The sequence below is a fragment of the Impatiens glandulifera genome, chromosome 7 (assembly GCF_907164915.1).
Source record: "Impatiens glandulifera chromosome 7, dImpGla2.1, whole genome shotgun sequence".
Lineage (NCBI taxonomy): Eukaryota > Viridiplantae > Streptophyta > Magnoliopsida > Ericales > Balsaminaceae > Impatiens > Impatiens glandulifera.
Genome location: NC_061868.1, coordinates 42,922,391 through 43,051,016, shown reverse-complemented (window position 1 = coordinate 43,051,016; position 128,626 = coordinate 42,922,391). Strand labels below are relative to the sequence as shown.

At 30.2% G+C, this 128,626-nt stretch overlaps 15 protein-coding genes and 1 pseudogene across 21 annotated transcripts; 8 read left to right on the top strand and 8 right to left on the bottom strand.

Moving 5' to 3' along the window:
- Nucleotides 1-18,471: 18,471 nt before the first annotated feature.
- On the bottom strand, nt 18,472-29,968 carry LOC124909982 (annotated as a pseudogene).
- Nucleotides 29,969-33,764: 3,796 nt separating this feature from the next.
- Nucleotides 33,765-39,465, bottom strand: LOC124909981 (palmitoyl-protein thioesterase 1-like). Its single transcript, XM_047450608.1, has 12 exons — nt 39,396-39,465; nt 39,108-39,192; nt 39,000-39,039; nt 38,753-38,806; nt 38,601-38,654; nt 38,475-38,537; nt 38,293-38,358; nt 38,184-38,222; nt 37,984-38,106; nt 37,782-37,874; nt 37,569-37,703; nt 33,765-33,839 (listed from the first exon to the last, which is right to left on the bottom strand). The coding sequence occupies exons 1-12, from the start codon at nt 39,463-39,465 to the stop codon at nt 33,765-33,767; spliced, it is 897 nt and encodes a 298-aa protein (XP_047306564.1).
- Nucleotides 39,466-52,320: 12,855 nt separating this feature from the next.
- Nucleotides 52,321-53,181, bottom strand: LOC124944605. Its single transcript, XM_047484904.1, has 3 exons — nt 52,899-53,181; nt 52,665-52,822; nt 52,321-52,593 (listed from the first exon to the last, which is right to left on the bottom strand). Exons 1-3 carry the CDS (start codon nt 53,062-53,064, stop codon nt 52,507-52,509), a joined length of 411 nt encoding a protein of 136 aa, XP_047340860.1. The 5' UTR covers nt 53,065-53,181; the 3' UTR covers nt 52,321-52,506.
- Nucleotides 53,182-55,856: 2,675 nt separating this feature from the next.
- LOC124944602 (palmitoyl-protein thioesterase 1-like) lies at nt 55,857-58,253 on the bottom strand. The gene is made up of 12 exons (XM_047484901.1): nt 57,917-58,253; nt 57,582-57,666; nt 57,451-57,502; nt 57,344-57,364; nt 57,205-57,258; nt 57,061-57,111; nt 56,926-56,988; nt 56,727-56,792; nt 56,619-56,657; nt 56,423-56,545; nt 56,224-56,316; nt 55,857-56,142 (listed from the first exon to the last, which is right to left on the bottom strand). Exons 1-12 carry the CDS (start codon nt 57,999-58,001, stop codon nt 55,972-55,974), a joined length of 903 nt encoding a protein of 300 aa, XP_047340857.1. The 5' UTR covers nt 58,002-58,253; the 3' UTR covers nt 55,857-55,971.
- A 4,685-nt stretch (nt 58,254-62,938) lies between these two features.
- Nucleotides 62,939-67,489, top strand: LOC124910812. Its single transcript, XM_047451497.1, has 6 exons — nt 62,939-63,163; nt 63,571-63,987; nt 64,153-64,466; nt 64,554-64,610; nt 65,793-66,250; nt 66,781-67,489. Exons 2-6 carry the CDS (start codon nt 63,614-63,616, stop codon nt 67,081-67,083), a joined length of 1,506 nt encoding a protein of 501 aa, XP_047307453.1. The 5' UTR covers nt 62,939-63,163; nt 63,571-63,613; the 3' UTR covers nt 67,084-67,489.
- Nucleotides 67,490-68,477: 988 nt separating this feature from the next.
- LOC124945156 (COP9 signalosome complex subunit 7) lies at nt 68,478-70,881 on the bottom strand. 4 transcript variants are annotated; one of them, XM_047485542.1, is made up of 9 exons: nt 70,535-70,881; nt 70,277-70,352; nt 69,881-69,969; nt 69,544-69,633; nt 69,424-69,468; nt 69,254-69,324; nt 69,030-69,172; nt 68,835-68,979; nt 68,478-68,764 (listed from the first exon to the last, which is right to left on the bottom strand). In XM_047485542.1, the coding sequence occupies exons 1-9, from the start codon at nt 70,691-70,693 to the stop codon at nt 68,743-68,745; spliced, it is 840 nt and encodes a 279-aa protein (XP_047341498.1). In that variant the 5' UTR covers nt 70,694-70,881; the 3' UTR covers nt 68,478-68,742. The 4 variants fall into 4 exon arrangements, with proteins under 4 accessions (XP_047341498.1, XP_047341496.1, XP_047341497.1 ...); XM_047485540.1 differs by having other exon boundaries at nt 68,835-68,946; nt 69,034-69,172; XM_047485541.1 differs by having other exon boundaries at nt 68,835-68,943; nt 69,034-69,172.
- Nucleotides 70,882-71,764: 883 nt separating this feature from the next.
- LOC124945189 (dol-P-Man:Man(7)GlcNAc(2)-PP-Dol alpha-1,6-mannosyltransferase) lies at nt 71,765-77,064 on the top strand. 3 transcript variants are annotated; one of them, XM_047485578.1, is made up of 20 exons: nt 71,765-71,909; nt 71,988-72,073; nt 72,189-72,230; nt 72,317-72,362; nt 72,707-72,793; nt 73,407-73,462; nt 73,835-73,952; nt 74,046-74,104; nt 74,229-74,300; nt 74,897-74,960; nt 75,049-75,152; nt 75,531-75,602; nt 75,762-75,848; nt 75,947-76,014; nt 76,090-76,158; nt 76,247-76,329; nt 76,392-76,491; nt 76,567-76,632; nt 76,718-76,811; nt 76,883-77,064. In XM_047485578.1, exons 1-20 carry the CDS (start codon nt 71,870-71,872, stop codon nt 76,955-76,957), a joined length of 1,488 nt encoding a protein of 495 aa, XP_047341534.1. In that variant the 5' UTR covers nt 71,765-71,869; the 3' UTR covers nt 76,958-77,064. The 3 variants fall into 3 exon arrangements, with proteins under 3 accessions (XP_047341534.1, XP_047341533.1, XP_047341535.1); XM_047485577.1 differs by lacking the exon at nt 74,897-74,960 and having other exon boundaries at nt 74,961-75,152; XM_047485579.1 differs by lacking the exon at nt 74,897-74,960 and having other exon boundaries at nt 71,891-71,909; nt 72,175-72,230; nt 74,961-75,152.
- Nucleotides 77,065-78,157: 1,093 nt separating this feature from the next.
- On the top strand, nt 78,158-81,812 carry LOC124944571 (pentatricopeptide repeat-containing protein At1g02150-like). Of its 2 annotated transcripts, none has more exons than XM_047484866.1 (3): nt 78,158-78,597; nt 79,184-80,435; nt 81,702-81,812. In XM_047484866.1, exons 1-2 carry the CDS (start codon nt 78,211-78,213, stop codon nt 80,432-80,434), a joined length of 1,638 nt encoding a protein of 545 aa, XP_047340822.1. In that variant the 5' UTR covers nt 78,158-78,210; the 3' UTR covers nt 80,435; nt 81,702-81,812. The 2 variants fall into 2 exon arrangements, with proteins under 2 accessions (XP_047340822.1, XP_047340820.1); XM_047484864.1 differs by lacking the exon at nt 81,702-81,812 and adding an exon at nt 81,403-81,428.
- A 325-nt stretch (nt 81,813-82,137) lies between these two features.
- On the top strand, nt 82,138-83,358 carry LOC124944572 (cyclin-U4-1-like). The gene is made up of 2 exons (XM_047484867.1): nt 82,138-82,471; nt 82,556-83,358. Exons 1-2 carry the CDS (start codon nt 82,140-82,142, stop codon nt 82,929-82,931), a joined length of 708 nt encoding a protein of 235 aa, XP_047340823.1. The 5' UTR covers nt 82,138-82,139; the 3' UTR covers nt 82,932-83,358.
- Nucleotides 83,359-83,710: 352 nt separating this feature from the next.
- Nucleotides 83,711-85,180, bottom strand: LOC124910553 (trihelix transcription factor ASIL2-like). The gene has a single exon (XM_047451220.1). The coding sequence runs from the start codon at nt 84,994-84,996 to the stop codon at nt 83,965-83,967; it is 1,032 nt and encodes a 343-aa protein (XP_047307176.1). The 5' UTR covers nt 84,997-85,180; the 3' UTR covers nt 83,711-83,964.
- Nucleotides 85,181-85,220: 40 nt separating this feature from the next.
- On the top strand, nt 85,221-88,836 carry LOC124910554 (cytochrome c oxidase-assembly factor COX23, mitochondrial). The gene is made up of 3 exons (XM_047451221.1): nt 85,221-85,526; nt 88,287-88,363; nt 88,469-88,836. The coding sequence occupies exons 1-3, from the start codon at nt 85,433-85,435 to the stop codon at nt 88,514-88,516; spliced, it is 219 nt and encodes a 72-aa protein (XP_047307177.1). The 5' UTR covers nt 85,221-85,432; the 3' UTR covers nt 88,517-88,836.
- A 1,223-nt stretch (nt 88,837-90,059) lies between these two features.
- Nucleotides 90,060-93,493, top strand: LOC124910269 (putative casein kinase II subunit beta-4). Its single transcript, XM_047450896.1, has 5 exons — nt 90,060-90,604; nt 91,246-91,467; nt 91,743-91,852; nt 91,941-92,106; nt 93,023-93,493. Exons 1-5 carry the CDS (start codon nt 90,316-90,318, stop codon nt 93,151-93,153), a joined length of 918 nt encoding a protein of 305 aa, XP_047306852.1. The 5' UTR covers nt 90,060-90,315; the 3' UTR covers nt 93,154-93,493.
- A 3,812-nt stretch (nt 93,494-97,305) lies between these two features.
- Nucleotides 97,306-97,887, top strand: LOC124909980 (putative invertase inhibitor). The gene has a single exon (XM_047450607.1). It carries the CDS (start codon nt 97,306-97,308, stop codon nt 97,852-97,854), a length of 549 nt encoding a protein of 182 aa, XP_047306563.1. The 3' UTR covers nt 97,855-97,887.
- An 865-nt stretch (nt 97,888-98,752) lies between these two features.
- LOC124945313 (acyl carrier protein 1, mitochondrial) lies at nt 98,753-101,104 on the bottom strand. The gene is made up of 2 exons (XM_047485723.1): nt 100,846-101,104; nt 98,753-99,121 (listed from the first exon to the last, which is right to left on the bottom strand). Exons 1-2 carry the CDS (start codon nt 101,047-101,049, stop codon nt 98,945-98,947), a joined length of 381 nt encoding a protein of 126 aa, XP_047341679.1. The 5' UTR covers nt 101,050-101,104; the 3' UTR covers nt 98,753-98,944.
- A 10,238-nt stretch (nt 101,105-111,342) lies between these two features.
- On the bottom strand, nt 111,343-112,257 carry LOC124909979. The gene has a single exon (XM_047450606.1). The coding sequence runs from the start codon at nt 112,255-112,257 to the stop codon at nt 111,343-111,345; it is 915 nt and encodes a 304-aa protein (XP_047306562.1).
- A 5,764-nt stretch (nt 112,258-118,021) lies between these two features.
- Nucleotides 118,022-127,112, top strand: LOC124944926 (NAD-dependent malic enzyme 62 kDa isoform, mitochondrial-like). The gene is made up of 19 exons (XM_047485272.1): nt 118,022-118,300; nt 119,024-119,120; nt 119,539-119,657; nt 119,831-119,998; nt 120,368-120,496; nt 121,019-121,079; nt 121,242-121,345; nt 121,425-121,508; nt 122,624-122,730; nt 123,249-123,360; nt 123,480-123,593; nt 124,559-124,624; nt 125,392-125,464; nt 125,543-125,629; nt 125,919-125,973; nt 126,099-126,170; nt 126,429-126,491; nt 126,585-126,699; nt 126,798-127,112. Exons 1-19 carry the CDS (start codon nt 118,127-118,129, stop codon nt 126,870-126,872), a joined length of 1,875 nt encoding a protein of 624 aa, XP_047341228.1. The 5' UTR covers nt 118,022-118,126; the 3' UTR covers nt 126,873-127,112.
- The last annotated feature ends 1,514 nt before the right edge of the window (nt 127,113-128,626 follow it).

Genomic DNA, 128,626 nt, shown 5'->3' with positions numbered 1-128,626 from the left:
TTAATTTATTTATATATTTAATTCTGCTAGCAAAATCATTAGTCACGGTTATCAAATTTATCTTTTTTGGGAGTTAAAAGAGAACTAGCATAACACCCCACAGTCATGTCCCTTAAAACTCAAAGCATTTCCAGATGGAATTAACTTATGACATTTTGGTTTTTAAGTCAACTCTTACAACTGGACTACCTTGATGAGATCATGAGTGAACCACTAATTTGATATACACTGGTTGTAGGCCGGGAGGACCCATCTCCCTAATACTAATACTTATATAATATATAATTATATAACTTCATAATTTATTAATTTTTATATAATAGTCTGGAAACCCACCTCTAACTAATATAAATATATTAAACCACCTAAATTTAATTTATTAGTTCTTCAATAAATAGAAAAAAAAAGTCTAACTAGACAATACTAATATATAATATAATATATTTATGGAAAACAAAAGTTCACTTAAACGTATATGAATGTACAACTAGCTCAATTAAATTAGTTCACTTAAACGTATAAACTAATAAAAAATCATTTAAATATAATTAATTTTTGATTTATATATTTATTAATTAAATATTAATATATTTTCTCTCTCCTTCTTTTTTATTACTTCGTCCATTTAAATTTATCTCATTCATATTTTTTTTATATTAGTTTCTATTTTTTTTTTATCCGTTTTTATTTCTCTTATTCTTTAAATTCTCATTTTTGAAGAAATTTTAACAAATTATTTATGAATTTTGTTCTACTATAATATTTTTGTGAAGGGTTTCTTTCTTATTTAATTTAAGGCTAAAACGGAGGACTGCATTCTACCGGCTTAAATTGTAATTCATTCTCTCATCAGATTTGTATAATTTCAATTTTATAGTCATTTGTGTCTATATGAATCGTTTTTACATTATTCATGTTTTGATGATAATTTTCTTAGTATTTAATATATTATATTTAAAAAATCGTAAATCTTAACTTCGATAGTACATGCCATACTTTTTTGTATCTTTGGTCTATTTTTTTCTCTCTTCAATATTTTTATTTTTCTGATGTCATGCTTTGTTTCGTTGTGCTTAATCGATTCCTATTTTTTAATATATTAAAGACTATTTGAAAAACATTATTTTATATTAATTTTTTTGAAAATATTTTTAACTCGAATAGATTTAAAATCCTGACTTCACCTTTGGGTGGGATGATCATATCTTTAAGTGTGACATTTCTACAAGCAAACTCATGATAAGTTGGAGTTAGACCAAAGTAGCTAGTGGTAATAGTCGATTTAAGTAATCAAAAGATCACGGGTTTAAGAAATCAAAATATCACGGATTTGATTCCATCTGGTAGCATTTTGAGTTTAAGTAAGGGTCATGTGGGGTGTCATGCTAGTTCTCCTTTAATTCCCAAAAAAATATACTCTTTTTAATATCGTTATTTATTTATTTACTTACAACATTAACTTCTTTTCCTTTTAATTTATTTTTATGTTTGAATAAATTTAGCATAACCTAATAATTATATAAATTATTCATAACTTAACACGTTCTAAATAAGAATATAATCATTCTATTTTGAGCTTTATTTATCTATTTAATTAAAATATATATATAATTATTCATAAGCTCTTTTCTTTATAAATATTTAATAAAGCATTTTTAGACTTTGACATGAAAATAAAAAGAGCTTTGATGCCTTCTTAGTATAAAAACAAATAATAAATTAGTTTTTTATGGAACAAATATTGAAGTATAAAAAAAATAAAATAATTTAAAAAATAAAATAATATTAGAATGTATTAATTATTATTTTATTTAACTCTTATCAAAATGGTCACTTAAATTGAAAGTTACATTAAATCATTTACAAATATAAGTAAGAAAATATTAGCAAGATATTTTATCAAATGGTCCAAAGTCAAGATGGTAGATGGAACTGATTCAACAAATAAATGTGTATAAGCTTATTTTTTAAATACTTAATAAACCACAAATAATAATATTAGAATAGAGTTATTTTATCAATAATTTCTCAATTATTCAATAAAAAAAAATTTATTATAGTCAAAAGTTAAAAATAAAAATAAGAAAATTGACATGTGAATGTAAGGAATAATTTAGGCCAATAAAATAGCCTGGATCTTCTGTTGCTAAATTTGTTTGTGTCGTTTTTTCTTTTGGTGTTCTCAACCTCAGTGCTAACGTGACTTCATCTCTTTTTTACTTCTTTTTCTTTAATTTTATTTTCTCTCATTATTCCTTTTCTATCATTTTCTTTCACTTTTCTCTCTTCACTTTTCTTTAAAATAATTCCGGTTAAAAAATAAAATATTATAAATTTTCTCTTTTCAATGTGAAGCTTTCATGTAAAGCTCCCATGTGAAGCTCTCATTTGAAACGCTTCATATGAGAGTCGTTTATACGCTCTCATTTGAAACTGTCATGTGAAACGCTTCACATGAGAGTTGTTGTACACGCACTCCGCAGCTCTCATTTGAAACATACATTAGAGCATACATCAGTTCTCATGTTTTACATGAGAACATAATAGGAGAGATTCACATAAGAGTTGTACGCTCTCATCTGAAGTGTGCTTCAAATGAGAGTTTCAAGTTTAGAACTTCACATGAGAACTTCTATAGAGGTGTTGTTTATGTGAATCAATTTTTTCAACAATCTTACTTTTTATAAATAATAATATTATGATTTATTATAAAACCACTTATTATTTTTTTTAAAAATAAATAATAACATAATATTTTGTATAAATAATATACCATTTTAAAATAACAATACATAAATATAATAACATAAAATTTTATAAATATCCCACTCTATGCAAAATATATATTTATATACATTTTTATTTTACTTGTTTATGCTGTATATAATAATATTTTGTATAAATAAATGATGTAAATCAAATACAATATTAGCCTCACTCAAATAGCTTACATTAGATAAGATTTTAAAGCAATATATTATATAAATATGTTTTTTTATTTGAAAGACGACAAGCGTCAATTAACTAAAAAGGGGCAAAGAAGTTACTTGAATTTAAAGAAAATCAGAGTAAAAACAAATTGAATGAAGGACAATAATAAAAAAAAGATAACAAATGATAAATGAGAATTTAGAATTAAAATACAATGAAATCAGTGGTGAGGGTGACTTTCTCGTAAGCGATGTTTCAATTTTGACAGATTAATCAATTCTTCTCGCTTGTAGAAATACGCTTCCACGTTCGGATGAGGGAATTGTCTTCGGTTATGATATTGTTCCATACTGTATCTGCATTGTTGCAGACTCCTAAGAAGGCTCTAGCGTTCCTCTCCATCCAAATGTGATAAACAATGTTGGCGAAGAAACACTTAAAAGTATGGGAGCTGAAGTCGTTGCCCGGTGATGACGAGGTCCTTGATGTGCTTTGTAGTAAGAAAAGAAAAATATTTTGTCAATTGAATCATACATATTAATTTAAAGCAAGATATACCATACAAAATCACATTATTTCATTTAAGAAAGGAAAATCTAAATTACCTAATATTTTTTTAATTTACCTAGCATTCGTGTTCTGAAAAAAATATGTGTCCAAGTCTTATCCTCTTTTGTATTTTCATTTTCAATACATGTATTTTGACTTAGACTTGTTCCGACTATTATATCTCGATTTATCTTTCTCACCTCTATTATCATATTTTCCCGTTTTTAGCAACAAACACATTTGACTGTGACGAAATTTTTTGAGGTTTTCGTCTCAATAATTCATTCAATACACCACTTTTGGAAATCTCCAATGTTATTGCACCATTAGAAATAGAGTTATAATGAGAAACTTTAAAAGTCTCACATGAATCATGCATATTAGTCAATAAGTCCTTAAACATTGTCTTCGAAGTTCATTCACATTCCTGACACCTGATCAATAACATTCTGAAACTCTTTCAAGTGATCAACCATAGAAACACTATCACTATATCTCAAATGAATAATCTTTTGGAGTAAAAATATTTTTTTATTTTCTATCTTTGAAACATACAAAGTCTCATGTTTACTCCACAAAGTAAGTGCTTTTGTATCATGTTATATGTGGTTATAAACATTCCCTTCAACAAATTGACGAATGAAACTACATATTTGTTAATGCTCAAAAGTTCATTCCTCGTCAGATTTTGAGATAAGTTTCTCAGTTTCAAAAATAGGTAAATGCAAATACTTCACAAATAAAAGATCTTTCCTTTTACCTTTTCAGATATGATAGTTTGAACCATTCAACAAAATTATTTTATTTGTGTTAATCTCCATAAACCATTCAAAATCAAAGATATTTAGAACCAAGCTTTGATAGCTCTATGTTGGGAATAAAGCGGAATAATCACACTTGTGATAATAAACTGTTCCCTCACTTGATTGATCTTTAGGAGCGAAAAACAACAAATATAAAAATAAACATAAATGACACAAGAACACCAAAAAGTTAATGTGGAAAACCTCCTCAAATCAATGAGTAAAAACCATGGGACTTTCGTTCAAAAGAAGTTTCACTATAATTAAATGTTAAAAACGATCTAATGAAGATAAAATCTAAACAAAGAAGATATCTCACTATGTCTTTATAAGTGTATACTAGATGTTTTTCATATGTGTTTTGATAATGTCGCTTCCTACAACTTTTATAGCAGAACAAAGACAGCTCAAAGTCTTTTTCCAATAAGACAATTATGTCCCTATATAACACAAATGGAATTCTAAATAGGATGAATTCTTTTATTACATAGTTGGGATCCCAAACAAATTACTCAATCGATATATAATGTCGCACAAATGAGGAGACTACCCATAATTCCTATTGGCAAGGCACTGTACAAAAACTGAATTGTCAATGGAAGACCCTTTGGTCTAAGCAAATTAAGTGTACTATAGTTAGTGGTGAGCAAACGGGTAAACTCAACTCGTATTACCCAACCCATATTCAACTTAAATTAAATTTACCCAACTCATAACTTAACCCATATTATTTACTAATATGGGTTGGGTAACCCAAATTATTTTTTCTCATTTTTCATTGAACATGTATTTGACTCATTTAACATATTTTTATCCATTTAACACGTTTTTGACATGTTTAACATTTTTCCACATTTTTCACGTTTTGACACGTTTAACATATTTTTCACATTTTTCACACGTTTAATACGTTTTTCATACGTTTAACACGTTTTTGACATGTTTAACACGTTTTGGCACGTTTGACACATTTTGATACATTGAACACGTTTTTCATGTTTTTGGCATGTTTAACATGTTTAACACATTTTTGACACGTTTGACACGTTTTTCACAATTAAGACACATTTTGACACGTTTTTAGCACATTTAACACGTTTGGATACGTTTAATATGTTTTTCACGTTTTTCACATTATTGACATGTTTAACACGTTTTTCACGTTTTTGGCACATTTAACACATTTTCCATGTTCTTGGCACGTTTTGACACGTTTAACACGTTTTTGATACATTTAACATGTTTCTCACATTTTTGATACATTTAATACGTTTTTTCACATGTTTAACATGCCAAAACGTGAAAAATGTGTTACACGTGCCGATAACATGAAACATGTTAAACATGCTAAAAACATGTTAAACGTACCAAAAACGTGTTAAAACTTGTTAATGTACAAAAAAACATGTTAAACATGTCAAAAATATGTTAAATGTGCAAAAAAAACGTGTTTAAATGTCAAAAATGTGTTAAATGTGCCAAAAACGTGCTAAAAACGTAAACAAAATGTGTCAAAACGTGGAAAACGTGTTAAACATACCAAAACGTGTTAAATGTGCTAAAAATATGTTAAATGAGCCAAAAACATATTAAACGTGTTCAATATGTTAAAAAACGTGTTAAACGTGCTAAAAATGTGGAAAATATGTGAAAAACATGTTAAATATGTCAAAAACATGTTAAACATGTCAAAAATGTGAAAAACATGTTAAACGTGTGAAAAATGAGTTACCCGTGTGAAAACATGTTAAACGTGTTAAAATGTCAAAAATGTGTTAAACGTGCCAAAACGTGAAAACCGTGTTAAATTTATAAAAAAAAAAACGTGTTAGCATATTAAATATGTCAAAAACGTGTTCTGCGTGCCAAAAACGTGGAAAACGTGAAAAACGTGTTAAATATGTCAAAAACGTGTTAAACATGCCAAAAACGTGAAAATGTGTTAAATGTGTGAAAAACGTGTTATAAGTGTGAAAACATGTTAAAAATGTTAAAAACGTGTTAAACATGTTAAAAACGTGTTCGACTTAATGTTGGAAATGATTAATTTATATTGGATTAATAAAAAAAATTAAATTAAATTTATATAATTTGGGTAATTTGAGTAACCTTAATTCAACCCAAATTAAACTCAACTCATATTCAACTCAACCCAAATTAACCGACCCAAATTAATATTTTGGATTTGGGTAAACTCAAATTATGCTCACTCCTAACTGTAGTTCAATAGAATAATAGAGTGTATTGAATTATTCACACTTGTGGTCTTTTAGATTCTTCAGCTGAGTTGGCAATTGCATCAATCCATCGTTTGAAAAAAAAAAAATACAACAGTTGATCCTGTTAATATTGATTTGACACCATTTGGAGAAAGACGAGACCAGTTGGAAACATCAACTTCAAAAGTTTTAACACATGATGAAAATAACAATCAATATCTGCATAATTTCTAGTTAACCATCAGCTAAAACTCACAAAGAAAATACTATAATTTACACACCATTTGAAGGAAGGATTGCAAAACTCCAATATAAATGAGAAAAAAATAAAGTTGCCTTAAGAACACGATGTTTAAAAGTAACTAAGACTTGAGAAGCGGGTGCCTTAACTTGGAAAGCTAACATGGGAAAGCAATTAGATTACACTAATCAATCTTAAATAGATCCAACCAATTCAAAAGATTTTAATGCAAAATTAGCAAATACTTGTGGCCCCAGTCAGTGGCGGACCCAGAAATGTTTTCTCGGGGGGCCAAATATATAGTAACGTAACATTTTTTGGTGATCAATTAAATACATTTTCTAATTAAAATTTTACTCGATAATTACATAAAAATACTAACAAACACAATTACAAAATACTAATAAACACAGTCACTAAATTATTCTTGTTCATGAGTCGGTTCAAAAGAAGACAAATTTATTTTACGAGATTCTATTTGTTGAAAATATTACAATATTTGGCTCATTTTCAATTGTTGAGAAAATATCTTTCTCAACATATACAACTAAACTATCATTCATCTATTCATCTCCCATTCGATTACGCAAATCAGTCTTCACGGTCTTCATTGCAGAAAAAAACTCTTTCAACGGATGCAGTTGCAACTGATAAAACTAAAGCCAACTCTATCAATCGATAAACCAATGGAAAGACTATATGTTTTTCTGTTGCAATCAATTTTTGAGCAAGAATTCCCAAGTCTTCAATTTAAGAAAATTGAGGATCATCCCGCAAATTAAATAAGTAAGCCCGAAGTTGTTGTTCCAAAAATAAATAATCATTGCCTGTGAAATTTTTGGGATAAAGTTTGGCAAGACGAATGAGTTTACGAATATCAAATTGGGAGAATGAATTTCTGGGAGGAAGACATGATATGCAGCCAAATAATTCTGTATTAAATTCTGAAAAACGATTATTCATTTATTGCATAATCAAGTCAACAACCTAACATTAAATAATAAATAATAACTATTAATAAATAATAAATAATAACTATTAATAGATAAGAAATAATTTTTATTATACCTGACAAAAGATTTCCACACGATAATGATGAAGATTAGTGATGAGTTCCCCTTTTCTTCTCCGCCTATCATTGCTATCAATTATCATATGCTTATTCATATCAAATATTAAGATCGAATGTAATTGACAAAAACTGTTAACTTGGTCCAAAATATCATGTCATCCATCTTCTCTAAAATTTTATAATTGATTTTTCGAACTCGAAATCAATGACATGGCTTGAACTATATTTTGCTCTCCTCTTTGTAGGCAAAGTGACAACTCACTTGTAATTCCCAATAAATTTTTCATCAAATGCAACACAAAAACAAATTCATAAAAAATTAACTATATAAAAAAAAATATGAAAATCTAATTTAATATATGTTAAAATAAATTAAAGGTGAGGTCAAGGTTTGATCACCTGACCTCTCCTACAGAGTTCAGTTACCAAACCAACTGGACTAAGAGATACTTGTAAAATATATATAAAAAATAATTTATCTTAAGGTTGGGGGAGGCCCGGGCCCCCAAAGACCCCCTTGTAGGTCCGCCACTGGCCCCAGTCCAACCTCATTAGTAGAATTGAAATACAAAATTACTAAAACTATTAAGAGATTATTAATTGGCACAAGTCTGCACAAACCAAAGTTACACTCTTTTTCTTGTAAAAAATTTGGTTGTTATTATGATTTGAATTAATGAATGATATATATAAGTGAAACTAATTTCATTGTTTATCTAGAAGTGTTGGGTGTGAATGCGATTGAAGTTTGGCTCAGTCCTCTTGTTTATCGATTCTGTTGCACCACTATCTCACACAAAGGAGGCAACCCTTTCACTAGCATCCAAACACCACAAAGGAATTTGACCTCACCCTCCCACCAAGAGAGTAGTATCTATTTATATTATTAGGTCAAGCCCAATAAACGGGTTACTAGAGATTGGGCCACAATGTTGGGCCAACCAATACCCAACAATCTCCACCTTTGGCCCAAAACAGTGCAAAACATAATCACGGAATCGCAAGACACATCATCGCCAATTTATTACCACCGAGGCAACAAAGAGAATACCCAAGGTAAACTCGTATCACAAAGACCAGGGGCAAAGGCACAAAGCATGCGGAAATCACAAAGATCAGACGCAAGAGCACAAAGCATGGGAAAATCACAAAGATCTAATGCAAGAGCACAAAGCATGCGAAAATCACAAAGATCAAACGCAAGAGCACAAAGCATGCAAAATTCACAAAGATCAAATGCAAGAGCACAAAGATCTAACGCAAGAGCACAAAGCATGAGAAAATCACAAAGATTAAATGCAAGAGCACAAAACATGCGAAAATCACAAAGATCAAACGCAAGAGCACAAAGCATGGGAAAATCACAAAGATTGAAGGCAAGATCACAAAGCATGCCATTCCCATAAAAGACGAATCTCAAAGAGTTTTCCCTAAGTCAAAATTTAAAATCCGTTGACACGAAATAAATTTTTCAGCAGGTAGACACTTAGTACCCATATCAGCAGGATTAAATTCTGAAGGAATTTTCTCTAACTTAACAATGCCCTTTTCAACAATATCCCGAATGTAATGAAACCTAACATCAATATGTTTAGTTCTATCATGAAAAAACAAGATTTTTACATAGTTGAATAGCAGATTGACTATCAGAAAACACAACCACATTTTTGTCAAGAAAACCAATTTCATACAAAACAACCCTAAGCCAAATTGCTTCCTTAAAGGCTTCAGTGGCAGCTACATACTCAAATTCTGTAGTAGATAAAGCAACAATGGTTTGAAGTTGAGACTTCCAACTTATGCAAGAGCCACACAAAGTAAACACATAGGAAGTAGTAGACTTTCTATTATCCCTATCATTAGCATAATTAGAATCTACATAACCAACCAACTTTGTACCTACAGAACACTTAGAGAAAGTCAAGCCAACATCAATAGTAGTTTTTAGATATCTCAAAAGCCATTTCAAAGCATTCCAATGAGGAATACCAGGGCTAGACATAAATCTACTCAAGCAACTAACTGTATATGCAATATCAGGCCTAGTACTAACCATGAGATACATAACAGACCCTATTGCATTGGAATAAGGCACATTTTTCATTTCAGTTATTTCAGTTTCAGTCTTAGGAGACTGATCCTTACTTAACACAAAGTGGGAAGCAATAAAAGAAATACAGGCACAGAGTCTATATTCTTGAAGTAAAGGCAATGATCAGAAGAACTTCTTTTAAACATCAAAGATTGCATGCACTTATCAAACTTGATATTCCATTGCCTAGGAGATTGTTTTAAACCATACAAGGCTTTTTTTAACAAACAAACATGATCAGGCAACTGGGGGTCAAACAAACATGATCAGGCAACTGGGGGTCAACAAACCCCTCAGGTTGATGCATATAAATATTCTTATCAAGTTCACCATGTAAGAAAGCAATAGTAACATCCATTTGCTTCAATTCCCAATCAAAGTGAGCAACTAAAGCAAGCATAATTCTAACAGTAGTGAATTTGACAACAGGAGCGAAAATTTCAGCATAATCTATTCCCTCCTTTTGAGTAAATCTCTTGGCTACTAACCTAGCCTTGAATCTAACTTTTTCAGACTCTTGTTTCACCTTATACAACCACTTGCAATCCACTAAGGAGCAATTATGAGGTTTAAGAACAAGTTTCCAAGTATCATTGATTCTTAGGGAATTCATCTCATTATTCATAGCAACAATCCATTCCGTAGAAAACTTAGACCTCAAAGCTTCTTTGTAAGAGTTAGGCTCATTACAGTCTAGGGATTCAAACATGTTAAAAGCAAATTCAGACATATTGCAATCATTCAAATTATCATCCCTAAATCTAGAAGGCATTATAACAGTTCTTCTACTTCTATCCCTATCAAGTTGATAGTCATGCAAATCATCAGACAAATCATTTGAATCAGACAAAACATTTGAATCATGCAAATCATCAATATCATGCACATTATCATGCTCCACCTCATTTGGAGCATTCACATTATGTTCAACATGTTGATCAAAAACTACAGGCACATGCTCCACCTTATTAGGAGCATCATTAACAGGAGTGGGGGACATAGACAAGCAAGGAAAATCATTCTCATTAAAAACAACATCTCTACTTATCACAATCCTAAGCCCAGGTTCACTCCTATCCCAAAGCCTATAACCTTTTACCCCTTCAGGGTAGCCTAAGAACACACATTTCTTGGACCTAGGCTCCAACTTGTCAACCTTCTGATGCACATAGCCAACACAACCAAAAACTTTCAAGTTGCTCAAATCAAGAGGTTTACCTGAAAACACAGATTCAGGACATTTCCCTCCTAAGGGAACACTAGGGGACCTATTTATTAAATAAGCAGCAGTATGCAAAGCATCCCCCCAAAACTTCTTAGACAAACTAGATGACGCTAACATAGCTCTCACCCTCTCTAGAAGTGTCATGTTCATCCTCTCAGCAACACCATTCTGCTGTGGTGTGTACGGTACAGACCTATGTCTTTTAATACCCCAAGTAACACATAAATCATTCATCTGTTTATTACAGAATTCAAGACCATTATCTGTTCTAAGAGTTTTGATTCTCTTACCTGTTTGATTCTCAATCAAAATCTTCCACTCTTTAAACTTTTCAAAAACATCAGACTTATGTTTTAAAAGTAACACCCAAACTTTCCTAGAATAATCATCAATGATGGACAGAAAATATTGGTTCCCTCCATGTGTAACAACACTAGAAGGACCCCACACATCAGCATGTAAATATTCAAGGATATCAGTACACTTAGACACATTTGGGTAAGAGGAGATGGGAAAACTCACCTTATGTTGTTTTCCTAGCACACATGATTCACAGAAGGGGATGGGGGACAATTTATCACTACCAAAGTGACCACCTTTATGCAAAATTTCTAGACCTTTGTTACTCATGTGACCTAATCTATTATGCCAAAGAACAGATTTATCACCAATCACAGAGTTCACAGAGTCACAAGCAGTCTCAGCATGACACACATACAGATTGTTCATCTTTTTAGCAGTAAAGATAACAAGAGACCCACGTAAAATTTTCATAACACCTTTCCCCCACTTTCCCTCCAAACCATCATTCTCAAGAGATGCACAAGACAGCAAATTATAACGCAAATCAGGAACATGCCTCACATTCTTCAAAGTAAACACAGAGAAGAGAATCTTAGGCATACATCACTTATTCCTAACACTTTGCAATTTTTCGAATTTGCCATAGACACAAAACCATGTTCAATCTCTTTATAGTTTGAAAACAAATCTCTAAATGGAGTCACATGAAAAGTACAACTAGAGTCAACTAGCCAATCAGATTTGCACAAAGAATCAGATAACACAGAGTTTAAGCTAGCATAATCACATAGATTATTAATCATAAAAATATCACCCATATTTCCCTCACACACAGCCACATTAGCATTTTCAGTATGCTGATTTCTCTTAGGCTTAGGACAATCCTTGATAAAATGACCAGACTCATGACAATTATAACACTTTTTAGCACTAGACCTAGACTTAGATCTGCTTTTACTAGCAGGATGAGATTTCTTACCAGAACTCTCATTACTGACATTCTTTTGGGCATTCGACCTACCCTGAGATCTACCCCTCACATGCATGACTTCCCCACCAGACTGTTTACCCCTCTCAGAGTATTTCAAATCTAACTCCTTACTCTTAAGACCATTGACAACAATATCAAGAGTGACATTGTCTCTACCATACTTAATGGCAGACTTCACATCATTAAAAGAATCAGGAATAGCATTCAATAAGACAATAGGGGCATACTCATCAATGTTTTTATCACCACACAACTTAATATCAGAAATAAGTTTAGTGAAAATATCTAGATTATCTTCAATGTCCTTGGACATATCCAATCTAAATTTAAAAAACTTTTCAAGTAAAAACATTTTATTAGGCAGAGAAGTTTCAGTATAGAGTTCAGACAATTTATCCCACAAGGTTTTTGCACACTCTAAATTACCAATTTTTCTCATCACAGAGTCAGATAAATTCAAGTATATAGAGACACAAGCATTTTCATTCATTTCACTATTTTTCTCAATGGTATCAGTAACAGCATAAACCTGACTAACAGCTTTAAAACATTTTTTTCTGAATCAAAACACATTTCATTTTTTGTTTCCAAATTCTAAAATCAGTTTTTCCATCAAACGGAACCATACCATATTGATTAACACCAGACATGATATCAAACAAATTAAAATCAATCAACAATCAATTGGCAGAATTTAATAGGAGGGTTCAAGCTATGATACCTTGCGAAACTTAAAGAAAGTTTCGACTTACCCACCCCGCTCGGGGATTTGCTGCTTTACCTTCTCAGCAGCGACACGACAGCGGCATGGTAGCGGCACGACAGCGACACGATAGCGGCACGGCAACGGCACAACAGCGGCACGGCAGCGGCACGGTAGCGGCACGGCAGCGGCACGGTAGAGGCACAATAGCGGCACGACGGCGGCTTTGATTCTCAACGGTCGCGACAAACGCGACACCGACAACGGTTGAACAAGACAACAACGACTTCTTCTCCAGAGGCGGCAGCGGCTTTCTTCTTCCTCCAGTAGCAGCAGAAGTAGAGAATAAAAGAAGAGGATTAAGGAAGAAACAAGGACAGATCTACGCTTACTGGTGAAGATAACTTATATCCTCCAACCCAATCTCAAACTTCAATTACAAACCCTAAACCCTAGCTCTGATACCACTGTTGGGTGTGAATGCGATTGAAGTTTGGCTCAGTCCTCTTGTTTATCGATTCTGTTGCACCACTATCTCACACAAAGGAGGCAACCCTCTCACTAGCATCCAAACACCACAAAGGAATTTGACCTCACCCTCCCACCAAGAGAGTAGTATCTATTTATATTATTAGGTCAAGCCCAATAAACGGGTTACTAGAGATTGGGCCACAATGTTGGGCCAACCAATACCCAACAAGAAGTAATAAGAGGAATGTTTGTCGGTGAAAAAATTTCACGTACAATATCAATAGTGTGTAAGTTTAAGATATAGATATTTCGCAACTAGTAGTTTTTACCATTTGAAGAAGTAAAGATCTCATATTTATTTTTGTTTGTAGTTTTAATTTTTTATTTAAAATTTCTAACTTATTATTTTAAAATTATTATACAAAACATAGATTATATGTACTATATTTTTTATTTTAAATATTTAAATTTTAATGTATTTATAAAATAATGAAAATAAAATAATAATAATGAAATCAATTTAAATAAATTAATAATGAAAACAATGTAATTATATTAACAAGATTTATCGACACACAATATTCATTAATGGCAGAAATATATGGATAGGTAAAAACATTTTTAGTGGTTAATAATTGTCTCTTACTGACACAAGTGTATGTGTCGGTAAATATTTTTAGTGATTCATAATTGTCTCTTACTGACAAAAGTGTATGTGTCGGTAAATAGTTTTAGGGTGTGTTTGATAGCCCTGGAATTGGCATTGGAATTGGAATTGGAGGGTCCAATTCCAATTCTTATGTTTGTTAGACACTTTAATATTAAGAATTGGAATTGGAATTAGAATTCCAATGGAATTCAATATGGTGTAATTTGATAGTTCTCAATTCCTATCTTTTTAGGTCGGAATTGTAATTCCAAATTAACACGTTTTTCATATTTTTTGACATGTTTAACACGTTTTTCACACATTAAAAACGTTTTACACGTTTTTAACACGTTTAACATATTTTCATATTTTGTCACGTTTAACACGTTTTTGGCACGTTTAATACGTTTTTGGCACGTTTAACACGTTTTTGACACATTTAACACGTTTTTCACGTTCTTGACACGTCTAACACGCTTTTGACACGTTTAACATGATTTTCACGTTTTTAACACGTTTAACACGTTTTTGGCACGTTTAACACGTTTTTGTCACGTTTAACACGTTTTGACACAGTTAACACGTTTTTCACGTCCTTGACATGTTTAACACGTTTTTGACACATTTAACACGTTTTTCACGTCTTTGACACGTTTAACACGTTTTTGACACGTTTAACATGATTTTCACGTTTTTAACATGTTTTTGACACGTTTGACACGTTTATTATGTTTTTGCACATTTTGCACGTTTTGGCACGTTTAACAAGTTTTTCACATATTTAACACGTTTTTGACGCGTTTAACACGTTTTCACGTTTTTGACACATGTAACACGTTTTTTTACGTTTTTGACATGTTTAACGCGTTTTCACGTTTTTGACACATTTAACACGTTTTTTTTACGTTTTTGACACGTTTACCACAATTTTGACACGTTTTTCACGTTTTGGCACGTTTAACAAGTTTTTCACATATTTAACAAGTTTTGACACGTTTAACACGTTTTTGACACATTTAACACATTTTTTTACGTTTTTGACACGTTTACCACATTTTTGACACGTTTTGGCACGTTTAACAAGTTTTTGACATGTTTAACACGTTTTTGACACGTTTTCACGTTTTTGACACATTTAACACATTTTTTTACGTTTTTGACACGTTTAACATGTTTTCACGTTTTTAACACATTTAACACTTTTTTTACGTTTTTGACACGTTTACCACATTTTTGACACGTTTTTCACGTGTTGGCATGTTTAACACATTTTTCACATGTTTGGAACGTTTAACACGTTTTTGACACGTTTTCATGTTTTTAACACGTTTCAAACGTTTTTAACACGTTTAAAACGTTTTTAACACGTTGACACGTTTCACATGTTTTTTACGTTTTTGACACGTTTGACACATTTTTAACACATTTAACACGTTTTAACACGTGAAAAATGTGAAAAACGTGAAAAACGTGTTAAAACGTGTGAAAGGCGTGAAAAACGTTTGAAAACGTGTGAAAAACGTGAAAAACATGTGAAAAATGTGTTAAAACGTGTAGAAAACGTGAAAACGTTTGAAAACGTGGAAAACGTGTTAAAACGTGTTAAAAACGTGAAAACCGTGAAAAACGTGTAAAACGTGTTAAAACGTGTGAAAAACGTAAAAACGTGAATAACGTGTGAATGATGTGTGAAAAACGTGAAAAACGTGTGAAAAACGTGAAAAACGTATTAAAACGTGTAAAAAACGTGAAAACGTGTAAAAAAATGTGTGAAAACGTGAAAAACGTGTGAAAACGTGAAAAACATGTGAAAAACGTTTAAAAACGTGAAAACGTGAAAAACGTGTTAAAACGTGTTAAAACGTGAAAACGTGAAAAACGTGTGAAAAACGTGTGAAAAACGTGAAAAACGTGTGAAAAACGTGTTAAAACGTGAAAACGTTTGAAAACGTGAAAAACGTGTTAAAACGTGTGAAAAACGTGAAAAACATGAAAAACGTGAAAAACGTGTAAAACGTGAAAAACGTGTTAAAACGTGTGGAAAACGTGAAACGTGTGAATAATGTGTGAAAACATGAAAAACGTGTTGTAATGTGTGAAAAACGTGAAAACGTATTAAAACGTGTAAAAAACGTGAAAACGTGTGAAAACGTGTAAAAAACGTGTGAAAACGTGAAAAACGTGAAAACATGTGAAAAACGTGAAAAACGTTAGAAAAACGTGAAAAACGTGTGAAAAATGTGAAAAACGTGTTAAAACATGTGAAAAACGTGAAAATGTGTGAATAATATGAAAAACGTGTTAAAACGTGTGAAAAACGTGAAAAACGTGTGAAAATGTGAAAAAATGTCAAAAACGTATTAAACGTGCCAAAACGTCAAAACATATTTTAAAAGTTAACATTTTGAACCGATATTTTATTTTACAAACATTGGAATTAGAATTGAATTACAATTCTACCATTTTCCCAAACATAGGAATTGGAATTGAATTACAATTCTATCATTTTTCCAAACATAGGAATTGAATTGTAATTCAATGTCAATTCTCATGGAATTGGAATTAGAATTCCAAAGCCAATTCCAATTCCAATTCTCCATCATCAAACACACCCAGTGATTCGTAATTGTCTCTTCCTGTCACAAGTGTATGTGTCGGTAAATTATTTGACTGGCTTATAATTGCAATTTTACCAGCACAAGATTATGTGTCGGTAAATCATTTAGTGGCTCATAATTGGTAGGCCTAATTTGGTAACCATGTAAGTAGAGACCGTGAGTTACAATTGAATGTTACTAACAATACTATCGTTATATTTTTTTTATTTATATATATATATATATAGTTGTCCCATTATATATATTTATATATATATATATATATATATATTATTAATAACTTTGTTATTATTATATTTATATTTTTTTTTTTTATTATTAATTTTTTTATTACTCCTACATTAACTTTTTTTTTATTTTTTTTCTTTATTTCCTACAAATAAAGTAATAACATGTCAGTTATTATAATTCAATACACCTATTCATTTGTTATTTATTTTATAAAATGTTAGGTTTTCTTAATTATTTACTCTCATTCTTGTGCAATAAGTCTACTAAAAAATTTGATAAAATAAAACTTTGGTGACTTGAAATTTAAAACGTTATAAATTCGGGTATAAAAAATGAATTTTTATATATGCTTCCAATAAATTCAAACCAAGATCGAAGCTCCCATTTTAATTATTTAAAAAGAGTAAAACCCTTGTTCCTAACTTCATAATTTATAATAAGTTGAGTTTGTTATGATGATGATATTAGATAAATGGAAAGAACTTTTATTTGATTTTAAGTCAATTTTTTTAACAAATGAATGACTTTGGATTAATGTATGAACAACTTTGTTTTTCAGAACAAATAAATAAATGTGTCAACTCAGCCTCACTAATATAAACTGATTTCTCACTAAATGAACTACATTTTTTAAACATACACAAATTAAGTAAAGATTTGTGTAATCAAACTCTTTTGCTCGCTCCAGTCAAATGAATGAGTTTCAATAAAGTGTAATTTATCATTTATTTAATTAAAAAAAATTACTACAACTTTAAATAGATCACTTTAGTCACTCTTGATAGGAAAAAAAAGACTAAAAATTCACCATTACTATCTCCACACCTATTCTCCCAAAGGCAAAATTATTGATTCTAAGATAATTATAATATTTTCCAACTAATGAATATTCAAACCATTTGTAAGAGTTAATTGTTTGCAAAAAGAAAAAAATAAATCAATTTCAAATCTCACAATAATACGATTTAGTCTATTGAATGAGGTAATGGCTTGGCCCTAGAGTTAACGACCAAAAATGAGAAGAGCGGAATGTCGTAGAGGAATCGCCTTCTACGTTCTTACCGCCTGACATCTCTCTCAATAGAATTTAGTTTTTTTTTATTCTAATTGACAAATAAATATGTAAGTATATATTATTAAAAGTAAAAAAAATGTCTAAGATGAGAAAAATAAACTCTAATAAGTTAAATGTCATACAAACAAATAAAAAAATAACATTTTTAGAATGTTATATTGTACTTTCCCTTAAATTCAAAAATAAAAAGAATGTATGCAAATAGATCCTCTCTTCCTTAAATCCAACCACTTGTTTTATGGAATCCAATCTCAATGACCATTTTCGAAATGCACAATGTATTTCTTCATATCGATAGTCATTGCTTCAAATAAGGCACAATATATTTCTTTGTATCGGTATTCGATATCTCGAGGTGTTTTCCTCATATATTTATGAATTGCACTCTCTCAGCTCTGTCTAAACTCTTTAAACCAATCCAATCTTCATTGTACAATGCAGTCTGCAAGATAAAGAGATCAAATGTTATTATTATTATTGTAATTATTGACAGTGCCAAAATTCAAACTGCTATTATACTCACCAATTGCGGAGACAAAACCTTATCCTTCGACCCATCTGAGAAATAACCGAACCATGCTGTTTCTTTGGGAACCAAAACCTTATCATTCTCAAACTGTTGATAACCAAAACAAGAACACAGGAATCATGCCAATAAAACAGGAATTCAGTATGCTCTTATAAACTGAAAAGTTGTGAAAAGAAAAGACAGTTCCACTCACCATGATAAGCACAAGATTCTGCAAGCTGGCGAATCTTTCCTTGTAAACAGCATTCTTGTGATCTTTGTATTCGTTATTCAGTTGAGGAAGAAACTTGCAATGTTTCATGTATTGATTAATAGCCTAACAAAGTATATAAAGTTATGAAATCGTATAGGAAGCCCAACCATTATATAGGCGAAATCTAGGTACTCACAGTTGGCATTTTTATATAACCAGCTGGTGCAAAGTTTTCCTGCAAACAAATCATTTATCAAATGTGTTTTGAAAAAAAGGAGATTCAGGATTGGAAGAAAACGTACCTGCGCATATTTACTATATACTCCTAATTTTATCATAGAATCCACCAGAGTGCAGTAATTTCCGGACTGTAGGAAGAAAAGAAAAAGACTAATACTTATCGGGTAAGAAGCAAACCATAATGGCATCTTCATTCAAAGTCCAAAAACAATAACTTTCTATGCAGCAAGGGAAGTAAACTTACACCACAATAAGGAATCTTAGCTATCCCAGCATGTGGACCAGTGATGCGGTGCGAGTCGAAGAGGCGTTTATGCGAAAGTTGCAGCATCCGAAAATATCTCGCAAGTGTCAGATTTCGACGATTGCCTAGTGTTTTTCGGGCGGAAACGTGGTGCTGTGAAGAAATCATGGCTTTGCCATGAGGTATGATGGTTTAAGGCCATCTGACGACGTTTAGGGGCTCAAAATCGCATTTTTATTAGTTTCGGGTGTTTTTTGCAATTTATTAAAAGTTGTTTATTTCTTTTGCAAGCTAGGGTTTGAGTATTTAAAGAATCTTAAAACACTTTGTTATGGGAAGATTATTAATCAAAAAATGAGGTTTCCTCAATATCTATCAACTTTCGGTATTCGTAAGAATCAACGAATCTTGATAAAGGTTCATCCTAGCCACGCACGCTGCATCAGTTGGTATCAGTTTCCAGTCGACCCTGAGGTATGCCGCCCCAAAGACAGCCGCGCAACCCTACCCCTGGTGCTGATGATGGTGACCTTGCTGAGTTGCGACGTGAAAACGCTGAGTTTCGCCGTGATAACGACGATTTGAGGCGGCAGGTTGAATGGTTGACGCAACGGATGGATGCATCTATGCACATGCACCACCCTGAAGACGATGTTACGGTGACAGATGAAAACCCTCTCGGTGGTCTTCGGAATCGATCCCCTGAACGCCCCAATCATCGCTGGGAGCAGGCTTTCAGGGTGGACATCCCTAAGTTCGATGGTAGTCTACCACCGGAAGAGTTTATTGATTGGCTTTCTCAGGTTGAAGAGATTCTGGATTTCAAGGAAGTTCCTGCAGATCGTCGTGTACCCCTTGTTACGACCCGCTTAGATGATCGTGCACAAGCATGGTGGCAACAGTTGAAACAGACACGTGTTCGTCATGGTAAGGCAAAGCTCACGAATTGGGACAAATTCAGGAAGCATATTAGGGCTGCGTTTCTACCATATAATTACGAACGTAACCTGTACCAACGGTTCCAGAATCTTCGTCAGGGTTCTCGTTCTGTGGATGACTATTCCACTGAGTTTTACACCTTTGTGGCTCGTGTTGACCTGTCTGAGTCCCCTCTCCAGTTGGTTTCTCGCTATATTGGTGGCCTTCGCCTCCAGTTGCAGGATATTTTGAATATGTTTGATCCCTTGACTGTTTCTGAGGCACATCAGCGTGCTTCACAGGCTGAGAAACAGCTAGCCAGGCGCGGTTCGGGTAGCTTTGGAAAACAGGTTGTCCCCACTAGTGGCATTGGTTCTTCTTCCCAGCCGGCCCATCCCACCCTAGCCCCCCCTCGCGGCACTACAGCCCCCCCGCAGGGACGTCCCGGTGGCTTGCATTGTTTCAATTGTGGTGAAGTTGGCCATCGCCAAGCAGAGTGTCGCAACCCAAAGTCCACCAATCGTGGTCTTTTTACTGAGGTGGATGATCCTGACTCTGCTCTTCCTTCAGATTCAGCCCCAGTGTATGATGTTTATGATGATGAGGCAGCGGAGGAGTATGTTTCTGGTGATGTTGGCCCCCTTTTGGTGATTCGTCGATAATGTTTAACCCCTCGTGCTCCTGACAACGAGTGGTTACGCAATAATCTGTTCCATTCCACTTGTACCATCGGTGGCAAAGTTTGCATCTTCATCATTGATGCTGGGAGTTGTGAGAATGTGATTTCTGAGGTTGCAGTTTCGAAGCTGGGTCTGTCCACTGAACCTCACCCCAAGCCTTATCGCCTGTCCTGACTGAGTCAAGATTGTGTTGATGCCAAATCAGCCCAAGAAGGGTGCTGCCCCCACTCATCATGCGTCCCCCCTGCCACCTTGTTGTCTCGGGGTCCTTTTCAGACCGCCATGGTTGAATCTGGCATGGTGTTTGCTCTATTTTGTTCGCTGATTACCTGTGGTGCTAGTTCTGAGGTTCCTATTCCAGTGCAGCCGCTGTTACAGGAGTTTGCAGATGTTTTTCCTGAGAATCTGCCTTGTGCCTTGCCTCCTTTGCGTGATATCCAGCATCACATTGACTTGGTTCCAGGTGCTGCCCTACCCAACCGTCCTCATTACCGCATGAGTCCCAAAGAACATGACGAGTTGCGTAGACAGGTGGAGGACTTGCTGACTAAGGGACACATTCGAGAGAGCCTTAGTCCCTGTGCTGTCCCGGCCCTTCTTACCCCAAAAAAGGATGGGTCTTGGCGTATGTGCATTGATAGTCGTGATATCAACAAGATTACAGTGCGTTATCGGTTTCCTATTCCCCGGTTGGATGACTTGTTGGATCAGTTGGGTGGTGCTTCTGTGTTTAGCAAACTGGATTTTGTCCTTGGGCTGCCACGTACCCAGCGTGGTTCTGATTCGATTTTTGTGGTGGTTGACCGATTCTCAAAGATGGTTCATTTCATTCCCTGCAAAAAACCTCTGATGCTGTGGCTGTTGCACAGTTTTATTTCAGGGATGTGTATCGCCTTCATGGACTTCCTGCCTCCATAGTTTCTGATCGGGACACTCGCTTTGTGAGTCACTTTTGGAGGAGTCTTTGGCGTTTGGTTAATACTCAGCTGAATTTTAGCAGTGCCTATCACCCGCAAACTGATGGCCAAACTGAAGTTGTTAATAGGTCTTTGGGGAACCTTCTGCGCAGTTTAGTTGGGGATCATCCTAAGGCTTGGGATCTGAAGCTGCCTCAGGCCGAGTTTGCTCACAATCATGCTGTTAATCGCTCCACTGGTTTTAGTCCTTTCCATGTGATTTACGGGCTGTCTCCGCGTGCTCCTCTTGATTTGTTAGCGCTGCCCAGCAAGGTGCGTCCTCATTCCACTGCTGCGGATTTTGTTAGTCAGTTGGCTCAGGTTCATCAGACCACTCATGACCGCTTGGTTGCTGCTACTGCCAAGTACAAGGAGAAGGCTGATTCGAGAAGGCGTGCTGTTGATTTTGAAGTTGGTGACTTTGTGTGGGCTATTCTGACTAAGGATCATTTTCCAGCTCATGAATATAGCAAGCTTGCTGCTAAGAAGATTGGTCCTGTTGAGATTGTGGAGAAGATCAACCCCAATGCTTATCGTTTACGCCTTCCCAACCATGTGCGTACCTCTGATGTGTTCAATGTGAAGCATCTTGTTCCTTTTGTGGGTGAGTCTTCTTCTGATGAGGATGATGCGGTTCCAGATTCGAGGACGAATCTTTTCTACCCTGGGGGGAATGATGCGGTGCGAGTCGAAGAGGCGTTTATGCGAAAGTTGCAGCATCCGAAAATATCTCGCAAGTGTCAGATTTCGACGATTGCCTAGTGTTTTTCGGGCGGAAACGTGGTGCTGTGAAGAAGTCATGGCTTTGCCATGAGGTATGATGGTTTAAGGCCATCTGACGACGTTTAGGGGCTCAAAATCGCATTTTTATTAGTTTCGGGTGTTTTTTGCAATTTATTAAAAGTTGTTTATTTCTTTTGCAAGCTAGGGTTTGAGTATTTAAAGAATCTTAAAACACTTTGTTATGGGAAGATTATTAATCAGAAAACGAGGTTTCCTCAATATCTATCAACTTTCGGTATTCGTAAGAATCAACGAATCTTGATAAAGGTTCATCCTAGTCACGCACGCTGCATCAACCAGCCAGTGATACGTAATTATACACCTAAGTTGTTGCAGAAATCAAGTAAATGAATATTAAATACATTTTAATGTTGATGAATCTTACTTGAGGGGCTCCTTCACAAAACTCAATAACAGCACGAGCAATGATATTTCCCTGAAGGAAAAATTCATCAAATTGATCCAATATATACATTTCACCCATAAGTTACAAAGAATAAGATAAACATTTTCGATTAATTTCTTTGAACGAACCTGGGAAAATCCAACTATATTGTAGCCTTGGCTGAGCGCACTAATATTTTTCACCTGTAATTTGCAGAAAGGAAAGGGCTAAGGGAATAACTATGTATACTTTATAACAACTCAATTATTAGACAAACCAGGTAGCTCTACCACCTTCTCACAAGCAATTTCAGTCTGCAAGAAGTAAAACCGAAACAGATCTAGTTAAATTTGGAGAAGAAAATAGCTGAGTCTGGGATTTGCCATGGCTAACAGACAAACCTGTTTTGTTAATGGCATGAACCAGGAATCTCTTGCTCCATTTCCAATTTCTCTATTTGAAGGAAACAAGTGATCAGTCTAATGAATAGGAAACAATACAATCGAGCATATGAACTGGACAAAGATATTACATGCAATGTCCTTGGGAACCCGACCAATTGCTTATATCATTGGTAAATTCTTTCATTTCACTGTTTGTGCATTTATCTCCAATTCCTGCAATAATAAAACAAAGAATTATCAAAACATAATCATGTCAATTGTACTTACTATGTTCAAACTGGAATAACCGTATCAATGGCAACAGAAACTAGTGTTTTTCATCATACAACTGATTGTCTATGAAAAAAAGATTAAATGAAGTAGAAATACAATAGACTTTTGTTAGAAATCTTGTCTTGAAAAATAACAGAAATATATATATAAATTATGTTACAAATAGATGAAATAAATAAAATATATGAAAAACAATATCACCAAATAAATTGTTGATTCGAGGCATGTGCTTAGCACATTTCCCTTAAAACAGTTCCACCGTCTCCCCATGTGCTAGAGCTTATCACAGATGGCTGTCTCCCAGGGTACAACGAATCTAGTAGTGATTCAGCACCGAAATCACTACACAACGAACTTGATAAAGTACCTGAACTATCACCGGGTTTCAACGGAAAAATCGAACACAGAACTCGAAGAACACTCACAAAACAGGAAGAAGACTTTTGGAATTCTAGAGTGAGAAAGAATGAAAAATGAAGAAGTTGTTTTTGATTAGAGATGAGAGGTCTTATATTGTTGAAAGTTAAACCATTAAATAAAATCATCATTTGATCCAACGGTTGGCATTGTCCGCCTCTTCATTACCTTAACGTTTTTCTCTTCATTATAGAGTAATTGTTTGCCAAAACAATTAAGGCATTTACAATTCAATACTAACATTACATGGTTTTCCAATTTGTTAATAATAATATAAATTATCATAACAAATAATAATAATAATAGTAATAACAAACTCATGTAAGTTACACTACAAATTAACAACATTTTGTTAATTGGTCATCAAGGCATTTTAGATCAATTAATTTAAATTAATTGATTTAAATTATACATTTGGATCAAATTTCACCCTTTAATTCACGTTTGAATTTCATGTGAATTTGATTTGATTTTATTATCCATATTCTAATTTCCATTCATTAATGGAATTTATAGAACTAGTTTAAAAATTCCAACAATCCCCCACATTAATGGAAATTGAAAGATTAACCCGGTGAAGGTTCAACAGTTGAATTCTACATAGGATAGGTAGGTGTAACCCTTTGAACCTTCCCTTGTGAAAGCATATAACTTTACTAGCTGATTAGTAGACTCGATGTCCTTGAACTATTCTGCATTTTGTGTAAACGATTACACACTTTCACATAGAATTCTCCCTGATACATGTCAAGCTCTCATGGATGTGTCCATTTTGGCCATGGAACACGCGCCTGGTTCTGTGAGAGGGTCTAGAATTGAGCCGTGCAATTCTTTCGAAGCGGCCCCACTTCTCCCTCACATAGGTGATCTCTTTTCTCACAAAGAATCATTAAAAGCGATATGCTTATCCTCGTCAAAATATATATTGTTTCGTTATAGGATTAATCCTCAACAATAACTTTCCAAGTTAGTACAATTAGGTTGTCCCATTGAACCTAGTTCTTGGGATCTCCAGTCTGCATAGGTTGGGTTTTCCTTCATACCAACTTATAGTAGGCTGATGTCTCATAAGACGTCAAACTATCTCTCTATTCTATAATTTGATTAGTGGATCCACAATGTTATCTTTGACTTACATAGTCAAATTTGATAACTCCATTAGAGAGTATAGTCTAATGACATTATGTCTAAGACGTGTATGTCTAGACTTGTCATTGACTCTAAGTTTATCTAATTTCAAATTATTATTACAATAATTAGAAATTTCTGATAATCTTGGAATGTCTTCTAATAAGAAGCATAGTCATTCGTACATGCTTACCATTTAAACATTTTTTTTTATGAAAATATTGTTTACTTGGCTAACTAGTAGACAAAATGTCTTTGAACTATTCTGCCTTCGTGTAAATGATTATATATTTTACATAAAAATATTTTATTTTTCGACATAAGTCAAAAATATAGATTATAACGTTTAATCTATACATCATAAGTTTATTAGAAGATTTCCATACGTAGATTGCACTTCTAAGTGTAAACATATTCACTTTAAGACGTAAATTCTTTCATTTAATAATATCAATATATCATTTGATAACAACATGATATTTCGTTTAGTGCAATTCATATCCTTTATGGATTTAACCATTTTTATCGTAATTTTCAACAATAAAAATATCGTACAAAAGACACGTAATGAAATAATTTTCATTGTCTTCATGATATATATAATTGTCACATTCACTTTTTAATAAAAGTATGATCAAATTTTCATATCATCATTATAAAATTTGTTATAAGTCATATCAAGACTTTATAAACTTTCTTTTTCATTTATTTCATAAAATTCTTTTGAAGACATTGGTTCTTCAAAATTTTATGAAACTAATGTCAAAATATGACACGTTTCTTGATTTCAAAATCCTCAAATCTAAAATATCGATTTGAACACCAACTCAGCAAATATAAACAAGATATTTTCTTGTTATTTTCTTTCTTTTTGTAAAGTTGCGCAACTTTATCTTTTATAGAGAACATATTTCTCTAACAATAAATTATCTTTTTATTTATCATAATATACACAATTATTTTTGTGTTATAATCAATAAAAATATTTGCCCCCACATTCGTGTTGGTACCCTTGTTTAAATCACACACTTATATGATTTAAATCAATGATTTTCTAATCAAGAAATTGTCACACAATTTTTTTACAAATTTCTTTTGTTATACTTATCATACAATGAATAAGATAACTATATCATAAATATTTAATTGAATAAAATATAATTTCTATACAAGAGATTAGAATGTTTATTCATATATAAATCATTCTTCACATAATCTCTCCATAAGAAATTAAAATATTTAATCAATTAAAATATTTATTTCAACACTTAATTTCTATAAAAGAAATTAGAATATTTAATCAAATAAATATTCACCATATCATATAATTTCTACAAAAGAAATCAGAATATTTCAAGCATCTTTGACCGAAGTCGCTCAAATATTTATTTTCGGTTGCACGTTTACATCCCATAATATCGGCACGTTTGCCACATTATTCTCAAATGAAACAAGACTTTCCTTGTAACTATTTGATTTCAAAATTATCAAATTAAGTAAGTCTTAATGATGCGTTGAACAATGTATATCAAATATATTATATTAAACCAAAATTAATATATCCATATATATGATATTGTATATTATTGCTTCATGAATTTTTGTCACCACAACAAAACAACTATAATATATATAGTCAATAACATAGAACGTAATCAAATAAATAATATGTCATATATTATTAAACAAATATATATACAATTTCATTTATCATTAAAAATACGTTTAAAAAATACATGATAATTAATTAAAATATTAATTATTACACTTAATTAGAATGTTGATCATTTATCTTTAATCGAATATAAAACTAACTAATTATAAAAATAAATATTCATGTCATCAATTATTCGTTTCTTAATTAATTAGATGACCTTTAACATTCTATAACAATTCTTTGTCAATCAAAGAACACAATTTGTGACAAATTTCAAAATTATCTATTAAAATAAAATAGATATACAATAATATTTATTCACGTGTGTATATAAATAACAAGTTAATCATACATATTATGAATTAACACAAATTATCATATTATTAACTAATATGCATGATATATATACAATTAATCACTTAGTAACGTAATCAAATAAAATATAATTATAAATATATTTCATATCTTAATTGAAGCACTTACATTGTCATATTTTGAACAATAATCGACGTGAAACGACTATGCATGCTCAAAAATAACTTTGGGTAAATTGTTCTCACCGAGACAATTTTTGCAAAGACAATTTCGACTAACATAGTCGTGTCTTTTTAAATGCATGATTATAATAAGTTCTAACACAAATAACTTATTTAATCTCAAGAAATTTAAATGCCTCAAAATATAAATGACAAAGTCATTTTAGCAAATTAAATTTCTATATGAGAAATCGTTAAGTGCCCCCATTTTATTTCATAATTTCTCCACAAGAAATTAGAATCATTCTAACATCCATGGTTAAAATCTTTTTGACAGATCAAATTTTTATATAAGACATTGTTATGGGCACTCATTTATCTCATAATTTCTGCCTAAGAAATTGGAATAAAGAAATCATTTCCTATAGTCATTTTAACAATTATTGACTATCTCATTCATCTCATAATTTCTACAGAAGAAATTGGAATGGTTTCAACATCAATGACTAAAGTCATTTTAACTAGTCAGATTTCTACAAAGAAATCATTGATCATTCCATTCATCTCATAATTTCTATACAAGAAATTGGAATGGTTTCAACGTTAATGACTAATGTCATTTTATCAACGTCCGATTTCTACAAAAGAAATCAACGTAAATGACTACTGTCATTTTATCACGTCTGATTTCTACAAAAGAAATCATTTCATCAGCTAGATTCGAACAAGGGACCTCCTTTCCAACACACATCATTGTGTCTAAACTTTGAACCACTACACCAATGCACCCTTTCATCATTTCATCACTTTTATGACTTTTTGTATCCTTTAATTAAAAGAATATATTTATTTCTTTGACTCAACTCTGTCAAAAAAAAACAAATATTTACACACATTTTAAAATGATATCTTAATACCATAATAAAATATAGTACATAAAATAATATATAAATAAATAAATTATCTCTCCTTATTTAATAATCATCATACCACATTCTTATTAATTATCAACTCTTAATTAATTTAAGAATCCATATATTATAATTAATTATTTTAAAACTGAAACAATATATTTCAATTATAATTAATTTTAATTACTATTATTAATTTATTTCTAGAAATTAAAAGCTAACTCTTTAGTTACTTTTATTTTCCATTTATTATTAATAATAATTTTAATAACCAACAAACATACATTCAAGTAAAAATAAAATAAATTATTGTTTTCTAATTTATTTTCTAGAAAATATTTATACAATGAATATACATCATTTTTATTTTTATTTTAGAATATATATCTACATCAACATATATTAGCTTATAAAAGTAATCTTTCATACAAATAATATTAATAATAAAAAATATTATATGTATACAATAAAGACTTATCTTTATTTGTAGATCCATCTTAATCCTTTACATTAACAACTTTCATATTGTCGAAATAAGTCATCATCTGTTTTATAACATCATAACTCGTATTCCTGAAACATCAAAGACAAAATTTCGATGGCACAAGCTACTAAATAACTTATCACACGAGACTGTTTTAAGATTGTTAGAAATCTTGTCTTGAAAAATAACAGAAATATATATATAAATTATGTTACAAATAGATGAAATAAATAAAATATATGAAAAACAATATCACCAAATAAATTGTTGATTCGAGGCATGTGCTTAGCACATTTCCCTTAAAACAGTTCCACCGTCTCCCCATGTGCTAGAGCTTATCACAGATGGCTGTCTCCCAGGGTACAACGAATCTAGTAGTGATTCAGCACCGAAATCACTACACAACGAACTTGATAAAGTACCTGAACTATCACCGGGTTTCAACGGAAAAATCGAACACAGAACTCGAAGAACACTCACAAAACAGGAAGAAGACTTTTGGAATTCTAGAGTGAGAAAGAATGAAAAATGAAGAAGTTGTTTTTGATTAGAGATGAGAGGTCTTATATTGTTGAAAGTTAAACCATTAAATAAAATCATCATTTGATCCAACGGTTGGCATTGTCCGCCTCTTCATTACCTTAACGTTTTTCTCTTCATTATAGAGTAATTGTTTGCCAAAACAATTAAGGCATTTACAATTCAATACTAACATTACATGGTTTTCCAATTTGTTAATAATAATATAAATTATCATAACAAATAATAATAATAATAGTAATAACAAACTCATGTAAGTTACACTACAAATTAACAACATTTTGTTAATTGGTCATCAAGGCATTTTAGATCAATTAATTTAAATTAATTGATTTAAATTATACATTTGGATCAAATTTCACCCTTTAATTCACGTTTGAATTTCATGTGAATTTGATTTGATTTTATTATCCATATTCTAATTTCCATTCATTAATGGAATTTATAGAACTAGTTTAAAAATTCCAACAACTTTCACATCGATCAGTTAAAGATTACCATGGAAAACAACGAAAGGGAGAGAATACGCAGACGTAAATGCCCAGAACACTAGTGCCAATATAATTAGGATGGCCATCTTCAGAAGCAGCATATGATCAATCTTCTACCTGATAGCGTTGTTCACTGGAAGCATGAAAATCGGAGCCGATGATTCCGACGAGACTGAGGAAGAGCTTATCAGACCAGAAGCAGCGTACGTGAAAGGTACATATCAATATATTCACACATTTTGCTTGAGAGAAATTTTTTCAGGGTTGTTTCTTTTTGTTTTATTATCAAAATCTTAACTATAAAAAAAAAACTCAATTACTTTTATATATTTTTATTATCAAAATCTTAAGAAACTCTTACTATTATATTTATAAATATTATAATTATTTCTCATTTAAGTTAAAAATGATGAAAGACCAATTTTAGTAACTCTTTATTGAAAGAAAAAAAATCCATATCGAATTATTTCACCCCTTTATTGCTAAGAAGGGAACAAACACTAACTCGAGAAATGATCATTAATACAGTCGGAGTTGGAAATATTGTTTGGATTGTGAAAATTCGAGACGAAAATTCAATCTGTTTAAATAGGATGTCAAAACTAAAAAAAAAAAAAAAAAAAAAAAAAAAAAAAAAAAAAAAAACTCAATCTGAATGATATAAAAAAAATCAGACATTCTTCCATTCTAGATAAATCATTGGAGGGGCCAAGAATAAATTATTTTTGACTTTTCGTGTTCTATTTAATCTTGTTTAACATATTATATATATATATATATATATATATATATATATATATATATATATATATATAATATTATTAATTTATTTTTTTTAATTTTATTTTTGTTTGATTGAATCTAGAAAGTTAGCATAACCTCATATTTATTACATCTCATAATCACTCTATCCTTAAACTATTTTAATTTTATTCCTATGTTTTAGTATATATTTACATAATTATTTATAAGCTCTTTTCTTTATCAAATTTAATAAAATATTTCTAAACTTTGACCGGTAAAAAAAGAGCTTTAATGTCCTTTTAGTAAAAAATAATAATAAATAGATTTTTAAGGGAATAAATATTGAAATATAAAAAATAAAAATAAAAAGATAATTTATAAGGTAAAATAATATTATAATGTATTACATGTTCATACAGAGTTAGGCTAAACAATTGGAGCAGACAGATATCATCATTTGCTACATTTCAATTATATTTCGTGAAGTATTAACGAGGAAGGGAACGTGGAAGAAAACAATATTGTCTACAAGGCGAATATGGAAATAACAACAAAAATTGGGAACGTTAATTGTAATTTTTGATTATACTGTTGTTTGATTTCTACCATTCAGAAACTCTAGGGTCATTTGTTTGTTATCTTATAATCAAAACTAGGGTTTCTAGTTTTGATTTTTGACCCTCCCACTTTTTACAAATATAGATAAATAAAATATTAATGTAACGTCTAAAAATGGTCGACATCTTAAGATAGCTTATATTCTTATCGATAGATTAATTTTGACTTTTTAGAATCGCCACCAACTTTTTCTTTAAAAAATTAGAAAAAAATATTGTGCGTTCTCAAACGCGTATAAAAGAGATTTTAATCAAGATCTAATATATTGTTACACCAGCATTATGTCTCATGTGCCCATCAAATGAGATCTCTACTATAAACTTTTGACAATTTTATATAAAGTATTTTTTTACACTTAGTTTATTTATTCCACCCTAGTATATTATTTAAGGATAAATTCAAACATAATAATGTGACTAAAATGTTTTATTGATTGTCTCTAGGGCATGCGTTATCTTCGTAGTGCGAAAAATAAATAGGTAAGATTGAGATAAATATATATATATAAATATATATATATATATATATATATATATATATATATATATATATATATATAAATAAAGGCACAGGGAGTAAGGATTGAAGCCCCTTAGCTCTGCCAGGCACTGGATAGGGGTGTGATCTCAATAATACCTGAAAAATAAAATAAATAAATGTTATAAAATAAATTAAAAACCCAAACAAAACTTAAGGTAATTAATTTTCTTTTTATATTTTTGTTGGAAAATATTTATATAGTTATTTTATATTTTTTTGAAATTTGCTGAATTAATAAAAATAAAAATCATAAATGCAAATAATATGAAATACACAATAAATGAGTAACCAAACAAAGTTTAGGCTCTTTGACCCGATCTACCAGACATATATTTAAGCACAAATAGATTGACTAGGGTTTGGCTTTGGCCTGGCTGGTTCAAGGTTGTCTTAAAAGTGGGAGGTATGGTTTCATTCCCTAGACTATTAATGGGAGACCCGTTCCAATCCATAAACGACTTCTTTTTCCTTTTTTAGTCGTATATATATATATATATAATATGACGCTTAAATTATAATCTCTCCACAATCATCACATCGGGTGTATATATATATAATGACGTTTAAACTATAACATCTCTACAATCATATCCACGCGGGCGTAGCTACACCAAAGGTTATGGTGGGCTACAACCCTGGCTGGCACAGATTGAGGAGCTCAAATCAAGTTCAATTATTCTCTTTCTTTTAGCTATGACTGGCCCAAATTGAGAAGCCCAAACCCATTTTAATTATTCTTTTTCTTCTCTTTTCCTTCCCTAGTTCCCAACTTTTTCTCTTTCTTTTCTCTTTCTTTCGTAAATCAGAATTCCTATTAGTCCTAATTTTGCCTTAATTTTATAGTTGTCTTGCCTAGTTGTCTAATTGTCTTGCCATAATTCATAGTTTAGACCATAAACAAAAATTGTATTTGTGAATATTGTCATTTTGTCTGCCTATTGGTATGTTACAAATTTACAATATCTAATATCTATTCATTATATTTTCATTCTTCTTACATTTTAAGGTTCTTCTAGATGTTTTTATCTTGAATATTTTTTAGCATATCTCAATTCTTAAAAGGTTGATTTAATATTTAATAGGTTGATTTTATTAATGGATGATCAAAGAACTAAGAAGAAAACCTTGTTTTCATTTTTTAAATCAAAACCTAGGACATCAACTGGTGAGATTGAGCTGCAGGAGCATTCTTTAATTAACGCTGATATGTCAAACCATGATGATCAACATCCCACCAAGTATCAAATAGCTGATACTGATGTTACTAATCTAAGTACTAACAATGAAGCCATTATTGAATCCACCTAAACAGTTAATTTCTTATTAGAAGAGGAGATTGAAGGAAGAGGAGACACAAACATAATACTTACTTTGGTGGAGGATTTGCGAATGAGATTGGCGGAAGAGAGAGAACGGCAGAAGAAGAGGACAGCGACAAAGATTAGGTGGAAGAGAGAAGATAGCGGTGAAGATTGGCGGAAAGAAAGAAATCAAAGATTAGGTCGGGGAGCAGGGGAGGCTTCAGATATATTTTAATTAGGCAATAGAGATGGGTGTGAGAACCAATCGCTACTATGCTAAAGGAATTTTGATTGGTCACTTATCCAATCGCTACTAACACTTCAAAAAGGCAGTAAAACATGGTGCCTCTTTTTCACGGTTTTTAATTAGGTTTATAACGATTGGCTTTATAACCAATCGATGTTATGTCAAGGTAGTAGTGATTGGTCTAAAAGCCAATCGATATTATCAATGTAGTAGCGATTGGATTTAAACTCAATCGCCACTACATTGATAATAGCGATTGGCCTTTAGACCAATCGCTATGTTTACTCGCTACAGGGCCTTTTTTTTACTAGTGGGGAGCTTTGCTCAGAGAATGGGATATCAAAATGATGGCCATGAGGGAATCCAAGAACCTCAACAAGATCGAGTGTATGATCTCTTTGCCGATCTAAGGCCTATGAGTTTGAGATAAACTCAAGGAATGAAGAGGGGTCGTCCACCTCCATCACAACACAAGCACTGGTGACTGCTGAAGAGCCACTTGTTTTGACAGTTACCAAGTATGTTGAACAGATCAGCGACGATGCAATGTCACTATTTGTCAAGAAATTTTGCAAATTTATGAGGAAGAATCATTTAACTATAATTCTAACTCCAGCTGCCATCAGATTTCACTATAAAAAAGGAATATAGATTTTTGCCACATATTTTATCTCTCTAGAATTCTGTCTTTCAATGTAAACTCTTAATAATAACATATTTATAGGATAAATATTCAGATAATAAAACATAAATAAATTTTGGTCATGCCCAAGTCCAAACTCAAATACAAACTTAATAGGAAAAAAGCTCACTTAAACGTATGTACTTGTACAACTAGCTCACTTAAACGTATGTACTAATAAAAAGTCATTTAAACGTATGTACTATCAAAAATTGGCTCATTTAGCTTCTTTTAGGATCCATGGTTAATTTTTATTTTTAAATTTATATATTTATTAATTAAATATTAATATATTTTCTCTCTCCTTCTTTTTCATTAATTAAATTAGGTAATTTATTTTATTTTTAAATTTTTTATTATTTTAATATTAATTTCTCTTTTATATTTCATCTTTTTTTTTATTAGTTTTTATTTCTTATATTTCTTAAATTCTCATTTTTTTTTTAATTTAACAACTTATTTATAAATTTTATGTTTTACTGTAATATTTTTTGAAGGGTTTTTTTATATTTAATTTAATATAATAAAAATGAAAAAATGATTTTTTCTTATTTAGTTTAATATAAATAAAAATGAAATTAATAATTTTTTATTTAATTTTTATTCACGATTTATATTAGTAGTAAATAAATTGTTTTGTCTAATATTTGATTATTACTCTTTTAGTGTTTGATGAATGAGTTTTTATTATTATTCAATTTTTAATTCTTAATTAATTTATTTTTGTGTTGAAGGATTTTTATTGTTGAAATAATTTTCATTGTTATATTCAATTATTGTGATCAAACAATTTTAAAATAATTAATAATAAATGTGAATATAAAAAAAATATATAAAAAAGAAGAAGAAATATAGAGTTAAAATAATTAATGATGAATGCTCATATGTATAAAATAAAATTAAAATAATCAATCATAAATACTCATATCGAAATAATAAAAAATTATAAAAAAGATAAAAATAAAGGGTTCATTTATTAGTAATAAATGAAATAATAAATGAAAAAGAAAGAGAGAGGAAATATATTAATATTTAATTAATAAATATATAAATTTAAAAATAAAAGTTAACCATGGTTACTAAAAGAGGTTAAATGAGCCAATTTTTGGTAGTACATATGTTTAAATGACCTTTTATTAGTACATACGTCTAAGTGAGCTAGTTGTATAAGTACATACGTCTAAGTGAGCTTTTTTCCAACTTAATAAATTCTAATTAACTATTGTAGAGTTTATTATAAGTGTATGTTTCATAACAATTGAATTTAAGACTTTTAATGGAGCATCAAAAATTAAAATTTCATCAATTTTAAGTTACACTCTATTGTAAAAATTTTGGTTGATATTATGATTTGAATTAATGAATGATATATATAAGTGAAACTAATTTCATTGTTTATCTAGAAGTAATAAGAGGAATTCTTGCCGGTGGAATTTTTTGACGTGCAATATGAATATTGTGTAAGTTTAAGATATGGATATTTCGCAACTAGTATTTTTTACCATTGGAAGAAAGTAAAAATCTCATATTTATTTTTGTTTGTAGTTTTAATTTTTTGTTCAGAATTTCAACTTATTATTTTAAAATTTATTATTATCAAAATATCAAATATACTATTGATGGGCTCAAATTTTATTTTTGATCTCAAATATTTAAATTTTAATGGACTTATAATATAATGAAAATAATAAATAATAATGAAATCAATTAAAAAAATTGATAATGAAAACAATTTAATTATATTAACAAGATTTATCTACACATAATAATTCTCTAATGGCACAAATATATGGATGGGTAAAAATATTTTTAGTGGTTCATAATTGTCACTTACCGACACAACTCATAATTGCATTTTACCAGCACAAGATCATATGTGTCGGTAAAAGATTTTAGTGGCTCATAATTGCTTCTTACCGGCACAAGATCATATGTGTCGGTAAAAGATTTTAGTGGCTCATAATTGCTTTTTACCGGCACAAGATCATATGTGTCGATAAAATATTTTAGTGGCTCATAATTGCTTTTTACCGGCACAAGATCATATGTGTCGGTAAATGATTTTAGTGGCTCATAATTGCTATTTACCGGCACAAGATTATGTGTCGATAAAAATATGTGCCGGTAAATATTTTAGCCGGTATATATACGCCGGTAATACATGTGGATGAATAGTTCCCGAAAATGTAATACTGACATTGGCTTTTCACTAAGTCTTGTTTGGTCGTATATTTTTGTCATTCATTATATTTTTTTTTATTCCTCTTTTTATGTTTTTTTTTCTTTTCTTTTCTCTATTTTTTATCTTTATGTTTATATATATATTTATTATTAATAACTGTTATTATTATATTTATATATATATTCAATTATTATTATTATCTTTTATTAGTCCTACATTAACTTTTTTTTTTTTTTTTTCTTAAATTTTTTCATTCTTTCATTTGACACAAACTCATTTTTGAATCAATTACTTACTCTTACTCTCTTTTTTCAATGAGTCCGTTAGAAATGAGTTTATTATATAAATTCAAACCAAACTTGAAACTCCTATTTTTATTATTTAAAGAGAGAAAAACTCTTGTTCCTAACCTCATAATTTAAAATAAATTGAGTTTGTTGTTATGATGTTGATAGATATTAGATAAATGGGAAGAACTTTCATTTGATATTAGTTCAATTTTTTTGACAAATAATTTTGGATTATGTATGAACAACTTTGTTTTTCAGAACAAATAAATAAATATGTGTCATCTCAGCCTCACTAATATAAATTCTCACTAAATAAACTACATTTTTTAAACATACACAAATTAAGTAAAGATTTGTGTAATCAAACTATTTCGCTCACATCAGTCAAATGAATGAGTTTCTATAAAGTATAATTTATCCTTTATTTAATTAAAAGAAAATTACTACAACTTTAAATATATCACTGTAGTCACTCTTGATAGGACAAAAAATAACTAAAAATTCACCATTACTATCTCCACACCTATTCCCCAAAGGCAAAATTATTAATTCTAAGATAATTATAATCTTTCCAACTAATGAATATTCAAACCATTTGTAAGAGTTAATTGTTTGCAAAAAGAAAAAAAATACATCGATAACAAATCTCACAATATTACGATTTAGTCTATTGAATGAGGAGGTAATGGCTCGGCCCTAGAGCTGACGACAAAAAATGAGAAGAGCGGAATGTCGTAGAGGAATCGCCTACTACGAACATACCGCCTGACATCTCTCAATTGAATTTAGTTTTTTATCCTAATTGACGCATAAATGTGTAAATATATATTATTAAAAGTAAAAAAAAAAATGTGTCTAAGATAGAAAAATAAACTCTAATAAGTTGAATGCCATACAAACAAATAAAAAAATAAAATTTTTAGAATGTCATATTGCACTCTCCCTTGACTTCAAAAATAAAAAAGAATGTATGCAAATAGATCCGATTTTCCTTAAATCCAACCACTTGTTTTATGGAATCCAATTTCATTGACCATTTTCGAAATGCACAATGTATTTCTTCATATCGATAGTCATTGCTTCAAATAAGGCACAATATATTTCTTTGTATCGGTGCTCGATATCTTGAGATGTCCTCCAACTATATTTATGAATTGCACTCTCCCAGCACTGTCTAAACTCTTTAAACCAATCCAATCTTCATTATACAATGCTGTCTACAGGATAAAGAGATCAAATGTTATTATTATTATTATTATTGATAGTGCCAAAATTCAAACTGCTATTATACTCACCTCTTGAGGAGATAAAACCTTATCCCTCGACCCATCTGGGAAATACCCGAACCATGAGGTTTCTTTTGGATCCAAAACCTTATCATTCTCAAACTTTGATAACCAAAACAAGAAAACAGGAATTATGCCAATAAAACAGGATTACAGTATGCTCTTATAAACTGAAAAGTTGTGGGGAAAAAAAAAAGACAGTTCCACTCACCATGATAAGCACAAGATTCTGCAAGCTGGCGAATCTTTCCTTGTAAACAGCATTCTTGTGATCTTTGTATTCGTTATTCAGTTGAGGAAGAAACTTGCAATGTTTCATGTATTGATTAATAGCCTAACAATGTATATATATAAAGTTGTAAAATCATATAGGAAGCCCAACCATTATATAAGCGAAAGCTAGATACTCACAGTTGGCATTTTTATATAACCAGCCGGTCCAAAGTTTTCCTGCAAACAAATCATTTATCAAATTTGTTTTTTTGAAAAAAAGGAGATTCAGGATTGGAGGAAAACGTACCTGCGCATATTTACTATATACTCCTGATTTTATGATAGAATCCACCAGAGTGCAGTAATTTCCGGACTGTAGGAAGAAAAGAAAAAGACTAATATTTATCGGGTAAGAAGCAAACCATAATGGCATCTTCATTCAAAGTCCAAAAACAATAACTTTCGAGTCAGCAAGGGAAGTAAACTTACACCACAATAAGGAATCTTAGCTATCCCAGCATGTGGACCAGCCAGTGATACGTAATTATACACCTAAGTTGTTGCAGAAATCAAGTAAATGAAAATTAAATACATTTTAATGTTGATTAATCTTACTTGAGGGGCTCCTCCTTCACAAAACTCAATAACAGCACGAGCAATGATATTTCCCTGAAGGAAAAAATCATCAAATTATTCCAATGCATACTTTTCACCCATAAGTTACAAGGAATAAGATAAACATTTTCGATTAATTTCTTTGAACGAACCTGGGAAAGTCCAACTATATTGTATCCTTGGCTGAGCGCATAATTACTTTTCACCTGTAAGTTGCAAAAAGGAAAGGGGTAAAGGGAAAAACTATGTTTTATATATACCTGCTCAACTATTAGACAAACCAGGTAGCTCTACCATCTCACAAGCAATTTCAGTCTGCAAGAAGTAAAACCGAAACAGAAGTTAAATTTGGAGAAGAAAATAGCTGAGTCTGGGATTTGCCATGGCTAACAGACAAACCTGGTTTCTGATTGGCACGAGCCAGGAATCTCCAGTTTCTCTGTTTGAAGGAAACAAGTGATCAGTCTAATGAATAGGAAACAATACAATCGAGCATATGAATATTACATGCAATGTCCTTGGGAACCCGACCAATTGCTTAGATTGTTGGTAAATTTAATCATTTGATTGTTTGAGCATTTATCTCCAAGTCCTGCAATAATAAAACCAAGAATTATCAAAACATAATCATGTCAATTGTACTTACTATGTTCAAACTGGAATAATCGTATCAATGGCAACAGAAACTAGTGTTTTTCATCGTACAAATGATTGTCAATGAAAACAAGAAGTTGAAGAAAAGCTTAAATGAAGTAGAGATACAATAGACTTTCACATCGATCAGTTAAAGATTACCGTGGAAAACAACGAAAGGGAGAGAATACGCAGACGTAAACACTAGTGCCAATATAATTAGGATGGCCATCTTCAGAAGCAGCATATATATGATCAATCTTCTACCTGATAGTGTTGTTCACTGGAAGCATGAAAATCGGAGCCGATGATTCCGACGAGACTGAGGGAGAGCTTATCAGACCAGAAGCAGCGTACGTGACAAGTATATATCAATATTGATTCACACATTTTGCTTCAGGGAAATATTTTCAGGATTGTTTCTTTTGGTTTTATTATCAAAATCTTAAGAAATTCATAGGCTTTGTTTTATTTGAGTTTTTTAAAAAATTAAAAGAAAATTAAACATTATTTTATTTTTCTTTCATCTATCAAATTATTAACTAAAATATTAAAATATTTTTTATTTTAAATTATTTTATTTATATATCAATATTTTTTAAGTTTTTTTATCAAAAAATAATTATTAACTGCTCAAAATTATTAACCATCATTATTTTTCTCTCTCTAAATTTATTAAAAATCTCATTCCAACAAAATTTTATTATTATTATTATAATTATTTCTCATTTAAAAATTAAAATTTATGAAAGACTAATTTGAGTAACTCTTTATTAAAAAGAAAAAGAAAATTATATCTTGATTGTTTCACCTCCTTTGCTTTGCTGTTAAGAAATTATCATACATGGTCGGAAGGTATGGTTATGGACAACAAACTATCCTTAACGATACTATCCTTAACTATTGAAAATATTGTTCAGATTATAAAAATTTAAGGCATAAAAAATATAATGTCAAAACAAAAAAAAACATAACACCACCTCAATCTCAATAATAAAAAAAAAAAAAAAAGTCAGACATTCTTCAATTCTAGATAAATCGTCGGAGGAGCTAAGTAAGGGCGGAACTACGTTCAACCTTACTAGCCATTCTCAATAATAAAAAAAAAAAGTCAGACATTCTACGTTCAACCTTATTAGTATATAGAGGGAGTATAAAAGGAATTCTCATCCTGGTCCACTGATGATGGATAATTTTTTTTTTATAGATAGAGTATAGAGAGAGATTAAAGTGAATTTAATAAAAAAAAATATATATATATATATATATAATTTACTATATAATAATATAACATGCATATCTCCCCACTATTAAAAATTATATAATTTATTATAGAGTAATTAAACATATATTAAGTGACCCATCACTACAATTTGTATAATTTATTTATAGCATTTAACCCTTTCATTCTCTCTATATTGGTATAATTTCTTGTGTTTTTTATAGACGTTTTATTAGCATATGTAGTAGTGTTATAGACATCTGTGTTTGATTCATTTTTATTGATGATAATTTTTTTAATATGTAATATTTATATATATACATGTTTAGAATATTGATATTTAATAATTTTTTAATGTCAGATTATGAGAGAAAGAGAAAGAGGGAGAAACAAATATAATTATTTCTTATTAAAATTTATAATTTTTTTCTAAATCTCAAAAATTAAGTTGGATAAAATTATCTTTGAACGAAATTTTAAATTACACCTATTTCTACCTGTGTACATTGATTAACATAATAAAATTAGACGAATTTATATTAAAATGAGGTTGATATGAGATCTAAATCTGAAAACAACAACATTAATTTCAATACTAAGTTTTTATTATTGTATTATATTAGTTTTTTTAAAATATTTTAACCCGGATAGATTTTATATCCTGACTCCGCCTTGAAACTAAGAATAAATTATTTTTGACTTCTCATGTTCTATTCATTCTCGTTCTAACATATTATATTTTATATATATATATATATATATATATATATATATATATATATATATATATATATATATATATATAATGTTAGTTTTATTTTTTTAACCTTTTTTGTTTTATTGAATCTAGATAGTTAGCATTTTAGTTAAAGTTATTTATATATTTATATAATTATTTATAAGCTCCTTTTTTATAAATATTTAATAAAATATTTCTAAACTTTGACTGATTAAAAAAAGTTTTAGGGCATACTTGGTACGTGATTTTTGTACTCAGAAATGGGAAAGGGAATGAAATGAGATGTTTGGTTGGTGGTTTTGATTCCAAGATATTGATTTGATTTACGGATACTCAGGAATCATTCAATTCTCTCTAAATTTGGAGGATTGAATCTCATTCCGGCTCTCTAAATTGGGAGGATTGAATCTCATTCCGGAGCGATACACTTTCTCTCATTATCTTCACTCTCCTATTTTCTCTCTCATAATTATAATTATAATATCATATATATTTTATAATTATATTATACGTTATTTTATAATTAACATAATAATAAATTTTTATTTATTTATGAAAAAATAATTTCAATTATTTAAATAATATTAAGGAATCATTTAAAATAAAATTTTAGTAATAATTACAATAACTAATAATAATATAATTAATAACTAATAATAATAATATAATTAATTTTATATAGTCAATTTTATATAATTAATTTTAAATATTATATATTAATAATAAAATTAAAATAAATTAATTAAAATATAAAAGTATAAAACTAAAAATAAAAATTTTATATAAAAAAATATTAAAAAATTAAATATAAAATATTTTAATAAAAATTATTATTAAAAAAATTATACCATGTTATAATATATTATTAAATAAAATATTATATTTCATTTAAAATATATAATATTTGAAAGACTTTGTCTTATATTATTTATATTTAATAGATAATTATTTATTTATAATTAGTAAAAAATTGAAACATTCAACATTTTTTTTTTGTTATAAGTGTTTTTATTTTTAGTTTGAAAAAATATAACTAATATGAAAAAATATTATATGTTTATATTTTATTAAATTATGTCACTTAAATATTTTATAGATTTTAAACTTAAAAAAATAATAATATTTTATATTTTTAATTTAATAAAATAAAATTAAAATTAAATATAATTTTAATAACAAAATTATATTTATAACTTTTCTCTTATAAATTCAAACGTTATCAATGGGAATGAGAATGATTAAAACTCTTAACCAAACACTACACTTATATCAATCATACTCATTCTCATTCCACACATCTATCAATCTTAATTCTATTCTCCATTCCTTTATTTGAACCAAGCATCCCATAATGTCTTTTTAGTAAAAATAATAATAAATAATTTTGTATGAAAATAAATATTGAAATATAAAAATAAAAATAAAAATATAAGATAAAATAATATTATAATAAATTATATGTTCATACAGAGGTAGGTTAAACAATGGGAATAGACAGAACATCATCATTTGCTACAATTCATTCACCTTTCATGAAGTATGAGCGCAAGAAATGGATGTGGAACAAAACAACATGACCTATAAGGCGAATATAGAAATAACAACAAAGATTCAGAACTTTAATTGTAATTTTTTTATTGTACTATTGATTGATTGTTACCATTCAGAAACTATAGGATTGTTTGTTTGTCATTTAATAATCAAAACTAGGATTTGTCTAGTTTTAATTTTGACTCTCTCATTTTTTGGGCTTCTTAATGAGATGGTGCTAAAATCGTTTTTCAAAAAAAATATTATAATGTATTATTTATTATTATATTTAGCTCTTATCAAAATTGTCTTTTGAAATGAAAGTTACATTAAATTATTTACAAATATATATCGGTAAAAAAGCATTAGTGTAACGTCTAAAAATGGTTGATATCTTAAAATATGATTTAATCTTATCTATGGATAACTTAGACCTTTCAGAGTCGCTATTAATTTTTTCTTTAAAAAATTGAAAAATAATGTTTTGCGTTCTTAAACGAGAATAAAAGATATTCTGATTTGATATGTAACAGTTACACGTGAGAAAAGGTGTCAGCATTATGTCTCACGTGTCATCAAATGAGATATCTATTATAACTTTTGTCAATTTATATAAAGTATTTTTTACAATTCATTTATTTATTTCACCATAATATATTGTCTAAGGATAAATTCAAACATAATAATGTGACTAAAATGTTTTTATTAATTGTTTTTATAGCATGAGTCTAAGTTATCGTCATAATGCGCAATGGCATGATCTCAATAATACCTGAAAAATAAAAATAAATGTTATAAAATAATTAAAAATCCAAACAAAAATTAAGGTAATTAATTTTCTTTTTATATTTTGGTTGGAAAATATTTATATAGTTATTTTATATTTTTTTTAAAAATTGCTGAATTAATATAAAAAAAAAAAAACCTTAAATGCAAACAATATGAAATACACAATAAATGAATAACCAAACAAAGTTTAGAAGAATGTTTGGATCATCAGAAGTTATTCTTCACTGAAACCTTGCACAGATATAAAACATTTGAAAATAAGTATGAATCAAACTAACCCTTCAAATGTAACAGGAATTAGATCATGTTAATCCCAACAAATCGAGTCTTAATTAAGCCACAGCTTATTCATCTATGACCCTACCTTAATCTTTTTAATCTAGAATATTTCGTGAATTGAAATTAAAATTTTGATCTCTTAAATAAAATTACTTTTACTTATCAAAAAGATAAAATACTTTTAATAAGAACCGAATATATATGAGTCTTTTGTAAGATGGTGTTTAATACAAGCTGCTCTTTATCATTTAATCTATTCAGGTGATGAGTTAATTGCTTATACCAAAGAACAAATGGATTATATTAATCTTCATACAAATTAAAAAATAAATAAATTGTATTATCTACCAAACTTTTGTACATTCAAATACTTAAAAATATAATAATTAGAGTCTTATATATAAGTTTGTCTAATATTATATCCATTTTGTTGGGTTTAATTTTTTTTTTAAGTATTGGTTTATTTGAAACTTTTTTTTTACATTAAGTTTAAGTTAATCCTAATTCCTAACTCTAATTTTTTTAAACATAGAACTAGAATTAAAGTTACAGGTGAAACTTATTTGGTGTAAATAATGTAAGCCAACTAACTGTGACAATGTTAAAATCCTTTCCAAAGAGCATTTTGGTGAAGGGAATAGGTCAAATAAATGAAAATAAAAAAAAAACATAAAGGAAAACACAGATAAAATGTTATTTAAACATATGTATTATTAAAAATTTGTTCATCTAACCTCATTAATAAATCATAATTAATTTTTTATTTTTTTATTTATATATTTATTAATTAAATATTCATATATTTTCTCTCCTTCTTTTTTTATTAATTAAATCAATTAAATAAATTTTATTCCTAAATTTTTTAATATTAATTTCTCTTTTTTATTTCATTTTCCTTTTTTTTATTAGTTTTTACTTTTATTAATTCTTAAATTCTCATTTTTTAAAAAATTTTAACAACTTGTTTATGAATTTTGTGTTTTATTGTTATATTTTTGTGAAGGTTTCTTTCTTATTTAATTTAATATGAACAAAAATAAAATTAATAATTTTTATTTAATTTTTAATTCATGATTTATAATAATAGTAAAAAATATTTTTTTTTGTCTAATATTTGAATATTACTTCTTTTTGTTTGATGAATAAATTGCTATTATTATATTATCAAATTCTTGATTATTAATTAATTTATTTATGTTAAAGGATTTTTATTATCGAAAAGATAAATCAGTGTTATATTCAACTATTGGACCCACAATTTTAAAATAATTAATAATTAATATTAATATAAAAAATAAGAAATATAAATTATATATATATATGGGCAAATTACATTGGCGGCCCTCTAATTACTATGATCGCTAATTTTTAACCTTTAAATTAAATTTTTAAACAAATTGTCCTTCAACTTTTAAAAAGTCGCCAATAGCCATTCCGTTAACTTTTTGTTTAAACATACCGATTTAAGTTTAAAATATTATTTTTTTACATATTATTTTTAATAATTATTATATATATATATATATAATTATTAAATCTCTTATGTATATATATATAATATTAAATTTATATAATTATTAAATTTCTTTTATATATATATATATATATATATATAATTTATTTTTATCTATATTTATATCTATATTTATAAAACAAAGTTTAAAAATAATTTATAATATAAATATATATATATATAATTTATATATATTATCTTTAATCATATTTATATATATATATATATATAATATTTTTATAATATATATATTAAAAAAATAATTTGAGAGTCAAGAGTGATGGTACCTTCCAACTATTCGATCACTTTTAATCCTTAAATTATTTGTTAAAAAAAATATATTATATAAATTAATGATTAAAGATAATATATAAATTATATATATATATAATATAAATTATTTTTACACTTTATTTTATAGATATAGATAAAAATAAATAATATATATATATATATTTAATAATTATATAAATATAAAAATTAATGATAAAATAAATATATATATATAATATTATATATATATAAACGATTTAATAATTATATATATATATAAATATAAAAAATAATAATTTAAGATAATATATAAAAATAATAATTTAAGTTTAAACTGTTTAAACAAAAAAATAACTAAAGGTTATTGGTGACCTTTTTAAAAGTTGAAGGGCAATTTATTGTAAAAAATTAATTTGAGGGCTAAAAGTAAGCGATCAGAGTAATTAAAGGTCACATTTATATAAAAGATAAAATTAAAATAATTTATAATAAATACTAGTATATAAATAATAAGAAATTTATGAAAAAGATAAAAAAGAAAATAAAGAGTTTATTAATTAATGAAAAAGAAGGAGAAAGAAAATATATTATTATTTAATTAATAAATATATAAATTAGAAAATAAAAATTAATTATAATTTACTTAAAAAAATACTAAATGAGTCTATTTTTAATAGTATAAATATTTAAATAAGTATATACATCTAAGTAAACTAATTTTACAAGTAAATGTTTTAAGTAAGTTTTTTTTCTAAAAATAAAATTTCAAATTGTCACCAAAATCACGTGAAAAAAAATATATATTATATAAATTATTCAATCACTTTTAATCCTTAAATTATTTGTTAAAAAATTATATATTATATAAATTAATAATTAAAGATAATATATAAATTATATATATATATATATATATATATTATAAATTATTTTTAAATTTTATTTTATAGATATAATAAAAATAAATAATATATAGATTTAATAATTATATAAATATAAAAATTAATGATAAAAAATATATATATAATATTATATATATAACCGATTTAATAATTATATATATATATATATATATATATATATATATATATATATAATAATTTAAGATAATATATAAAAAATAATAATTTAAATTTAAACTGCTTAACCAAAAAATTGACGAAAGGTTATTGGTGACCTTTTTAAAAGTTGAAGGGGCGATTTATTGTAAAAATTAATTTGAGGGCTAAAAGTAAACAATCAGAGTAATTAAAGGGTCACCCTTATATAAAAGATAAAATTAAAATAATTTATAATAAATACTAGTATATAAATAATAAGAAATTTATGAAAAAGATAAAAAAAAAAAATAAAGAGTTTATTAATTAATGAAAAAGGAGGAGAAAGAAAATATATTATTATTTAATTAATAAATATATAAATTAGAAAATAAAAATTAATTATGATTTACTAAAAAAATGTTAAATGAGTTTATTTTTAATAATATGAATATTTAAATGACATTTTATTAGTATATACATCTAAGTAAACTAATTTTACAAGTAAATGCGTTTAAGTAAGTTTTTTTTTTTTAAAATAAAATTTTAAATTGTCACCAAAATCACGTGAACAAAAAATATATATTATATAAATTATTCAATCACTTTTAATCCTTAAATTATTTGTTAAAAAAATATATATTATTTAAATTAATGATTAAAGATAATATATAAATTATATATATATATTATAAATTATTTTTAAACTTTATTTTATAGATATAGATAAAAATAAATAATATATATATATTTAATAATTATATAAATATAAAAATTAATTATAAAATATATATATATATAATATTATATATATAAGTAATTTAATAATTATATATATATATATATATAAAATAATAATTTAAGATAATATATAAAAATAATAATTTAAGTTTAAACTGTTTAACCAAAAAATTGACGAAAGGTTATTGGTGACCTTTTTAAAAGTTGAAAGGGCGATTTATTGTAAAAATTAATTTGAGGGCTAAAAGTAAGCGATCAGAGTAATTAAAGGGTTACCCTTATATAAAAGATAAAATTAAAATAATTTATAATAAATACTAGTATATAAATAATAAGAAATTTATGAAAAATATAAAAAAAAATAAAGAGTTTATTAATTAATGAAAAAGAAGGAGATAGAAAATATATTATTATTTAATTAATAAATATATAAATTAGAAAATAAAAATTAATTATGATTTACTTAAAAAAAAATGCTAAATGAGTCTATTTTTAATAGCATGAATATTTAAATGACATTTTATTAGCATATACATCTAAGTAAACTAATTTTACAAGTTCATACGTTTAAGCGAACTTTTTTTTCTAAAAATAAAATTTCAAATTGTCACCAAAATCGCGTTAACAAAAATTAAACAAGATCTTTGAAAGTTGAAAAAAAAAGTAAAATCACGGAACACTAATTAAATAAAATAAAAGATTAAATTGTGGGAAAATTTTGATGAAATGACCTTAAAGATGACATTAAATGCGCTGGTAACCACTTAAAAAAAATTTTGACAAAATTACCCTCGTTGAGACAACACAACCGGATGCCTTGTGAAAAGTTTTTAATGCCTTATTATTTAATATATTTTCTCTCATTTTCTTTTCTTTTTTTTTCTTTTTTTTTCTTCCATGTTCTCTCTCTTCTCAATCTCTCTTCCTTCTCTCTAAGACCTTAAATGTCGAACATCTAGACGACAGAACCCCGATGACGGAATTCCATTGAAGGCAATCATGAGCACATGGATGATGTCTGGTACTGTTATGCTTCCTTATCTTTCGCTCATTGTTGTTTATTTCTTGTTTGAACGCATAGTAGGGTTTAGGGTTTTTTTAATTGATTTGCCTTCATTGAATTCAGATGTCGATGGGGTCCCTGTTGATGAGGTTGAATGTGGTGGTGTGGTCTCATATTGATTTGCCTTGCGGAGCGGGTGCGATTGTTGATCGCTTGATAGTTATCGATTGCGTCTCACGGTTGGTTGTGTCTCACGAATGCGTCTCGCGACCTAAATTGGACTATGATTTGTTTTAGAGTTTGTATGAATATCCAAGGGAAACTATGAGAAGTTGAATTAGAAAGCAGCTTAGATCTAGAAGAAAATTAGTCTAGTCAATCTGAAAATACATAATGATGCATTGGATGTGATTCATCATCATGTTCAACCCTTAAGTAAATGATAGCCTCTCACCAGAAATCTATGTAATTGTAAGGTCAGCAAGAATGCAGGAATTGAAGGTTCCATTGGGGAAATCAATATAGTTGTATCTAACCTCTTTTCATAGTTTCAATATGTACAAAATAATAACTTTGTTTTATCAAAAACAGTTTACCAAGAGCTTGAGGATGTATTCAAAGTTCACAATTCACAATTACAGAAGTTATACAAAGAGTTTACTATAAAATCCTTTGTTTTATCAACACAGGCACATCTATACAGAACTGACAAATTCTTTCTTCTTATGATCATTCAATGTACATGTATAGAAGTTACAATTCTTGGATAAGAAATATGAAAGAAACTAATTATTGTATTTCATTGTTTCTTTAATAAACACATTGTCTAATAATAGTCAATGAACATATCGTATGATCAAGTCCTCGAATACGGTGTAGAGGTCCTTATTTTCGGGTCCAAATATCTCTTCAGTTTTTCTTAGTGTCTCCTAAGTTTAGACATTAACAAGAGAATCAAAATAAGTTGTCACAACAGTTACCAATACAATTCTTTCACCATCATTCTCACTCATTTTGATCGCTTAAACAATAAAATCAAAACAAATCATAGTCCAAACTTTTATTAGTATCAAGAGACGCAACTTAGGTCGCGAGACGCATTCGCAAGATGCATTCACCAGACACATTCGCGAGACGCAACCAACCGCGAGATGCAATCGATAACTATCAAGCGATCAACAATCGCGACCGCTCCGCAAGGCGAATCAACATGAGACCGCACCACCGAATCCAACATCATCAACAGGGACATCAACACCTGCATTCAATCAAGGCGGATCAATTAAACACAAAAACATCCATTTATAAATGACATGATGGTTAAAAAGAAGAGAAGAGAAAGGCGACTCATCTTCGTCGCAGTTCAGTTCGCAGATGTCTTCGTCGTTGTGTTCGTGTTCGTCGTTCGCATATGAAGAGAAGAGAAAGGCGGCTCATCATCTCCGTCTTAGGGTTTAGGGAGGAGAAGAGAGAAAATGGGAAGAAACAAATAAAAAAAAGTGTTTTTATAAGGGATGGGTTGCTAGACGCACGTGCGGTTGCGTCTCGCGAAAGGAAAATTTCGTCAAAAAAAAATATAAAGTGGTCATCAGCACAATTAAAATTATACGTTAATTACCCGCACATTTAGGACTTTTTTAGGATCATTTGGTCAAACTTCTCCATTGTGGACACCAACCTAAAGAGGTAAGATTTGATTTGATAACTCAGAAAAATAATATATATATATGCAAAAATAAATATAATAAGAATTATTAAATTTTGAATTCAAAAAAACTAGCACAAATTTCCAAACCATCTTCAATTGGCATATCTAACTAATGAATCTTTCCAAAACATTTTTTTTTTCATATCTAACTAATGATTTTCGAATCACAAAGTTTTTAATATGTAATTTGTTAGATCAACCGAACATATTACATAAAAAAAATTATTTTCTCAAATTATAAATAAAAAGGGTTATTAGAAAAAGTTGATAAAAATTACTGAAACAAAAAAAATTAGTTGAGTAAAATATTAATTAATAAAACCATATTTATTATATATTTATTTAATATATATATATATATATATTGTTAATTTGATAAATCTCCAATTATTATTCATTTCAAAAAAATATATATAAATAGATATATGAATTAATTATTAACGTTAAAAAATATATATTTAAAAATCAATAAATAAGAGAAAAGATAAACAATTAGTTGGTGTAAAAACATTATTAATAATATAAAAGAAGTATTCTCCTATATATTTATGAAATATAATAATGTATATTTTTATTTAGTAAACTAATCAATCTTTATCAGTTCATATTTTTCAATCCCTGTTGTTACTTTATCTTAAAATAATTATTATTTTTCATTCTCCACTTAACATTCTAATTATATGAAAAGAGTTTTCTTTGTATTTTATTGTGATAGAGTATTTATTAGATGATTAAAGAAATGTTTTACCTATTAAAAAATTGTTCAATTCAAAATTTGTATTATTTCGGGTAAATTTTAATCATTTATATTTTTTCATAAACAAATGAATTTATCAATATAATATTTTCATTTTTTAGTTAATTTGCTACATTTATAAAATCAAAAGTACAATTATCTATTTTTTTAATATTTCAAATTAGAAGGTATAAATTCAAAAATTATACTTATAATTTTTAAAATAGTTCAAAACGTTTCTATATATCATTTCAGTTACGTATTTCAATTATAAAGTGACAAATTAATTAGAAAATAAATAATATATTAAATTAATATGACCATTTAACCAATTTATAATCTAATTAAGTATCATTAAATAATTCAATAATCCATTAAATTTATAAAGAAATTACTTAAAATATAATATTTATAATACCAGATTATACTTTTACATTTTTCATAAATTTATATATATTATTTTAATGAGTTTAATCAATATATATTATTTTAAAAAATACATTATTTAAAATAAAACTTTAATTATTTATTAAAGTAATGTAAAATGTTATAAATAATATATATTTATTAAAAACTTTATAATAATATACATAAATTTATTTAAAAAATAATATTTTATAAATATTTTATTTTAAATTAGTTTATAAATTAAATAAATCAACAAATTATTTAATTATAAAAAAAATATTTGATAAAATCTTAAATAAATTATTGAAAAGTTAATATTTTTAAATAACTACTCTCATTTGTTAGCATATTGGTTGTGTGGACTTATTTTAATTTTTAGCCCAATGTAGGTTTAATTTGACCTTGGTCCAAAGTCATGGACAAATGACTATAGAGTTTGTCTGAAGAACGAGGTTTTGAGTTTTACCTTTGAATTTTTTCCACAAACATTGTCTTACTGATTTTTAAATTTTGAAGACCAAATTACCATTGATCTGTTTTTATTTAATATATATATATTAAATTTAATTAAGATAATTTTAGTATTTAAATATACAAAATTAATTGATTAAATTATTGATGTGATATTTAGGTTTTAAAATAAAAATTAAGTTTTATCTCAATAAACAAACATTAAACCAACTATAAACAGATTTCAAATTATATGCTGTAAGATCATTTGTAAATCTGCCCGATAATTGGACTACCCTATTCCAACTAAAAAAGTGTTAAGAAAGTATTTTTAATTATCCTAATTTTAGTTTAAAAAATGGTTAAAAAAATGTTTTTAAGTAAAATTTGAACCCTTAAACTAATAAAATGGGCTACCCTAGCCGTTCTGAACCTTACTTTAAAACCCCTCTTGTTTTTTGTTTTTTAGAACGCTGGGTTTCGCTGTTCCTATCAGACTAATCTCCGCGGGTTAAGCACATAGCCCGCAAACACACTTAACCAGGCGCAGAATTTACCGCCTGACGGGCTCGAACTCAGGACTTTATGGAGGCACGGGGATATCCGTTGCCGCTAAGCTAGAAGTAAAAAAACCTCTCTTGTTTAGAGATCCTTGGTTGTACTAAACAATCAGTTGACCATTAATATTAAAGTTTTGTTGTTGGATCATACAATGCTGAGCTAGATGAAAATTGAACACTAAGTAAGAGACATCAACATATACATATACATATTAGTTTGCACAAGTGTTTGATAACTATGCAGAGAAAGACTTAACTTTCAAATGGGACAATGTTTGGATCATCCTAAATTTGTGCAGTTTCAAATGGTACGATGTTTGGATCATCAGAAGTTTGTGCAGTTTCAAGAATGACGGTATTCTTAACTGAAACCTGCACAGATATAAAACATTTGAAATAAGTATGAATAAGCTGGATCAAACTAACCCTAAAAAAGTACTTACATTTACATTGACAGTTACCAAACTTTGTGATGAAACCAAACGAAGAATGGAGAAAGGTTTTAGAATGGGGCGGATGAGTTGATTAACCCAGAAATTGAAAAGCTGAAAAGGTATATTCTTTATCTTTCCCATTTCCCTTTGAATAAACCCGTATGCTCCTAAGAAAAATGAATTTCAAATAATTAAAAATCCAAAGAAACAAACGTGAATATATATAGGAAGATCGAAATAGACCTTGTAAGAGATAGTTGGGAAGATCAGTGAAGCTTGTAAGACAGATATTTCGTATGGCACGCATTATTTTGAATGAATCTAAACCTTTAAGAAGATGGATCGCTGGCGACCATAATGAGTTTTTGGCGTTTTTGTTGGGATCGATAGAAGATTCTTCAACTCCCATTGATGAAGATCAGAGCGTTTGGCGTTTGATGAAGAAGAGGAAGAAGAATTGGATACGCTGGATTCAAGGGTTTGGGATCCAATCTGCAACAAACCAACCAACCTATCAGATCTAAACAAATTATTTTTGGCTTACTTTCGCTGGCGGGTGAGGATCTACTTGTCTCACTTGCTTGCAGGGCCCGCCTGTTAGTCGATTTGATAAAATTATTAAGGTATTTAAAAACATTTATTCTAATTTTAAACATATAATCTTATAGTTGGTTTAAGATAAAAACTTAAAATTTGTATATGGTTATGGGTTCAAATATCATTAAAAATAATTTTTTTTTTATCAAATTTTTAAACTAAACCTAAAGCAACCAAAATATGTCTTTTTTTCTTTGGAGCTGGGGCAGCTCAAAACTCGGGGTCGGGGTTCTGTCACTTGTTGTGTCTCCAATATCAAGATATCAAAATGTTTTGATAAATGACACAAATAAAAAATTATATATATAACATAAACCCTAAACATTAGATTTTAAACTCTAAATTTTAAACCCTAAAAAATTATATATAACATTTTATTTTAATATTCAATTTTTTCTTTCCTCTTTACTCTGGTATGAAACAAGTGGGACATTTTATTGAGACAACATATTCGAATTCTTTCACTGCCCCTTAATTGCTTTGTTGCCCTTATAATAATAATAATAACATCGTGGTAATGAAATTAATCAAAAACAAAATATAATATATAATATATAATACTCATGTTAATAATAATAATAATAATACTGTAACAAAAATAATTAAAAATATATATTTGTGTTAATTTTTAAAGAAAGAGTTAAAATATAATAAATATAATCAAATAGGGTATAGTTATCTAAGTATGGAAACCCAAAATAATCAAATCAAACTAGACCCAAGGAAAAGTCATGTTGCGTAATTTTGTAAAAAAAATCAATTCACACCAAAAAGCTCTAGCATGCATGGCTTTAGCAAAAAAAAAATCTCTTTTCAAATTTCAAATAATCCCAAGATGGATCATCAGGCACCCTCGATTCAACCGGATCTTACAGACTCCACAGGGCACCAAACAAGGTCATAAGTAGCCAAAATGTTCATAAGAGACCTAGTTACAATTGTGCACGAGCCTCAATAAGTCATCCTTCACGAAACGTTCCAGTTCGCATCCAAAGGTAGAGAAAGTTTCTGCCTCGACAACTTGGGGCAGCATTAATTGGTTCCATTGATGATAAGTATAGCCACGATGTGCCAAAACGAGCAAGCCATATGCCAAAATGACTACTAGGGTTCATTTAGCACTGACATCGATGCGCTATTCGTCGTGTGCAGGTCGAGAGAGCCCGCCGTATGCAATGAGAAGTCGGGCTATCAGCTATGATGATCCATTGGTCATGACCTACCGAAATCACCGCGATGACATCATCTTTCCAACAGGAGTAACCACAACTCTTTACTCACTATATGTAGTTCGGAAGAAGCCTCGAAGCGTAGTTGTACTAATTGAAACTATTGAAACTTCCGCGTCGGATAAGTAGAGGCGCTTTTTTTAAATCGGGATAATATCCAACAAAATCGATACATTTATTCTCTTGCCACTTTTGACAACCAATACCAAGAGTTTGGGATAAGTAGTAAATGGTGATTTTTTTAATGTCTCAATCAATATAGTCTTTTGTTGTTATTACTTTTTAAGCCTTCAAGTTCTCACACATGTCCCTCATAAGCCACCTCTATTTTAATAATGTGGTTTCAAGTTTGAGGTGTGAGTTCCACCAGCATCCTTTATTCAAAGTCTCCAACTAGAGGTATCAAACAAGTTTATACCTCTAGTTATGGAAATGGCTAGAATTACCGAAGCCCATAGACTTTTAATTATGGCTTGAATTATTCATATGTGATTAATATTGGGTTCCAAACTAGCGAAGGCTCTATTTTTAGTTACCTTATGGCCTCGCCTCTAGTTTGAGTCAAGTTCATTTAGAAACTCAATCAAAGATTCATAAGGACGTAGTATAAAATACCTTCATTTACCTTATTACCAAGAGAATGAGTGTCTTAGCCTACATAGCTCGATTATTACTTGGGTGGACATGTAGAACCAGCTTCAATCCCATTTCTCAAGGACATGTCCTAGTGTGTATATGGAAGACTTGGCCCAAGTTAGACAGAAAGTTGAAGAAAGTACTGAACAATATCTAATTAGAGGGCTAAAGTTAGATGCCGAGGTCATATTCTAGAGTCTGAATTTGTTAAATTGGCTCAAAATATTTTAAACGTTTGTGTGACTTAAGAGGGTGTTTATTCGGATATCCTTCGTTCAAGTTTTAAAAAATATTGAGTTTATTTTGAAACAATTATCATCATTCTTACTTGTTTTCTGAATCCTTATTGCTCGTTTATTGTTTGTTTTTATCATTGTTTTCTTTATTTTTCTTTGTTAGAGGGTTAAACAATATCTTATTTTCTCAATGCTTTTCAGAGAAGTGTGATGGTGACCGAGCTTAAAGAGTAAGTTGTCTTCGTATCCTTTTGCAGATAATCAATTCATAACATCCAATTTTAGAAGCTAACTAAAGATAGCCCAACTTCCTCAGATGAGAAATCAAGCAACGATCTACATCACAAGTTCTATCACATATCAATGGAAATGTTATTGAGTTTAGCAATAACATATATGGGGTAGACATTCTATTTTTACCCCCATATAATTAAAATAAATGAGTCCAGTTTAGCAAGATTTTCTTATTATTGCACTCTCTCTCAAATTAAAAATAATGTCTATTAGAATATAAAGAGAAACATTACACAAAATAAATCATCTCTTCCATAAATCCAACCACTTGTTTTATGGAATCCAATCTCAATGACTATTTTCGAAAGGCACAATGTATTTTTTTCATATCGAAAGTCGGTATCTCGAGGCGCTTCTCTCCAAATAAGGCACAATGTATTTCTTTATATCAATATTCGATATCTCGAGGTGCCCTCCCGATACATTTATGTATTGCACTCTACCAGCTTCGTCTAAACTCCGTAAACCAATCCAATCTTCCTGGTACAATGTTGTCTGCATGATCAAGAGATCAAATATTATTATTATTATTGTAAATATTGACGGTTCCAAAATTCAAACCCCTATTATATTCACCTCTTGAGCAGGCAAAACCTTATCTCGTGAACCATCTGAGAAATACCCGAACCATGAGGTTTCTTTTGGAACCAAAACCTTATCATCCTCAAACTGTTGATAACCAAAACAAGAAAACAGGAATTATGCCATTAAAACAGGATTCCAGTATGCTCTTATAAACTGAAAAGATGTGAAAAGAAAAGACAGTTTCACACACCATGATAAGCACCAGATTCTGCAAGCTGGCGAATCTTTTCGTATAAACAGCATTCTTGTGATCCTTGTATTCGTTATTCAGTTGAGGAAGAAACTTGCATCCTTTCATGTATTGATTAATACCCTAACAAAATATATAAAGTTGCAAAATAGTATAGGAACCCCTACCATTATACAGGCGAAATCTAGATACTCACAGTTGGGATTTTTATATAACCAGCCGGTGCCAAGTGTTCCTGCAATCAAATCATTTCTCAAATTTGTTTTTGAAAAAAAGGAGATTCAGGATCTGAAGAAAATCTAACCTGCACATATTTACTATATACTCCTAATTTTATCAAATAGTCCACCAGAATGCAGAATCCTCCAGACTGCAGGAAGAAGAAAAAAACTAATACTTATCGGGTAAGAAGCAAATCATAAAGGACGCATATCTCAATAATGGCATCTTCATTCAAAGTCCAAAAACAGTAACTTTCGAGGCAGCAAAGGAAGTAAACTTACACCACAAAAAGGAATCGAAGCTATCCCAGCATGTGGACCACCCAGTGATACAAAATTATTCACCTATTTTCATCGAGTTGTTGCAGAAATCAAGTAAATGGAAATCTAATACATTTTAATGGTCATGAATCTTACTTTAGGGGCTCCTTCACAAAACTCAATGACAGCACGACCAAGGATATTTCCCTGAAGGAAAAATCATCAAATTGATCCAATATATACATTTCACACATAAGTTACAAGGAATGAGATAAACATTTTCAATTAATTTCTTTGAACCTGGGAAAATCCAACTATATTGTAGCCATGGCTGAGCGCACTAATATTCTTCACCTGTAAGTTGCAGAAAGGCAATGGCTAAGGGAAAACTATACTTTATACCTTCTCAATTATTAGACAAACCAGGTAACTCTACCACCTGCTCACAAGCAATTTCAGTCTGCAAGAAGTAAAACCGAAACAGTCTAGTTAAATTTGGAGAAGAAAATAGCTGAGTCTAGGATTTGCCATGGGTAACAGACAAACCTGTTTTGTGAATGGCATGAACCAGGAATCTCCTGCTCCATTTCCAATTTCTCTATTTGAAGGAAACAATTGATCAGTCTAATGAATAGGAAACGATACAATCGAGCATATGAACTAGGCAGAGATATTACATGCAATGTCCTTTGGAACCCGACCACTTGCTTAGAAGATTGGTAAAACTTTTCAATCCGCTGTTTGTGCATTTATCTCCAATTCCTGCAATAATAAACCAAGAACTGTCAAATCACGTCTACACGTGTTTCAATTGTACTTACTATGTTCAAACTGGAATAACATGTAAAAGAAACTAAAAGTATGAAGTTTAAAGCTTGAATAAGAAATATAGCCAAACAGAAACTAGCGCTTTTCATCATACAAATGATTGTCAATGAAAAAAAGAAGTTGAAGAAAAGCTTAAATGAAGTAGAAATACAATAGACTTTCACATCGATCAGTTAAAGATTACCATGGAAAACAACGAAAGGGAGAGAATACGCAGACGTAAATCCCCAGAACACTAGTGCCAATATAAGGATGATTAAGTTGGCCATCTTCAGAAGCAGCTTATGATCAATCTTCTACACAGACGTAATAACCCTGAAAGAGTGTTGTTGACTGGAGCGAGCACAGCCGAGATCCTAGGGCTTCTTGTTTGGTTTCGGGAGCAACGGAAGCATGAAAATTGGAGCCGATGATTCCGACAAGACTGAGGAAGAACTTACCAGACCAGAAACAGCTACAAGTGAAGAACCGTGACAAGTGTATATCATTGATTCACACACTTTGCTTGAGAGATAATTTTGTTCAGGGAAAAGGTTTTTTCCTTTTATCAAGATCTTAACTATAAAAAAAATAACTAATTCCAAAAAACTATAAAAAATAACTCACTTTTATAAATATCAGACGCATAAACTATAAAATAAAATAAAAAAGTGCTTTTTTAAAAATGTAATTAATAAATATATTTTTTTTTTATAACGATTCATTTAATAAAAAATCGTTTAACATACCATTATAAAAGTATGACACGAAAAAAAACATACCATTATAAAAGTATGACATGAAAAAAATGTTATGTACAATTGATTACAATAGAATAATTATTGACTTGAAGATCTTTAAGAATGACAATAAGATCTTCACACGAATCCATAGGTTTTCCGGATCTAATCTCTGACATTGTAATGATAATACATTGTGAATAATCCTTAACGGTCTACTTTCGTTGTTTAAAGTTTCTGATTTCTTTCCAACCAGATAATTCACCAGAAAATTATAAGGATATAGACTCATCTTCTAAGACTCGCATTTTTAGTCCTCTCAATTTATGTCTCCCAATAGTTACTAACAGTTTCCGGCATAACTCATTGTATTACAGTCAAATTTCACAAAAGACTTAATAGACTTGCAATAACGTGACAATGTAAAAGTAGAGGAGAAAATGTATCAACCTCTTTATAAGACATACGACAACGACTCACAATAATCATGTATTTTTTCATATATCTATCGTCAATTAAAATTCCGCCATGAATAACACTCCAACCAAAAAAGGAGATCTTAGTAGGCATCTTAGACTCCCATAAATTTTCCCAACAAAGATCAATCGGGCTAACCTTATTGAACAAAGTGTAACAATGTCTCACATGAAAGTTATTCAGATCACGTCACCGCATAAAATCTTGAGAAGACGGGCTTATCCCCTTATTTCTAACCATTAACAAAAGTCTATCATTGTATATGTTTTCCTCACTATTCAATCTTCTTCTATATCTGATACGATTAGCAAAACTACTAGACCAAATGTCAAACATATCTTTGACCGAGAATCTCTACAAATAGAGATAGAAGCAAGCTCGGGGATAACTTTCGCCAAACATATACCACCACACCAAGTGTCGTCCCAAAACTAATCGAAATTTCATCACCCACAATAAAAATTGAATGCTCCCGATAAACCTTCCCTATGGCATAAATACACCTTAAATGTTGTAACCCATGGGTCTATTAAAATTTATGGTGAACCAACTAGACTTATCTTGACCATATTTACATTTAATCAATTTAGCTCAAATACTATCTTGCTCAATTGCAAATCTACTACACCATTTGGATAATAAGGCTTTATTAAAGGAAACAAGATCGCGAATTATCAGCCCCCTGCTCTTTTATTAATTTAACCTTATCACAATTCACTAAATGATCAAATGAGGAATCAGACGATCCTCATAAGAATTTACACATAATTAATTATCTCCATCTTCATTTAAGGCAACAGCGAGAACACATATGTCGATTGATGGCGATTGGTTTATAATGGCTATAAGGTCTTTTTTTACTAGTGTCACGGCCACAGACTTAGGATGACAAATAGAGACATCATATAAGTTGGCATTGAAGAAAGAGCGCTCTTAATAAGAACTAATTAACCTCCCTTAGAAATCATCTTACTTTTCCATATGGGAAACTTCATTTCCATCTTACTTGTGATCGGATCTCAAGAAGTTTTAGAGCTAGCTTTAGCCCCTAGAGGGAGCCCGAGATACATAGACGGAAAAGTTTTAATTTAAAATCACAAAATACAAGTCAATCTAATCTTTCTTCTAGACGAAACTGAATTAGAGAAAAAAATATCTACCCAAATTAACACGCAGTCTCGAACACGCTCCAAATAACTAAAGAATATCACGAAGGTGCTTGACATGTAAATATTATTTACAAAATATAAAAAAAATAAAAAAATAATTGATATCAAATTGTATGAACAATTTATAAAAGTAAAATTTTCATTGGTAAATATACAACAATATCATACATTTTGTTGAGTGTATTTCAAAGATAAACTAATTTGAATTCCTCAACGATAACGGTTGAAATAAAATAAATCGAACAAATCAATGAAACAATGTCAAAATTTTTTTACCATATATTATAGACGACAGCTAAAATTATCCTTAAGTGAGAGTAATTAGTAAACAATGTTGAAAAATATTCTATCACATGGTAATAGTCTAATAATAGACTATTTATATTTATATGTTTGATCCAAATAGTGAGAAGCTCATACAAAACATAGAATGACACATGTAGGAGGGGTTTTATATGAAAAAACAATTTCAGTAACTGTTTATTTAAAAATAGAAAATAACTTCAAATTCAATTATTTTGCAACATTCGAGATTAAGAAGAAGACGAAAATAATACGAACCTGATAAAAGTTTATTAACACAATTAGAAGGTTATAAAAAATTGAGACAAAAAAATTGATCCAACTAACTAAGATGTCGAACCGAACCGAACCAAACACAACAACTCAAATTTAAGTGATGAAACAAGAAAAATACATTTTTTAATGTAATAAAAGTTATTAAAAGCACCAAGTAGAAATGACTTTTGGATTTTTAGTTTTCTATTAAACTATTTTAACATCATTTTATACATATTTATAACTTTAATTTTTTTTCTTTTTAATTTTTGTTTATTTGAATATAAAAAATTATTATAATTTATAGATATAATATTCTCTATAATTTAATTTAAAGCATTCTAAATAAGAATCAAATCACTAATATTTAATCTCTCAAAAATAGTATTCTTAACTGTATTATTTTACTTAAGTCCTCCTTTAAATAAAGTTGTATATATATATTTACAGAAATTATTCATAAACTCTCTTCTTTATAAATATTTAATAAAATATTTATATACGGACTGGAACAGAAAAAGGAACTTTGATACCTTATTAGTACAAAAACACATAATAAATAGTTTTTTATGGGAAAATAGTATAAAAAAGAAGATAATTTATAAGGTAAAATAATATTATAATGTATTAATTATTATTATACTTGGCTTTTATCAAAATTGTATTTAAAATTAAGTTACATTAAATTTACAAGGTAAAAAACCTTATCAAGATTGACGGAAACCTTATTAGCAAGATATTTTATCAAATGGTCCAAAGTCAAGCGGGTGGATGGAATTTAGTGAATAAATATGTATAATTTTTTTATTAAATAATATAGACAAAGATACATGATTATTCTATGTTGGAAGAAGTGTAGACATTTACTTGATTAAAAAAATACTAAAAAAACAAGTATTTTTATTTATCTTCGGTCAAATTTTTTCGATGACCGACACTAACATGCCAACATTGAGTCTGATATATTGATTCCTGAGAAGAATTTACATATAAAAATTCTCTACCGTCGGAATAGAATATTAAAGTTTCGAAGATTGAGGAAAAGAATGTGGCTAGAGAGAAGGTTAAATATAAAAATGAACGTTGTCAAGAGCATTAAGCAACGTAAAATTTAACCTTTCGGTGACCAAAAAAAATTCATATTGTCAAAGACAATGAGTGATCTAAGTATAAGTTCTCTACCGAATATTATTAAGAAGAAATATCAAATAATGCTGTCGACATCTGACTCTATCGGTTATTTTTTAGATTCTAGAGAATAGTCATTATGAAAATAATGTGTTTAGTAAGAAACCAACTTATTATGAATCTGATGATAAAATATTACTCATAAAAAAACACAAGAAGTAACGTTTTCGTCTGAAATTTTAAAAGAATCGTCAAAATTCTTGGGATAGAGTTTATAGACTCACCTATATCATTGTTGACTTAAAGTTATCAATTCAACAGCACCGGCATAACAAGTTTAGGTGTAGATAACAAAAAAAAAAAAAAACTATTTTGAGTATTTTTAGATATGAAAATAATGTGACTATTTTTTAAAACACATTGTATCTTTAATCCCTAAATAATGTGTTAAGAGATAATAAAAATTAATTTAATTTAATTTATAATTTTATATAAGTTAATACAATAATTTTAATAAATAAGTTAGGTATAATAAATAAATAAATATTTTATTTTTAAAATATGGATTGAATCTAATAAGTTTAATATATAATTGTTGTTGTGGTTGATAAACGAAGAATAAATTATTTATTATTTATGATCTATAATTAATATTAAAATATTAAAATAATAAAAGAAAAATATTGTATAAATATATATAACATTAATATTATTATAAATAAAACTTAAATAAGTTAACATTTAAAAATGAATAAATAAATAAGTTAAATCCAATTAATCTAACGAAAAATAAGTCGACAGTTTAAAAATGAGAGAGAAAAATAATTATATATATATAATATATTTAACATCATTAATTAAGAAAGTAATTAGTCATTTTTCATAATAGACATTTAAACTTATCCTATATTTTAAATTTAGATAAAATCAAATCCAATTATTTTTTTTTATTAAATTTAGATATAACTTGCTGGACAAGATAAAATCAAAATGTTTGTTTAATATAATGTATAATAATTCAAGGGTTTAAATGATAACTCCAAGAGTTTAGATACATATTTAATCTTTTAGATACAAGTTAAAGGGTCAAATTATAATTAATCGGTCTTTTATATTTATGACGAACCGGGATTGAACCGGTCGTTTTATTCTCAGCGCCATAAGAACATGAGCTAGAGAGAAGACGATATATAGAACCAGACCAGAGCGAGTCTTTACAATGGTATCTCCACTGAAAAATCTCAAAATCTTAAGAATCATCTTCTTTTCTCCTTAATCTGCATAAGAAGAAACCTATTTATCATTCAATGAGACCGATCATATCGTTTATTGATTGATTTATCGCAGAAAAGTTTGTCTGCCCCTTCCGCTTCCTTCCGGGTAAGTCGAATCCTTGAGGATTTTCTCTCTTTTTCTATTTTCTAGCTTTCTGTAGAGATTTCATATCAGGGCTTTGATTTTTGTTTGTTTTTAAGTGGGTTATAGTCGGTTTAGGGTTTTACGGTTCGTACAGGTTTTGGAGTTGAATCTTCAAATTAATGAGATTAAAATCTTAATGTGTTTAATTTATGATTTGTTGTTAAAATTCTGATCAATGTGAAATCAAGAAAATGACTTCATTGAAATTATTTGAAGATTATGATTTTTTGCTTTTTTTTAATATGAGTTTATAGAGCATAGAATAACTATTGATTTTGTTATTCATTGTTGGGTAATGGGTAATTCTTCCTTACAAGAAGATTTAGCTTTTATGTTTATCTTTCTTTACGTGTTGATACATGTTGCAGGTATTGATTTGTTTAATTTTTCACTTGGATCTGAATTGATAGTATGGATAGACCAGGAACTTCGACAAGAACAAATGAAAATGAGAACTTTGTTTTCGTGGACATCCCTGAGTTTAGGTATTTAAATTTTGGAAATACTTGTCAGAGTTCATCTTCTAAGGTGGAAACCTCGAAATATAAGAAAACTAGAGCTGAAGATGACAGTCAAGATGTTGAGGTTGAAATTGTTGGACAAATGAATACCGATAATAATATTAATAATAATAGAAGTTTGATTAAAGTTGAACATCAAGACACAACCGAGAGTAGTTCAAGTTCGTTTGGTGATACTTTTGGGGAAGATGAGGATTCTGCAATGGACAGTGACGTAGAAGCTGAGTCAGAGATGAATGTACATGATGAAACTCTTCAGTCTAGGTACCTTGTAATTGAATTTACGCGTTTCATTTTCACGGGCTTGTGTTAAGACGTTCTTGCCTTTTTCTCATTGTATAATATCATTAAATTTTGTTTAATATAGAAGAGAATCTAGAGAGATTTATTAATATCATTTATCATTCATTCATTATATAACCGTTTCAGGAAGAAGAAACTGTTGACACCTCATTGGAGATCCTTTGTACGCCCCATAGTATGGCGTTGCAAATGGGCAGAGTTGCAAATTAGAAAGTTTCAGTCCATAGCCAGAAAGTGTGATAATGAACTTGAAAAATATCGTCAAACAAAGCAGTCTGTATCTGAAAGCATCGTGTCAGATGAATGTGGCTCAAAATCATTTCCTACCACTAGTCATAATCAAGGCAAGAGGATCATGAGAAGGAGGAAAAGGAGAAGAGTTGAAGAGACGGAAGATGCAGCATCATATATGTCACGTCATAACCTATTCTCATATTATGGTAAAGAGAAACACCACATGATATTTTATTCATTTTCTTGATTTTTTTGTTACACCAATTTTTATGATTTTTATCAATATCTGGCAGTGAATAAAAAGTGTGCGTCGGATGCTACTCGCATGGATGATGGTTGGGGCTGCGATGGTAAGGAGTCTAGACTCATCTATATTTTCTGTTGAAAATCAACAAAACATTTGTAAAATGTTACAAAGAGCATTGATTGTTTAATTTTGTTTCTTTGCTCATATATGCACATAATAATTACTCGTAGGAATAGTACATGAGCCTTTTTGCTGCAATATGATTATCTATACATTCTGCAAACATGTCACATTTATTACTCTAATTATGGTTTGAAATCTTTCGCTTTAGTACCACAAATAAGTAAGAAATTACTAAGATATTGTTGTCTTTAGTTATGCATATGTGTTTCAAAGCTCTCCAGATGTAGAGAAGCATCTGTGTTTTGACACTTGTAAAAAAGACTCATGAAATATTACGAAGCACATGATAATTATCCGTAGGAATAGTACACTCGCCTTCTTGCTGCGATATGATTATCTATATATTTTGCAAACATGTTGCATTTATTACTATAATTTATGGTTTGAAATCATCCGCTTTGATACCACCAATAGTAGTTGGAAATTGCAAAGATATTGTTGTCTTTATTTATGCAAAAGTGTTGGATCAAAGATCTCCAGATGAGAGACATCTGTGTTTTGACACCTTTAAATCGTTTGGTGGGCATTCATGTGTTGACATCTTTAAGTTATTGGAAAAAGATTCCAAATGTTGATGAGCCTATCTGGAAATAGTATTTTATCACAATATCAATCACAATCACATTGAAAAATTACCAAAAGTAAAAGGTGAAAGTGTATTTATTTGCACTCGGTAAGAAAAGTGTGATTAAATTAGATGGAACTTCATTTTGTATAAACTTTTTGGCTACGCTTTTATTCATATATTGATTATTGGGTTGGAGGATAAGGAGTAAAGATAAGGGTCTTTGTGACATTTCACAATATCACTTTTTTATAAGTTGAAAGATTTCGAACACTAGGCCAAAAGGTGAGTCAAATTTTTAATTTTTTTGAATAGTGTTTATGTCAAATGTAGAAATTTTTTTTAAGCAAGTTGACAAAAGACAATACCAAAAAGACCAATATTTAGTGGGATAAAAAATATTTCTTTCTCAAAAAGCAAGCGCTTGGAAAGCCCCGTTTGTTTACTTGCTCTTATAGGCCTACAAAAAGGAAACTGAAACTGAAATTGTAATTTCTTCAAACTTGATTGAATTTGATTATCCAGTTTCATCTGCAGCTATTCTGAATGAAAAGATGCCTATAGATGATGACGATCATGGAGTTGACGATGAAATGCTACCTCTTGGAATCCAAGAACGAGATATTTACTTTGAGCAGATCATGCGGATGATTGGAACTGTACACACACAAGTTAAAGAGATGAAGAATCATCTCAACAAGCTAACTAGCGAAAACAGTTTAGTAACAGCTGAGTTAGTTGATAAGTTAGACTTCCTTCTGCCATCTAATGATACCTCTGCCAGCACTTCTGGAAACCCCGAGTCTCCTGACAACATTGAAGAGACTGTGGTAGTAGCTCAGAAGTCTGGTGTCTCATATGATAATAAGATTGTTGATATGCTGCCTAAGCCTGCTGAAAAAGCCAAAACATTGATCTGTCAAGAGGTTTCTAAAATACCGGACATGATTGAAAGGAATGATGCTCAACCAAAGGAGGTCTCTCAAATTCCAACTGTAAGTTTTTTTTTTCTTTTGGATGAGACAAGGGTTTCTTCCCTAGAGGACTGCTTTTGATACAATACTTATTATTTAATTTAAAAATTAAGTGCTTTCATTTTAAATAAGTCTATTAGATAAGTGTAACATAAAACCACTTAATTATTTAGATTCGACTCAAATTAAACTAGAATAGGTAAGTTACTATTGACTTTAACTAGGTTGTATAGTATGAGCCTAAAAAAACAACTTTTACTCTTGAAAATGAACTAAATTACATTAAGAGTAAAATGGTTTTTAAGTACTTTTCCGACATTAGTTTAACAATTTATCAAATCGACTTGCATATTGAGTACTTAAAATTCATATATTTTCATTTGGTTTATTCAATATTTTTGTTCTAGACACTTATCTAATACCTAAAATTCAGCATTCAACATTAAGTACTTAATTTTCAGTTTTATCATACCCATAATCCCACTCCCGCTTAATTTCAGGCTTTTGTCAATGCATATTATCTTGAATTGCGTGTGTTTTTTCTTTTGCAGGTGAAGAAAGAGATTGTAGTTTATAATCGAAGACCGAAGCAACCTAAAAAAGTGGAGAAAGTTAGTACGAGACCCGTGCGTAAACACAAGCCCCCAAAATTCTTTGATGAGATGGAAACTACTACAAATGTTGCGGTTCCATGTATTAAGGAGCCGCCGCCTGGTACCCCATCGAAAGGAAGCCAGTCGAGTCCCAAAATCCGATCAATTTCGAGTTTGACAGGCTCGACTAGTAATAATAGTAACAAGAGAAAGAGAAGTAATAGGCGGAAGAGTTGGTCAGGTAGGCCCAAGCGGAAGTAAGTAGTCTCTGGATAGGGGTTACAGCCAAAATTGTTGCATATCATCTTACTGCTAAAAATGGGGTTGTTTGAAGAGCTTAGCAGATCAGACTTAGTTATCAGGAAAGGTTTGAAAAATTCTTTCCCTCTCGTATATATAGGCGTTATTAATATTTTTATGATTAGGGGTTTTCTTCTCAGAGCGAGTAGATGCATGTGATGATAGAATTCTTCTTCCCCTTGAAAAAAATTTGCAAGTTATTATTTTATTTTTTGGATCCAAAGAGGGATATGGAAAGCTTTGTTTCTATAGAATGGTTGAATTGTGATAGGAAGATACTTAGGTTGGTTTTTGGTTTTAGAAACTATTGCTGTGTGATTCTTGCAACGTTAAAAAAGATTGTAAGATTGCATACATATTTGACTCATGCTCTCTAGTTTTTTTTTATCTCGTCCTTCGTTTTCATGCATTTCTTTTATATGAATCTCGATGGCCCAATTGCTATTTGGGGCATTTTAGCTTCGAACTTACACATTTTTTTAACCATACGGGGCTTTTCCTCTAACACGTGTTTTTATTTTTTGCCACATCTTTTTAGTTATCAAATATAAAACTTAAATCCTACAAAGATTGCAACTCCTTTTGAGACTTCTTCCTTCTAAATCCCTAAACCTTCTTCGAGGAGAGTTTCTTTCTTCTTCTTCTCGAGCTTCCTTCTTCTTCGCGAGCTTCCTTCTTCTTCCATCATCACCAGTAAACTGCAAAGGGACTGAAATTATTTTTTCCCTACCCAACTTCAGCTTTTTCTGAAAAGCTTGTGGTTGGGGAAACCAAAATCAGAACAGAACAGCAATAGGTAAAGGCACGAGGATAAAGGGAGGACAAAGGGATGAGTTCGAGAAGTAGGCATGCCAATTGGCTGTGTTCAAGTATTTTCAGAAAATTATAATTTTGCAAGGGAAAGTGGAAATTTGATGTTTTGAAGATCTTGGGAACCTAGTTAATCTTTGGACTGCATTGTTGCATAAAATTATTGAGAGTGTAGAATCTCTTAGTGTGTGTAATGGTTGAGATGAAAGAATGTTCAGTTTAAGAAGGTATGATACTTCAATTTTTGAGCCAAAGAAGAAGATATGTACTAAAATACCACTATTTTGTTCTCAGGGGTATGGTACATCCAATAATTATTTGTTGCAAGTGACATTCTATTGTGACAGTGTGTTGGTGGAATATGAAAAATGTGTAAATTCGAACCTTAAACCACTCATTTCGAGTCATAAATGGAGAAAACGACCCAATGAATCTCGATTATGCCTTGTGAATGCACCAAATATGGCTACTCAAATCATTGGGTCTTTATTTGTTTAAACTGATTTATTTGAATCAAACCTAAGTAAGTTGTCATAAGATAGTAATGCAACAAATAAATGAATACTGTAATTTTCTTCTTCTATGGGTCTTCCAGTAACTAACAACACTACAAATAGATTGGATAAAAAGAGGAAGAAATTCTGGGGAATTTGCTACTAAAAAGATCCACTAGTAATCAAATCAAATCTCCAAACATGGAGAAAAATAAAAGAGTTTCTGATTGCCAGCACATGGCTGGCTCAGCAGGAGGACGAAGAACAAGAAGATCACGCCCCCACCCCCCATTTGTTGATCTCCACTCTTGTTCTTTCAAGGAATCGGATGGCGCCTCCTGCATTTTATAATTACACATCAGCATTTTTCCATTTCCGAATAAAAAATGAAAAAGATAAGAAATATACCTCTTAGGTCGGCTGCGTTCTTCCTCAAAGTCCATCACTCCAGAAGGTCCAGAGAAGATCTCTTCATGCCCCCCTCGTAAGTCAACGTCTGCCTGCTCATAGTGTGCAACTTCTGCCACAACGTAAGTAAGACTATATCGCAACCCTAGACCTAGGCTGCGTTTAGTGTTGTGAAACAAGCGAAAGATACTCAACTGACCTTTATGGAGAGTACTTTTTTTACATCCTCAACTTTCTCTTCCACTTCTTTCTTATGTTTCCTGTCCAAATCACTCATGCTGTCTGCCCATCTTATCTTATCATGGATCGATACAAGAAGCTCATCTGACGTATTCAACCTGTGTGTTTTTCAGATGCTTTACATTTTTACCATCACAAATTTAAATTGCAAGATATTGAATCCCTCCTTCCTTCCTTACCAGTTAGCTAATGTTTCTATCATTGTATCCACTTGCACTGGTCTTAAATCCCTTCCTGCTGCAAATTGAACCTAAAATTCACCAAAAACAAAACATGCTTAACTAGGAAACAAATTCTAAAAACCTTCTGATCAAAATATGCTTGTAGCAGCTAGCTAGTCAGGACCAACCTCAAAGCATCTTCGCAATTGATCCAGCTTTCCTCTTACTATACCCTACAAAACATACAATAATCAGCAGAATTTCAACCTTTGATTCTCTATGGTATGTATATTTGGTAGAATACTTACAGCATACATGCACTCATTGATAAGAAAATCTTCTAGTTCCCGCACATTTGAAACATCTAGCTCCTGCATCAGCACATCATAAGGCAAAACCTGGAAAGTACACTATGGATCAGACCCCAATGATCAAAATTAAAGAAAGTACTATGATATATCTAACTAGAAAAAAAAACATTGAACTCATGGTAATGAATGAGCAAACAAATTTAAGAAAGTAACAACAGCAAACTCCATACTGACTGTTAAACAATCATTAGCACTCTAAAAGACACCAAAATCCATTCCAACCTTGATTAAGATGCCAGTGAAAAGACATTTGAAAGTGTATGAAAAACATTACCTTAGTGGACTCAGCCAATGTAAGCACAGTAAGTTGCTTAAGTTTGAGGATTTGGTCAGGTACCAACGCTGGAAGCTGACCAGCATTATCTGAAAACCATGATATGCTATTTTGTAAGATTTTCATAAACAGTTCAAAGTCGCTTCCACCAAATATCTTTTTCTCCACTTTCAATACCATGTAAGCAAAACTAAATAAATAAAATCCAGACAAACATGAGGGAGCTTGATAGGTATTAATTGTTACAAGTGTGATCATATAGGACTTCATTATAATACAACTGATATTATATTTAATCAACTGACATAATAATACAACTTCTAATTCAAATCACCATGAACAATACCTTGACTATTGATCAAACATTATCACAAGTGGTACTAATTGTTTGCTTACCTTTGTAGTCACTCCATGTCCCATGAGCAAACAGACGAAGCAAGTGAAGATAAACAGATTTTTCGGTTCCTTGAAGCTGCAAACAAGTTTAACAACAATCAGACCCAGGATAGCTAAAATTTCTACAACACATTCTTTAATAATGTATACAAACTATTGTATTTGAGCATTTAAATTTGTTGATTGAGTGAGATACGTCTGCTTTCGAGCTGAATTCATGTACAGTATCCAGGATAGCTAAAAATGAAAAATACAGACCTCGGTAACATTGGGAACAGCAAGAATCTCGGAGAAAGCGAAGAGTGATGGATGAGAAGTCGCTTCAATGACGACGTCCGCTAGAGACGAACCTTTAAGGGAAGAGGCTTGCTTAACGAAGTAGGCGATGTATTCTTCTTGCTTCTGTTCGAGGTCCATAGTTGAGAAAAATCCAGTGGAATGAAAACCCCCTGGATTGTATAGAATTATATTAGGTAAAGTGAACCCTAGAACTGATTTCAGCGATTAGTGGACGTTTGAATCGATTCTGAAAGAAAGCACTGAGATTTCAAAACCCTAGGATCTCGACATTGAAATCGGTCGGTAGGTGTAATCGGAAACGAGATGCCAACACAAATAAAGGATTTATTTTTTACAATTTTATTATATATTTTTAAGTAAACAATTTTATTATTTTAATAAATAAATTAAAATTTAATATATATATATTAAGTAAAACTACTTACCTTAATTGTTAAAACTATTAACTTATTATATAATAATATTTATAAATTATAAATAAAAATTAATATTACTAATTTAATTACTGAAATTCGTTAAAATTTTTTAGAATCTAAGTTTCGTTTTTAGAGTATGACTAATTTTCGTGAGTTAAACGCATAGCTCGCAAACACACTTAACTATTTAACTAGACGCAGAATTTGTCGTCTGACGGACTCGTCCGAACTCATGACCTAAGGGAGGTTGGGCATATCTACATTTTGTTGTCGCAAAGCTAAATTTTATTAGTTAAATTAGTGACATTAAAATTTTTATTTATTTATAAATATCACGTAAATAATAAGGTAAAGGATTTTAAAATTATTATAAAATCTCGTTTTATATAATTTAAACAATAAAAAAAACTCTAATTTGTATCGTTTGAATTTTTTTTTTCTGAAATTTCAATTTATCCAAATAAAGAACCTCAATTTTGATTATATTTGATTCGCTAAATTTCAGCAGTAAGATTTGTAACATTCTAAATTTCGTTTGAAACCGTTATTATTAAAAAAACACATTAACTTTCACAATTTAATTTATCGTAAAAAATTCATTTTAATTTTTTTTAATTATGATTTATCATGTGTTTGTTCACCCTTTTAATAAATTAATATCTTTTAAAATCACATGTAATAAAAAGAGAATAATAAAAGAAAAGAAAAAAGGACTGATTTGTAATGTTTAAAACTTCAATGATAAAATTGTATGTTAAAGAAAATCAAGGGAGCAAAGAAACGAGATAGAAGACTTCTGCCGCCGGCAACACTAACTCAGGCGAAGTACAGCAAAGAAACGACTACTACTCATTGATCATCGTCACCGGATCATCAGATGATGGATCGAAAGAATTCAAAGTTTATGGAGCTTTACGGCAAGTTAACGATATGTTTCAGTATCATTTCTATGTATCCTAACGACTTTTCAAGTTAATTGTGGTTTCATTTCTTAGGTTACGACCTTCTATTAGGTTCAATCGCTGCGTTTTACGTCTTCCTCGTTCCATACACCAAAGTGGAAGAGAGCTTCAACGTACAGGTAATCAATCTCCTTTAATCGATCCAACTTCAATTGAATACTCAATTCTTACTTTACATATTCTGAAGATGAATCAATCATTCTCTTGATTAACGTCTTAGCTTTTGTTGTCAAGGCAATGCATGATATTCTGTATCATCAACATCACTTGGAAAATGTAAGCTAAGCTCTCATTATTATTTTTTGTACCTGTTCTTGGATATAAACCTAACTTTGTGATTGCATTTGCTTAATCCATGTCAGTATGATCATTTGGAGTTTCCTGGAGTTGTTCCTCGCACTTTCATTGGTAATATTAAGTTCCATGTTCTTGCCTAAAGTCTCTTTGAGTTGAGTTTATTGCAAGTGGCCTTTGTAACAACTTATTATATCTAATACAAACTTTAACATTTAAAAAACAAGTTCAAAGAAGCTAATCAGAGTTTTTAAATTTATCCCTTTTTCTGTTAAACCCTAGTTTAAACTTTGTTATTGTACTTTATCATGGTTACCGACTTGCTTTGACTAATCAATGTGCTCAAGTTACTATGATTCGGAATGTGTTTCATGTTAATGTTTAAGATCCAATTTTGGATGTTGTAACTGATGACAGATTTCCTTGTAAATCACTCTTGAGTGGTCTTGATCTTCTAGGTTCTTTATTGGTGTCAATACTAGCATTTCCTGCGACTTCAGTAATCAGTTGGCTCCACCTACCAAAGATTTACAGTCTTTATGCTGGTCAGTTAACCTGTCTTTTTTTTTCTGTTTAATAGCGACTATGACTACTGTTATCTGTCAAAAGAGTATGTATTTTAGGTATTTTTAATACTTTTTGGCTTTAGAATTTCATAATTTGGTTATTCATTTCTGATTTTTAAGTGTTTCACTTCTCTTACCCAAAAAAGAGGGGAGGAAATTGAAGTGCTTTGAGTTGGTATGAATGGCCAACCAACCTTTTTACAAGGAGTTCCTTCTACCTTTTTCCATATTCCTGCTAACTTCTATGTGTTAAGAAAAATCACTATATTGGCGGGCATTAGAAAACTCTTAATATATATCTATACAGTGGTTTAGTTTTTTTTTTTTTTTTAATAAAGGAGAGCTAGCATGACACCCCCACAGTCATGGCCCTCCGCTTAAACTCAAAGCGCTTCCAGATACAGTGGTTTAGTTTGTGTTCACTATAACCTTAATATTGGCTATTGATGTGCATGTGGCTGCTACGTTTTATGATTTTTTGAATACAAGTGTCTATTTATTCTTTTGACAGTAGTTTTTCCATTTGCTTCTACAAACTGGTATAGCTATGTACCATTATCCAATTGATGAATTTGTCAATTTTTTGTTCTAGTTCGCTTAGCACTGGGGTTTATAATATTGTTGATGCTACGGTTTTTCCGCTTGCAGGTATGTATTCTCCCTCTTTCGCTGTCAGCCTTCTATAATATAGTATGTGTGCCGGCTTTTATATCGATGCAGCCTAGAAGGCTTGCTAGGAATGAATTTGTTATATTTTCAGCTTAACATTTGATAGATTGTAAGTCCTGAGGATTTTTGGTCAAAAACAGATTCAGGATTTATCTTATCGTGATTGCAGCATTTGAGGGTTAAACAGATTCCACTGTAAAACCCTTTCTGTGGTTGTAGAAATAAAGAGTTGCACCATTGTAAAATGCCCATAAATAGTCTTGAATTGCTCTATTCAATTTGTATGCTCCTTTTTCCTCAATAAGTCTCTTGATAGCATAACCAATATTAATCTTCTTTTTGTTTGAGCAGATTAAGCACAAGTTTGGTCGCCAAGTAGAATTCTTTTTTGTGATTTTGACAGCAGTGCAGTTTCACATGCTTTTCTATTGCACACGGCCTCTTCCCAATATATTTGCTTTGGGTTTAGGTGACTTGATTTTTCTCTTCTTACCCTATCTCTGAGAAAGTTTGTTGAATTATCACAAACCTTACTTTTTTTGGCTTTTCCTTTATATTTCAGTCAATTTGGCATATGGATATTGGCTTCAGGAATCCTTTTATGGAGCATTAAACTCTTTGGTATTATATCCCCCAAGTGCCAAGAACTCAGTCTTATGGTTCAAACGATATGATTAGACCACTACAACTAGTCTAATCTTGTTTCATGGAGCATTTTCACATCAAATTTCTCTCGTGCTTTCAGATTGTTGCCACTCTTATCTTTCGCTGTGATATTCTTTTGCTGCTTGCACCACTTGGCCTTGAGCTCTTACTGGTACATCTGCTGCTATCAGCTTTACCATATGTTTTTTCTGAACAAGCCTTTTTGTTATACAAAAAATCATGTGACAATAAATAGTCCATTTGGCTAGAAACACAATCATTTTTTTCTGTAGCATAATAAAAAAAATTGACAGCTTTTCACGCATTTTACACTAAAAAAAGTTCAATCACACTTATTTTTACAAAATACAAACAAATTCACTTTCACTTTTTACTTTGACAATTTTGAAATGTGATGGTGACAAATAACACTTTCCAAAATTGTACACTGCGATAATGAATTAACTATGCATTTTTTTTCTGTTATTTGATGATCCGTTTCCTCTTTTTATCATTCTTGGTTTGACTTCGCAATTTTATTTAAAATAAATTGACTGTCTTGGGCACCTCGACTAGTTTTGACATAAAACTCTCACATACATCAACTCATAGATTCTTCCATAATTTATGATCAATATGCTGTACCTGAACTGATTATACTCCGTTGTTTCCAAAAAATGCCTAGTGAATGCCTTTAACTCCTACTTGTCTGGAGTCCTCATTGTTTTGCTGGAGGTGTGTTTGAGATTCACTTTTGCATTATGGCAGACTAGATCAGTTTCTTTATGGAAGGCACTTAAACTTTGCTCTCTGACTGCTTTACTTTGCATAGGTTGGTAACACAAGCTTTAGCACCTTTTCATTTGTTCCATCTCTTACTGCTCCGATATTCGCTGAGATCTTAAAGGATATCATCACAGGTCTTACGATGCTGGTGGATTCTGTTATGTGGAGAAGGTTACTATGGCCGGAATTTGAAGTTCTCTGGTTCAATTCTGTCCTAAATCGGAGTTCTGAATGGGGTGTATCCTTTTTTATATAAAAGAACAGAAGTTCATTTGCTTCCTGACCTTGTATGAAAAGCTCATTTTGCTTTCTCAGTTTGTGTGAAGCTTGTTTTGCTTCTTCTACTTTTAAAAATGGCTCAAATTACTTATCGTCGTCATTTTTTTAATTCTCCATTAAATACTTAATGAGCTATACACAATTTACGCAGCTCCTTAATCTCAAGACTAAAATATAGGATATCATGACATTAACGAAGTTAACAGATGGGGGAAGTAAGCCATTTTTCAAAGTTTAGTGAGTGAATTGAGTATGCCCATGCCCAAGTTAAGGAAGCAAATGAGCTTCTTTCTATGGATAGATAGATAGTGGTGGTTCCTTCACTTATAGCTTTCAGACTCATCCATTTCATTGGTATTTCACTTCAGCACTCCCCCGATCATTGTTGGCTGCTTATCCTCTTTCTCTGGTAAATCTTTGAAATCAAAATTGATTAATGCTGTTGTATTTTACTATTAGGAAATAACATCTTATTTTAAAAGTTAGCTGACCATGAAAAGGAATAGTATCACATGCTTATGTGTCCAATCACTAAATCTGCTATGCTGACATGGCATTTCACTTACAGCTCGGAGTTTTTATTGATAGAAGGCTTTTACCCTACATGCTTCCGATTTGGTCATTTGTTATACTGTACTCCAAACTTCCGCACAAGGTATTGTTTAGAGAATAAATCTAATTCCTTCCATACTTTAATTGTTATCAGTCTTCTATTGATTGGTATGTGAATTTTCATGTTCGTCATCGATGCAGGAACTCCGCTTTATTATTGGTGTTATCCCAATGCTCAATTTATCAGCAGCTACTGCAGCCAGTAGAATGTGTGTGTTTTTTATGTTTTTTTTCTGCTCAGTCCTTCCTACTTACATTGATTTTGTACTTTGAACTTGTTTCAGCTTCAATAATAGGAAGAAAGGTTCTTGGGTATTTCTCTATATTGGTTTGCTGGGGTTACTCTTGAGCAGGTTTGCTGAATTTTTTAAATTTCATTTGGAGGGACTGCATAATTAGGGCAGTAATACAACTGATTGAATATTGCGATCTGCTTTACAGTCTAGGTCTTACTGTCGTTACGTTCATGGCATCATATGAGAACTATCCTGGAGGCTATGCTCTTCAAAGATTGCATTTGTTAGGTATTGTTATTATGCCTCTGTAAATTCTATTTTCAACAACAGATGATTGAATTTCTGTATAGGTGAGGTTGAAAGTGATCAAAACAAGACTTGGGTTCATATTGATTCCTTCTCAGCAATGAATGGAGTTTCCCGCTTTTGTGAAAACGATTCACCTTGGAGGTAGTCTGAATTTTGATTTCTCCGGCTCAAACAAAAGAACACTGTTGGTTAACCTTTTCTGCATTTTGTTTATAGGTATTCTAAGGAAGAAGGTATACATTTGGGAGAATTAAGCCAGAGAAATTTCACCTATCTTCTTAAGTGAGTTTCCTTATCGGTTTTGTATATACATTGCATAACGATCTTATTGGAAATAAAAAAAAATACATCTGGTGAATGATTGCAGTGAGCATAAAGAAATCAATGGATACAAGTGTTTATTTGCAGTAGACGGGTTTTCCAGATATCAAATCCGAAGGGATTTTCCACCTATTTCACTTGTAAGAATTCCTTAAACTCGTCGTTAAATATAATTTTCGTCTCGGTTATTTATTATTACCCCTTTCTATAGGTAAAAGAACCTAAAGTATTCATTCATGGTAATAAGGAGATGGCAAATAGAAGAAGTTGGCAAGGATGCTTGTGATTTGATTAAATCAACTCAATTGTTGTTAACTTAATTTAATGTCTTTCAACAATCTTTGATGATTCTTCGGGAAATTTTACCCCTGGCTAGGTTTTTTTCTTCTTTTCTTTTCGATATACCACAATGAAAATAACTTAAATGGGTAAGAATAACATTATAATCAAAATTTATTGCCATAAATTGATTTTTTTTAAATACTAACTTTTCATTTTCAGTTAAGTTTTTAAAATGATATTAAACCTTCAACTTTTTCTTTCTTGTTTGGAAGCTGGAGTTAGTAGGGATGAGTTTAATTGAAAAAATGTTTTTAATTTTAGTAATATATATTTTAAAATATTATTTAAATTAATATTTGAATGATATTATAAAAAGATTAATAAAAAAAAAATCTTAACTGATATATCAGCTGATTTGAATGTTTTAATATTACCTGTATAAAGAATTATTGTTATAAATGATTATTTTTAAGTAGTTGAAGTTAAAGTCATAATTTTGATAGGTCATATTTTAAAAGAAAAATAGATATATGTGGCTTATAAATAATTATACATATATATTATTTAATAAAGCATATATTTTATTAAAAAGTCATTTTTTTATATATCATTTTTCTAGTATCAAAATGTATATGGTTGTGGCATATTATTTAATGAAATCAGATTTTTTTTATTTTGAAATTTTTATAGTTCAAATAATATGATTTCGTGTATGTCCTTTTTTGATAACAAAATAGATAAAATTATTAGATGTGAATTTTTTTTTTTTTTTTATATTTTCAATAAAAAAATTATTGAATTTGATTTTTCAAATAAGAACTCTCCGTGCAAGTAATTCTCCAGTATTTTTTTTCAGACATTAATTATTAACCTTTAAAAATAATTTCAACTCTGTTTAAAATATTTTATTGAGATTTTTTTTATAATGTATTATTTATTTGTTTAGTTGCTTTATTTCAACATTTATCATTGAATATTTGATAAATAATTTTAATTTTATAATAGTTAGATTATCAATTATTTGAATTAAATGTAGAGTTGTTATTTTATATTATTTATTAACTAATTTTTAATATAAACTTTTAATTTAATTAAATAATAATTCATTCAAAAAAAATTATTTTGATTCAAAATTATCTTGAAATAAAAATTCGACCAAGAACTTATCTTTACAGAGCTTCAAAATACTGCCTATAAGCCCTCACTCACTCTCTCCCTCCCTCCCTCCCTGAATCTTTCGTCTTCGAAATCCACGAAATGATGCTTCAATCCACAGTCTCCCAATCCCTCCTACAGAATCGTCACGTATATCTATCATCATCAACTTCGCACTCTTCCTCTCTACCGTCAACATTTCGCGGTTCTGTATCTTTTCAGGGAGTTAACAACATCGGTTTCCCAGTCGTAAGATATAAGATATCGAATGCCTTCGGCAACAAAACAGTCGATTACGAGAAAAGGCCGCCGCAGCAGCTGAAATGGAATGGGATATTCAAGAAGTTATCGCTTATGGAAGACCCCAAAAAAGGCGCGGCAAGTGTTTTGAATCATTTGGAGAAAGAGGGTAAGTTAATTTCCAAGTGGGAACTTTCCAGAGTCATTAAAGAGTTGAGAAAATTCAGACGCTTTAAGATAGCTCTTGAGGTATAATTCCATTTCCCTGATATCTCAGATTCATGTTTTCTGAAGTATTGCTTTCGAGACCGGTTAAGTGTGGTTAAGTGTGTTTGCGAGTTTATGTGTTTAACCCGTTGTCCATTTTTTTAGATTCATGTTTCTATCTTGATTTGACTTCTGATTATGTATGATTAATGATTTTGAGATATAATTAATTCTATTTCCCTGATATCTAGATTCATGTTTACTGAATGAATTGTATTTTGCTTCCTTGGAATGTATGATATATGCATATCCTGATTTGACTTCTGTATGATTAATGATTTTGAGGTGTAATTCCATTTCTCTAGTATCTAGATTCATGTTTACTGAGTTTAAGAGACTAAAAAGTCACGGGTTTGATTTCATCTGAAAGCGTTTTGTGTTGAAACGGAGGTGACGTCCTAGTTTTCCTTAATTCAAAAAAATAAAATAAAAAATTCATATTTACTGAATGAATTGTATTTTGCTTCCTTTGTTGAAATAAATGTTTATATGCATATCCTGATTTGATTTCTGATTATGTATGAGTAATGATTTTGACCTGAGATGAGTTAGTTTCAAATTTATACAGGTTTATCAGTGGATGAACAATAGAGCAGAGAGATTCAGAACAACTTCTAGTGACACAGCGCTTCAGTTAGACCTAATTGCTAAAGTTCATGGAATAGCAATTGCTGAAGAGTACTTTCAGAAACTGCCGGATAAGATAAAGGATAAGAGAACTTATGGAGCTCTCTTGAACTCCTATGGAAAGATAAAAATGAAAGAGAAAGCCGAATTGTTATTAGATGATATGAAGAGTAAGGGTTACGCAAATCACTGTCTTCCCATGAATGTGATGATGACTATGTATATGAGCTTGAAAGAATTCGATCAAGTAGACGCTATTATCTCAGACATGAAGCAGAAAAGGTTACCTTTGGATTTGTATTCCTATAACATTTGGTTGTCATCATATGGTTCCCGAGATTCTGTAGAAGGGATGGAAAGAGTGTTTAATGAAATGCAACAGGATGCGACGATTAATCCAAACTGGACAACGTTCAGCACGATGGCTACAATGTACATTAAACTAAGGCAACATGAGAAAGGAGTTATCTGCTTGAAGGAGGTTGAGAGCCGAATAACAGGCAGGGATAGAATTCCTTACCACTATCTGATAAGTTTGTATGGGAATATGGGAAACAAGGAGGAAGTTGGACGAATATGGGGAATTTACAAGTCAATATTTCCTATCGCGACTAACTTGGGTTACCACACGATGATTTCTTCATTGGTTCGTCTCGATGACATCGAATGGGCCCTAACGGTTTATGAGGAATGGTTATCGGTTAAGACGTCGTATGATCCTAGGATTGTGAATTTACTTATGGGGTGGCATGTGAGGAATGGAAAAATGGAGAAAGCCGAGGAATTGTTTAACCATATGGCAAAAACCGGAGGGAAACCTAATGCTGCTTCGTGGGAGATTCTTGCAGAAGGTCGAATTCAAGAGAATAGGGGTTCGGATGCATTGTCTTGCTTGAAGGAGGCTGTTGCAACTATAGTGGAATCCAATAATTGGAAGCCGAAGCCTGTCAATGTAGCGTCGATTTTGAAGCTATGTGAGAAGGAAGAAGATAGTGTTAGTAAGGAAGGGTTGTTTGAGTTGATGAAAAAAACAAAATGTTTTGAAGATGCTGGTTATATGTCTTACATTCCTTTAGATGGAAAAGAATTCAAAATGATACAGGCAGAGGCAGGTGATGATGATTATGAAGAACATAACCAGGAGGGTGAAGATGTTGAAGAAGAAGCTGAAACACTTGTTATCCAACTTTAAGGTATCCTATAATTTCAAATTCTTAGTTTATTTTGTCTTTATTGTTAGATTACCATCTAAAGATGATGATTTTACTTAAAACCCATATTTTCTCTTCCTTTAGTTATAAGGGATATCATGTCATCCACCCACCCTGAGTTTCTTGTTCAGAAATTTTGTTCTACTTTGTAATTTGGCTTTAGATCCTTTAAGGTTCAATGTGATATTTTTCCATGTAATGTTACCCCTTTCTTGTTCTTCTGCTTGTAACAAAACACCCTTTGAATATTAGAACTGTATTATTCAAGTAAGAAAAGATTATTAGAGGTTTGCAAGGTTTTCGTAACACATTTTATTTGACTTAATCGAAATAATTAAGTTGATTTGAAAACTATTGTTATCGAAAATCACTTAGATATTTAGATTTAGCTTGAGTTAAGCTATGAATGTTTTCAATGTCATACCTGCATATTAATTGAATTGAAGGTATTTGATTGAATTAGTAAAAGTTATTTAGCTTAGTTGGTTAGATTGTTGCACATAGACTCTTATGTATTTTTTAATTAATCGCTCCAAGTTTCGAGAACAGGTCAAACCCTCAAACGAACCTGGGGTCGTGCGTTGTGGTGTCAGACCCGGTTATTTGTAGTCAAATATTATTATATATATATATATAGAAGAGAATGTGGAGCATCCCATTAATTATTGGCTTGCCACCATGTTAGAGCAACTGAGAATTGGCTGGCTGGGAACATATTCATAAGTCTCCCTTTCTTTTTTCTCAAATCTTAAAGAAAGCTCATGTTTTTTTATAGACCTTTATGCCCTTGAGATCTAGAAAACAATGGCTTGGCTTGGCTTAGCTTGCCAGATAACATGCAACTGTCTCTCCCTCAATATTGTTTGTCTACACCCACCCTATTTTATCTACCATTAGTTTCTTATACTTATAATATTATAACTTATAAACTTATTTATTTCTTATCTAGGGACCCATTCAAACAATTCTCTAAACGAAACAAAAGGAAAACCAACATCAGAGTTCCCCCGCAAGCCATCTCGAAATCCCTCCAATAATCCAACTCAAGGTTTCCGAGATCTCTTCGTTCTATATAGATTATCATTCATGTTTCCTTTGTCTTTATTAACCTTTTGTCCAGTGAAATATGCTTAAGAGTTAATAAATGAATAATCTTGAAGATGTGAGATCTTAAATGTTAAATGTTAGATTAGATTCAAAATTAGTTATCTAACTATATGTATAATCATATTTAACCACATGCAACAGGGACCCATATGTAGGATTCCATCCATCATCAATAGCCATTAATCACATGTAATCACATGAAAAGTATGGCAACCTACCAATCCACTACCTTCCATGGTTTGTCCTATTCAATTAATATTTATATATATTCTCTCTCTAGCTATAATTGCCAGTTCTTCGTTTAACCAAACTTTCCCACCATTGTAAGTCAAGTTTTGAACTCCAAAAGAGATTCCAAATCCAACTCAACCCACAAACTTTCCGGGTCATAAGCTACACGAGATTTCAAATATCCAAGGCTATTCTTGTCAATTAGATAAACAATATATAAAAGAAATATACCCACTAAATAACGACCACCCACAGGATGTTGCTGTTATAAAACATAAAAGAAGGGCTTCTTCTCTCTTCTTCCTCCATTACTATTACTATTGTTCCTTGTTCCCTGTCCGCTCTTCAATGGGTGAATTGTTGGAGAGACAGATGCCGAGACTCATAGAATTCCTCCCCTGTCTCCTCCAACGAGTGGCGGAGACGAATGATCTCAGCCGTGGGTTCAGGACTCAGAAGATCTCAGTCTTCCATGGCCTCACCAGGCCAAGCATCTCAATTCAGAGCTATCTGGAGAGGATATTCAAGTATGCGAATTGCAGCCCGTCGTGCTTCGTAGTGGCTTACGTTTATTTGGACAGATTTGCTCAAAGGCAGCCGAGTTTGCCCATCAATTCGTTCAATGTTCATAGATTGCTCATCACCAGTGTCATGGTAGCCGCCAAATTCATGGATGACATGTAAGTTCTTCCCTTCATTCGTTCATCTTCTTCTTCTTGGAATATTCTCAGTAATATGAGTATTATTTATGAATTAATTTAAAGGTATTACAACAATGCTTATTATGGGAAAGTGGGGGGAATTAGCACAGAAGAGATGAACTTTCTTGAAGTGGATTTCTTATTTGGATTGGGTTTTCATTTGAATGTGACTCCATCCACTTTCTATACCTATTGTTCCTATCTCCACAAGGAGATGATGACTGTGATGATGATTCAGCCTCTGCCGTTTGATTTAGCAGTTCACGATAATGATGAAGATGATCAGATGTCATCATCATTGAATGTAGGAATTAGATCAAAGAAGCTGCTTCACTGCTTGTGGTTCAGTGATGATCAAGACGACGACGACGATGAAGATCAGTCGTCTTCCTCCAGCTCCCATCAACACCAATTACAGCAGCAACTTGCTGCTGTTTAATTCAACGTCTCAATCATGATTCATAATGCCCAACTTGTAGTTTTTAGCTAGCTAGCTAGGATTAATTACTTATATTACTATTATTACATGAATCATCATGTCTTTAATTAGTTTGTCTAGCTATAAACCTAGCTTCTTTTGCTGTCATTTTACTAAACTTTGGGTATTTTGTATTTGGAATCAATTGGTATGTACAGATGGGTAGCTTTTCATCAATGGCCTCATAATGATGAATATATAATCTCTCTTAGGTCCCCGATCTTATTCTTATTCGCAGTTTTACCCGTTGTTCTTGCATTTTTAGTCAAATGAATTAAACATGTTAATGCTACATGACAGTTGTAAGGATTCCATCCCTAGTGTATACTGTATAGTGCATGTGCCCAACTTGTTTCTCTGTCTTTTACTCTTTATGTGCACATTCTTGGATTTCTAATACTTTTTTATGTATATTATTAAACTCAAAAAAATGAATTAAATCACTAAATCAAGTATAAATATATTAAGGTAATAAATACCCATTGATAATATTAGTAAAAGGAATTGACTTTTTAAATATCAGTTATTGGAAGGCCTAGTACACCCCATAGTCACAACTTCTTCAAAACGTTTTTAAATAAAATCGAGTCGGTAACATTTTGATCTTTTAAATCGACTTTACTGAGTACCTTTTGGTCCGTTAAGTCGACTCTTACCATAAACTTTTAAATGTGTTCTTTATTCAAAATTCTATCTTGATTTCAGAATTAGTTATAATAACATGGACAAAAACAGGTAAAAGTCTGAAAATTCAGAAATTTCATAACCTCATAACAGAGTCAGTCAGTCACTAGAACATACACAAGAACAAAATAAAAACCCAAAAAGATTGACCTCAGCCTAAATATATCAGAGATTTCATGCATTTGTTTGTTCATACCTGATTGATTGATTGATTTGATTTGATTGAGGAAACAAAAGATTGTTAACCAACCTGACATAATTAATAATAATAATAATCTTTAGCAGACAGAGGAAGAAGAAGAAAGAAGCTTCAAGATTCAGGTGAATGCATCATCATCCTCTTCATCTTCATCTTGCTTTTCTTCTCTGAACAAGCAGCCCTAGCAAATGCCTCAACAATCCTTTGTTGAGATTCCAAGATCATTTCTGTCCGTTTCATCTCCATCTCCATTCTCATCGATTCAACTTCTCTTGCCATATCCATCTTCATCTTCTCCATCCTCACAAACCCATCTCCAAGTGACTTTATTGCAGATGCCATCTCCTCCACCGGATCTCCCCCCCTCTTCCTCTTATTCTTCCCTGATGATTCATCCATCTTTCCCATTTTAGAATACCCATCTTTCATAACCCTAGTAGTAGATCCAAAACTAGGGTTACTCCCCCCAAATTTACTGTACTTATTATTATTATTATTAACTTCTGGCATCACCGCGTTTGGACGAACAACCCCAGGAATTCTGATCCGAAACCCATTCACACCTCCACTTCCATTCCCGTTTTCATATCCGCCACGATTATACGGAACATGCCGTTTAATCGTAGCTTGATACAGTTCTTCATCATCATCGATCTCATTCTCGTCATCTTCATCATCATCCTGAACTGGCGGAGCAGATTCAACTTGAGGAACAGCAGCAACATTAGGTCCTCTTTCCAATGAATCCATATGTTTAAAATGAACCCAAGAAGAAGAAAACCTACGACTACTCCCAGGAATCGACACCGCTCTCTGCATCTCCGATCTATACCGTTTCCTCAACTTCTCCATCTTATGTCGACATTGAACAGAAGTCTTCGGCTGATTCCCCATCGCGGGGGAGCATCGATTAGCGATATCATCAGCAACCTCAAGCCAATGATTCGCCCTAAGATTCCCTCGCCGAAGAGAATACCACTTATCTCGATACGCTTCTATCAAAGCAACGGTCTCATCGTGAGACCAACACGGCGGAGGGAGGCGGCGCGTGGATGGAGGTTTCTGGGTGACGGAGACGGGAACGGCGGTGGGTATGTCTTGATTTGATGAAGGAGATGCGATTGTTGCAGTAACCATTGCCATTGATGATTGAAGCGGCGGTGGTTGTTGATGATGATGGCGGTGGGGGAAAGAAAGGCATGTTTTTAAAGAGAGAGGAGAGAGAGTGAATTTAGGGTTATAAGTGGTGGTGGTGGGGGTGGAACCGTGTGCGGCTGATTTCGAGATCTAGAATGATGAGAGAGAAAATGACCACCGCTTAGGGTGGTGAGGAACAGGTGGCACGGCTAACGTGCACCGTGAGCGCAGCCCGAGAAAAATTCTAAGATTATAATTTTTTTTTAAATAAAATAAAATTGAATCGCCGTATTAATTACTAACGCCGGGAAAGCGGTTGGATAATATGGATTAGTAGTTAATAGTTTTAATTATGTAATTAATTAATTATTGTGATTTATTAAAAGGAAAATAATAAGTTGGATTATTTGAAATTAGGGTATTTGTTGAGGGAGATCAGATTATGATGGCGACGACGAAAGCTGAGTCGGCGTATCCTAGCACGGCAAGGTTTTCTGATTCTCAATGTTATCCTGAGTATACTGCTTCGCTAAAATGTAAGACTCTTTCTCTACTGATTCTCTGAAATTACGATTTGTCTGTTATTATGGTGATTGTTTGTTCGTTTTCGAGTTTGTGTTCTTTGATTTTGTATGTGTTATCGTTGTATTGAGGAAATGGATGTTGTTCGCTATCTTGATGTGGAACATGAGAGATTGGTTTGATTTTTGCATTTTAAGTGTTAGGAAGAAGATATGAGGATTGATTACTGAAGTTCTTAGGTTTTGCTTTGTTTTTGAGTTCGCGTTCTTTGTTTTTGTATGTGTTATCATTGTATTGAGGAAATGGATGTCAGAAGTGTACGCTATCATGATGTGAAACCTGAGAGATTAGTTTAATTTTTGCCTTCTAAGTGTTAGGAGGAAGATATGATAGATTGATTACTGAAAAGTTCTTAGGTTTTGCTTTGTTTTTGAGTTCGTGTTCGAATTTTTTGATTTTGAATGTGTTATCATTGTATTGAGGAAATGGATGTCGGAAGTGATCGCTTATAATGTGAAACCTGAGAGATTGGTTTAGTTTTCGCCTTCTAAGTGTTAGGTTAGGAAGAAGATATGAGGATTGATTACTGGAAAGTTCTTAGGTTTTGCTTTGTTTTCGAGTTCGTGTTTGCGTTCTTTGATTTTGTATGTGTTATCATTGTATTGAGGAAATGGATGTCAGAAGTGCTCGCTATCTTGATGTGAAACCTGATTGGTTTAATTTTTGCTTTCTAAGTGTTAGGTTAGTTAGGAAGAAGACATGATAGATTAATTACTGGAAAGTTCTTAGGTTTTGCTTTGTTTTTGAGTTCGTGTTTGCGTTCCTTGCTTTTGTATTTGTTATCATTGTATTGAGGAATAATGGATGTCAGAAGTGATCGTTATCTTGATGTGAAACCTGAGTGATTACTTTAATTTTCGCCTTCTAAGTGTTAGGAAGTAGATATGATAGATTGATTACTGAAAAGGTCTTAGGTTTTGCTTTGTTTTTTGAGTTTGCATTCTTTGCTTTTGTATGTGTTATAATTGTGCTGAGGAAATGGATGTTAGAAGTGTCTCGCTATCTTGATGTGAAACCTGAGAGATTGGTTTAATTTTCGCCTTCTAAGTGTCAGGTTAGGAAGAAGATATATTAGATTGATTACTGAAAAGTTTTGTTTTGTTTTGTTTTCGAGTTTGCATTCAATTTCATTGCTTTTGTATGTGTTATCATTGTATTGAGGAAATGGATGTTAGAAGTGCTCGCTATCTTGATGTGAAACCTGAGAGATTAGTTTAATTTTCGCCTTCTAAGTATTAGGAAAGAGGAGAATATTGTTGAATAGCACTGTCCACAAGGCCCGTCCCAAAACCAATGTTCAAGATTTGACCACCACCACTAATGCTTATAGCTTTTGCATGAGCTTCCAATAGAGGTTTCTACCATGCCATCATTACAGCCTTGCTATTAGAATCCTTCAATTTTTCCTCACTAAAAGTAACTCTGTCTTGTAAGTAGTCTCCATCTGAATCAACAGGGGATTTTTGTCTTCGCACAATGGTACCAAGGATCAGCTCAGCCTGAATCCCTATATCCAATCTAATTAGGCATCTTATATCATAAAAAACAATACATTTTAGTTTTTATTAGCAAAAGAAACAGTAAGATAGAGATAAGAAGTTGTATAGAATATATATAGAAGGCTGCAAGGACAAACTAGAGTAAAAATTCATATTCACCAGCATTGGATAGATTGATTACTGAAAAGTTATTAGGTTTTGCTTTGTTATATTGTACTGGCATAAACCTTTTTCTCATCATCCAAGGCTAGTTACACCTCAATTCTCTTTCGAAATCAAGTATATAATTTCCTAGTAATTACAGCAAAACGTGAGGTACCTGCATTGTCTTCAAAACAATTAGAAATAAAATCCATCACTTACTTCTTATTGTCTTCAAAAAGTACCTGCATAAGAATTAAGAAATCATTGCATCTAATTAAGCTCCCCCCTTTGAGTAACTCATATATACCCAACACATTTTATTCATTATAAAAGATCAAACAAATAAAATAACCATCAGGCCTATTAACCCAATCGTATTGTGATCTTTTCTTAAACCTGAGTTGTGCTGAGGGAACAACATGATGGTTGATGAAGAATTACTTATCATCCCTAAGATCTTCATAATATAACCATTTTAAAGAGATTAATTTGTTTCAATAATAAAAATAGCACAAAAAGTTATATATAAAGAGCTAGAATCAACTAACTGTCCCCTTTGAGTATTTCAATTATCTCCATTTTTCATCTTCTAATGCTTTACCAATTCTTATTTTCCTTCTTCCTCAATGAGTTCTAGTCAATCTTTGCTGTGTAGTCAATATCTTCACCAATTTTCTTATCTGTTTTCCACTTTAATGAACAAAGACACAACACTTCTTGTTAGAATATGGATTTCTATTGTATAATGCATGGTAACTTCACTTTCATTTAGCAGTGTATTTATATGAAGTGCTTGTGACAGTTTTCTTCTTCGGATGTAAATGTATCTGGTATCTATATTTTTTCCTTATTCTGAAATCAGAGTTTATTCTCTCGAGAAAGTTATCGCGTCCTCCCATTGTCATACCCCCACTTCAACTTAGGGCTTTCTTATTAGGAATCAAACATGAGATCTTCTATTTGAGCTATGTTAGCCCTTACTTTTTACGAATCAGTCTGAAATTTGTTTGCATTTAAGAACAAAAGAATTTGGCAATAATATCTGACCTTGGAATGTTAACTAATACACAGGCCTTGAAAAATCTATGCCAGAAAAATCAAAATGTCAAGAGCATTTTGATGCTTACAAAGAGTGCAAGAAAAAAGAGGTAAAGGAGTATATATCTGTAATGAATGATTTCTTGAACTTAGCCTAAATAGGTCCTTAGGTGGAATGATTGTGATTTTGGTTTCATATTACATATCGTGTACAGAGGGAAGCTAGGCTCGAGCGCAATCGGAGTAGGTCCCTCTTCTCGTGATGATGATCATTAGCTAAGTGCAAGCTATTCAAATCGATCTTTTGTCTTGTAATTTATGTGTCAAAATATATTCCTACATATACTTATTTTATCCCTTATTTCAAGTGGTGGTTATATTAGAGAATATATACTTTTAAATAAAAACACTCTCTAAGCTTATAATAGCTAACACACAAACAAAATTCCCCTTTTTTTTGTTATCTTGAATCTGATGCTTTATGCCACTAACTTCTTGTTATTGGGTTCCAATTATTTCACCCATGTTGGTAATAACAGTATATGCCATTTATATATATTTACAAGTTTTTTTTTTCAATTGATGAATTATTTTGATTACAAAGATACTGGTTGCTTTGTGAAAGGTTGTTAGAATCAATTTTTCTAAGTAGAAAAACTTTCAATGTATAATATAATTGTTTTTTATAATATGCTGTATTTTGTTTTTAATTCTAAACAATGATTGCATTTTAAAACTAAATGTTTTTTTTATCAATAATTAGTTTCAATCATATTTAATTTTAAAATCAATTCATAATTACCTACAATTAGGGTGTTTAATATTTAGTTGAATTCGAATTCTAAACAAATTTGAATTCGATTTCTAAACAAATTTGAATTCAAATACAAATTTTAGTTTGGTTTTCGAGTTTAGGTTTCAACTCGAAAATTAAACTGAAAACTAAATTTAAGAAACGTTTCTTTTATATATTATTATTAAATTATCATGGCTCTCTTACAAGATGTCTAATATTCAGTCTCATAATTCAGTAAATTCATAATCTTTTTCTCATTTATCTAGTTGTCCACCTTATGACATTTACGGTCTTTTTAGTTGCTTACTTCATCTCTAACTTTACATATATCTAAATTCTTCACATATCTAGTTATTTCATTAATAATATCACAATTGTCATCGACACCTTTCCACTCCGTAATTATCGTCGACAATGAGTCACTAAGTTTATGCGTGATTTATATATTTTTTAATAATTTAAGTAGATAATATCTTTTTAACAACTTGTTTATTTTTTTAACTCTTTAAATTTTTTTTATTTATTTATGGGTAGTTGATGTTTAATATTTGATCTAAATTGGATATTCAATCGAATTTGAATCAAATTCGAATAAATCGAATTTAAAATTATTCAAATCGGTTCGGTTTCAAAATTACTTAAAAGAATATTAAAAATTTAAATAACTTAGAATCGGAAATTTGAATAACCCAAAAATCAAACCGTTGAAGACCCTACCCCCTACCCATATATTATTCCTACTTATGAGTAGCTCAATCTAGACTAAGGTGTAAGTTTATACTAAATATTTATTTTTTTAAAAAAAATTTAAACTAAATATTTGAAAGATGAACAAAAATATAATATTTTTATTAAAAGAATATGACATATGTCATCATAATTATTTAAAAACTAAATAACTAATTGGGGCGAGCCCAAAAGTATGGCCCAAATTTGTGAAGAGAGAGAGAAGGAGAAAGAGAAGGGCAGATATTTTTGAAATGTGCATCATGCATGTGGTTAGAGAGAGAGAGGGAGAGAGAGGGGAGAGAGAGAGATTGTGTACGTATGTTTTGTGAGGTTTCCGTTCTTTAGATGTAGAAGAGAGGGGAATGAATAGAAAGACCCTCGTTTTCACCGTCTCTCTCTCTAAGCTCTGTAAATTAGTCTTAGATTTTCTCTTCTCCGCCTCTGTTTTCTCTGGATCTCCTCATCTCATCTCATCACATCAATCACCCCGCCCCTCCCGCGGAAGTTTCATCTTTGTTTGTTGATTTTGTTTAGGGTATGTATCGTGGTCGAGTCGGCGTAGGTGGTGGCGGTGGTGGTGGATCGATTAAGTCGGTGGAGGTAAGTGGCCCTTTGGATCGAAAAAGGATTGGGGACGCTTTGGAAAAGCACTTGGACAAGACTTCTCCGTCTACTTTCAGGGCTGGTTTGAACGGAAACAGTAAGGATAAGGAAAGAGGTACTATGCCGACCACTTCCACCACCGGTAGTAAGTTGCAGCAGCAACTTGATCATCGTGACTCTAGAACTGCTTCCACTCTCACTTCCAAGAACAAATGCTCTGATGGTCTGTTTCTATCTTTTTTCATACCTTTTCAATTGGGAATCTTTTGAAAAGCAACTTCTTTTCACATTTTGATGTTTTTGTTTCATTTAAGATTGTTTGTTTTGGCTTTAAGGTTTAGGAATCTTTGGTATTTTGTAGAAAGGGGTTTGAGCTGAAATAGTTGTTCTTTTGCTGGGTTTAATTGAAGATACCTTTTTCACCGGTTTCCTCCATTATGATAATTTTGTTGTGACAAACTCTATTTATTTGTTTTTTTTATGTGGGTAAATAGCTAGTCCTCTGCAAGTAATGATTTGTAGAGGCAATGTGAACTGTAAGAAGGTTTTTTCACTTAGCTGTTTTCAATTTGTTTTGCCCTAATTCTTGAGGACTGGATTTTAGAAAACTAATTATGATGATATGATCATGATTTCAGATTAGTTTCAGTATGAGTGACTCGCTGTTTAATGTGATTGATTTTTCTATGAATTGATTTATTCATAATCAAGAAAGTGCATTTTATCAAATTAGTGAATAGATCACTTCTCTTATTGAATCCCTAGTTAGACCTTTCGCTTAATTTGAGACAGATTGAGAAAGGTTTTTCATGTTTTTGTTTTGTGGATTATAATGATGCTTATATATAAGTTTTTATTCTGCAGTAGAGGAATCAGAAACAGATAGTGAAGAGTCTGATGTTAGTGGTTCTGAAGGAGACGACACTTCATGGATATCATGGTTCTGCAATTTGCGTGGAAATGAGTTTTTTTGTGAGGTGGATGACGAATACATTCAAGATGACTTTAATCTTTGCGGACTAAGCAGTCAAGTGCCTTATTATGATTATGCACTAGACCTCATTCTGGATGTTGAATCTTCTCATGGTAAGATTGGTTGTACTGGAAAATGATTGTTTACGATTTTCATTTTATTTTTTAAACCAAAAATGTATTGTATTAGAACAAATCATTGTAACCCACTCAAGTGGTAACAATCTTGAACTAAGAGGCTGCTGTCTCAATTTTGATCCCGCTATGATAAAAAAACATGTTTTAAAAAAAGGACAAACCATTATAAGTTACATATAGTTTGATTACAAATATCATCTAGCTCGATTATATTGTTCTGATCCTTATGTGTCCACTTGATACATGAACAGATGGAACATTCACAGAAGAGCAGAATGAATTGGTTGAATCAGCAGCAGAGATGTTGTATGGTATGATTCATGTCCGATATATATTGACCAGTAAGGGAATGGCGGCAATGGTGAGGTCCTAGATTGAGATATATTGTATCTTTTTGATGTTCATAAATTTGGTTTATCTGACAAACCTAATTTTGATTTTATGCATAGCTGGAGAAATATAAGAGCTATGATTTTGGACGATGCCCTAGCGTTTACTGCTCTGGGCAACCCTGCCTCGCAGTGGGTCAATCGGATATACCTCGTTCAAGCACTGTGAAAATTTACTGTCCCAAGTGTGAAGATATCTATTACCCCCGTTCGAAGTACCAGGGCAGTATCCTTTTAATGCACGCCATATTGCTTTCTTGATTTTCACGTTCTTTGATTGAATTACTTGCATGTTAGGTAGATATTAGCCCTCTTTAGAAATATTTTTGTCTTATTTCTTTAAATCTGGATCCGGATATGGCAGAGAAACTGTCAATGGATTTTTAATCAGGATGCATTTGATAAAACTAAATATTAGAATGTTTGAATAAATCATATGAGAATCCTGAATTTTAAGTACTTGATATGTAAATTGTTTTAATAAAATATATAACTACATATATATATTATAAAAGTAAATATTATGTGTTGTCATGTTGAATTAGATAAGTATCATGTTGAATAAACCATATGAAAATAACTGAATCTTTAAGTACTATGCAAGTTGATTTGACAAAATCTGAAACTAGGTCAAAAAAGTATTTAAAAACACTTAAGAAACCTAGAAATTCTGTAATAAATAATTTGAAAAGTACTATTTTACCCTTGTAGTGATATAATATTGTAATTTAGTTAATTTTTTAAGGTTAATGTTGTTTTTTTATATGCACATGTAGCCACAAACTATACTATTGAGTTTGTCATTCATAACTTACTATTTCTAGCTTCATTTGAGCTGAATCTAAAGATTTTAAGTGGTTTTAAGTAACATATCAAATTAACTTATTTCAAATAATCACTTACAATTTCTAAGATCAAGTGATTAGCTGAGCTATCAAACACCACCTAATATTACCCTTGTAATTTGATTAATTTCCTATGGTTAAAGTTGTCTTTTATATGCTCATTACTTTATATTATCTAGTTAAGTTTGTATTATCAAACAGCTGTCTAAATCCATCTACATTGATGATTCATTTGCTGCTAATAATACTCGATAACTCTTCTGCTTCTTGTGATTGAATTCCTTAAACAATTGGAAGATATTGATGGAGCCTATTTTGGAACTACATTTCCACATTTATTTCTGATGACATACGGGCATCTGAAGCCACAGAAAACAACTCAGTGCTATGTTCCAAGGGTGTTTGGATTCAAGCTCCACAAGCCATGAAGAAAGAAAAAACGAAAAAAAGTTCTTCGCCTGTTTAGATCTCTCAATGGATTTGACACTACTACTGCTAGCAAAGGGTGTGATGAACAAAATTCAACCTTCCAAAATTTTATTGTATATTATAACAGGAGGGGAGCAGGTTTGTATTATTAATTCATCAGGTTGCGATAATAGATATTTTCTTGTTGTAATTTTAGTTGAATCTACTGCATTTCTCTGTTTTATTAGTACTGATTGATTTCTACATTCAGTGTTCATCATTTGATTTACTTCTTCAATTGAGACATGTTAGAAAACTATGTTGTAGTTTTTTTAAGTATATGCATAACTTGTTTTTTCACTCTTCTCTTTATCATAAAGTTTACTCTTACTGTACTGTAAAAAAAGTTTTAAACAGATCAGATCATCTTCAAATGTAGCTATTGGCTGTAAAAAACATCTTTGAACTTGCTTATTGGTTGTTACTCTTTTGAATTAATATTTATGTATTAGACAAACCATGTAACAATGAAAACCAAGATTTAAGGTAAATTTGAACCTCTTTCACTTTGTTTTTATTTGAATGAATAATTTTTTTATTGGTTATTTTATATCAAGTTTATTTGAATCATGTTCTATAAGTTGAGGAATTTGTTATTCTTAATGTGGTTTTTCTCTCCTTAATTTTTTTTTCAATTATTTTTTAATATGATTCTAATATTTGTATACTCTGGTCAAGTTGTTCGCAAACTGCTTGGTTAAGACTTATTTGACCAAGTTCGAATTGAGCCTACTTCTTTAATATAAGAATCAAGCTTATATAATACTTGTCGACCTTTTACTAGTCCGATAAGAAATAATATATTTATTTTAATATTAAAATCTAAAATTTAAAATCAATATTTACTTTTCACACATATTTAAAAATTTATTGTAGCTCAAGTTTTCAAGTCGAACCGAGTTTTTAGTTAAATAGTCGAGTCGGTTTCGAACTCAAATTTATAAATTCATTTGAGCTCGAGTTGACTCATTTGCTAGTAAATACTCAATTGAGCTCGATTTGACTCATTTGCCGTTCTAATATTGTCCAATATAAGTTTAGTTTTAACCCTTGTCCAAAAAGAAAAAGAAAAATAGTTAGCTAACTTTTATATTTCAATTTTAATTCTACTAAGTATTACAAAAGTATATAATTTATTTTTGATAAAAGATATAAAATTTAAGATTGACTTCAAATAGTATATATTGATATATATATATATATATATATCAGTCTATATTGTAATAAATCATGAAATTTGATACTATTATAAAAAGATTATTTATGGTTAAAATATTCAACTCTCTTAAATGAAATATTTATAATTATAATAATATAATAAATAAAATCAAGCTTAATTAATATTTAAGATTTTGATTTATAATAAATAAATTTTGACCAACATGATATATAAGAAATAGTTCAATGATAATAAAAACTTGAAACTAATATATATAATAATAAAAAATTGTCATTCAACCATACTTACCCAAAAATATTTAGTCAAATTCACATTCATTATTAAAATGTTCCATTCAAACTAAATATGTTATTTTAGTTTTAATAAAATATCTAAAATTCAAAATAATAAAGAAATAAAAATAGAATTCAAAACTTGCTCTCCGAATCCTCATTAAAATATTAATATGCAAATGAATTCACTTTTATTTTAATTAATTGTCAATTATTTATGCATTATAGCTAGTTTCATGTTCAGCTTTTTTTTTTATCAAAAATTCATCATATATTTTTTTTTTCAAACATTTAATCAATTAAAATATTTTATTTTATGATTATAAATTATATATATATATATATTATAATTCATTTAATTATAACTTAAATAACTTACAATTTTTATCAACAAAAATTCTTTAAAAAGCTCAATAAAAAACTTAAATAATCCAACAAGTTCTTAATATGAATACTCTCATGTGTTTGTCAATTAATTTATTAGAATTTCATCCAATTACTCAGGTTTCATCTTTGTTTTTTTTTTTATAAAAAATTATATATTAAATCTTATTTCTTTTCAATTATTGTGTCATTTAATTTACCAACTAAAATATATAAAATTTAAATTCTAAATATAAAATTACATTGGATTCATTCAACCAATTAGGAACTTGAATAACTTCCTTTTTTTTAAAACAAATATTATTTCAAAAACTCTCAAATAACTGATATCAAACAAGCCCTTATAAAATGTCCTCTTATCTAATTTTGTAAAAAAATATATATTATGACATGTTATGGACAAGGAATCATAGCTTTTCATTTATAAACATTTCTTTTATTTAAATTGATGGAACCACTTTTACAAATAAGTGAAATTTGACAGTAAAATGTAATAAGTGCATAAAGTACAATTTTGATATATCTAGATAATAATAGTAGAAGAGAAGAAAAAAAGGATAACAATTTTTCACACTATAAAATTATTTCAAGTTGTATTTAGATGAAAAATTATAAATAAGTTTATAGATACACAATTAATCAATCATAAAATATTATTTAATTTAAATCAATATAAAATATTTAACAAAGAAAAACAAAAGTATTTTAAAATAATGTCAATTTTCTATCTAAATTCATTTCAATATTCAAATAGATACATGGGCAGCCAAAGTTTTGAACTTTTTATTTATTTATAAAACTCCTTATATTTTATATTATATTATTATCAAAAGTTATAAAAACATTTGTTAGATAGGATGATATTGGGGCGGGAATCTCTTTTCTATTTTTACTTTGGAGACTTAAAACTCTTATAAGAACATGGCTATCCATGACCCAAAAATGGGTCATGACGTTGGTTGTCGTGTTGATTGTGTGAGTTTATCATAACCAATTGGTTGGTCATTTAATGACCAATTGGTTCATTATCATCTTTTTTTTTTGTCAAATTTTGACAAAAATCACAACCAAACTCATCCAATAAAATGCTGCCATTTGTCAGCTTCTAATTGGTTGCCTATATTTTTTTTTATCTCTTATCTTTAAAACCCGATTTTAGCATTATTTATAATTTAAAAAAAAATACCAAAATTCGTAATTTTTCGAGATCTATAAATAGAGATCACTCTTGCTATATTTCGGAGCACAAAAAAATCACAATTTTCTCCATTTCTTACTAATTATCCTCTTTTATTTACAATTATCCATAATTAATATTAAATTATTATGGATAACTACAACAATAATTCAAACACTTCAGCTAATTTTAATCCCGAATATGAAAGTTTTCGACAGTTCAAGCGTAATAATCTAACCGGGTGGCAAAATATGATGTCGCTAGTAAGGTATATCTCAGAATTCGCCTCAAAACTTCTATCAAAACTCCCAACAAAATTATTATATTTAAAAATTATTTATTATTTTTTAATTTAAAAATAAAAATAATATTATTATTATATTTAAAAATTATTTTTAATTTTTTAATTTAAAAATAAAAATAAATTTTTTTAATTAATGATCAAGATTTTTTTAGTCATATGGATAAACACCATTACTAAAATCTTGGTCATAAAGCTCTTTTCATGACTATGATCATAATTCAAAAATTGGTTATTAATAGAGATGCCTAACATATAATAATGAATAAATAAATATATTAGTAATTTTATATATTTAATTGTATTTATAGTGTTCAAGGATTTGGATTGAGAACATAAATACCATCTCTGCCCCATATCCGATTAACCGGAGAGAATTCGCCTCAAACGGGACAATTCGATTCAGTTAGGCAGGATTTCAATTTGACATCATATTTAGGTATAAGTTTCAAACCTTACCCCCTAAAATAATAATAAATTCTCTTATAAGAGATTGATTGAACTATTCATCACTAACTTATAGGAAAATCTAACAAAAACAACCCTAAAAATAGTTAAACTAATTGAATTTTTGGGGAAATACTTTTAAAAAGTCAAGACTAACTATATTCCTAATTACTTCAAGAAAGTTTTAATTATTTTTAATATAATAATCCAAAAATGGAAAAAGCAAATTCACACTTTATAATATTTTAATTTTTACTTTTTCATAATATTATTACCCCCATTCCTTCCTTTACCTATAAGTAAAAGATAAAACCCTTCGATGATAATAATAATAAATCTTCAAACAAAAAAATGAGGCTAATTTCTTGCCTTCTCTTTATCATCACCATCATCATCTTCTTCATTTTCCAATCCACAAAAGCTTCAAACCTAATCAATGAAACCTGCAAACAATCCATCCAAGATAACCCAACAAGCAAATACGGTTTCTGTCTCACCTCTCTACAGGCGGCGCCGGCCAGCCGTTGCGCCACCGTTCGTGGGCTAGGATCAATCGGAATCCGTCTCGTCCGTTATAACATTACTGATGCTAGATGTCATATTATGCATCTTCTTAAGGAGAAAAAACATGATCTTTATTACAGGGCATGTTTAAATGACTGTTTTCAACTCTATTCTGAAGCATTAGACTCTGTTAAGAAGGCTATGAAGAACTACAATGGCAAGAGATTTAACGATGCTAATATTCATATAAGCGCTGTTATGACTTCTGTTACTACATGTGAAGATGGGTTTAAGGAGAGAAAGGGGATTGTTTCGCCATTGACGAAGAGGAATGATGATACGTTTCAGCTTTCTGCCATTGTTCTTTTCATTATGAACTTCATTCAGAAAGGGTAATTAGTTAGTTTAATTATATGGGTTGATTTATAGTATTATTGTTTTTATTTTATTTTTGAACTGTGAAAGCATAATGTAATTTCATTTCAAATCTTATGGAATATAATTATAAGAATATGGGAGCAAGTCATTCTATAACATTCTAAGTTGTAATCTTCTTGTTTCCGGATTCATCTAACGAAAAAGGATCTCCCCGAAATGTGTTGAGTGGCAGCAGTTGATTGGACATATAGGGTTAAAGCACTTTAGGGACCTGCTCATGGCGAAGCGAGGGAGTATTTTCATGGGCTTGCCTTGGTATCTTGTTCATCCTAATGTGTTGAATGATCTCGGTCAATAGCTCTAGTTGATGGTTGGGCTGGTTTCGATGACTATGAATGATGTTCATCCTAATGTGTTGAATGATCTCGGTCAATAGCTCTAGTTGATGGTTGGGCTGGTTTCGATGACTATGAATGAACCATTTTTTTTGCTCGAGAAGAAGCTGGTTATATTTCCTTAGCTCTAGTTGCTGGTTGGTTCGGTTTCGATGACTATGTGTATCATCAACCTTTTAAGTTCTTATTACAAAATATTCTTTTAAAATATTCTGAAAAAGAAATCACCCAAGGTTGATTTAAATGAGATAATGGTTAGAGAAAACTTGATTTATAAATTTGTTAATATTTTTTCGCCAACTATCAACATCAAATAAAGTACCACAGGAAAGCTATCATGAGCATCTACCTTTTTTTCTCATGGATTGCATCATCCACATGATTCCTGGATATTAATACAGAGATAAAAGTGATTTTTTGAAAATCCAATCTTGTATGGATTCATCACCAAAACCTCTTACCTGAAATGTTTATACTCTAATTGCAATAACCATGAAATGAAAACCAAGAATGATAGGAGGACAATCAAATCAAATTGTTTCATAAAACATGCTGATCAAAAGCAGTTAATGTTTTAACAAACTACTTATTCTCCAGTCAAAAGACTATGAGCAGTAGAAAAATGTGAACAGAAAATGGCAGGACAAACATCGTTTTGATTCGCCATGTTATGGACGACAATTGAAGGATGGGAAATTGTAGACTTTTTAACTTTAACTAGACATTGGATGGTTATAGATATACTCAATTGCAAGAGTGCAGGAATCAATCTTATCAGCTTCTTTATCTGGAATCTCTAGCTTGAACTCCTCTTCAAGAGCCATTACAATTTCCACTGTGTCCAGGCTGTCTAAACCTAGATCCTTCTGGAAATGAACATCAGGTGTTACCTGCATGCAATCACAATCAATTTTCATATCGTTAGAAGAGATTCATTGGTCCTGTCTTTTACAACAGAAGCACAAACTGTAAACAAGTTCGAAGCATGAAAAATTTAAATGACTGGTTGGTTCATTGATTAAAAAGAACTTTGATTTAGACAACTTGATTGAACATGCAAATCCACAAACCTCAACTATGATAGTAATGATTCAGAAAGAACTGCTGAAATTACCTGAAGATAGTTAAACTGCCTACTATGCACATCTCAAGGAGTTTAAACTAAACCAGCTTTGATGGAGACTATGTTTCAAATGTTTTCCCTTACCTAAATCAAATATATATGGCTTTTCTAGCACAGCTCTCTAACTTGAAGCTAATTTTTTCAGGATACTCAAGATAGCTAAAAATGGAAGATGGGCAACCTTCGAGCTTAGTAGTACCTTGTATACGACAAAAATTCAAAAAAAATGTAAAAAGGCAATTGATTCAAAGTGGGTTTATAAATTGAAACTCAAACCAGATGTTAGCTATTCACCTGTTGTGAAAGGATTTAATCAAAAGAAAGGGTGGAATATCATGAATAGCTATTTACATGTTGCTAAGCTAGTAACTGTTACAATATTATTAGCCTTAGCAAATGTTAAATCTTGGCATCAACATCAATTAGACATTAACAATGCCTTCCTTCAGTGTGTTGGATGAGTAAGTCTATTTATTGCTACCACATGGGTATGTTAAAGCTAAACATGGACAAGTTTGTAGACTTGTTAAAAGTCTTTACAGCTTAAAGCGCAAGCTTCTAGACAATGGAAGATTGAATTTTGTAACAAGTTCGTTGATTTTGACTTTAATCAATCATCTCATGATAATTGTCTCTTTACTAAACAAAAGGTTTCTAGTTTCACCTCTTTACTGCTATATGATGATCATGTTCTTGTATCTGGAGATGAATTATCTGAAATACAAGATGTTAAGGATTTTGCATAGATCCTTAACCATCAAAGATCTTGCAGAAGCAATGTACTTCCTTGGCCTCAAGATAGATCAAACCTCTCAGGTATTTAGGTTAACCAAAGAAAAAATATGGGATTCTTAGAGCTTCACTACATCCCGACTTCACCTGTTTTCTTTCTCTCATTTTTTGCAACCGAGGTTTATTCCTATGGAGGCTAGCACAACCCCACTTCCATGACTCCTCACCCTTTAAATCAGAGAGTTTTTAGTGGAAATCGAATCTAAGACCATTTGAACTCTTAAGTTTGCTACTTAAGCTACCCTTAATCTCATACTCTGAAATTGTTCGTCTTGTTTGGCAGCACCATTTGCAATTTTCTTACTCAGAATCATTTTAGCAGGAAAATTGCTTGGCACACGATTAAACAGTGAAACTGCTAGATAGCATTCTGTCAATATTAACCTAAATCCAATCCCAGAACTCTAATCGAGTATCACAGATTGAGCAGTCATCGCTAGGGCTTTGACATTGATAATGAACTAATAAAGGGTATGCAAATTCTCAAATAACAAATATCAAATTCGTTCTCATTCAAATACTCTTCAGCATCATCAAATAACAAACTTTTTCTTTCTTAACAGAAAACTGAGACGATATCCCTATCGTATAACAATCGATTTCACTTTCCAGCTCCATTTACATTTCCAAAGTTTCAGATTTGATTAACATGAAAGAGATAAAGAAATGTATCAAATTGAATTGAGAAGATTGACTAACCTGAGAAGGATCGAGTTTGGGGAAACTCTTGACGACGTCTAGAACTCTTTGGGTTACTTGATCCTTGGTCAGATGATCATCGCCATGGGAGGACATCGACCGATTGAAGCTACAAAGGCTCAACTTTGACCCATTTAGGGTTTGAGTTTCAGCTATTGGAACTCGAATGTGACGAAGGATGGCTCCTCTCAGCGCCGACGCCATTTCTCTCTCTCTCTAGCTCGTTCTCTCACTTGCTCTCCACCTTCTGGTTAATAAAGAGGGTATTTCCGGTATTTAACCGCTCTTAACTCCACTATGCAATTGATGTAAAAATAAGCCCTTACACTTATTTCCTTTACGTTTATTGCCCCTTAAATAAAAAAATTAACACATTTATGCCCAAATATTACAATCAATTAACCAAATTTTTTTTTTTTAAATTAGCGATTTTCTATTAGTTCCGTTGGTTTAACTAATTGATAATAATATAATAATTCATATCAATTTAACTAAGTTTAAAATATATTTGTATACATTGGAGGTGTCAAAAATGAATTCGACTCGTCAACCCTAACATGAGTCGACTTGAAAAATATTGGGTTAGGGTTCGGGTCAGTTCAGGTTAGACCTAAAATCTGACCTGAAAAAAAAGGGATTAGTTTCAGGTTGACCCGGATTGACATAAAAATATTATGAGTTTAATCATAAATGGGGATAATAGAGATGAATCAAATCATTCAATTACTTAAACTAGTGCACAACAACGGAGAAATGGGGTTTGAAAGTTGAAAGTTACTTTTGTGATTCTTGAATTTTTTTTTTCTTTTGGTATGTTATATCACAATTTTCAATAGGTAATATTTTTTTTGATTAAATTTTTGAATTTTTTAAACAATTATTTTTTTTGTGGAGTAATTAGCCATTAGACTTTAAATTTAAATAATTAAACTTATAAACACAATTATTATATTTAGGCCAGTTTTTGTTATTTTGTTTTTAAATTAAAATATTATTATGTATTTTTTATTAATAATTTTGTTAAATAATAAAAGTAATTTTAATAGTACAAAAATCATTTCAGGTTATTCGGGTTGGCCGGGTAGGTTGTTTTTGGGTTGGTTCGACTTCATGTCGGGTTCGGGTTGAGAATTTTTTGTAATGCACCTATTTTAATCCAACCGAAACTTACTCGAATCACCCGAATTGACACCCCTAACTATACATTATTTTATTTGAAATTTTATTTTATACATTTTTTTATTTGAATTATTTTTTAAACGTCTAAAATCGTTTTAAAATGTGATCACATTGTTAATTATATGGGTTGAAAATTGGTACTAACTTCTCATATATGTTGCATATTTATTTTTCTAAGTGTTACTATTGACAAATCTCTCACCATCTGTTAATAGATGACTTTTTCAGTTTTAAACGACGACGAAACTGTTCCACTCAATTTTCAGATAACGATGTTGATAACTAAGACGACGACGTGGTTGACTTGTTGCTGATCGGACGATTCAAATGAGTTTCGCCGTATTTAACTATTTCGTTACGTTACCAGAGTTAAACCTAAAAATAGGTTTTTGAATATGTTGAAATTGGCGATATGGAAAAAGATGGAGTAGAGAAAGGTGGTGATGTATGTTTGTCATGTTCAGACATGTGAACATAAATTTCAACGTAACTCAAAATTTATTTTTATGTTTTAACTCTTATAGAAAAATGAAATAGTTAAATATAAAGAAACTCGCAATATATCTTAAATTGATTTAGTTTGTAATAACGTTGCCGTTGTCTTAGTATGTAACATTGTTGTTTGAGATTAAAGTTGAAGAAGTAATAGAAAGACGAATATCATAATGGAAATTAGAAAAATAGAGAATATATATATAGGAGAAATATCCGTCTATTTTTAACTTCAAATTAACCATGTAATAACATTTTATAATAATAATGTTAATAGAATAAATTTAAACAAAAATAAATATATTATGAATAATTTCAAACAAGATTATATATAGAATATTTACAACTCAATTAAATGTTTATGAAACATCATACTTATTATCACTTTAATTAATCTTATTTACTTATTATCATTTTAATTAACTAAAAATTGTCCCTCATAGAATATATTCATTATTAAAATCTACCTATTTATATATCTATATATTTTTAGTTTAACGTTAACCTAATAAAACCTCCTAGTCGGTGGTGAGTATTTTAATAATATATTATAAAATAACGACAAATAAAAATATGCTGCTCATTTTTTTTCACTAAGTTTTGTTAGAATTAATTCCAACCATATTTCGGTAAATATATTAGTGAGTAATTATATATTATTAAAAATTATCAATCTAATTAATGTTATTTACTAAATATAAAGATTATGACTTATTCTGACCTTTATAATAAATATGAAATATATTTATGTAAAAACAAAAATATCATTAAAATTTGGTTGATGGCCCGAATAATAATTATATATTAGGATTATATTTTCAACTCATATAGATAGTCTATTTATTATGTTAAATTTATCAAATATGTATGTTCAAACTCATATAATATGTATCTGGACACTAAGCATCAACGAAAGAATGACATGGTCATTGAAGAAAATACTAAAAACAAGAAAAGATGTCTTTCAAATGGTGAAAACCACAATTGAAAATGGAAGAGAGGTACTATTCTGGCATGATCTTTGGCTGGATAATATTCCCATTATATTCAAAGAAAAATGTAAGGAAACAGAGTTAAAAGAGAATACATCAAGTACTCATTTAGAGACGTATATGAAGGTAGATGTGATTCACTTTTGAGACGTATTCCAGAAGGTGATAAAATCATAAACCTAATGAGGCAGAAGCAACTCAATGAAAATAATGATGAAATAAGCTGGAAAACAGAAAGCAATGAGAAGTTTATTACAGGAAAGGCATGAGAAATGGTTAGAACAAGAGGACATGAGGTAGATTGGCATAATGTGGTATGGTCTCCAAAGATTATTCCTCGTCACTAATTTATTCTCTGGCTGGTATACAGGAAAAGGTTGACAACAAAAGACAGAATTCGAAAATATATAAACATTCCTGATATCAACTGTGTCCTATGTTCGGGAGTTGAGGAAAGCATAAACCATTTATTTGGGGAATGCTCTTTTGTAATACAAATCTGGAGGATGTATGCTGCAAACATGAACATCATCAACTTTCCAAGAATATGGGAAGAAATTCAAGAGTGGATGAAGAATAAAGCAAAAGGAAGATCCTTCTATGTAAGTATGTTGAAATGCTACTTTGGAGCAATAATCTACAATATCTGGAAAGAAAGAAAGAAATTCAAGAACTCACAGTGGAAGAAGTAGAACCGCTGAAGATATTTGGAGAGATATAACTTCAGATGGAAATGTACTCATTCAATCTTGGAGAGGAATCCAAAGGAATGAAGAGAATAGAAAGTTCTGTCATATATGGGATATTTCGTTTGAGAAGGTCACAAGTAGAATAAAAGTAAAAACGTTGTAGGCGCTAATTGATTATTGTTATTGTTTGTAATTCAATTATTATTTCATTGTCAAATCTAGAAATTGTCTAGATCTGATCTTAAACTTTGTATTTTTTTTCCCTCTTTTGGGTTTTAATGAAATGGCACTAAGCTGTTCCCCCCCCCCCCCAAAAAAAAACTTAGTGAACTGTTATTCATTACCGATTCAGGTATGTTTTCACAACTATATTTTATATCAATTTATTGGTATAAAATAATAAAATTATAGAGTTAAAAAATAAAGATTTTTTTAACAAACTTATTATTTTGCATCACTTCCTCACAACAACGATATTAAAGATAAACTAGGAAAATTCACGTGCGATACACACGGATAAAAATATAAAAAATTACTAAAAAAAATTATACTAATATGTATTTTAATGTTTAAAATTCTTAATAAATCACGAATAATATATTAAAATAAAAAATAAAACACTCTCATTTACCCACACACTAATTTCATCGCAAGTTTTAACCAATGTCATTTGCATACAACCCGACCTTCTTTATCCTTAATTCGGCCAACCATCCATCTCATTCCACATTTGTCCACCACAATAATCGACCTCTCATATGTGACCTTACACTTTCATTTCAGTCAAATTAATCATCTCCAACATCACCAATCTCTTTTACTCTTCACTTTGGTCACCAATCTCTAACTAGTGGTCTCTTATCTCGTGACTCATCTCCTCACATATTTTACAATATACAACTTTATTTTTTATCCTCACTTCGGATAACTAATAATCTCATTCCACATTTATCCACACCCTAATCAACATCTCATATTGTGTAACCTTACACAATTTCATTTCGGACAATTCAACCATCTCTAACGTTATCAATCTCTTTTATCCTCATTTTGACCCATCAATCCTCCAATCGATCTCTCATAGTTTGACCTTACTTACTTCGATTAACAAATACAATCTCATTCCACGTTTTTATTGCATAAATCTCAATTAACTCTCATCTTGAGACTTTACTTTCATTTCAGTCAAACAATTCATCTCCTCACATATTTACAATAAACAACCCAACTTACTTATCTTCACTTCAACTGACCAGTCCATGTCATTTCACATTTATCGACCCTAATCGGACATCTCATACCGTGACCTTAAACTTTCACTTTTGTACATTATCAATCTCTTTTACCCTCACTTTGACCACTAATCCCCAATCGACCTCTCATCGTGTGACATACTCACTCGACTAACCAACCATCTCATTCCATATTTTTATCCACCTCAATTGACCTAGTCGGCCTCTCATCGTGTGGCATACTCACTTAGACTAACCAACCATCTCATTACATATTTTTATTCACCTCAATTGACCTCTAATCTTGTGACCTTACACATTCACTTCGGTCAAATCAACAAACAACAATCCATCTTCTTTCATATCGTGAATGAAAAAAATGGGACACCGGATTAAGTATGTAGCCGCAAACACACGTAACCATTTAACTAGGCGCGGAACTTGGCGCCTGACGGGCTCGAACCGAAGAACTTAAGGTTAATATCCACTTCTTATTGTCGCTATGCTAGAAGAGGGGATTTCATATCGTGAATGATATTTACCCAACAATCAATTTCATTGCATATTTTAACCATTCATCACAATCAACCTCTAATATTGTGAATGTCATTTACCCACCACCACTTTCGTCGCAAATTTTAACTAATATTATATATATATATATATATATATATCAATTAAAGGGTTTGTTAAAGAGTTGTACTTGTTTTTGTTAGATGTGAGTTCGAAACATACCTATATCATTTTTAATTTTAATTTATTTTTAACCGTTTTAAGTTTATGAGTGGGTCAATCCACAATCCGACCCAAATATGCATTTACTCTCACATATATATCCAAATTAACCACAGCTCTTGACCCGACAATCCAGACACTTTGAAATTAAGCATATATATATATATATATATATATATATATATATATTAGTTAGTTAAAAAGTTGAACTTATAAATATGTCTAAGAATGTCTCACGTTCATCAAATTTGGTATTTAATTTAAAATATAAAATCGTATTAGTCTAGTTGGTTAAATGGTTGTATTTGTTAGGTTACAAGTTCAAAACATACATATAACATTTTTATTTTTAACCGTTTTAAATTTATGAGCGGGTTAACTCACGATCCGACTCAAGTATCCATTTACTTTCATATATATATATCGAAATTAACTACATCTCTCGACCTGTCAATCTCGACACTTTAAAATTAAGTATTATTATTATTATTATTATTATATATATATATATATATATATTAGCCTATGATTATTTCAAATATTTTATTTTGATAGTTATTTCAACATGATTGATAGAATGACTCATTATTTGCTTTTATGTAATATATAGTTATTTTTTTAAATTATTCTTAAAATAATAATAATAATAATAATAATAACTTAAACAATGTTTATATTTAAGACAAATCATCATAAAAAAAACACATCTAACCAATACAAATAAAATATTATATTTTAGTATTTTTAGGTAAAAAAAATCTACCATTTGATTAATGGTGCATTTTGACTAAAGTGAATATTAATTAAGGCATTTACAAAATTTATTCACTGGTTGCATTTAATATATCTATCTAATTTCTAGATGGTTAAGAATTTAACATATCTATATAATTTCATATATATATTCATCTTCTTATAATATTCTAGATAAGATAAGTAGACATTGTAGTTGACAAATAATTACAAGGTTATCTTTGAAGTGTGGATATTTGTATATTTTACATGTTAAAAATATAAATTATAAGATTTAGTTTGTGAAATATAAAAAATGTATTATTTTATATTATTAAGTTGGTGGCTAAGAAATGAAATATCACAGCTCAATTCTTATTTAGAATATTTATTTTTTAAAATGCTTTAGTTAATAGAAGAATCATTACTTTGTGGAATAATGTTAGTTTTCTTAAAAATAATAATAATAATAATATATAAAAAAAAAGTCCAATTGTATTATTTATTTGAATCTATTTTATTTTCTTTTCTTTACAAAAAAAATTAAAAATATAATCAAATTAGTTAATAGAATTTGACTGATTCATTTAAAAAATAAATCAAACACTCAAATAAACAAACAAAAAAAATACTCTAATAGTCACTTTCCAACTCCTTATATATTATTTTTGTAATTGTTATAAATAAATAAATAAAAGCAGTACCAATCTATCTATTGGTGGGGGTTAGAATATATCTATCAATTAAATTAAATGGATCAAAATCTAATTAAATGTCTAAGAACATTTTTACTAGAATCCAAAATAGTATCAAGCTTTTTCATTAAAAAACTAAACCCTGAAGTTGGATATGTTTTGATTAAAAAAATCATAATAATAATTTGTATGTTTACACGAGCTTGTTTGATATTGAACTTTTTATTGGGTTGTTTGAAAAAATGTATTTAGAAATTTAAGTGATTATATTATTGTAATATATTTCGTATTTAAATTTTATATAAAAAGAAAAAAATAGATCATTTTTTTTAGTAATGATAAAAAATTAGTTGACAGAATAAAATACTAATATATGTTCTTATTTATTTGAATTTATTTTATTTTTTTAAATAAAGAAGAGTTAGCATGACACCTCATAGTGATGACGTGACTTTTTTTGGTAAGACTCTTACTATATATGACTATTTTTGTGAGATTTTTTTTTAAAATACAAAATTATAATAATACATCACTATTTGTAATTGTTTTTACACGCTATCTCAAATGTAGTTCAACCGTCATTTTGGACCAATATATTATATTGAGTCTTTTGATTTATTTGTGTGTTTGAATGGTTTTTTAGATAATGGGTCGCAATTAATTTGTAAGAATAGACCATACATAATAAGAGTATTAATTTATTTGATCACGTCTTAATTACTTCTCATATGTTGCTTTCAAAATGTTTTTAAGCCAAACCCTATAAATAAAAGGTCAAATGACTCCTCAAATTGATATGTTTTTTTTTAATTAATTGATTGGAAACTAACACGTCGCTACATGATTACACTTCAATTTAAATCGTTTTAGTAATATTCAAATATGATACGTTTAATTTTTAGACTATACATGTATCAACAATAAGCTTCAAATTTATATGAAAATGTATATTTTCTTTATTTAAAATTAAGATGGCAACCGACCATATAATTTCACAAGTTATACACATTTAAATTAAAATTCTAATGGGAACCCATTATGGAATTAAATTTATAATGACAACAACCAACCCATTTTAATTATAATGACTATAGCTAGTCATGAAGTGATCTGATGATAAACAAAAGAAAAATTAATAAAATAAAAGTTTGACCTCTATAATTAGAATGCATGCATCATGTATGCCTCATATAGCTTAATTTATATGTTTAAATGTTAATTAATATAGTTTAATTTGAAAGAAAGAAAAAAACATTTAAAGTAACTCAATACCTAGTTGATCATTTTCCTCTTAAGAATTAAGACCCCACAAACAGTGATGAATAATTAATATCCCTACATTTTGCAGGTGCCTTAATAAATAAATAATTAATGGAGGTGGATACTAGAAACAAATAGAGAAGATCATTGCTGGCCCTAGGATGATCATTAAATGGAGCTAATGGGAGTGGGTGAATTAAATAAATATGGCTGCTTATAAACATGAATATGAATCTAAAACTTTAATACATTATTTTTTATGATCTAAATTTTAATGAAAATGTAAGATTAAGATGAATTATTATTTAGAAGATACAATTTTAAACTAAATGACAATTTATCTTTATATTTAATAGTTAAATTTGTATTAATTTGTCGATAGAAATAGAAACGTGACGTTGATGGATTTAAAATGATTTAAATACATAATCATAATAATGTAACAATGCCAAACCACCAAACATAAGTCTCAACAACCAATAGATTATCCCACTAAAAATGAGAGATGATGATTTTATTGACTCATTTGCCTAATTCACCTCATTAGCTTATAACTATTTATCATTTTTTTTATCTTATCCATCTCAATTGTCATTTTGTAGTGCTAAAATCAATCAATCAATACCTCTTTTTCTTTTTCTAGTTAATTAAGGTGGCCGAATGTTATATGTCCGCTACATGCTCAATAATTCTAGATGGATTCATGAATCAGTTAGAATGTGCCCTAACCAAAAGTTGGACGATCTTGAAAAAAAAATTTAAGTAAATAATTTATCGATGAATTAGATTGAAAAATATTAAGGATTTAGAGATTAATATCAAATCTTACTACATTTTTTTTTCATTCCACCTCAACCTTAATGTAAATTCTCCTTAACATAGGGCTTAACAAATTAGCTCGAACATTCTGAATATAATGATTTTGTTTTGGGGGATTTTTAAATTTTGTATTAATTACATAATAATTTGTATTTTAGTTTATATGGTAAGTGATTGTGATAAAATAATGTTATATAAAATAAATTCTGACAAAATAATGTGCGATTGGGGTCCCTAGTTGCATTTAAGAGGAACCAGCTATCTAAAAAAATAAAATAATAATAATAATTAATGTGAAGTTGTATTAGACTAAAACTAAATTTTAATAAATAAAAAAAAAAGTGTAGAACATTGGCCTACATATTTTGAGCCTTTTGACTTGGCAAAGATGACAAATTATATATTTTTTGGTTGATATCCAGAACACACCATTTAAGATATTTAACTTGGAATCAAATTAAGGTGATGTTTGATACTTTTTTAATTCATTTTATAATTTAAATAAAATTGGGGTCATAATAAATTTGGTTAATATTGATTCAATTTGTATTAAGAATGCTATTTATGTCATATATATGCTAGTTACTATATATATAAAAAAAACTCCGACTATAAAATAAAATAATAATTAATTAATAAACCATTCAAATTGACTAGGTCCAAGATACATTTAATTTATTTAAATAATTTAAATTAATTAAATATTATTTTACTCTTCATTTTATTTATTATATTATTTAATTAATTAATCAAAATATTTATAAATAACTTCTGTTTTAAATTTTTATTTTTTATTATATACTATTTTTTAAATATTGTTTATTAAAAAACTTTCTACCAAATTAAAATTATCACAAATTATAAAAAAAAAAAGTTTCCACATAATTTTATATTTTCTCTTGTTAAATATATTTAGTTTATTATTCAATAAAAAGAAGAAAGAAATCTATAGTGGCCGACTTTAATAGAGTTCGTAAGTGGGTCCCGATGCTAATGGGAGTATCGTTCAGGAACATTAATGTCACAGCCCTCACCATCATACCATTTATTATTAATAAGAGAGTAAATAAATCACGGTTGTTGGTTGGCATACATCTACTCCTAAATTGTCAACCCAATTGACGGCCAAGATTCCTTTTTTTTACTCTCACTTATGTTCAGTCATCTTTCACTTACGACTAACCCGCAAATAAATACACTTAACCAATTAATCGGACAATCAAAACTCGAGAATACGAAAGAATATGGAGTTCAAAACAAGAATAAGGAAAATATATAATTTAAATTATTTATAAACACGCATCATGCAAATCTTAGCCTACCCGTATGTACTATTATAATATATTAAAATGAATCATATCAGTTCTCATTAATGGGTCTAAATAAATATAAATAACTTATGTGTCAATATATAGATTAATGGATATGTCAAAACTATATTATAAATACAGGTCACTGTGAATTTGAGACAAATGTCAAATTCGGATCATTAAAATATTTGAATATTTTATTAATAAATATTTAAAGTTTAATTTTATAATATTAAGATATTTTTACACATAAAATTGTCAAAAATAACCCTCTATTAAGTCTGTAAAATTGAAAAAGAAAAGAAAAAAAAAAGCAGAAAAATAGAGCGGTAAAACCGTAATTATATTGTATTGAGTGCAAATTAATGGTTGTTATTCGTCCTTCCAAAATCGGCTAGTTTCCGCGATCTGCTTGGTCTGAACGATGCCGCGTTTGCGTTTGCGTTCGCGTTTGAGAGGTGAAACTTTGCCGCCGGGACCTTGAGCTCACCGGAAAACGCTAATTCCGATGGAATTCCCTTTTGACTCCATTGTCTGCTAGGGCTTGCACGGACCAAAGGACTCAAACAGAAGTTCAATCCAGACACGTTTAACGAGTGATTCATCCGTCCTACGCCGGTAACGCCGCTACGCCGAACCGATTGAGCCACCTTACGCGGCGTATGCTTGAATCCCTGAGACGATTCCGACGAGTAACCGCTCCATTCTTCTTCATCTACACCGCCGTTTAAACCTCTCACCGGCGACATTCCACGATCTCGGTAACGCGTCATCGTTCGACCGCCGTTTCGACCGGTAGATTCATCTAGAGAAAACAAACGCGATTTCTTCTTCCGCTTGCTTGATAACATCGACGCAAACCAGGAAGGAGATGAAGATGACGAAGCGTACGAATCTCGTGGATTCGAAACGGAATCGGTAGTATCCGATTTAGATCTGAACAGTCTTCTCAAGAAGGAGAAAGGTTTATTATCCTTTTTCCTCTTCCAGACACTACCTGTGACATCAAAGGCTGTAGTTGGCCTAACCTGAGGAGTAGAGAAGAACAACTGTTCCGATAATCTCTTATCGTGGCTGAAATCACCGCTGTCCGATTTCCGGCGACAAACATAAGGCGATACAGAACGGGGAAACACAGGTTGAGACGGTTGCGGCTCCGATGTCCGGCGATTTTCTTGTTCCTGAGCAGCGACTAAGGAGAAGAGTCGTTCACGGAGGCAAGAGGCGCAAACGCCGATATTGTTACTGAAATCGTTAAGGTGTTTCCTGCACCTCATTACCTATCTATCTGTTCTAAGATTATTATGAATTTGCAAGTGTAAACAACCGAATATTTAGCTGTGATTGATCATTAATCGTCCTCTGTTCTGATTCATCATCATCTTCTTCTTCTTCGTCTGTTTATCATCTGATTCAACATTTGGATCAATTTGTGTAAGAGAAAGCAGAGAGGGAAGTATAGTCCTGGGAGTTTGTGTAAGAGAGAGAAGAGAGAGGATTTGCAGGCGTTCGGTTAATGCTAGTTCTTAGAAGATGCTTTATACATATAAATAAATACTAGTATTGGTTTTGGCTTTTAGTTAAAAGAATATTTATAAAACTCAATTTTAATCAAAGTTTATTTATACGATGATGCCCAAATATGGGTTATGTAAAATTATTTTCAAATAAATCATTATTCAGTTATCGAGCTCGTAGTTTATAAAAAAAAAATGATTAATTATATGAGCAACTACACAGTATTTTCAGAATAATCTTAAAAAATGTCGTAATAATAATAATATGAATTATACGTATAAAACGACTGATGTCAATGAAAGTTCGACAATTTTTCTCAGATAGTCCATTATAAAATAATTGGGATGATAATTCAAATATATAGATGTGTCATATTATATGCATCAATTCAAATTTCCAAACATTTATGCATCACTCAATGAATCCTTTTAATACTCAATAAAAAAAACTTCAAATAATAATCACACATCGACAATACAAAAGTAGGTGAATTGCCAACATTTTAATAATAGTCACACAACCACATTCTCATGATACATATGACGACTTACTATAATACAACATTTTTTAATAAAAAACTTATTTAGACGTATGTTAGACGTATAAACTAATAAAAGTTCATTTAAACGTACATACTATTCAAAATTAACTAATTTAGTCTCTAATAGTAACATGGTTAATTGTTTTTTTTAATATTTATTAATTAAATATTGTTTTTTTTTCTTTTTTATTAATTCATTAATTCATTTATCTCTTTTTACTATTTTTTTTTCTTTTGTTTATTAATTAATTAATCTATTTATCTCTTTTTTACTATTTTTTTTCTTTGTTACATAATTTTTTTATTTTTTTTATTTTGCTTTTTACTATATTAACATAAATTATTTTAAAATTATTTGATCTCTTTTAGGGAAAAATACTTGAATATTGTAATATATAAATAGTTTAATGTTTTTATACTCTAATATTTTCATATTTTGCTCAAATATTAAATAAATACTTGTATAATCTTTTTTCAAGAAATTTTATTTGTTGTGCAAAATATTCTTCCACAAGTTGAACACATATTATGTATTTGTCATATTTATGCAAATTGGAGTAAAAATTATAGGGAATGATAGTTCTATAAACTAGCTAATTAAATATTAGAGTAAATATTAAATTACTTTATACATTACAATATTCAACTATTATTTCCTAAAAGAGACCAAATAATTTTAAAATAATATATGTTAAAAGCAAAAGTAGTAAAATAAAATAAAATAATCAAATAAGGAAAGAAGAAAGAGTAAAAGTAGATAAAAGACTTAATTAATTAATAAAAAAAAAAAGAATAGACAAAAGAAAAAATAGTAAAGGAGATAAATTGATTAATTAATTAATAAAAAAAAAGAAGGAGGGAGAAAAAATGAATATTCAATTAATAAATATTCAATTTTTAAAAAAATTTAACCATGGTTATTAATAGAGACTAGATGAATCTATTAAAATGTTTGATATTATGTAAGTTTAAACGAACTTTTATTAGTTCATACGTCTAACTGAGTTAGTTGTATAATTACATACGTCTAAATGAAATTTATTTCAAATAATAGTCACACAATAATACAAAAGTAAGTGAGTTGCCGACATTTTTATAATAGTCACACAACCACATTCTCGTGACACATATGCCGACTTACCATAATACAAAAAATTTTTATGCACATATTATGTATAAGAATTTTACCATGAATAGGGCTTCATCCAAAGAACGATATCTTGGATGAAATTTTTGACTCCCATAGCTTCTCCCAGCAAAAATCATATGAAATCATCTCAATGAACAAATTGTAGCAATGCCTCATATGAAAATTATTCATGTCTTGTCAATGCATAATATTTTGTTTAGACGGGGACACATATTGGTGTCCTACCCAAAAAAACTTTGTTATGGGAAGAACTCTCCATAAATTTTAATCTCCTTCTATATCTAATTCGGCCTACAAAACTACTAGATTAATGATTAAACATATCCTTAACTGTGACATTTCTATATATAGAAATGGAAACAAACTCATGTTATGTCGTAGTTAGATTTTTGACACTACACTAAGCATCGTCCCAAAAATTGATCGAAGATTTATCCCTACAATGATGAGGTCTGAAATTCCAATTGACCCAATAAGGAGCTATAGTTTGACAATTTGTGTCATATTGGACTCCAACTATCACAATTTTATTTATTTAACGTTTTCTCACAAACGAATAAACACCCGTTTTTTTACTTTAACATAATATTTTAATTCCTTAAATAATTTACCAATTTGTAAAAAAACAAAACAACAATTCATTTTTTTTTTCAAATTTTCAATTATTCATGCACATTACATATTTTTAAGACATTCAATCGTATTCGACAGTTTTGAACACGTACATCTAAAAAAAATTACTAAATTTAAACTACAAATACCTTCAAATTGATAGACTATATACAAAGTTATGTCGTTATAAAGTTCTTTAAAAAATAAATACAAAATATAGCCTATTCAATTTTTCTCATATCTTTTATTAAATTATACATCTTTTTAGTAAAAAAAAAACTAATTTCGAAAAATTAGAATGGATAAATCTAAAAAACAATACTCAATTAAAAAATACGTTAAAAACGTATCTAAATACCATTTCATTGTGTCAAATTAATTAAAAAATAAAATATGTTAAAATAATATGATGGACGTTTTTTCCATTCAAGAAAAACTTTAAATGACTAAAATTTTGATAGTTTGAGTCTCATGTAGCACAATTCAAAGTTCAAATCTCATTTGATGAAAACGACCCAAGTCCGACCCCAAATAACAATCGATCTAAAATAAAATATTCTCCTATAAATGAGTTTGTCATAATTTTTAGAAGAAATTTAAGGAATTAAAAATAATGTTCGGCATGAATTATTTAAAATTGAAATTAGGTTCCTTATTAGAGGTTAATTGAGATTTTAGACCCTTTCTTTTAAACTTCACAATTTGAGACTCATTATTATTATTTTATTTTTTAGAATTTGAGGCTCTTATTCTAAGTTATACAAATGAGATTTTGTATTAACGATTTCAAACGTTGATATTATGTAAATGATATTTAAACTTATTATTTACGTGATATTTATAAATAAATAAAAAATCAATGTCACTAATTTAACTATCGAATTTCAGCGAATTAAGGATTTTGACTATCAATTCTCTAAATTCGATAGTCAATTTATTGAAATTCGGTAGTTAAATTAATGACATTAATATTTTATTTATTTATTTATAAATGTCATTTAGATAATAAGTTAACGATATTTGAAATCGTTAAAACAAAATTTCGTTTTACATCATTTTAAGAATAATAAGTCCCAAATTGTAAGATTTAAAATAAGAGATTCGAAATTTTAATCGAACCAAATGGAGAACTAATTTGAGAATTTGTCCCATTAAAATATGATATTAATTTTTTCCAATCATAATGAAGCTAATTGATAATAGAGGTGATGGTTTTAAGAGAGATTTTTTTAATGATTTATGTGTTAATAAATAAATAGTGAGTTATTCAATATTCATTCAAAATGAGGAAAATTTTAAACACTAATTCAATAAATTTGATATTCATTCTAAATGAGGAAATTCATTATTGTTTAAAAAACTATTATGATAAATGTACTCTTTTATTTTTAAAATTAGATTTTATTTATTAGACTTTCAACATTAACATAGTTGTTTTCACTTAAATTTGGAGAACCTTATGATCGACCAAAATTGTACAACTAGACTTAACTTAAAATATATATATATATTTTAATGTGAATAAGAGTATTTAACTTAAAATATTTTTGATTGTTAAACTTATTCTCTTAAATAATTATTTTTTACTTAAGTAATTATTTAAACCTTACAAGAACCATCATAACTTGTAAGTGACTTAGAAAACTTTTTCAATTTAACTATTTGTTTATAATAATATTTAGAAATTAAAATTTTTAATTGTTTAAAAAAATATATTTATTTTAAGATTTATCAATAAAAATGATATAGTTTTCGTTCTCGAAAAACAACGTAATGTCATTAAATAAAAATATATAGTTCTCATTCTAATCAATCTCAATAATAAAAATATCATTATTTTTTTCTTTTTAAAATATTTTACTAATATTATAATACAAAATAATTTCATAACACTTTTCTTAAAACCACAATTTCAAATTTCAAAATAAGGAGAATATGAAAATCAATTATTTGATATAGAAGAATAGTTAATTATCCACTATAATAATTTATAATGACAATAATCTTGTCTTTCACTATGACAATAGTTTTGTCTTCCACTATAATAATTTAAATCATAATAATTTTGCCTACACCAGTCTTAAATTAAGAGCTGGTTTGGTTTTGTTTTTTTTTTTAAATTTAGAGGGAGAAAAAATAATAATAGGTGATAATTTTAAAGAGGTGGTGATTATTTTTGATAAAAAGACTTAGAGAGTATTGATATATATATAAATAAAATAAAAAATAATAATTTAAAATAGAGGGTATTTTAGTATTTTAGTTAATGATTTAAGTGATGTGATGAATAAAAATGGGTGAAGTGATATTTGATTTTGTATGAATTTTTTTAAAAACACGTACAAAACAAGGCCAAGGTGAGCAAATCTCGTGTAATATTCTCAAAATATAAAGTAAAAAATGTGTAGTTAAATATAATTTAATAAGAATTTTAAAGTAATATAAATAAAATGGTTTAATTTGTAATTTTAATTATAACTATGAAAATTTCTAAAAATTATAATAATATGTATTTAATGTTTAAATTTTTTAATAAATACGAATAATATATTAAATTAAAAAATAGAACACTCTCATTTTACATTTTATTCACTTCGGTAAAACAACTTATCTTCTCACATATTTTTTTTCCAATGAACCTCTCATTTCGCGACCTTACACTTTCACCTATTAAATATCTGATTCATATTTTTTAATATTTAGCATCGTGACCTCACATTTTGGTGAATCAAATATTTGATTTATATTTTAACAATTTTTAATTGTTACCGATTATTATTCATCGACAAACCACATCTCAATTACATTTGATTAAAAAGTTGCACTTGTTTTGTTTGGTTGCAAGTTTGAAACATACATAAATGTTTTAAGTTTATGGGCGGGTCAATCCATAATCCGATTCAAATATCCAATTACTCTCACATATATATATCCAAATTAATCATAACTCTTAACCCGATATATATTAATAAATTTAATAATATTTGTTTTTTTAAATAAAACATATTTTATTAAAGATTTATTTTTATAAGGTAGTTTTCAAATTAACTCAATAAAATGACGAATGACTTAGCAAGTAAAGTGTGTCGGTAATTCTTTGGCTAATGAGCGTCAAATCCGTTGAAAATAATTGGAAAGCTTCCCATAGACCAGCTTCCCAAAATGAGTAAGAATCCATGAAGTCTCCTTTAAATTAGAATATATTAACAGATAAAGTTCTCTTTCCTATCTCTTCACTCTTTCTTCAACTATTTCACTTCCCTTCTTCTTCTTCTTCTTCTTCTTCTTGTAACTGTTCGATTTCACCGTTCAATTTCCTTTCAGAATGTCCAATTTCTCCCGCCAGATGAACCTCTCATCGTCGCTGATCAGGCGATTGCATCGTCACCGTTCTCTTGCTAATTCTTCTTCTAGAGCTTTCACCACCACTGAAGGTCACCGTCCTACCATAGTCGAGAAGCGTAGCATCGATATTCTTCACGATCCATGGTTCAACAAGGTGAATCGATATAATTCAGCTATTTCCTTGTACTGTTTAATTATACTACTGGATTTATAACTAATGAATAACGGAGATCTGCTTATTTGATCAATTGACTTCTTGCTATTTGTTATTTCATTCTCTGGTCCGATCTTCACTTTCTTACTGAATGTATTGCTGCTTTATCTTATGGAATATCGCGCTTGTGTATATTCTCAATTGTATACCTAACTATGAGCAGAGAGTCAAATCATGTGTTTGAAAAGGAAACTAAATAAATATCTGCATTAGTAGTCTTTGATGTATTTATTTTTACTTTAATGATCAGAATCCAGTAACTGTAACTGCCTTTTCAATCACTAGATCATTATCAAATTTTGTGAGGATACCACTAGAGCGTTTTCTACTTCTAATAGGCCATGAAACTAGATCAGAATCATTTTCAACTAGTTTTTTCCGTATAGACCTAAGTTCTTGAGCGACCGATCCGGCAGAAAAACTTGAAAGGTAAAGAAGTATAGTTAATTTCTTCATGCTTGTTCCATGTTCGAAATACCGTTTGTATAAGTAAGAGTCCCCTTCGTTGAACTTGAGTTGAACCATTAAAGCACCAACCTGTATAGCTGTAGAATCCTTACTCATTTTTGTTTGACATGTAGCTCTTGATATACTTGGGATAAGGTGTTTTTATTTGTGTCTCGGTAATCTGAAGTCATAAAAATGTTTATTTTGTGAAACTAGGGAACTGCATTCTCAATGACGGAGAGAGACCGTCTTGATCTTCGAGGGCTTCTGCCTCCAAATGTCATGTCTTCTGAACAGCAAATAGCTCGATTTAGTAAGTACCTCTCTCAGAAAATTATATTTGTTTTTCTCAGATCAGGATCATACATAATTCTGAAAATATTTATAGTATCTTGTTCAGAATTCCCAGCTCAAAATATAATGAACACTTGGTATGGTAGTAATCTTTCCGTCTGAAAATTTGTGGAGGCGAAATCTGTATCATTAGATTCTTTTATGTGTTTCACATTTTAGTTCCTTCGTAATGTCACATGAGTTGTATGTATTTATCCTTTTCCCTAGCAGCGACACCGGGTTATCTATTTTGTTCATTTAGTTTCTATAGGTTTTGTAGAGCTTCTTAAATATTGTGCAATTTACCCTCCCTGTGACCGGGAATATGCATAAAATTTATTTTGAATATTATTGACTTGAACTTCAACATTAACATGAAAATTTGTGTCAAATAACAGTGTCAGACTTGAAGATACTTGAAGTGCAGGCTAGGGATGGACCATTAGATCCGAATGCCTTAGCAAAGTGGCGTATACTTAATAGGTTACATGATAGAAATGAGACCATGTACTACAAGGTGAGGGACAACTTATCACACTTTGGACATCTTTGTATGAACATTGATCATCATCTTACTGATCGCTACAATCTATTGTTCCCTCCATTACATTTGTTCATTAAGTTTGACCAATCATGATTTAATGTGATTTTGGACTGAGACAGTAAGTTCACTTGCGTGTAATTTAACAGGTACTTATTGCCAATATTGAGGAGTATGCTCCAATAGTTTATACTCCAACAGTTGGTCTTGTTTGCCAGAACTATAGTGGACTATTTAGAAGACCCAGAGGAATGTACTTTAGTGCTGCTGATCGTGGAGAAATGATGTCAATGGTCTATAACTGGCCAGCTGATCAGGTTTGCAATACTTGTGGCTAATGCATCAATTGACTGAGTTAGTTTGAGTAACTTCCATTTGATAGGAATCTTGAAGTAGCTGTTGAGAGTTTGATTTGTTGCGTTTAACTGTTACTTAGTGATTAGTCTTGGAACTTTAGATAATGTACGTGCTTATTCTTGGAACTTTGGATAATGTATTATCATTGATTTTCTTGTTTACTGTGTTTGTCATTTACTTCTAGATTACGTCCTTTGTTTTCTGGCTTGAATTTCCTTATGCCATAAGTTAAACTTGCTGTTTTTAAGCTTGTTCCATATCTAAAAATAATCACTTCTTAATTAATGGGGTGGCTACCATGGAGTATTGACAAGAAATATTCTTTGTAGGTTGACATGATTGTTGTAACAGATGGAAGCCGAATCTTGGGTCTTGGTGATCTTGGAGTTCAGGGTATTGGAATTTCCATCGGAAAGCTGGATTTATATGTCGCTGCTGCTGGGATTAATCCGCAGAGAGTATATCTCTTGACTTTGTACCCCGCCTCTGATATAAAATTGGCAATGACAGATTGTACCATTATCTATGTGTTGGGACATTTACTTGGACCTTCATTGAATTGGGGTGTTGTTCAGAACATTGCTCTTTCGGTATCTAGACTTTTCAAAGTGGCAAAAAATTAAAAGAAGTCCATTTGGAAAAAGTTAACTATTTTTTTGTAGCATGATCTTTAAATTTTGCAAAAAAGTCACTTTTTTCGTCCATTTTCACCTCTTACATCCACTTTTTTACCTAAAAGAGTTTAATCTATTTCAATCATATTTCATACCAATGTAAACACAATCACTTTCACTTCACTGGCAATATTATCAAAAGTGATTGTTATTGTGACAAAATACCACTTTCTAAATTCTCGCACTAGGTTCTGTTATGAACCCCTCACAATACCAAACAAGCTTAAATGTGCTACACTAATTTCATTTGTTAGGAAGCATTCTGTCTAGTTCTGATTCTTTCCAGTTAAATCCTCCGTGAAATAGGTGCTTCCTATCATGATTGATGTTGGGACCAACAACAAGAAGCTTCTTGAAGACCCATTATGTAAGAGTTCTTTCTTTTAGATCCACTAAAAATTGTCCAGAAATCACCAGCTAACATATACCTATGATTTGTCTCCTGAGAATGTATTCCCCAAACATTAGTGAATGTGATTAGAAAGATGAATTTTTTTTTCATTCAATTACTGGTGCTATGGTCTTTCAGACATGGGTTTGCAAGAACCTCGTCTGGAGGGAGAAGAGTATATTGCTGTTGTGGATGAATTTATGGAAGCTGTCTTCACTCGCTGGCCTAATGTGATTGTACAGGTAATCCTTGACAATAGTCAGCATTGCTTTTGTAATTTTCATCTCTTAAGAGTAATAATTATGCTGTATATTCATATAGTTTGAAGATTTTCAAAGCAAGTGGGCGTTCAAGTTGTTGCAGCGTTATAGAGCCAAGTACAGAATGTTTAACGATGATGTCCAGGTAATTGCAAGCATTATATCTATACATTGAATAAAATGTTTGCCCCTAATTATTCATATAAATGTTTAACATTTTATCTTAATAAACTAAAATATGTTGTCCCTAATTGTTTTAATAAACTAAAATACAATATGAATTATGTGGAAACTAGGTGCGAGTGTTTAATAGTGATTATAGGAAAGCAATGACATACCTCTATTTACAAGTTGGATAGATGGGAAAAATTACCCTCATTCATGATGGTATGAGCACACACAAAAGAAAAACTGAACATGGCGCACTCACAATTTACAAGTTCAACATTCTTTTTGATGTTATTTTTTTGTAAGTTTCAATGTTGACTTCTATTGCTATGAATTAGTTCTTCATTTTTCCTTTCTGAAATGTCACATCCTTGGTCTTACCATCATGTTATGTGCAATGACTGTGTTGGACGCAAGGATAGAGTATATACCAATTGTGCCACCAAAACTCTGCCTCCAAAAGGAGATCTGATTAGTTGACACTCCTCCCTTATAAACCCAATGAAAATGCCTACGTTTTCAGATGTGGGACTTAATAATCTTTCTCATAGATACACGACGATTAAAGAGTTGCCCCCTTGACACTTAGATACTGTAGGATTTAGGAGGTGCATCATGTTTCAGTGTCACTTATCCCCCCTAGGACTCAATAGATGGATCATGTGGCACTTTGTTCCACATGATTCAAGAGGTGGGCTTTGTGAGTCATCAGGTTGGCCCTCACGCCATAATGTACTATGTGGGTCCCACAACAAAGTTATGCATAGGCTTGATGCAAGAGTTTTGGCAAACAACTAGGCCAACAACCTGTCCAAAAAGGGAAAATCCCTTGTCTGTCCAATGTGGGACGTGATATAAAATATTCCCATTTTTCATTAGCCTCCAAATTATGCAGATTGAACCTATGGGCTTTTCCAATGCTGCTCGTGTAAAACTATTTTCTCTTTTCATGTATTTGAAGAGATATAAACAAAATTGCTGGAGATTTCCTTCCTGGACAATATCACCTACTTTTGGCATTTGAATATGCCTTCATGCAAGACTGTATTCATATTCTCTATGCTGATCAGTGCTGATGACTTTCTAATGAAGGGAACAGCTGGAGTTGCAATAGCTGGTCTTCTTGGAGCTGTCAGAGCACAAGAGAGACCCATGATTGACTTTCCAAAGATGAAAATTGTTGTTGCTGGTGCCGGGAGGTTGGTAGTTTCTTATTGTGATTTTTTCCATGAGTAATGTATGCGATGAGTGCAGCATCATTCTTTAGCTCAACATCCAGAGTAGGACTAAAAGTTCTGCCTTTAGAAAATCCTTAACATAGATTAACAATTTTCTGAAACATCATGCTTTCCTCATGGGGTGAAAATAACATATAAGCTATTGGTTATGTGGTAGTTCTTTATTCAGAAAGGATACTGTTTGCTATTTGGAACATTTCTGTCATTCTTTCATTGTTTTGAACTGCTTGATTGCCTTACAATTTCTAAATTACCAATCTGACAATGCAAAGAGATTTCTTGGGAGAAAAACTGAATATCACCTTAGATAGGAGCATAAGACTATTTGGAATCTTTGCAAAAGGATGGTTTACCACCTTTGATATTGCAACATGTCTTTATTAAATTATGCAGGTGACAGAAGAGGTACCATTTGTGCAACTTCTGTTGTCTCATAGGCGCTCTTTAGACTTATCTGCCTGGTGTTCTCTTTGTTGCAGTGCAGGGCTTGGTGTTCTGAATGCTGCTAGGAAAACAATGGGAAGGATGCTAGGAGATAGTGAAACTGCTTTTGAAAGTGCACGGAGTCAATTCTGGGTAGTTGATGCTAAGGTAAGGCCTGTTTGCATTGGTATAGAATGAAATTCATGGTCCTGCAATAAGATGTTAGTTTTTCTTTTTGTTGGCCAAAGACTGCCTCAACAATAATGCCATTGTTTGCATGACCTCAGGGACTAATCACAGAGGAACGTAAAAATATTGATCCAGAGGCCACGCCATTTGCTAGGAATATCAAAGAAATAGGACGTCAAGGACTGAAAGAAGGAGCAAGTCTTGTGGAAGTGGTGAGTAGCATATGTGTTGTATTTTCGTCATAAATTTTCTATTGATGCTTCTGTGGGAAAAATTACTGCATTCTGTCTATGTTTTATGCTTATTGTCTAGGCATGGAATAAAAAAAAGTGCAGTTGGCTAATTTCTTTCTTAAGGGTCGAAGGCCCTAAGCATGTAAAAGGGTGACATCCACATTTTTAGTTAATATTTAACGGTTGTTCCACCTATTTCTTAAATAGTTTGATGACTTCAGGGAAACTTTTTATTTTTACGTATATGTAGAAAAAAGAAATATGGTCACTAATTGTCATTTCAGTTTGAATTTTACTTCCCTCCCAATTTTGATAATGCTTTGCAATGAATATGTGATATCTATGACATTAGCTTTTTGCAAAGACAGATATTGGTGTCGAAGTTGTCATATGCTTCAGATTAGTATTCTTTGATCTCTTCTTCCAAGTTGATTTAGTGCCAAATTGACTCCACTTTTCTCTGTCGAAATCTGGATGGCTCAAGGATCAAAATTTGAAAGGAAGGTCAACCTATAGATGGGACAATATCTATAACCTTTCACTTTACATTACCTTAACATTGCTGATGCTATGAAGTATTTGAGAAAAAAATTATATGTGTATCATGTAATATACAATCAATTAAGACCTAGATTGATTTTCTTTAGTTATTTAGTTTGGCTTTCACTACTAAGAATGAATTCTCTTAACATGTTTATGCATTCATAAGAAGTGTTCAGGAATTCTACAAAGCCTCACTATATTCAAACTTCCTCTTCCTAAGAATGGATCTTGGTTTGTGCAGTGTCTTTTCAGAAGTTAAAATATACTCTCATTTCTAGTTGATTTTTCTTTAGTTGTCAATATGATCAATATAATGTATCATAAAATTGTTATTGACAAATATTTTCCAATGTGACAGCATTCTCTGTTTCATGATACATTCTCATTTGTTTGGTAACCAGGTTAGGCAAGTAAAACCTGATGTACTTCTGGGGTTGTCGGCAGTTGGTGGTCTATTTTCCAAAGAGGTACAGACTGTTTGATTTCTATCACCTATTATAAGTAGGAGTTAAATTTTCTGCTCTCTAACTAACCATAAGATTTTAAATCCCTACTCACTATTCTCTCGAGAGGAGTACACAGTTAGTAGTCTTCAATCCTTTTGTGATTTCAAGGCCTTGGGGTTTTTATTCAGAAAAAATAAATGCATCACAAAATGACCATTCTTCATAAAATTTTACAATTCCTGATAATAAAACTTCACTGTTGCAATTTTTATGGAAGACATGTTTTATTCAACTGCCCATAGCCCTATACAGCTTCAATATCCTCAAGCCAAGTACAAGTGAATGTCTAGTTTATACGTGTAGAATTTTGAAGAGAAGTTGAGATTTCTTCTTATAATTGAGGGTAACTAAATGATTGAACAACTTCCTAGATAAACAATAATAAGCCTTTCTTGAGAAGACAACACTCTCCAACCACTTTGGAGTTAATGGTTAATGGAAAGAGAAATGGGCTTTAGAATGAGCCTTGTTTGACATTTCCATTGGATAGAGGATTTAATACCATGAAGAATTTTGAAGAGAAGGGAGATTTCTTTGTATAATTGAATTGATAAATAAAAAATGAGCTCTAAATTATTGGGATGGGGTATTTTCTGCACTATATGGACTATGAAAGAGTCTCGCCTCTAGACAATTATAAAATGTTCATTTAGATATATTTTTTCTTTAAATTGGTGTCTTACATGATATAATTAATGCTTATACGTAATATGAATATACGGCTTCAGGTATTAGAGGCTCTTAAAGAGTCAACTTCCACCAGACCAGCAATATTTGCAATGTCAAATCCCACAAAGAATGGTATGATCCTTTATGGCATGCCTATGGAAGGCTTTACATTCTCTATCTGACACATTAAACTCTCTCTTTCATTGACAGCTGAATGCACGCCTGATGACGCTTTCTCTGTGTTGGGTGAGAATGTCATATATGCTAGTGGAAGCCCATTTAGAGATGTGGATTTTGGTATGAATCCATTCTATATGTCAGTTTTCTTTTTTAACAAGCCGAACATTTGTTGATGTGCATAAAGTAACTGATGAGTTGAATATATTTAAGAGAGATCACTTGATGATGTGATCCAATAAGTACACCATATCTAAAAAATTCAGCTTTCTAGTTGTCTGTGAATAACCTATCCCCTTTTATTGTTTATATCTAAAACCAATCATTTTAATTGGGCTATCTTTTATGGTATGATTAGGTTTTATGTAAACAAACAATTGATCTATGACATTTGGTTTGTATTCTACAGGTAATGGACATATTGGCCATTCCAATCAGGGAAACAATATGTACCTATTTCCCGGGTCAGTTTCAAAACTTCAAAATATATCTTTCGTTCTTATCTGAGTATCCCTGCTTCTTAAAATTCAAGATGAAAAATTTCTCTTCTTCCTCTGACGCTTGAATCTTGCACGGTATGAAATTGCAGAATTGGACTTGGTACCCTCCTCTCTGGTTCGAGGATCATCTCTGATGGAATGTTGCAGGCAGCAGCTGAATGGTACTTCATTTGTTTACTTCCCCAACACTTACCACTGTTAAAGCTAATGTTTATTTTTGTATTTACTTAAGTATAATTGTCATGATTTCCTATATAAAAAACTGAAACAACTTAATATAGGCTTAGATAAATGCAAACTAATAATTATCTAAAGATAAATAACAATGATGCGAGATTAGCACTTTTACTTTCTAAACTTGTTCATGCATATGCCGTTTTCTTAAAATCTGACTGTTTGTGTGACATGTTAAACAACAGCCTCGCTGCTTACATGACGGAAGAGGAAGTTCTCAAGGGAATAATATATCCTCCAATTTCCAAGTATGCACTAGCGAGAAACCTTAATTAGTATATCTGTCTTCAAATTAAAATTTTTCTAGTTTGTTAAAAATATTATGTGGGATTTCTATATAGAATACGTGATATCACAAAGGAAGTAGCTGCAGCCGTAATCAAGGAAGCCATAGAAGAGGATCTGGCAGAAGGATACCGTGACATGGATATTCGAGATCTTCAGAAACTTACTCAGGTTTTAATCCGTTGATTTATTGTAATTCTTAGAACTAGTTGATAATTTATGTAAGAATTAAGAAATGAATGAAGTTGATATTGGATGGAATGGTGCAGGAGGAGATTGTAGGATATGTGGAAGACAACATGTGGGATCCTGAATATAAGACACTAGTTTACAAAGAAAACTAAACAGAATTTGTAAGTGAATCTAATCTCGTCTACTCATGTTGTTGTTGTTGTTGATGTATCTTAGGTTTGTTTATAAGTCAACTTGGTCCTGTCTAATGTCTATTCCTCTTTATGTTTATAATCCACTTGAGATAAGTGATATGACTCTTATTGTTGGTTCTTGTATAGATATATCTTATTTCTAGCTTACTTGTAATTGTGACATTGTGCTGTTAATTTCTGATATCCTTTTTTACCACAGATTTCTGTATTAAGTTATGGTCGTTATTTCTAGCTTTTCTTCCTCTTATATGAAAGATTGTTGTGGTCATAATTCAGTGCTAAAGTTAGGGCCAACAATTTCTGACCAGACACGAACACATGACCGAACACGAAAAAGTCATGTTAAGGTCATATATTTTTGAGTTCGGGTTGAAATCAGGTTGACCTGTTTAACCTAATTAATATTCAAGTCAAAATCGGGTCGATCTTGAATAATCCAAAGTAGACCCGTCAACTTGTTTATAACTTTCGTTTGTAAAGCTATGTGTTTACCCTTTTCTATTCACTCACTCATTTTTTTATAAGATTTTTTTCTAAACGAATTTCTGATTTAGCTTCATTTTTGTTTTGTGTTTGATGTCATTTTAATATGAAATAAAGAGACGTGATATTAATTATATCGAGTTGAACTAGATTAATGGGTCGGATTTGGGTCAGTTAGAAATAAACAAGTTAGAGGTTAATTTTAGAGATTTTGACTCAAATTAAACAGATTAGGTTATCATCGACCTGCTAACATGTAGAGCGCAATACTCATATTATCATCTTCATGAGTTACAATATATATATATATATATATATATATATATATATATATATATATATATTTTCAAACAAATATTTTCAAATAAAGCCATTTTACTTATAATTTTTTTCCTTTAATATGCCAATGTATGTATCTTACTAAGCTTAGTGTATCCCCTCTATGTATTTCACCTTTTTAAAGAGATAATAAAATTTAATAATGTAGCTTGTGAAGAATTATAAAGTGTATCCAATTTGAAGTGTGGAATTTAAACTATTATATTTTTTTAACTTCAATTCATTCTTATTTAAATTATGATTCATAATGTCCACTTAATAATTTGTGATATTTTGATTACTCAATATAGTAGAATAAAAGGGAACAACACATAGCATGACAATGAGTATACGTAACCCGATATTCGTGGGTCGGGATCGAATATTTTAAATTGGGGATTTGAGAGAAAGTTACGTGATTATGATAAAAAGGAGAGAAGGTTACACAATTTGGGATGGTGAGTTTGTGAAATCTAAACTCCGATTATATTAATATTAAAATATATATATATATTATTTACTTATTTATTATTATTATTATTATTATTATTTTGTATCAGGTTACTTCACAAATTCTTAATAATTATAAATTTATAATAAATATATATAATTTATTATACTCTTATTCACTCAAGTAAAAAAATTTATCTCTAATTACTAATTTATACAATTTTTAAAAAAATAAAATGTTATTTCTTTCTCTTCACTTTTTTCATCTTGAACATTATTCTTTTTATTATTTCTAATTTCTTGAACATCTATTTTACTTTCATAACTAGCATTTAGCCCGTGCATTTGCACGAATAATAATATAAAAACAGTGAAAAAAAATTACGGATAACATTTTTTATTTTATTTTTAACCGTTTTAAGTTTATGGGTGAGTAAACCCACAATCCGACCCAATTATCC

Bases quoted from the DNA above. Each gene is read 5' to 3' on its own strand.
- LOC124909981 (XM_047450608.1), bottom strand. From the start codon at position 39,465: ATGGCCATCCTAATTATATTGGCACTAGTGTTTACGTCTGCGTATTCT. The intron at 38,538-38,600 runs GTAAGATTAATC...GCAACAACTTAG, and splicing joins GTGAAGGAGGAGCCCCTCAA to GTGTATAATTACGTATCACT. The intron at 37,704-37,781 runs GTGAGTATAATA...TTTATCCTGTAG, and splicing joins AGGTTTTATCTCCTCAAGAG to ACAGCATTGTATAATGAAGA.
- LOC124944605 (XM_047484904.1), bottom strand. From the start codon at position 53,064: ATGGGAGTTGAAGAATCTTCTATCGATCCCAACAAAAACGCCAAAAAC. The intron at 52,823-52,898 runs GTCTATTTCGAT...CATTTTTCTTAG, and splicing joins TCCCAACTATCTCTTACAAG to GAGCATACGGGTTTATTCAA. The intron at 52,594-52,664 runs GTAAGTACTTTT...ATATCTGTGCAG, and splicing joins TGGTAACTGTCAATGTAAAT to GTTTCAGTTAAGAATACCGT.
- LOC124944602 (XM_047484901.1), bottom strand. From the start codon at position 58,001: ATGGCCAACTTAATCATCCTTATATTGGCACTAGTGTTCTGGGGATTT. The intron at 57,259-57,343 runs GTGGTAGAGTTA...TGCAACTTACAG, and splicing joins CTGAAATTGCTTGTGAGCAG to GTGAAGAATATTAGTGCGCT. The intron at 56,317-56,422 runs GTGTGTGAAACT...GGTTATCAACAG, and splicing joins AGAATCTGGTGCTTATCATG to TTTGAGGATGATAAGGTTTT.
- LOC124910812 (XM_047451497.1), top strand. From the start codon at position 63,614: ATGGATAGACCAGGAACTTCGACAAGAACAAATGAAAATGAGAACTTT. The intron at 64,467-64,553 runs GTAAAGAGAAAC...AATATCTGGCAG, and splicing joins TAACCTATTCTCATATTATG to TGAATAAAAAGTGTGCGTCG. The intron at 66,251-66,780 runs GTAAGTTTTTTT...TTTCTTTTGCAG, and splicing joins AGGTCTCTCAAATTCCAACT to GTGAAGAAAGAGATTGTAGT.
- LOC124945156 (XM_047485542.1), bottom strand. From the start codon at position 70,693: ATGGACCTCGAACAGAAGCAAGAAGAATACATCGCCTACTTCGTTAAG. The intron at 70,353-70,534 runs GTCTGTATTTTT...ACTTGTTTGCAG, and splicing joins CTGTTCCCAATGTTACCGAG to CTTCAAGGAACCGAAAAATC. The intron at 69,634-69,880 runs GTAATGTTTTTC...TGTACTTTCCAG, and splicing joins CATTGGCTGAGTCCACTAAG to GTTTTGCCTTATGATGTGCT.
- LOC124945189 (XM_047485577.1), top strand. From the start codon at position 71,870: ATGATGGATCGAAAGAATTCAAAGTTTATGGAGCTTTACG. The intron at 72,363-72,706 runs GTAATATTAAGT...TTGATCTTCTAG, and splicing joins TGTTCCTCGCACTTTCATTG to GTTCTTTATTGGTGTCAATA. The intron at 75,153-75,530 runs GTATCCTTTTTT...TATAGCTTTCAG, and splicing joins ATCGGAGTTCTGAATGGGGT to ACTCATCCATTTCATTGGTA.
- LOC124944571 (XM_047484866.1), top strand. From the start codon at position 78,211: ATGATGCTTCAATCCACAGTCTCCCAATCCCTCCTACAGAATCGTCAC. The intron at 78,598-79,183 runs GTATAATTCCAT...AAATTTATACAG, and splicing joins GCTTTAAGATAGCTCTTGAG to GTTTATCAGTGGATGAACAA.
- LOC124944572 (XM_047484867.1), top strand. From the start codon at position 82,140: ATGGGTGAATTGTTGGAGAGACAGATGCCGAGACTCATAGAATTCCTC. The intron at 82,472-82,555 runs GTAAGTTCTTCC...ATTAATTTAAAG, and splicing joins GCCAAATTCATGGATGACAT to GTATTACAACAATGCTTATT.
- LOC124910553 (XM_047451220.1), bottom strand. From the start codon at position 84,996: ATGGCAATGGTTACTGCAACAATCGCATCTCCTTCATCAAATCAAGAC.
- LOC124910554 (XM_047451221.1), top strand. From the start codon at position 85,433: ATGATGGCGACGACGAAAGCTGAGTCGGCGTATCCTAGCACGGCAAGG. The intron at 85,527-88,286 runs GTAAGACTCTTT...ACTAATACACAG, and splicing joins GTATACTGCTTCGCTAAAAT to GCCTTGAAAAATCTATGCCA. The intron at 88,364-88,468 runs GTAAAGGAGTAT...TATCGTGTACAG, and splicing joins AAGAGTGCAAGAAAAAAGAG to AGGGAAGCTAGGCTCGAGCG.
- LOC124910269 (XM_047450896.1), top strand. From the start codon at position 90,316: ATGTATCGTGGTCGAGTCGGCGTAGGTGGTGGCGGTGGTGGTGGATCG. The intron at 91,468-91,742 runs GTAAGATTGGTT...ATACATGAACAG, and splicing joins GGATGTTGAATCTTCTCATG to ATGGAACATTCACAGAAGAG. The intron at 91,853-91,940 runs GTGAGGTCCTAG...TTTTATGCATAG, and splicing joins GTAAGGGAATGGCGGCAATG to CTGGAGAAATATAAGAGCTA.
- LOC124909980 (XM_047450607.1), top strand. From the start codon at position 97,306: ATGAGGCTAATTTCTTGCCTTCTCTTTATCATCACCATCATCATCTTC.
- LOC124945313 (XM_047485723.1), bottom strand. From the start codon at position 101,049: ATGGCGTCGGCGCTGAGAGGAGCCATCCTTCGTCACATTCGAGTTCCA. The intron at 99,122-100,845 runs GTTAGTCAATCT...GATTGCATGCAG, and splicing joins CCAAACTCGATCCTTCTCAG to GTAACACCTGATGTTCATTT.
- LOC124909979 (XM_047450606.1), bottom strand. From the start codon at position 112,257: ATGAGGTGCAGGAAACACCTTAACGATTTCAGTAACAATATCGGCGTT.
- LOC124944926 (XM_047485272.1), top strand. From the start codon at position 118,127: ATGTCCAATTTCTCCCGCCAGATGAACCTCTCATCGTCGCTGATCAGG. The intron at 124,625-125,391 runs GTACAGACTGTT...ATACGGCTTCAG, and splicing joins GTGGTCTATTTTCCAAAGAG to GTATTAGAGGCTCTTAAAGA. The intron at 126,492-126,584 runs GTATGCACTAGC...ATTTCTATATAG, and splicing joins ATATATCCTCCAATTTCCAA to AATACGTGATATCACAAAGG.